Below are 100,987 nucleotides of genomic sequence, written 5' to 3' on the forward strand. Positions count from 1 at the left end.
CCATAAGCAAAGATGTCTGCAGACATCCAGGCCAAATCTAGGGAAGTCTGGAGGCTGTGTTAGTAGTGGACACAGGCTGTGTCGTCCCTTACTTTGCCCTCTCTGGCACCCTCACCAGGACCCATGGGTGGTGACATAGGAAACCGTGGAGTATTCTTCATCTCCTCCATCTTCTCTCAGCAATTCCTTCCCCGGACTCCTTTCTTCCAGGTTTCTCTTCAAGTAATAGAGAAGTCACGAGTCCTGAGTCCTGATGGTGGTCTTGCAAAGCTAAAAATTTAATTCTGATTTTGTAGGGGACTTTTTAGTTTACAAAGTGCTTTCAACTGCAGGATGTACTTCAATGAGTACAACGAGGATAAGGAAAAGTGGTAAGTGCAATACATATGATGAGAGACAGAAGACAAGCATGGGAAGTCCCCCCAGAAACTGATGCTCCCCCCTAACTGGGGGTGATAAGTGAAGGAGGAAGATGTGTTGGTGGGCAGGCTCCCGAGGGCAGTGCAGCCTGGGCAGAGGCAAGACAGCACGTGACCAACAGAGTTGTTGACTCAAGGGTCTGGTTCCCGAGGCCCCTGCCCACCTCGGACCCCACTGACACAGAGCCGGGACCTGGAGCTCCTCTGAGACAAACGGACAGAAGCTCCTCTTCTGCAAACGGACGGAAGCCTCCCTCTGGGGGCCTTCTGTGGCCAGGAGTGGGGGACCACTTTGTGCTGCAAGAATCTGTAGGGAATTGGAAGCCTGTCCCCCTGGGGATTCATCTTCAGCGACCCCACTTAAAACCTGTGCTTTGCAAAAGATAAGAGTTGCGAAACCGCCAGGGCCTGGGCTTTGCGTCTCTCTGGCCTGACCTTTGATGAATCTGATCCATGTTCCATTGCCACCTTCGGATAAGCTGTTCCTGCTTGCCGGGGAGGGGATGCCAGTGAGCGAGCTGCCCTGGATCGCACCGCAGTCTCACCGGCCCTCCCGGCCATTCGGTGAAGAAAAATGAGAACGGGAAGATTCTCCAGCAGCGCCATGGGAAGATTATTTTGAGCGAGGACTTTCTGGGGTCTTTACAGACACCAAGCATGAGGCTGCTGAGCCCAGTCACGTCTGGCCAAGCACGTCCTTACCGTTTCAAGGATAGAGCTCGGGAAGGGCGGCGGTGGCCCCCGGGCAGCTCTCCGGCCCAGCACCGCGGCTGGCTTCCAGGAGGAGGGGTCGGGACTGAAGGGACAGGTGGGGTGGGTGGGTGAGAACGTGGGTGTAGGGCATAGCACCCTGACGCCCTAAGTCTGGAGGACAGCTGGTGATCTTGGGGGGTGGGGGGACACAGCACCCAGCACGGCTGCTGCCGGGCAGCGCGTGAATCCAGCAGTGGGACAGAAGGGCCCCACCCTTTGGTCAGGACCCAGGCCAGTAGCCTCCTGCCTGCACTTCCCGGGGCCAGACCTTCTCCTGTTGAGGTTGAGGCCTCCCATGGTATTACGGGGTGACCTGGGTTGGTGTTGGGGGCGAGTAGGGGTGAGGACCGGACAGGTGGGAGAGTTCTCCCGAGTTAAGCTCTGGCTGTACCTCTGTCAGGTCTTGTGGCCTTGGAAACTCCTTCCGTTCTCCGGTGAAATGAAGAGTTTCAAGGTCATCTCCAGTTGTGTACACTGTGGTTTCAGGAAGAGTTCTTCTTTTTTTATTTTTTTTAAAGATTTTATTTTTTTATTTATGAGAGACAGAGAGAGAAGCAGAGACAGGTAGAGGGAGAAGCAGGCTCCCCGAGGGGAGCCTGATGTGGGACTTGATCCCAGGACCCCAGGATCATGACCTGAGCCAAAGACAGACGCTCAACCACTGAGCCACCCAGGTGCCCCTCGGGGAGGGTTCTTAATCCGAGTTTAAGAACAGGCTTCAGGGGATCTGTGAAGTCCTCGTATGGACATTCATACATGCATTTCTTTCTGAATAGAGGCCATAACTTCCTTAAATCCACAAAGGGCACAGTGACAATAACATGAACCCCAGTTCTCATGGCCAGGGAGGGACTGAGGGGACTCGAACCCTTCTTCTGACTTCTCTGGGCTTCCTCCCACTTCTATGTTTCTTGCAGTGGGAGGCCCAGTCCTGGGCATTACAGAGCCTGCAGTTCATGCCGTGCACTGTTCCACTCCTGACTCCGAATGCCGAGTCCAGTTTCTCATCTTACACAGGCCATACGCCTGACTCTGCATTAGTGAGCTCACAAATTTTATTCATGGCCTTTGACTCTTAAAGACTGATTTTTCTGTGCAGTGAAGATAAAGGTAGGCCAGGTGATTTACCAAAGAACCACTGCAATGCCAGGTACGTTCGTTCCACCTGTTTCTTCTTCTTGTGCATGTCCTGCCAGGCAGAGTCTTTTTTTATTGTCCCTTTGCAGGTGAAAGCAGCAGCACAGGCAGGACGCTGAGCCGTTCAGTTCAGAAGCAGGGACAGAATGGAGTCCCCTGAGGCCAGGCTTCGCCCTCGTTTGCAGAGAGTGGACTTCCTGACTCCTCACTTTATGCCTGGTCTGGGCCTCTCCTGGGCCAGCTGGACTTGGTGGATGCTCAGTCATTGCTGTATCGTAATGACAGCAGAGATGTAATGTGGTGACTCCGTGTGTGACCTTAGGCCACCTGCCTCCCTGCTTCAGCTTGCCCGGGGCTCCGGTGGGGTCAGCAGCTCTAACACTGTTTTATTGTGTAGCTGAATAAACAGCTGGAAGGCTGATTGAAGAAATAAAGATCTGTGAACACAGAATCTTTAAATATAGCAATGTAAGGCAGGACTCATTCATTTAACCTTTTTAAAAAATTTTTATTTATTTATGTATTTGAGAGAGAGAGCACAGCAGGGGGAGGAGCAGAGGGAGAGGGAGCAGCAGACTCCACATTGAGCAGGGAGCCCGATGTGGGGCTCTATCCGAGGCCCCTGAGATCATGACCTGAGCAGAAGGCTTAACTGAGTCACCCAGGTGCCCCCACTTACTCTTTTTTTTTTTTTAAGATTTTTATTTATTTATTCATAGAGACACAGAGAGAGAATGAGAGGCAGAGACACAGGCAGAGGTAGAAGCAGGCTCCATGCAGAGAGCCCGACGTGGGACTCGATCCAGGGGCCTGACGTGGGACTCGATCCAGGGTCTCCAGGATCACGCCCTGGGCTGCAGGCGGCAGTAAACCGCTGCGCCACCGGGGCTGCCCCCCACTTACTCTTTTAACAGAAATTTGCCAACCCCTACGAGGTGCTAGGCATATTTCCGGACACAGCACACAAGATACAGGACCTCAGCCCTCATGAAAAGCTGAAGTCCCAGTGGAGGGACACAAACAACCTCAGAGTGTGATGATTTCCTGCAGTTGACCCACTAGGACAAAGGCAAGACCCTGGGATGGAAAATGTCTCAGACGAGTGACCTTAGTGCAGTCAGGGGTCTCTGAGAAGAAAACATCTCAGTGGGGCCCCAAATGGTGAGGAGGGTCCTCCCAAGGGGACCTCCACACGCATCCAAGTGGGCAGCTCACAGCCAGGGTGCCAAGTTCAGGGGAGGAAAGGCCTGGAGTCAGGGAGCACACTCCCAGACAGCCGGCTGCTCCCTCTGCCTCCAGCTGCATGGAGAGGACACTCCTTGTCCCTGGGGCCAGCCTGGTTGACAGGAGCTGGGAGTCCGGCCGGTGTCCACCCCCTACCTGGGGGCAGGGCAGGGAAACAAACCCCCCTTCCTGCTGTGGCTGCTGGCTTGAGCCAGGTTCAAAAGTGATTCTTTGGCAAGAGCAAGAAAAAGCGAAATATCCCTGAAATAGGGAAATCATTTATTGGCTTTTAGTCCAAATATCTGTCAAGTGGGCGTCCTGGGTCAGACTGGCCATCTCCGGCCACACCAGATGTCCTGTGGTGGAGCTGAAGGGCGCTGGGCACTGGATGAGCTGCCAAGAGGGGTTGAACTCAGATCACTCAACGCTACTGCTTTGTGTCCACCTCTGATATGTTTTGCCAAAACAACTGCAAAAGAATGAATGAATGAGTGGGACGCCTGGGTGGCTCAGTGGTTGAATGTCTGCCTTTGGCTCAGGGCATGACCCTGGGGTCCAGGGATCTAGTCCCCCGTCGGGCTTCCTTGGAGGAGCCTGCTTCTCCCTCTGCCTATGTCTCTGCCTCTCTCATGAATAAAGAAATAAAATCTTTAAAAAAAAGAAGAAGAAAGAATGAATGAATGAATGAATGGATAAATGAATAAATAAATAAGTAAAGGGAAGGGAAAAAAAGGAGAAAATAGACTCTCTTAATAATCCAATTATTATGAGAACCTAATCTGCCTCTTTTCCGAACCATTGCTTTAGAACCAGGGCACGAAGTCTATGCTGCCCTGTGATTTGGCCAGTGGTGTTCAACGCAGGCACGGCAGTGGCAAGGCAGCTGAAAGTGGCTGGAAGGGGCGCCTGGGAAGAGGCTGGGGATTACTGGGAAGCTCAGTGGTTGGACCTTCCCCCCCACCTCCTTTCAAAGCACCACTTCCATCCCCGCCAGTGCCCTCATTCTGCCTTCGAGCAACAAGCACAGGCCCTTTAAGCTGCTTGCTAGCACAGGGTGGGGCGGAGATTTGCTTTTAGATGTCCGAGTCCAAACCCACTGTGCTGGGAAAAAGACCAACATTTGGGCGGGCCAGCTCTTGGCAGCCCGAGAAGGTGTGTCTGCGGTTCCCTGCTCTCCTCCATCTCTTTAAAAACCCTTCTTTCTTTCCACTTCTTTTCCCAGAAGAGGCCGGACCCCAGAAGGATGGGTGTCTCCCTGTGCGACAGGGCAAGGGCTCACTTGCTTGCTTTCCTCCAGGTCCAAAGGGGAAACGAGCCCTTCGGTAAAAATTGCCCGAGATGCTACATGATCTCCGGGGCCTGAATGAATGAGTGTGTGTGTGTGTGTGCGCGCGCGCGTGTGTGTGTGTGCATGTGTAATATATATTGATCTATTTATGGCCATTTCTAAGTGGGTGGTTAGGACCACTAGTGAGATCACCCACCCCAGTGACTAGCAGAAACCAGGGGAAGAGCCACATCCATTTCAAAGGGCATCAATCAGCTCTGCCCACCGGGCAGTTTCAATGAAGGAGGCTGGGGACTGGGAAAGAGGCCAGGGGCGGGAGGAGGGTCACATGGGTCCAATCTGCCCGCTAGGTGTGGCTGCTGGTTCTGCAGACTGCGGGCACCAGGCAGCTGTAGCTTCCTCCTAAGAAGCCACATAATCCACAGCTGAATTCACAACTGCCTCCTAAGAGCTGCTCCGAATGACCTGGGCCCAGAAAACGATGGGCTTCCACGTGTTTCCCAGGCTGGAGGGAAAGACAGGGACCAGGCAGGAAAGTATGGGAGGAGGGCACGTCACCAGTGGCTTCCTATTTGGGGCTTTTGGGGGCTCGTGGAATTGCAAAGCTATTGGTCACCATTCCCCTTTGTGGACTCCCCTCCTCCTTCCCTTGCCCAGAGAGGGAGATGTCTTGGACTTGGGGTGATAGAAGCCCTTGGGGAGGCCGGGCCTGGGCAGACTCAGTTGGCTCCCAGTCTGAGGCTGGGTGGTGTTTGCTGTCAGCAACTGTGAGAGGGGAGAGAAGGGAAGGGTCTCAGGCAGACGACCTTATTGAGGCCATCTTGTGTCCTATGGGGCTCTCGACATTTCTAACTGATGTGTTGGACAACTTGTGGTCCCTAGGACCCCCTTTGGAGGGGGAAACACCTTCTATCCGGCGTCTTGCTTTTTAACAATACCAAAGGAGATGTGGGGTTTCTTTTCATAGCATCGGTTTTGTTTTGCTGAGCTAGTCTGGTAAATCCAGAAAGTCAGTTTGACTTTTTTTTTGAAGATAAAACCCTATGAAAATGATTGTCAGATTTTCTGATTGACATTGATTCCATGCTGATTTATCTAGTCTATAGTCCTTGTCTTTCTTTCCCTTTCTCTCTTTCTCTCTTTCTTTCTTTCTTTCTTTCTTTCTTTCTTTCTTTCTTTCTTTCTTTCTTTCTTTCTTTCTTTCTTTCTTTCTTTCTTTCTTTCTTCTTTCTTTCTTTCTTTTTCTTTCTTTCTTTTTTTTCTTCTTTCTTCTTTCTATGCCAGGGTGGTTCAGTGATTGAGCATCTGCCTTTGGCTCAGGGTGTGATCCTGGGGTCCTGGAATTGCGTCCCTCATTGGGCTCCCCACAGGAAATCTGCTTCTTCCTTTGTCTATTTTCTCTGTCTCTTTCCCTGTGTCTCTCATGAATAAATAAATAAAATCTTAAAAAAAAAAAAAAAAAATCTTGGGCAGTCCAGGTGGCTCAGCGGTTTAGCGCCACCTTCAGCCCAGGGTGTGATACTGGAGTCCCGGGATTGAGTCCCTCATCTGGCTCCCTGCATGGAGCCTGCTTCTCTCCCTCTGCCTGTGTCCCTGCTTCTCTCTCTGTGTCTCTCATGAATAAATAAATAAAATCTTTTAAAAAAATTAAAAAATCTTTCTTTCTTTCTTTCTTTCTTTCTTTCTTTCTTTCTTTCTTTCTTTCTTTCTTTCTTCTTTCTTCCTTTCTCTTTCCAATTAAATAAGAAACCCGAATGATTTGGGATTAGATAATTTCTCACTTTCAATTGCTTGTCTTGGTCTCCTCTATGGAGGGCTCCCTGTATGGAGTGGGGGATAATCTGTGCAGAGAATTTACATCATACACTCAGCTTGAGAAATGACGAGTCACTTAGAAGTGCTATATCACTTAAGAGAAGAAGAATGTGAGATCCCTCTTCTGCTCTCATTTCTCCATTTTTTTTTCAGACAAGGGTTGACCTAGCAGACAAAGCTGACCAACTCTACAAAGAAGCTCAGAGACTCCTGGAGGAGACCAGAACTAGAAGCAGCACCAGGCCATGCTGAGGACGCCGTTGGCCAAATGGTGTTCTGCCTTGTTTTTCATTTCTGTTATTTTCTCTCCAAGATGGGATGTAGGAGATGGTCTCAAAAAGTGCTAATTGTCTTATAAAGGGTAGCTGTTAACGAGAAAGGAAAAAATAAGGAAGGGCTCCCTGCTTGCCTTCCTCGTCTTCCTCTTCTCTCCCTCCTTCTCTTCAGTCATTTCCTTCCTCCTCGCACAGCTCTGTGGAGCAGTTCTAGGCCCCCAGTGGTTGGCACGCTGAGTGCTGAGGATGCTCTTGGACCAGTGCAGGGGATAGACATGAAAACCAATCAGCCTGACGGAGTGTTATGAAATCTCTGAGAGCCCTGTTGGGGCAGGGCTTCAGCTCATGGCCTACTCTGTCCTGTGGGGCTGGGGGTGGGGGTGGGAAAGACAGAGGAATTGGGAGGGGGTGGAGGAGCCCCAGATCATTTTTCTCTTCCCCGATGCAAAATGCCTGAATGATACAGGGCCAACCGGTCTGCCAGGGTGTGTGTGTGGGGGTGTTACATTTTGAAAGTTCATGACCACTTCTTAAGACCTATCAAAATCTATGCCAGCTTTTTTCTTTTTTTTAGATTTTTATTTATTTATTTAAGAGAGAGAACACAAGCTGGGGGTAGAGGCAGAGGGAGAAACAGGCTCCTCGCTGAGCAGGGAGCCCTGTGATGGAGAGCTCAATGCTTATCTGACTGAGCCCCCCAGGCGCCTCTATGCCAACGTTTAGAATGTGGAATATGTCCTTGCTGTGCTCCTTGACCGGCCCATGAGCTTGTCAGTCCCGAGGTGATCAGTGGGGTCCAGGATGCTTTCCTATTGTGTATCATGGGCTGCCTCTACTGATTAAATCAAGGTTCAAATCAGTTTCCTCCTGACTTCTCTGTTATGCTGGTGCCCTCCTGGAAGCTTCCTCTACCTTTCAGCCTTCTCAGAGGTTGTTCCTTTTTCCTCCACCTGGTCCTTGGATGCTCATCAAGGCTGCCTAGGCTGTTTCTTTAGCAGAGAGCTTGTGTGCCTCCCCTTGTCATTAAGCTACTCTGCCCGGCCTTGGCTCTAGTGCTCCCTCCCCAGGGCCTTTCCTTTCTCTCCAACAGGAGAGAAACAATAATAAACAGGGCTAGTCTTCTTTCATGCCTTAAAAAAATATTTTTTAAAAAGATTTATTTTAGAGAGAGAGTGGGGAGGAGGGGCAGAGGGAGGTGAGAGAAACTCAGATTCCACATGGTGAGGCTCCACCTCATGACCCTGAGATCACTATTTGAACTAAAACCAGGAGTCTGACGCTTAACGCCACCCAGGTGCCTCCCCCCTCCACCTTTTTAGATCAAAGGAATACATGTCTTGTTTATAAAATTGGTACAGCTGAATACTCCTCCAATTGTGGTACAGACAACATAGGGCCAAATGATTTTGTTAGTTTTAGAAATTTTTTCAAGTGACGCTTTAAAAAAAAATAGCTCCAAGACCACACAGTGAGGTGCCCTGCACTGGTGTTCCTCCTGCCTAAAGGCACCTGGAGAGCCCCTGCTGGCCTGGAGTAGCTGTGTTCCTGCTGCCCCTTTCACAGCCCAGTGAGGGACGAGGACTGGCACCCTCGCTGTGGGTGTACTCAGGATGGGAGGTCTGCTTGCAGGAAACACGTGGGGGTCAGAGTTTCTGAATTCCTCCTCTTTTTTTTTTTCTTGTTTTGTTTTTGGTTGTTTTAGGACAAGGACTGGCACCCTCACTGTGGGCGCACTGGTGGGGATGCGAAAGGGTGAGGCCCCTATGAAAAACAGGATGGTGGTTCTTCACAAAATGCAAGTGTAGAATTGCCATATGATACAGCAATTCCACCTGTGAGTGGATACACAAAGGAACTGAAAGCAGGGACTTGAACAGATTACCTATACGCCAATGTTCACAGCACATTATTCACAATCGCTAAAATGGGGGAAACAACCCAAATGTCTGTCAATGGTTGGACGGGTAACACACGTACATACATACCATGGAATATGGTTCCACCTTAAAATGGAATGAAGTTCTGACACATGCCCCAGCATAGATGAACCTGGGAGACATTGTGCCAAGCAAAATATGCCAGTCACAAAAGGCTATATACTGTATAGGTCCAGTTACAGAAGGTCTCTGGAATTGTCAAATTCACTGACACAAAAAATAGATTTAACACCCAGGGGTGGGGGATGGGGAGTTACTCTTTATTTTATTTTTTATTTTTTTATTTGTTTTATTTTGTATTTAAAAAATATTTTATTTATTTATTCATGAGAGACACACACACACACAGAGGCAGAGACACAGGCAGAGGGAGAAGCAGGCTCTATGCAGGGAGCCTGATGTGGGACTCGATCCTGGGTCTTCAGGATCATACCCTGGGCCAAAGGCGGCACTAAACCGCTGAGCCACCCTGGGCTGCCTTATTTTATTTTTTAAAGATTTTATTTGTTTGACATAGAGAGAGAATAAGCAGGGGTATAGAGGGAGAGGGAGAAACAGGCTCCCCGTTGAACAGGGAGTCCAATGCAGGACTCAATCTCAGGACCCTGAGATCATGACCAGAGCCAAAGGCAGATACTTAACTGAGCCATGCAGGTGCCCCAGGGAGTTAACTTTAATGAGTAAACTTTCAATTGGGAAGATGAAAAAGTTCTGGAAGATGGATGGTGGGGATGGTTGCCCAGCAATGTGGACGTACTGAATGCCATGCTATGGAACTTTGTAGTTAAAAATGGTCGAAATGCTAACTTTTATATTATGTGTATTTTACCACAATAAAAAAATGAGTTGATATAAAAAAATTAAGTATAGCTGATGTGACCCGAATCGAGGTGGCATTGGAATGCCCAAGTTTGGAAAACACTGTCCCAGCCTCACCTACAGTGTGGTTACAGGTTATTTGCATGCAAATGAGATGTCTTTTTCAATATTCTGAAGTGTTGTTTTTTTTTTTTTAATTTTCATTTCTGGGCAAATAACACTGGTTAAAAAGCAAGTAGAAAGAGAAGAATTGTGACATTTGTTGAGAATTTTTGTACCACTGCTCTATTTTAGTTTATGTAGTTCTAAAACACTGGTGTAGGAAACTAACTCCGGTTCCAGTTCAGACTGAGAAACGGGGGCTCCCCTGCCCCACAAGTAAGTGGCTAGACCTGCCTTCCACACCAGGCAGTCCACCCCCATGCCCTGAGCTCTTTGAGGTGCACCTACATCCTGCTGATCTCATTTTACCTTCCAGCCACTGGATAGTGCAGAAAACTTCCACTCCTTTGGAATTTCGCATCTGTAGGGCACTAATTTGGAGAAACAAGAATTGGGGACCATGTAGTACCTAAATAATGGAAACAAATGTTGTGCTTGACAGCAGAGAACAGACACCAAAGCCAGAAACAACACTGGGTCTGAGGTCTCGGCTCTCTCAGTTATTTCAGATTCTAGCCTCAGGTAGTCATGGCATCCCAGACCCCCTCCCTGTGGAAAACACAGAAGTACAGAGGGGAAAAAAACCTACCGCCACAAAGCACTTGTCACAGCACAGCCCAGAAATAACCACAGGTCACATTTCAGTCAATATATTCCCCATTTTTACTGGGCATACTCACATACACAAAGTAGTTTTAAAGTGGGTTTTACAATATATAGTTTTATCACCTGGTTTACAAGTAAATCTATTGTGAACGTTTTCTCTTTTGCAACAGTCAATATACTTGTAAGGTATGGAGAAAACATAACCTATTAAGCTCTCTTGTTGGGGAAATTTAGAGAGATTTTTTTTTTTTCCCAAGGAAAACTTTGTTCTCTCTACAATGCATTGAGAAAAAAGGAGTGTCCTTGTCTTCTACAGCTTTCTATGAACGATAGGAACTTGCCTTTCAACTTAGCTTTTTAACTTGCTTCTTGGGCTCATCTAATCATCAACCAAGTGGTTCATTTTATTTTTTCCAATCTCTCTCCCATTTGCTTCCTCTTTTCTACCCTGTCTCCCTGGTATACACCTGCACTTCTAATACTTCAACATCTGCTTCCTGCCTTCTTGCCTGCTCTCTTTACAGAGGCTTCCTTTCTTTTTCTATTAAAGATAAGGTCTTAATTGATTTTGATCAACTCTACTCAAAACTTTAAACTCAGGTCCATGTTAGGAGTAACCTTTAATAATTTGAAGATAGAATTCAACTGTTTAAGGAAAATAGTAAGAAACGCGTGGTAGAGATACATGTATTAAGAAACAGATCTTGGTCATAGTGTAGATATGGCTGACTTTTTTAAAAATAGATTTTATTTATTTATTTGAGAGAGAGAGTTGGAGGAGAGGAGATACCCCACTGAGCAGGGAGCCTAATGTGGGTCTCAATCCCAGGACCCTGAGATCATGACCCAGGCCAAAGGTAGACGCTTAACCGACTGAGCCACCCAGCTGCCCCTATGGCTGACGTTTTTTGGAGGGCAGGGCAGAAGAAAGTAGTTGGTACCTTAAGGTAACATTAGGGACCATGATGAAAATCTATTCACTATTTCAAGGCAATGACCAAATGATCATCTCTAGTTAAGACACTGGAGTGACAGCCTTTACAGGTTATGAAATTTGCATAACAAATATTGCATATGCAAGTGTCCACTAACAGTAACTTTGTAGAGCAAGGCAGATGCCAGCTAGCAAAAAAGTGGTGCCCGAAGACAGTGTTAATTCTGGAGTCCTGGAAACCAGGAAGTGCTCATCCATCACGTGGCCATCTGAAAGGTAGGGACACTGGGTCATTAAAGGACATCCCTCCAGCAGTTTATCCTGCCCATGTGGCATATCTATACCAGCCAAAAAATCAGTTGGGACTCAACATTTGATGAGTACAGTATGCTTATGGGGCCAAGTATATGGATTATATGGACTTCAGACTCCCCTGGAGAAAAGCTTTTTCAGCCAAAGTTGCTGTGGACCTACTGTTAACTTGGATTTTCCCTGGACACGTGCTCTCACACCTGGAAATTCACCCCAGCCGGCAACACCTTTGATGGCAGGGGTGCAGCAGGACTTGGTTAGGTATCGATTAGGAGACAGCCCACTTGGGGTCCCAAGATCCAGGAGGAAAATATGGTCTCTGCCCATGCAGTCTTCCCATTCACACTTAACCAAACACCTATCCTGGACCTGGCATCCAGGAGGCGAGTGGAAAAGCCACCATCCCTGTCCAGGTCAGGGCTCCCCTCTTGTACTCAAGTGAAGCATTTGCTTTCACTTATTTCTGCCCTAACCATGTGCAATTTCTAACATCCACAGGGTGAGAACTCTGAGAGGCCTCTGAACCTGGGTGGGCCCAGAAATCTGGTTCAGGGTTGAGGCAGGGCAAGAACCCTCTCCTCTGGGTCCCTGTTCTTCTTGTTACTGTTTTCCTCAAATCAATAAAAATTCACAAGGTGACAAGGTTGAGACCATTCACAGAGGGGTCCACGCCGGCCTCCTTGAGGATCCATGATGAGGTTCCTGAGGAGTGAGGGAGGTGGGTGGAGCCTCTGGTGGAATTTAAGGGCCCAGAGTTGGGGGTGGTCATTCTGGAGCTGGTCTGGGTCTCCCTGCCCAAAGAAAAGGAAAGCCCAACAGCACCCTCTTGGTGTTTATGAGGCCAAGCTTTGTCTTGTTTCTTTCCCTTAGTAGAAGCTCACACACTATAAAATGTCAGATGGACCTGACATAACTCCACCTGGAAGGTGACATTTCTGAGGCAGTTAATCTGAGGGACGCCAATGTGACCACCCCATCTGAAGCCCTCAATGCTTTTATAAGCAGCACTTGGGCTGCCAGGACCCAGCAAGCCATGACTCAGAGGAGAGACTTCCCTTTGCCAAGTGGCCACAGGCAACTAACTATAACTTGAAAGGACAGAAGATGGGACTGTCTACTTACCACACCCTGGTAGAAATGTCTGCCGAAAGCAGTGCAGCCGGCCGCGCCAGCATTTACACATGGAACATCTCTTAGGCAGCCAGGTGTCATGGGGCACAGACTCACAGTTCCTGGAAAGAACGGATAAAGTGATGCATATGGTTTTTAACTCCTGCCCCTATTTCTCTCTGCCCACCCCCTTTGATGGCTTACTCTTTTCGAGAATCGTGCTCACAGTTGCGACCATAGAAGGAGGGGGGGCAGGCACAGAAGGATCCCAGCATGCAGGTTCCCCCATTCAGACAGCAAGTTTTGTTTAACTCCTTACCTGGAATATAAGTTAAGAAGAGGTGGCTGAGGGAGGGCAGGGTGCGGGTGGGTACTGAAAAGCTAAACCCTGGAAGTGAAGGTTAATACAGTGCTAAGGGCTTGGGCTCCCCAGTGCTTAGAGATGTTTAAATCTTGCTTTTTTTTTTTTTTTTTTTTTTTAAGATTTATTTATTCATGAGAGGGACACAGAAAGAGGCAGAGACATAGGCAGAGGGAGAAACAGGCTCTCTGCGGGGAGCCTGATATGGGACTCGATCCCGGGATCCCAGGATCACAACCTGGTCCGAAGGCAGATGCTCAACTGCAGAGCCACCCAGGTGCCTACACTCTTGCTTTTTAGAGTGGCTTTGCTACCTGAGCCTCTGAGCAGAGAAAGCTTTTTATTTGTTTGTTTGTTTATTTGAAAGAGAGGATGAGCAGAGTGTGGGGAAAGGGAGAAGCAGGCTCACCACCAAGTGGGGGGCCCAATTCGGGCCTTGATGCCAGGACCCTGAGATCCTGACCTGAGCTGAAGGCAGACGCTTAACCGTCTGAGCCACCCAGGTGCCCTCAGAAAGCTTTCTCATGCTCAGGCCAGGGGTTCCCAGAGCCCCCAAGTGCAGTGGAATCAGTAGAAAAACTGCGTGCATCCCAGGGAGGTGAAGTACACGCTGCCGATCTGGCCTCCAGAGCCAAGACCAGTCCAACCATCCACCCAGCTCCAGAATCAGGTTGCCACTTGGGGAAAAGAGCGTCAGAAAGATAGGAAACACAAAGGACCAGGACGGTGATAGCATGCTGTGGACCTAAGGCAGGTGGTCTTACTGTCCTGGATCCCTATGGAGGGCACAAAGTGGGAAGCCCGGTGATGAAAAGCAGGCTCCTCCCGGGACCAGACACTGCCATCTCTTAAGGGCGGCTCTCTCCTCGAAAGTTCACGGTGGCCCAACCCTTAATGACAAAAATCAACCAGTGGGTTTTAGGATTTCAGGCCCTGTGAAAATTGCTGCTGATTGAAATAACAAAAGGTCTCTCACCAGCAACTAATTCCAGTTCAAACGCTTTGGAAATGGTCATAATCAAAATCACCCTGGGAAGATGAAATCAGACATCCATTAGCAAAACAAGGCAAATAAAACCTTTTGAGTTAACAGTTAACGCCTAGGTCTTCCCATCTCAAGGACAAGACCACAGATCACTAGGGAGAAATTATATAGTCCCACCAGGCTCTTTCCTTCCTTTTCCATGGCTAGTTCATGTAGCAACATCAAGAAAAATGATGAGAATAAACAACACCTAAAAGCCAGTTCTTTTCTATATGTATCAAGACTTCTGAGGCTCTGTCCTCCTCGACACATAATCTTAAGTCGGCATACATCTTTTAGTTTGGATTTCACAGAACAGGTATTCTTCTGTACTTAGTTCTTCATAGGAGAATGTTAAAATGATTGCATGACAAAAAAATAAAATAAATAAAATGACTGCATGACATCCTGTGTATATCAATGAATCACATTTTATAAACTATTTCATTTAAACCAGTCCTTGAAGAGATTTTTGGGATAAAACAAATCACCCCCTATTATTCCTCATGGTTTGGCAAATACTGAATCTATGCCTTTAAACTTCTCAGCAGCAGATTTTTATTTTCATTTATTTATTTATTAGCAGCAGATTTTTAAATTTGATTGTTAATATTGATCTTTTCTTACCCAAGAGAGGAAAATGCTAGTCATCTCCCAGGCTGCGCCATCAACCCGACCGTAAATGTTAAAAGCCAATGGCAAAGCTGGATGGAACCACAAGCATGAAGTTCCAGGTCTTTCGGGAGAAACAGCATTGCTGTCGGCAGCCCTTTAAGGTTTGTGCCAAACGACAGGGAGTAGAACACGATTTCCGAAGCTGGCAGGCTCTGGTAATCAGAAGCTCATAGTCAAGGTGGGTTCATACCTGCAAGAGAAGCGCTCCATCTTTCTGAGGTCCAGAGGTTCTAACGAGTCAGGGGGAAAGAATGTCAGCATGGCTTGCATTCATGGTCGTTGCTAAAATACCCAAAGGAAAACATGAATTTCATGAAATGAAAAATGGGGATTTGGCAAGAAGAGTATCTCAGAGAAGGATGCTTTCCCCAGAAGGTCTTAGGAGGAGCAGGAGCAGGGTGTCCCGAGAGACGGGGGGCTCATAACCGAGCTGGGTCCTAAGGAATGCTTTGACCTCAGCCGGGGAGCCAGCCCAGCCAGCGGCCTCTCCTTCCTCAGCAACCACGAGGGAGGCAGGGAGGGCCGGCAGGTGGGCGCGGAGGCGGAGACCCACGCCCATCACCAGGCACGGCCTCTCCAGGGCAGAGGTGAGGGGCGGCCAGGCCCTGGGACAAAGTGAGATGGAAAAGGCGTGGTCTTGTTAAACTGATTAACTGGCCTTAACGTCTCTATCATTAGTTGCTGCTTAAAAAAAAAAAAAAAAAAAAAAAAAATCAGATTTATTCTTAAAAAAAAAAAAAGGCAACTCAATTGTTCTGTCCAATTGGTGATTCCAGATTGGAGGAGTGGGAGAAAGCAATTGCTTTCACCCAGAAGTCCTCAACACCATGGTCAAGGAGTTTGGTATTTTATGGCTAAGTTCTACTTGAAATTTGCTTTCATCATTGTTTTTTTTTCCCCCAAAATAGGCGTGTAGAGCCCGGTGCTTGGCTGGCCCTGGGTGTCTGTCCTCAGGTGACCGAGTAGAGTGTGTCTTCCTTGGTGGGAGGAACAAGACTAGGGAGCCCTGGGGATGGAGGGAAGTTCAGGGTTGCCGGGGGCCCTGGGGGATCCTGACCCCCCACTCCCACCCCCCTGAATGAGTGTAAGTAAATTCCAAGAGGCCCAAATTGCATGTGGAGTCTCCCCCTGGCTCCCCATGACACCGGAATTAACCCCCGATTCTGGGTTCTGTGTTACCCCTACATGTGGTTATTTGGTGGTTCCTGGGAGCCCTGGAGGCTGCGGCTGGAGAGGTGTGATCCTGAGCCAGAGTCCACCCTCCTCCCTAACGTCTGTGTGCTCCAGATGATGTAATTCGTGCCAAGTCATGAGTAGTAAGAAATAACATTTAATTGTAATTTCTCTTTTCTTTTTGAAGATTTTATTTATTTATTCATGAGAGACAGGGAGGGAAAGAGGCAGACACATAGGCAGAGGGAGAAGCAGACTCCCCATGGGGAGCCTGATGCGGGGCTCGATCCCAGCACCCCGGGATCATGATCTGAGCCAAAGGGAGACACTCAACCACTGAGCCACCCGGGTGTCCCTTAATTCTAATTTCTAAAGGAAAAGCCTGGTGTTTACCGAATGTTACCGGGCACCCCGGTATGAGGCTTTTCTGGGCTATTTTCTAATTTTTTTTTTTTAAATTTACTTATGATAGTCACAGAGAGAGAGAGAGAGAGGCAGAGACATAGGCAGAGGGAGAAGCAGGCTCCATGCACCGGGAGCCCGACGTGGGATTCGATCCCGGGTCTCCAGGATCGCGCCCTGGGCCAAAGGCAGGCGCTAAACCGCTGCGCCACCCAGGGATCCCAGGGCTATTTTCACCCATCTCTCTCTCTGTCCATCAAGTTCACGCCATGGCAGAAGGAATGGGCAGCGTCCGTGTCCCTTGCGTGTGCACCACCGGCCACAGGTGCTGGGAGGAAGCCCTTATTTGCTTCCACGCCTGCATCTTGGAGGGGAATTAGATTTAAAATAATTTTTACTGGGGAGTAGGGCCTATCAGAGCAATGGTGGGGTGCAGCCCAGGTACTTTAGCAGCAGCCAGCCTTCTGAGCTCCAGCTCCTTGTGTGGCCTTTTGACTTGCTAAATGCTTCAAATGACATGCTGAGTTTCGTCGAGACTGGGGAGCTTAGCTAGAAGCTTTGGAAGCTGGATGTGGGGGAGGGAGATGTATAGGAGAAGGCTAACCACCCAACCCCAGGAACTGCAAAGAAGCAGAGTGTAAAGGAAGCACAGTACAGGCATGCCTCCTGTTATGGTGCTTTTGCTTTTTTCCCCTTGTGCTCCGCAGACACTGCCCTTTTTTTTTTTTTTAAGTACAAATTGAAGGTTTGTGGCAATCCCACGTTGGCCAGTGGTTCCCCTGTCTTTTCCCTCTCCTCTGGCCCCCCTGTTCCCGAGAGACAATGATATTGAAATTAGGCCAATTAATAACCCTAGGGCGGCCTCTAAGTGTTCAAGAGTCCCATGAAAAGCTGGAAATGATGAAGTTGAGGAGAGCGTGCCCAAAGCTGAGACAGGCTGGAGCGGAAGCCTACCGTGCCACACAGTTAGCCAAGTGGTGAGTGCAAAGACAAAGCTCTTGAGGGAAATGGCAAGTGGGACTCCAGGGGGCACAAAATGATAAGAAAGCCAAACAGCCTTATTGCTGAGCGGGAGAAAGCTTTTCCAGCAAATTCCTAGCACTGGAATTGTGTGGTTGAAGGATGGACACTCCCAAACCATTTTCTCTTTTCTTTTCTTTTCTTTTCTTTTCTTTTCTTTCTTTTCTTTTCTTTTCTTTTCTTTTCTTTTCTTTTTTCTTTTCTCTTTTCTTTTCTTTTTCTTTTCTTTTCTTTTCTTTTTTTCTCTTCTTTTCTTTTTTTCTTTCTTTTCTTCTTTCTTTTAGTGGAGTTCAATTTGCCAACATATAGCATAATACCCAATGCTCATCCTACCAAGTGCCCCCCTCAATGCCTGTCACCCAGTCACCCTCACCCCCCACCCACCTCCCTTTCCACCACCCCTTGTTCGTTTCCCAGAGTTAGGTGTCTCTCATGTTCTGTCTCCCTCTCTGATATTTCCCACTCATTTTCTCTTCTTTCCCCTTTATTCCCTTTCACTATTTTTTATATTCCCCAAATGAATGAGACCATATAATGTTTGTCCTTCTCCGATGACTTATTTCACTCAGCATAATACCCTCCAGTTCCATCCACGTCAAAGCAAATGGTGGGTATTCCTCGTTTCTAATGGCTGAGTGATATTCCATTGTATCCAGATCATTTTCCAAGAAGGCTGCACCAGTCTCTAAGCTCCCCCCTACTTTGGTTCCCTCCACCACCACATCCCTTTCCTAACAAGCTGGCTGCAAAAAGCATCATATATATATATATTTTTTTTAACTAATTCTGTATATGAGGATAGTATCTCATTATTTGGATTTACATTGTTTTCCTGGCTGTTTTGGATGTGAGCTGGCAGGTAGTTCTTTGAGGGAACTTGAACTGGCTTCTCGGCCATCTGCTCTGGGAAGCCTTCCGGCCACTTCCCCGGCTTCTGGTTAGCCCAGAGCCCCGTCCCGCACCCGCTCCAGGAGTTCACCTTATCTTATCAACACTGTATTGTAAACTGCTTGTTTTCCTGTCTTTCACCGACCCTTCCCCCTGCGCCTTCTCCCCCAGACTAGGAGGTCTACAAACCTGGTCTACCAGAATTCCAGCTTCCCCAGCCTCCTGGGCAGTGTCTGTCTGTGCTAATCTTATTCCACCTGCCCCATCCCTGGCTGACGGAAATGTTGTCTTAGCTTCTCTTTCTTAAATGGGGGGTGGGAGGAGAGGTGGGGAGAGGGCAAGGTCTTTGAGAGGCACCACAGGAAACCAGCCTGCTTTCCAGAGCTGAGAAATAGAACAAAGAATGCCCCTTCCCCCCCAACAACCAAGGAAAGAAGAAATCCCAAGTGCTCCAGACCTCACTGATGCTGGGCAACTTATTCTGGAGAGTTCGCCGTATAGAAGAGAAGATAATCTTGAAGCACTCACTGGAAAAGTCTGATTGATTGAGACTTTTGGACATGGTTATGGGTTAGAATTCTTTCCCCCCCAAAACTGTTCTTCTAATCGAAGTCAACAAATATTTACTGACTGGCTACTCTGTGCTGAACACAGTGGGGGAGACAGAGATCTCCAAGATTGGGCTCCTGCTCCCTAACCACCCTCCACCCCCTGCCCCCTGCCGTGAGACAAGCCCAGAAATGTATGCCAGGTGCCATTTTACTTTATCAAAAAACTGCTGATGGGATGGGAGCAGTCGCTTCCTGAGGCCCCACTGACCACGTCATGGCTCCAGCAGAGAGCTGGTTTCACAAGACCTGGAGAATCTCATTTAAAAGTCCTTCTTAAGTGGATTTTGTACGTGATTGCATCCGGGCATTCTTCACAGCTCTTAATGGTTTTGAAATGGATTAAGCTCAACTGGGAGTCCGAGGCTGAAATGCAAATCCCAAGTAATATCAGAAATCAATTAGAGTGAGGCTTCCTGTATGCAAAGGGCCCCGGGGCACTTTGAAGTGCGCCCCACTCTGGAGACAGCCGAGCCTGGCTGCACTTCGGACCCATGGCCACTGTGATAATAGAGGATGTTGTGTTAACCCAGTGAGTGAATGCAAACACTTTTGAACTATTTTTTGAAGTATATCATACACTTATAAAAATGTACAAATAACAAGGGTTGTAGGTTAATAAATTATTCCAAAGTCCCACGTCACCACTATCCAGGTCAAGAATAAGAATATTACTAGAGCCCCCGAAGTCCACCTCCACTCCTCCAAAGCTAACTGCTTTTCTCATTTCTAATCCCGAAGATTGGTTTCTCCATGGTTTGGAACTTTAAATAATGCTAAGTGTGTGTGTATGTCTGCTTCTTTCTGTTCAACGTTATGCTGGTGAGAGCCATCCATGTTGTTTGTAGAAGTTTGCTTTTTATTCATTGCTATGTGCTGTCCCTTGCATTGAATCTACACAAAGACTCAACACCACCTTATTGAAAAGATCATTCTTACATTACTGCTCTACAACGCCATTTCATCAGGAATCATTTGCTCATGTGTTGTGAGGGGTTTTGTTTTTGTTTTTAATGTCTCATGCTGTTGCCCTCATTGTGTATGGGCTAGCCTCTGGTCCTTCTTGTAGGACACACACACACACACAAACTTATTATTATTTTTATTTTTAAAGATTTTATTTAATTACTCATGAGAGACACAGAGAGAGAAAGAGGCAGAGACAGAGGGAGAAGTAGGCTCCATGCAGGGAGCCCGACGTGGGATTCTATCCTGGGTCTCCAGGATCACGCCCTGGGCTGAAGACAGCGCTAAACCGCTGAGCCCCCCGGGTGGCCCCACAAATACATTATTTACCTAATAGCGTTATTCTACACGTTAGACGATCCAAAAGACTCTAGAGATAAACTCTGGGACTTGAGAGGGGTTCTGAGCTTAATTGGGTTGTCCCAAAATTTATGTGTTGAAGTCCTAACCCCTAGAGCCTCAGAAATGACTGTTGGAGATAAGGCCTTTGATGAGGTAGTTAATGAGCTCATGTGGATGGGCCCTAATTGAAGATAATGGATGTCCTTAAAAGGAGAGGAGATTAGGACAGAGATGTGTGCATGCTACCCAGGGAAGACTGTGTGAGGACCCAGGGAGAAGATACCCACCTGGAAGCCAAGAAAAGAGGCCTCAGAAAATCAAACCTGCTGACCCCTTGATCTTGGATTTCAAGCCTCCAGACAGAGAGAAAAGAAACATCTATTGTTTAAGACACTAGGTCTAGGGCAGCCCGGCATGGAGCCTGCTTCTCCCTCTGCCTGTGTCTCTGCCTCTCTCTCCTTCTGTGTCTCTCATGAATAAATAAATAAAATCTTTAAAAAAATAAAAGACAGTAGGTCTGGGGTATTTGCTGTGGCAGCCCTGGCACACTTACATAAGAAGTCAGTTTCACAAGGGTATTGGATACAAGGTCAACAATGAGAAGTCTGCCACTTGGAAGAGGGCCTTCATTCAACCATGCTGGCAACTTGATCTTGGACTTGCCCTCTTCCAGAGCTGTGGGAAGTAAATTTCTGTTGTTTATAAGCCACCCCATCTACAATACTTTATTATTGCAGCCCAAATGGACGGAGACAGTACCTGAACAGACACATTGATGACAAATCTGACAGTAAAAGACCACAAGGGCAATTAATCAGAAAGACAGCACAGGACACTGAGCAGACTAGCTCATCCAGAACTGGATCCTTTGGACTAGAGCAAGCCTACAGTAAATTCAAGATTTTAATAATGGGGGAAAAATACATCTTTTTCCATCTCGATTTCTGAGTATGTATTTACCTTTCTCCTTATCTACTCATAAAAACCATCAGGTCTGAAATCCATTGTCGTATTTCATCTCCAGATAAACTACTCGGGTTTTCCGGAGTGGATTTTCTTCAGAGCTCTACACAGGCTCTGGTGTAGTTTGATCAAGATTCATCACTGACACGGATGTTGTTTATGAAGTATTATTTATGGGTGCTGTTTGTATTCATGTTCCAGGCCACACTGATGCCAACACCCAAGGACATCCTTCTTGGAGTTTCTCAACAGATATGTTGAAGGCTGGCGGAAGGGAGAAGGTGAGTACATACTCCTGGGCACATTGAACCTGCTTTAAAGGGATTACTAAGCCTCGGCCTCCTCATCCTGCATTATCCTCCTAAAATGGGAATATGAACACCTGTCCCACAGAGATGCTCTATCTACTATGGGCTTCTTATATTTTATAAGATATCTTATATCTTATCTTTATTAGATAAATACCTACTATAGTTCTGGCACATTGAAGCATTTGACAAATGTCAATGTCTTTCTATATATCTCTCTCCCTTCTGAGGCAGGTCAACCAACACTCAGACATTCATTCATTGGTTACTCCTACCATGTGCCAGGTAACAGGCTAGGTGGATTGGTTTAAGAAGACATTAGGGCTCGAAGCCAACAGCCAAGAAGGAATTATTGAGATGTCTTTGGTGCAAAAGGTGGTTTTATTAAATCCCAGGGACAGGACCTGTGGGCAGAAAGAGCTGCACTGGGGTCATGAGAAGTGGCCCATTATATACTTTCAAGTTGGGAGGCGGGTAGGGATGGTGTAAGTCTCGAAGGAATTTTGGAAGTAAAGTTCCCAGGACTTTGAGGGGGCTAGCTGTTGTTGGGAAAAGGTAACTTATTACCATCTAATAACACCCTAGTCATGAGACTCTTCAGATGTATGTATATTGGTGAGCCATATGCTTGGGGGATGATTGCCAACACGTATCTTGGGGTGGGGGGGGGGTTAGAGATAAATGAAATTTCTAAAAAAAATTTTTAAAGGACTTTATTTTTTTAAATTATTTATTTATTTATTTATGATAGTCACACACACACACACAGAGAGAGAGAGAGGCAGAGACACAGGCAGAGGGAGAAGCAGGCTCCATGCACTGGGAGTCCAACGTGGGATTCGATCCCGGGTCTCCAGGATCGTGCCCTGGGCCAAAGGCAGGCACCAAACCGCTGCGCCACCCAGGGATCCCAAGGACTTTATTTATTAATGACACACACACACACACAGAGAGAGAGAGAGAGAGAGAGAGAGAGAGAGAGAGGCAGAGACTCAGGCAGAGGGAGAAGCAGGCTCCATGCAGGGAGCCCGATGTAGGACTCGATCCCAGGTCTCCAGGATCATGCCCTGAGCCGAAGGCAGACTCTTAACCGCTGAGCCACTCAGGCATCCGATCTAAAGGAATTTTTTTAAAGATTTTATTTATTTATTCATGAGAGACACAGAGAAAGACAGAGAGGCAGAGGCACAGGCAGAGGGAGAAGCAGGCTCCATGCCGGGAGCCTGATGTGGGACTTGATCCTGGGATTCCAGGATCACACCCTGGGCTAAAGGTGGCGCTAAACCGCTGAGCCACCTAGGCTGCCCTAAAGGAATTTTTATATATTAAAGTAGACATACAGGATCCTGGGGATTGGGTTAAGATTACGGTTTACCCTCAGTAAGGTATCAATATCGAGGTAGTTGAGTCCCTAGACGAAATTTACTCTGCCTGTTTCAAGGACTTGTCAATGGGTTGTAGGTAGTAAGGAAATTTAATAATGTTTCTTCTGCCTTTGTTTTCCTACATCAGGATGACTGCCAAGATTTAAAGGAACAGTCAAGGGTCAGTCCCCGTGGCGCAGTGGTTTAGCACCACCTGCAGCCTGGGGTGTGATCCTGGAGACCCGGGATCGGGATCGAGTCCCACATCAGGCTCCCTGCATGGAGCCTGCTTCTCCCTCTGCCTCTCTCTCTCTGTGTCTATGAATAAATAAATAAAATCTTAAAAAAAATAAATAAAGGAACAGTCAAGAGGAAATAAACATGTAATTAAATGCATTTCATCAGTGTTAGCAGGTCTGTGCTGCTGATGCCGCGGTGACAAAAGGAGTAAGGGGTCACTTTTTCAGAGACGGAGGAGTCAGAGACAGGGACAGGTACTTGCAGAGTTAAGGCACAAAAGGATGGCTGGGTCCAGCTGAAGGAGGGAACAGGGTGGGGTGTGGTTGAGCTGGAGAGGTGTGATGGGGGAGGCAGTGGTGATGCCAGTGGCCGGTGAGACCTACAGGCCGGCAGGGGGGCAGGTCCTAGAGAAGCACTGTTAAGAATCCAGCAGGAGAATGCCTTGAGCAGGTCTGAGGGTTTGGGCAGACCTCTGGCATCAGAGCGACATAATGCTGGCACAGAAGCTGGGAGCGACTGTTGCCATAGAGCAGCCAGGAAACGCGCAGTCCTCGAGTGATGTTCAGCCGTGGGGCTGGAGAAGTGGGTGGCGATGCGGCGGAGGGTGGGCCGGGGGGACCTGCAGGCCCTAAGGGGGGCAGAGGGTGCAGGAGCGAGTAGTGACCCGCTTTGAGCACACTATGCAGTTTCTAGTTTCCTAAGGGCTTAGAAAAAAAGAGATCCATGTATAAAGTAAGCATAGCCAGGCTTCTGGAGCCAGCACCGTATCTCAGAAGGTCAAGGGTGAGAACAGAGAATCCTTGGACCTCATAGCCTTGTCAGTGAAACGCATGGAGTAATGCGTCTCTGTTGGTGTTGTGGCCAGCGTGAGATGAGATAACAGAAAATGACGAGTGTCGTTTCTGCTAGTTAAGGACAGTGGTACATTTTATCTCCTGTTTTGTTTCTGGGATTTTCCAAGGTTAGATATGTCATAAATCACCTAGCGCTGTGCCTGGCTTATTGTATGGCCCCCAAAAGTGTGAGCAATGATTCGTGGTGTGTGTATGTGTGTGTGTGTTGGTTTTTTGCTTTGTTTTGTTGTGCTTTGACTTTGTGTGTGTTTCATTTTAATCTTAAGGATAGTACTGAAATTAAAAAAAAAAAAAAGAAAGAAAGAAAAGGGCAGCCCTGAAGGCTCCCCGGTTTAGCACCGCCTTCAGTCCAGGGCGTGATCCTGGAGACCTGGGATCGAGTCCCATGTCGGGCTCCCAGCATGGAGCCTGCTTCTCCCTCTGCCTGTGTCTCTGCCTCTCTCTCTCTCTCTCTCTGTGTGTCTGTCATAAATAAATAAATAAAATCTTTAAAAAAATTAAAGAAAAATAGCCCCATCTCCAATTGTACCAGCACATACGAAGAGCTGCAAATGGGAATTTTAAGATTGGTATTCTTGATAATTACAGTTTGGCTGAGTGGGAATGACCAAAGCATCCCTGGCTTTCCTAATAGAGCCGAGTCATCCACAAAGTTGTCCTCCAGGGGGCGCTGGCCAGCATCCTGTCCGCACTGCCACAGGGGACCACAGGGATGTGTTGTCCGCCTCCAGGGTACAGATGACTCTGCTCACAGTGGCAGACCTGGCACAGATCTGCGTTCTGGCCTCTTTCAGTTGAATGACTATATTTGGGAAGAGGTTTGGCCTCCCCCCAGAGAAAAACTAACTACATGAAAGTCTTTGAGAAGGTGCCACGTTCTGATCCAGGGGTCTTAGCCCTCTCTGTGGGCATCCTGGTGGTAAGGGGAGCAGCCCTCAGGATTGTCCACTGGGGTCACCCCAGTCTAGGCTTCGTTCCTCGGGGAGCACAGCCCAATGGAAAAGCCATGCCAGTCTCATGTGTGAGTTTCAATTTTCTGGCTAGCGGCATTAGCAAGGTACAGAGAATTGGGTAAAATTAACTGTCATAATATATTTTAATTTAACCCAATGTATTCCAAACAGTATCATTTGATCATGTAGTTAGTGTAAGTTACTGCAATACGGAGGCGGAGCAGCCCTCCTCAGCCCAGGCTGTGCTGGGGCCTTTTAGTGACACCCATGAAGTGGTAAGGCAGGGGCCTTCACCACATACTCAGTTTTCAGTGGGAGGCATTTGGTCACGGTCACTGCAGTAGGATGAATCGGTTTATAACATTTTGGGTTTTTCACTCTTCTATCATTATGTCACGAAATGGGGACAACGGGCGTGTGACACCAGGGATTTACTTGGAAGAAGGCTTTGCAGTGCATGTGACTCAGTGTTCCCACAGGCATCCTAGGCTCAGAATGGCTGTGAGGAGAGCACTTGGTCTCCCTGTGGACGGCTGCACATGCTTGTGTGGGGGACCCCCCCTTGGATAATGAGGCAGACATGTGGGCCTCCCCGTGGAGACACTGAAGCTGCGGTCTACAATTGGTGAGAGGCTCTAAGGTCATTGGAAGCTAAAGTGCATAAAAAAGCGTCCAGCTTTGGGCAAGCAGCTGGGGTCGGTAATATATATATATATATTTTTAAAGATTTTACTTATTTGAAAGATAGAACACGAGTAGGAGGGAGGGGCAGAAGGAGAGGGAGAAACAGGCTCCCCCCTGAGCAGGAAGGTCCACCCTGGGCTTGATGTGGGGCTCAATCCCAGGACCCCAGGATCAAGACCTAAGCCCACAACAGGTGCTTAATGGACTGACCCACCCAGGCGCCCCATGGGGTTGGTGATATTAAGACTTTGTAAGGGTTGAGACTTTAAGGGGGCCCTGGATGGTGAGGTGAAGACCACAGGGCACAGTCCTACCTGCTGCCCCTTGGGCGCTCGGACACTAAGTTCTTTATTTCCTTCTTTCTTCTTAAGATTTTATTTTTAAGTAATCTCTACACCCAAGGTAGGGCTCAAACTTACAACCGGGAAATCAAGAGTCACACGTTGTACTGACCCAGCCAGCCTGCCAGACGCCCCTGGAATTTCTTCCCTGATACAGCCAAGAGATGGAGCATCTGCACACAGTGAGTTTAACACAATAAAAACAGTTCCTTGTATTAATAAAAGTACATTATGTATTTTAAAGTACTTCCTGATTCATTTCCCTGCCTGTGAATCAGAAGCGACTGTACTGAACATGCCGAATTATGGATCACTGGACCTCACCGCAGACTTGAGTCAGGACCTCCTGGGGGGGAGGGGTCCACGCAGGCCACGCCCCCACACAGGCCACGCCCCCACACAAACAGGCCACGCCCACACAGACGCAGGCCTCTCCCACAAGGGGCCAGTCCTGGGTACCCCTTCCTCCAGACTGTGCTAATTCCAGGGCCTCAGGGCTCCTTGTGCTCTGGCGCCCCCCGGACCAGCAGCTTCCCTGTCACCTAGAGCTTATTAGGGAGACCGACTATGGGTCCCTCTGTGGCCTCCTGCGTCAGACTTTGCAGTTTCGTAAGATCCTAGGTGGTTACGGTGGAGGGTTGCCAGATAAAATACAGGACACCCAGGAATATTTAAACTTCAGATAAACCACAAATAATTTTTAAGTATGACTCATGCAATATTGGAAACATACTTTTATTAAAAATTACTTGTGGTTTATCTGAAATTCAAATGTAACTGAAAGAATTTTTATTTGCTAAATTTCTCAGTCCTGTTTGGGTGCACATTGTAGGCTCAGGAGCCTGGGCTGAACAATGGCCTGCTTCTCTAACCCTGGCATCGTAAAGGAAGCCCATGGTATTTGAATGTATTTGTGGGGGAAAATATTTTTCAACTTTAATACGATTGAGCTTTTGAATAGCTAGCCCTCTTATAAATTGAAAAAGTATTTAAGCAGCATTTGACCTGAAACTACCTTTTCAATTTATATTCTTTGGTTCAGAACACCATAAACAAAACAAAACAAAAACCAAATGCGACAATTACTGACTAGGAAACTTACATTATTTATCAAAAGAGAAAAATACTATTCAAATTCTAAGTAATAAAAAGCACATCTAACACTTTAAAGGTCTGATTTAATATTGTTCCAGAGATTTATTTTAGTTCCATCAATCTGGTATGTAATTTAAAATGATAATTTATTGTGGCGCCTGAGTGGCTCAGTCCATTAAGCGTCTGCCTTCAGCTCAGGTCATGATCCCGGGGTCCTTGATGGAGCCCCGCATGGAGCCCGACATCTGCCCCCTGCTCTGTGAGGGGCCTACTTCTCCCTCTCCATCTGCCTGCCACTCTCCTTGCTTGTGCTCTCTCTCTGTCATATAAATAAATAAACCTTTTTAAAAAAGTAAAACAGTAATTAAAATTTTTTTTACCTATTAAAATAAACAACTTTATTAACAAAATTTTAACTCTAATATAGGTAACATGCGATGTTATATTAGTTTCAGGTGTACGATACAGTGATTCAGCACTTCTGCACATTACCTGGTGCTCATCCCGGGCAAGTGTGCTCCTTAATCCCCATCAATTATTTCACCCCTTCCCCATTTTCCCTTGATAACCAGTAGTTTATTCTCTGTAGCTAAGAGTCTTGGTTTGTCTCTCTCTTTTTTCCTTTGCTTGTTTGTCTTATTTCTTAAATTCCACATATGAGTGAAATCATATAGTATTTGGCTGACTTATTTTACTTAGCTCCAACCATGTCATTGCAAATGACAAGATTTCACCCTTTTTTTATGGCTGGATAAAATGGACCCTTGGCCCGCTTCCACATCTTGGCTATTGTAAATAATGCTGCTATGAACGTAGGGATGCACATTACCCTTCAAATTGGTGGTTTTGTCTTTTTTGGTAAATACCCAGTAGTGTGATTACTGGACTGTAGGGTAGTCCTATTTTTAACTTTCTGAGGAAACTCCATACTGTTTTCCAGAGTGGCTGCACCATTTTGCACTCCCACCAACAGTGCACAAGGGTTCCTTTTTCTTCTCATTCCCGCCAATGCTTGTTATTTCTTTGTGTTTTTGATTTTAGCCATTCTTTTTTTTAAAAAGATTTTATTTATTTATTCATGAGAGACAGAGAGAGAGAGAGAGAGAGAGAGAGGCAGAGGGAGAAGCAGACTCCAAGCAGGGAGCTTGACGTGGGACTCGATCCAGGGTCTCCAGGATCACGCCCTGGGCCGAAGGCAGGCGCTAAATCCCCGTGCCACCCAGGGATCCCGATTTTAACCATTCTGACAGGTGTGAGGTGATGTCTAATTGTACTTTGATTTACATTTTCCCGATGATAAGTGGCGTTAGGCATCTTTTCATATGTCTGTTGGCCAATCTGGATGTCTTCTTTGGAAAAATGTCTGTTCATATCTTCTGCCTGTTTTTAATTGGGTTGTTTTTTGGATGTTAAATTGTGTCAGTTCTTTATATATCTTGGATACTAACCCTTTATCAGATATGTCATTTGTAAATATCTTCTCCAATTCTATGGGTTGCCTTTTAGTCTTTTGATCATTTCCTTCACTGTGTAGAAGCTTTTTATTTTGATGTGACCTCAGTAGTTTGTTTTTGCTTTTGTTTCCCTTGCCTCAGGAGACATCTAGAAAAACATTGCTATGGCTGATGCCAGAGATATTACTGCCTGTGTTCTCTTCTGGGATCTTTATGGTTTCAGGTCTCACATTTAGGTCTTTAATCCATTTTGAGTTTATTTTTGTGTATGGTGTGAGAAAGCGGTCCAGTTTCATTCTTTTGCATGTAGCTGTCCAGTTTTCCCAACACCATTTGTTGAAGAGACTGTCTTTTTTCCATTGCATATTCTTTCCTGCTTTGTTGAAGGTTTACTATACAATTATGGGTTTATTTCTGGGTTCTCTATTCTGTTCTATTGATCTATGTGCCTGGTTTTGTGCCAGTGCCATAATATTTTGATGATTACAGTTTTTTTTTTTTTGATTACAGTTTTGTAATGCAGCTTGAAGTCTGGAATTATGATACCTCCAACTTTGTTTTTCTTTTTCAAAATTGTTTTGGCCGTTTGTGGTCTTTTGGTTCCCTGTAAATTTTAGGATTGTTTGTTCTAGCTGTGTGAAAAATGCTGTTGGTATTTTAACAGGGATTGCATTAATAAAATGATAACTTAATTATAAATGTCAACAAATAGAAAATAGTCCCTTCAAAATCCAACTATTTTGTAATTAGAGTTATTATGCCTATAGTAGACAAAGGGGGTCTTCTGTTTAGGATGAAGGGGTATGAGGAGTCTGTTGCCCAGAAGTGGGGGTGGTTGTAAGGACCTCTTGGAACAGGCAGGGGTGAGGGAAGTGGGGCTGGGAGATGCAGTGAGGTAGGAGCCATTCCTGATTAATTATCAAATTGTCACAGTGTTGGATTTCAACAAAGCATCTTTGCCCAATTAATAAAATCATTAAAGAGAACCTAAATTCATATGTTTTAGGAAATTTAAAGAAAAACAAGGTGAAACCCAGACCTGTGATAAGCATTGCTTTGAACACTGAAAACACTTTTACATTCACTGGGTCGTATGGCCTTCTGATCCTGCTTTTTGTTTGGTTCTTAGCTCACAGTGCGAAGAGCACAAGCCCTTTCCCCTTTCTGGCCTGTTTCACTCAACACACTTCAGGATGGCCCGTGGAAAAAGGCTGTGCCATCTGTAATCCCGGGTTATAGGGCTCACATTGGCCAGCCTGTCATTTGCCCTGTGCCAAGCCCTCCCCTTTGAAATGCGTTTTGTCTCATGCCGGGCTGAGTCACATTGAATAGATAGACCGTTTATCAGCACATGTCCTACAGATCATATTATCCACTGACAAATATAGCCCGTTAGTGCACAGGCCAGGAGGCTCCAGTGTGTGGCGGCTGCGGCGTCAACAGGCTCTGCAGCCCGGATTCCACTAGGCAGGCAGCAGGCAGGGGCTGGGGCGGCAGCTCGGTCACGCAGTCACGGGTAGGTGGCCGTCGTGGGGGTGGGGACGCGGCAGGAGCAAGTGAGCACCTGCTCTGGAGACCGGGGGGATTGTGAAAGGAATGGGAGCAAGGGGGCTTGTGGCACCTGCTGGGGAGGGTGAGGGGGGCAGTACCTCCTTGTTTACATCTGTCCCACCGTGCCTGGCAGGACAGGGGTAAACATTCCCAGTGGAACACAGAATATGCATTTATCTACATTTTAGGGCAAGAACTGGAATTGAGTCGAGAAGGAGAAAATGTGGCAGGGGCAGGTGGTTCCCCGAGAGGCTGCTGCTGTGGCAGGGGGTGTCCAAGGTTCCTGCTCCTGCTTAGTGGATTTTTCCCAGTAAACTGCCCTGGTGCCCAAGGCTGAGCTCAGAGCTTTCTGGTCCAAAGTGTTGTCTAGGGGAGATAAATCAACTTTGTTTGTGTCTTGGGTGCCCTGAAAGGGATGATTGATATCTGGGGTGGCGGGGGGGGAGTCTTTCCTCCTGAGACTGTCTTATCCCCTTGGGGAGAGGGTGAGGGTGGGAAACTGATCGGAAACCCAGGGGAGAATCATCTGGATTTGTAAGTAGCTTAGCTGTGCTGGTGACTCTACCAAATTCTCTCCAGTAACTCAGGGACTGGGGCGATCTCGCAGAGAACTTCTCCTAACCATTCCAGGGGCAGAAGAATCCTCGGGTGTTCATGAACCTCTTGTTCTTATCTTGCATTTCATTGGTGACCATATCTGTCTTCATTTCTTTTCTTCTTTCTTTTTAATAACTGACATTTTTGGAGTTTTACCAGGTGCCAGGTACTGTCTTAAGCACTTGACACAAATGATCACACCTGATCCTGTCCCCAGTCTTATGAGCAGGGTACTGCTGTCACACCCGTGTTCAGATAAGTACACTGGGGTGCAGAGAGGTTAGGTGACCATCTCAGGGACGTGCAGCTTTAAGTGGAGGAGGCAGGACTCTAGCCTCCAGCAGGTTGGTTCTGACAGGGTCCTTCCTTTTAATCCTGTCCAGAGACTCCGCCTCCCTGCCTGGATTTTCTGGTTTAACAAATTTACTGTAAAAATAATGGATATTCCCAGGGAAACTCTGACCTTGTGACAGAAAATGTAATTTAATTCAGAATTGAGCTGAAATATCGTGACTCTACTGACCTCCCTTCAGAATTTAGCCTTCAGCAACCCTGCTGTTTCTATCAGAACACTCACTCTGGGTTCCAACTCTGGGGTCCAAGCAGTGGCCTTATGTGAGGATTGAATGGGATTTGTGTGTCACAAAAGCCCCTTGTTGGCTATGGTCTTGTCCTCTCTGTGCATTGGTGTCCCCAGGAATCCCTATAGTCATAGTCACCCCCTTAGTTCCACAAGGCTGACAATAGATGTCTTATTCATGTGGCGGATACGTGGGGAAGAATGCTGTGGAGGTTCTGGAGCTGGTCTGCCCAGAGGAAAGAGTGGCCCTGGGGGCTCTGAAGAGCTGTTGGGGGCAACAGGCCTAGGCCTCTCTCCCCATGGATGTTCAGGTGACCCCCCACCCCCGACCTCAGCTCTGTCCCTCACGCTGTGCATACACTGTGTCCCCTGCCTAGACACAGCTCCCGCCTTGCCTCTGTCCCTCTGCCACCCTGGCGGAGGGAGTGCCCAGAATGGCTGGGCACCTGTATTGTGGGCTTTGTTGGGTCTCCTCCCTCAGATCCTCTGTACCTTAGACTTTCAGAGATGTGAGGCCTGTTCCCAACCTCTCGACCTCTCTTTGCCCAGTCTGCTGTTTGACCAGAAGGGAGAGGACTAGGTGAGTAGAATGTCCCCCTCCCTCTTGGAACCCTGGCATAGGTCTTCTGAGTGGGAACGAGTGTTCTGGTGCCAGGGGACATGTTTTTCCAGTCATGCCCTCTGGCTCAGACAGTGGATGGCTCTGTAAAGTGATTCTAATGTACCTGGGTTGTGGAGGGCGGGTGAACAATTATTCAAGCAAATCTGCACCGAGACTCCCTCTCCCCTTCCTCAGGATCCCTGTGGGTTGGCCCCGAGTCCCACCCCCCACACATACTTGAGGGAGTTCCTCTTCTCACACTACAATGTTTGTTCAGCCCCCATTATCAAATCTGCACGCAGCACTGAAATATATCTCTGTGAGCTTCTGTTCTCCTCTCCAGATGGAGAGCTCAGGGGCAGGGACATTCATCCTTCTACATTTGACGAGTGTCCATAATGTCAGTTATTTGGGGTTCCCAGGAATCAAAGAACAGAGATACACACCACATAAACTGGCTCAATATGCAGGGTTTCTGTGTTGAGGTCCAGAAGCAGGAGCCTGGCCCCACATCCCCTCCAGGGCTATCGTCTGTCACCGTCTGTCACCTGGTGACTGCTCAGGGTCAGTGGCTGACTCTGAGCCCACGTCTGGGGCTTCTCGGGTGGCTGCTTCTGTCGATAAACCATGGCCCTTCTCAGTGCAACCCACTGTCAAAGTATAATTAAACCAAGGAGCAAATAGTTCAACTTGTATTGTGTGCTGTAAAGCGAACGAGCAACAGTTTGAGAGAGAAAATAACCGGAGGATCTACCCTGGATAAAGAGGCCATGAAGGCCATGCTGAAGAGAGAACACTGAAGCTGAGTTCAGGGGGCATGGGGATGTGAGGAAGCCAGGCAGATGGGGGAAGAGGGTCTAGGCAGATGGCGCAGTGTGTTCAGGACCTGAAGTAGGAAGAAATGTGGGATGAGTGACACACTGAGGAGGAAAGGGTTTGAAGGTGGATCATGCCAAAATCTCACTGGGCCCTGTGAGAAGCTGGAATCTTCCCCTCATCCCAAAGGGAAGTCTCTGGAGCACTTCAGCCAGGCAGCAGCATGATCTCATTCTTGTCGGGAAATGATGCTCACTGTTGTGTAATAAATGGATTGGATGCGGGCGAGTGGGAAGTTGGGACATCAGCTGTGAGGCTTCTGCATGACGAGGCCAGCTGTGACACTAACTGGTAGTGAGAAATGCATGCCTTCTAAGACCTGGGTGATACACTGGATGTGTGAATGAATGTGTGTGCTCGTGTACGTGTTTGTGACCATATGGCGGGTAGGGCCGAGGAAGCAGAAGGCATAAAAGAGTGACCTCCAGGTAATGATGGAGTCAAGATGAGGAATTAAGGCAGCCAGGAATGGTTAGATTTTAAGTGAGGGACTTTGGAAGGAATTGTGTTTCTTTGAGCTATGCATGGGACATCCAAGTGGATATATCAAGGAGGCAGCAGGATATAGATACCAGATTTCTCTATAAATTGAGACTGATTCTTTTAAGTGGCTCTTATTTTACTGTCCACTGTATTAATGATTTATTGTCGCATAACAAACCACTCCAACACTTACTTACAGCTTAACACAACAAACATATTATGTCCGAGGTTTGAGAATGCCTTAGCTGAGTGGTCCAGGCTCAGGGCCTGTTGTGAAGTTGCATCTGAGATGTCTTCTGGGGCTGCTACCATCTGAAGGCTCAACTGGGGCTGGAGGATTTGCCTTTAGACAGCTTCCACTTACATGGCTACTGACAGGAGACCTCTGTTCCTCTCCATATGAAGCTTCTCTATAGGGCCACTTCAGCATCCTCATGACACAGTGGCTGACTTCCCCTGGAGTGCATGACCCAAGAAATAGATAGAGGAGTGCCTGGTGGGACTTCGTCTCAGAAGTTGCACGCCATCACTCTTACCACATTTTATTCATTAGAAGTGAGTCACTGAATCCAATCCATGCTCAAGGGGGGAGGAATTAAGCTCTACCCTTTTACAGGAGAGAATGTCAAGGAATTTGTGGGTACAAGTTAAAGCCATCATATCCACAAAACAAAATCTATTTTATTGTTCACTGAAGCTGAGATGCACAAACAAGACTGGCACATGTTTTTGTATGGCACATGGGCACCACTGGAGGGGGCTTGCACTCTGAGCCATGGAGCCCAAGCTGGAGTACCCCCTCTCCCTTTATTCCCTCCAAGTGCCTATCTACTTGACCAGCTGTATCTTGCTGCTGCCCAAGGCCCATGCTAGTTGCTCTCTACATGTTGGAGACTCTGCTGTTGACAATGCCCAGGCACCAAGCAGTGGAATCTCTGCTCAGGAGTTGGTGATTTAGCAAGTCCACATAGCCACTAGCCAGCTACCCACCTTGAGCTGACAGGAGGACAGAAGGAACCACCAGCATCTGGGTGTTACTGGGATAGAGAGTGAAACTGACTACAGCAGGTCCCCATTCCCAGTCCCTCTGTGTGCTGGCCTGCCAGGCCTTTCCCTCTTGAGCCAGTCGCTCTTGTCCTGAGAATGTCTCTAGCAAGTGGCAACTGAGCACGAAGCATGGGAGCATGCTCATGGCTCTGGCAGGCCCAGGGCAAGTCAGCAGGGAGGAGCAGGCCAAGAGCTTTCTCTTTTGTTATGTAAGTACCTACGTAATATCTTCCATTTTGTCAGTTGGCCTGTGAAGCCTACAATATTTACTATCTTGCTCTTTTACTGAAAATGTTTGCTGACCCCTGCAGTAAAGCAGAAGGTTTTTCCGGGAGAAATTTTCCTTTCCACTATGAATCCAACTTTTGAGAGTCTCTGATTGTGATGCGTTCACTCAGGACCCAGAACACCAAGCGCTGGAGAAAAATGAGCCAATGGCACTCTGCCCCAGTGTCCTCTCTATCGCCATAAGTGATGTCATTGTCATCCTGTCCTCTCCTCTAGTCCCTTGTGTCTTCTTCTCTGGAAGATGCTCTGTGGCTGAGACCATGCAGCCCAAATGTAGGGATCTGTGTTCTTGTGATTCTGCTGTAACCATAAAGCCAGATCTCCAGCAGGCAATTGGAATCTGATGTCCCCTTGGATCCATGAACCTTTGCTGTAAAATCCATTGAGGGCTCAGGCTGACGCTCTGCATTTTTTATGGTGCCTCAGGAGAGTGTACTTGTATACTTGGATGTTGTGTTTTCTCTTGGAGGTTATTGCTTCATTTGAATTGATGTTCTCTCACACTGCATCCTGTAGAGGTGATTTTTTTTTCTCTTTACTGCTTTGGTATAGTATATCATGGTGCTATTTCTATAGTTCTGGAGAAACCTAATGCTTAGGAAATTACATTTTACGTATTTGCCTGAAAGGTTGTGTTGGCTGGAGCTCATGCTACAAAGAAGAGATTAGCTTTGTAAATTTGTCAGGGGACCATCTCTCTTTCCCCAACCTGCTGAGTGACTGGCACTTGCATGTGTCCCTGACATTTCCTTTCTCCTTGCTTCCCTCCTCTCTGCATCCCAGACGTCTCCCTCCTCTCTGCTTCTGGATGGAGAGTCTCCTGCTGTTCTAGAATGACTCATTGGCTCCTATTATAAAACCACTTCTGTGATCTGACACCCACCCATAGAGCTACTGTCTCCAGGGTTGATCCTGAACCTGCCCAGTTGTCTCGGGAGGCCTAGATTCAGCACTGTCCTGTACAGGACACCAGGGGCTGAGCTGGCCCTGGCATTCACGGACTGGTTATTTATTTATTTATTTATTTATTTATTTATTTATTTATTATTTTTTAAAAAAGGATTTTATTTATTTATTCATGATGGGGGAGAGAGAGAGAGAGAGAGAGAGGCAGAGACACAGGCAGAGGGAGAAGCAGGTTCATGCAGGGAGCCTGATGTGGGACTCGATCCCCGGTCTTCAGGATCACACCCTGGGCCAAAGGCAGGCGCTGAACTGCTGAGCCACCCAGGGATCCCCTATTTATTTATTTTTTAAAGATTTTATTTATTTATTCATGAAAGACACACACAGAGGGAGGCAGAGACATAGGCAGAGAGAGAAGCAGGCTCCATGCAGGGAGCCTGATGTGGGACTCGATCTGGGGACTCCAGGACCATGCCCTGGGCCAAAGGCAAGCACTAAACTACTGAGCCATCCAGGGATCCCAGGATTGGTTATTTCTTAGCTTCCCAGGATTTCTGGACAGTATATGCAGATCTCTAGCAAACGTGGTCATCTCTCACTGTTCTTAAAGCCTCTAAGTTTTGTTATACACATTTGCAAACCGAACATCTCATGGGCAAGATCTTGATTTAAATTCCAGCCCATTCAAAACCCCCTCTCTCTTTTTTTTTAAACCCTTTTAATTGAAGAAAAGAACTTCCTTCTCTGCTTTGCAAGATACAGGGGAAATGGGGAACATGGTTAGATGGCAGATAGGATATGCTATTTCCCACCAAAACACTGACACTAATATTGATTTGCAGGTATTTAAAAATAAAACCCAAAGCATCCAGAAGACACCATTCCTCTAAGATGCAAAATTGAATTACATTTCCAAATGAATGCATAGAAACTAATGAGCAATGGTCTGTGTGTGTTTGTGTGTGTGTGTTTGTTTAATGCACAGACAGTTAATGGACAGATCTGGCTACTCCACAAGAATTTGTTGCTCTAAGAAAATGACAGTCACTCAACAAAGGCTGAACCATGCTGGTTGATCTAGAGCACACACACCCTGAACATAGAGCAATCCTTCCAGTTTTAAGTACCCTTGGCTGGCTGGGCTGTCCACGCTGCTGGGAAAGCTCACTTTACTTTGGCTTTTTGCTTTGCTTCTATGTGTAGACTTGGATTATGTGTAGAGATCGCCTCAAAGAGTTTAAGTCTGCCTGATTCTCTCTTTCTCATTTTTCTCCATTACAGGCTGGGGACTGTACTCTCTTGTTTTCAGGCTGTGCTTGGCATGCTTTGATGCAATTTTATTTTATTTTATCTTATTTAATTTAATTTTTTTTTTGTCAAAAGCCAAAACCTTAAGACCTTTGCAGCTTAGGTGCTCCTGAGCTCAAAATGACAGAGTAAGGAAAGTGGTAAAAGACAAATTAAATGCAGTGGTTTCTGGTTCTGGGTGAGACAGCGTTAGGCATCCTCCACCATGTTTCTCCTATTAAATGCAGTTCTCAAACTCAAAAGGAATACACAGAGCAGGAATATCAAGACTCTGAAAAGTAACTGGTTGCAAGAGAGGAGGGGAAAGATATCAGAATTCCGAGTACAGAGAGCCTGCGGTATGTTTCCCATTTTCCCCTCCAGTGTTATGCAGCCTGGACTCAAGGCAGCCTGGAAGTCAGAATTGGGCACAAGGGTACCTAATGTTGCTGCAGGAGTGGAAAAGGGGACCCCCCTAATGCTCAGAGAATGGATTCAAATCCTTGTTTTTCTTTTCTTCATTCTGTCATGCCTCAGCGCACAAAGGATTCTGTGATCGCAGGAAGGGGCCGGGGCGTGGGGTGAGGTTGATAGTGGAGGGCCTCAGTCCCCAATATTTTGAGAAAGAGGTCTTTCCTTTTGGATCACAGGAATTGCAGGCCCCAGAAGGTGGAGAAAACTCTCATTGCTTTTTCCCTCTCCAGGAGCACCTGCTACTTGGCGCCCCAAAGCAGGTGGACAGCAAAGCAGATGGACTGAAACCATAGGTCTCTGGCCAGAGGACTGTAAAAGGGAGCCCCAGGAATCTAGAAGAATCGAGGCAAGCAAGAAGAGGAAAGAGCTCAGAGAACAACCATAAGGTTGTTTAGAGCTCCTGGGCTCCTTCCTGAGCTGCAGCTGTGCAGCCGGCCCTAACCAGCATGCCTTCTGCTGTTAGAACTGAAGGCCAGGGTGGACCATGGCCTCCATCCAAGATGGCCACTGGGGGGGGGGGCGCACTTGGGCAGCTGAACTGCACGGAACCCTCAGAGGAGGAAGGAAATTCCAGCCCCAGAAGGTGGGAGGGAGGGAATGTGAGTCTGAACTGATCCACATTCATCACCTACTGTGTCAGTCATCAATTTATTGCCTCTCAGCTTGCTTCTGGAAGTAGACTTCGGCGTATGTACTGTGTGACACACGGCATTGTTCCTTTAAGTATTTGTCCTTTAAAGTGAACACCATGTTAGAGTTTCTCAGGGGAAGGCCCTGGAGGGATGGTGTGGTAGGAGGAGGTTTCCTGCCTTTTCCAGTGTGGGCAGGAGGGGGCCAGCTGGGGGCACATCTCCTGGAGCCTGCCGCAGCCCCAGGCCCAGAACGTGGTGCCTTGCACCCTGACTGCCCTGGCTAGCAAGAACCTTTCTGCAGTTCTCTCCATCTAGAAAGCAGACATCTTGGAGCCCCTGTGCTCTGGATCCCCTACTGCATGTCCACACCACTGGTGGCTGGTTAGGTTGTCTTCCACCCCAGCCAGACCAGCTTGCCCAAACCAGAGGACTTCCCTGCTATCTGCTGGGCAGAAGCACAACTTCTAAAACAAGGTCTGAAGTCCTTCCAAGTTTTTCCTTTCTGGGGTACTTTCCCTCTACTGTTGGGCATGAATGGAAAGATGGAAAATATCAGCAAAGAAATAGAAAGTATAAAGAACCAAATGGAAATTTTAGAAGTAAAATAGACAATTATTGAAATAAAACACTCCCTGGATAAACTCATAAACATAATAGAGTTAATATAGGGGAGAGATGGGACTTTAAAAAAAATATATTTTAAAAAATTTATTCATGAGACACACAGAGAGAGAGGCAGAGGGAGAAGTAGGTTCCCTGCAGGGAGCCCAATGCAGGACTTGATCCCAAGACCCTGGAATCATGACCTGAGCCAAAGGCAGATGCTCAACACCTGAGTCATCCAGGTGGGACATCTGAAGATGGTTTGCTGGATATTATCAATCTGAAAACAGAGAGGAAAAGAGACTTCTAAAAAAACTGGACAGCCTCAAGAATCTATGAAACGTTATTGAAAGGGCTAATATTTGTCTTGTCTGATTCCCAGAAGGAGGGGAGGAAGAGGGCAGTGCAGAAGAAATAGCTAGAGAAAGAATGGCTGAAAATTCCCAAATTTGGCAAAAGATAAAACCTTCTGACCAGAGGAGCCAGGCAAATCCCACAGAGGATAAATCCCAAGAAATCCATGCCCAGATTCATCATAATTAAACTGAGGAAAACCAAAGATGAGGAAAAAGTCTCGAAAAGTCATGAGTGAACCATGATGTGTCACCTCGACAAGACTTATGGTTGCAACAACTGCACACTTCTTATGGGAAACCATGCCGGCCAGAAGAAAACAGGCATGGTGTTGAGTGAAAAGTGCTGAGTGAAAAGAATTATCTCGGGATTCTCTATCCAGCGAAAGTACTCTTCCGGAGTGAAGGTGAAAAGAAGATATTCAGATGAAGGAGAACAGAGCATCTGGCAGTAGATGTCGTCTGTCCCAGGGGACGGTTAAGGGAAGTTGTTTAGGCAGAAGAGAGGTGCTACCAGAGGTAGCCACCAGGAATGAGGGAGGAGCCACAGATGCGGTACATATCAGGGCAGACGTGACAGGCTAGTGCCCTCCTTGTGAGTTCTTTAAAATAAATTTCATGATTGGAAGCCAAAAATAGAACAGTGACAGATTCAGTGCATGGGAGAGTACGGCAGCACCAAGATGAGAGCCCAGTGGGAGACCTCAGTGGTAGTAAGATTTCCATGCCTCTCTTCAAGTGGTAAATAGTGTCTCTGATGGACTGTGAGAAGTGAAGCTGGGAGCTTATCCTCCCTAGGGCCACCATGAAGAAGAAAAGATTACACAGAGAAACACAAAGAAATGTTCAGATAAACACAAAGGAAGGCTGGAAAGTGTAAAGAGGGGGAAAAAAAAAGGAAGGGTCAAGCAGAAAATGGATAATAAATGAATTCAGACCTAAAGGCAAAGAATCAATAATTATACAAATGTAAGTTACTCAAACACAACAATTAAAAGACACTGTTGGAATGTGGGAAATAGATAATTCAACAAGATTCTGTCTTCAGGGGGGCCTGGCTCGATCAGTCAGTGGAGCATGTGACTATTGATCTCAGGGTTGTAAGTTCAAGCCCTGTACTGGGTGTGGAGTCTACTAAAAAAAGGGGGGGGGTCTGTCTACAAAATCTCACATCAAATATAGCCATATACTTAGAATAAAGGTAAAAGGGTGAAATCGAGAAAATTTTTCAAATCCTGTATCTGATGAAAGACCTGTGTTTAGAATATATAAAGACTGTTACAAGTCAACAATAAAAAGACAAATGGCCCAGTTTAAAATTTGGCAAAGGATCTGAATAGATATTTCTACCAAGAAGGCATTAAAATGGTCAATAAGCACATAAAAATATGTTCAATCAACATCATTAGCTGTCAGGGAAATGCAAATGAAAACCACTAGAGACCACTGCTCAACTAGCCGGATGGCCACGATGGAAGAACGAGTGTGGAGAGGATGTAGACACACGGAGACCCTCATGCATGGCTGCTGGGGCAGTAAAATGATGCAGCTGCTTTGGGGGAACAGTCCAGCAGTTCCTGAAAAGGTTAGACACAGAGTTATCATAGGATCCTCCAGTGTATTTACTCTAGGGAATGGAAAACACAGTCCACAGAAAAGGTGCACCACTTGCACCTTTGTTAGAAATATCCTTTAGGTAAAAGAGTTTTAAGAGAGACAAAAGACAGTCTCACATGTCAGAAGTTAAAGGAAAGACAGAAGTAAATTGGGGCCAGCATTTTCAGCTCTTTAGATGAAAATTATGGCTCTCCAGCATTCCCCTGCACAAACATAAGCTGGCTCTTCCACTCTTCCACTCAGACTGGCAAGCCATTCATGGAGAGTGCACAGCTGAGTCAGAAGATTAAATATTTGGTTTTGTATCCCCACTGACTGCCATTTAGAAACGTCTGGAACCAGAGAAGAGAATATTCAACAACCCTACTATTTGCCAACTGACATGTTGTGTGTGTATGTGTGTGCGTGCGTGTGCACATGAATGAGGAAATGGATGGAGCCAGATTTCAATGCTGTTAAGTAGGGGAAATTTAAAATGATAACTAGGAAGTTATTTTTAGATAAGAGAGATCAGTGTAGGTTAGTGGAATGGACATTAAAATGTACTTTTAAGTCCTGATAATTTTTTTTTTTTTGCAGTGAGCAAATGAATCACTTAGAGCAAATAGTAAAAACAAAATGGGAACATAAAAACGAGAGAGAGAGAGAGAGAGCTCATTGAGCAGTCTGAGAGTGGAATAATCAGGATGCAAAACTTTTACTCAGTTTTCATATATTCTTTCCACAAATATTTATGGAGGACCCACTGTGTGCCAGGCACTGTGCTGAGTCTCACTCCCGTGAAGGGCCAAGATGTACCTGACTGTGACTTTCCTTGCACTTGGAAGTCCACATAAGCAGAGATCAGCAGCTTGTGAGGTTTCATGTTGGAGGGGAACCTCACAGGACCCATCCCCATGCTGTGTTGTATGGTCAGTCCCCAGTGGGAAATGCTCACGGCGAGGTGCAAGGATTGGTTTTGTCACGTAATGGTGGCTGGTGTGTAGCCTGAGGTCACCAGGAGAATGTGTATGTGTGTATGTGTGTGTGTGTGTGTACGTTCTGGTTGACTCACAATCTTACCCTTGAGTATGTTACAGCCTATTGGGAAGATTAGATGCCTGAGAATTCAGTAGAATGTGGAACCATGAGGCTTGGGGAGGGCCCAGAGGGCTTTGGGAACCCACAATTTGGCAGAGAGGCAGCGACACAAGTGTGACTTTCTAGAGGAGATGCCACAGGGTGGGTGTTGGACTTGACTTACCCAGAGTACTATCAGGCTTTAAGAATGTTAGCAAACTGGCATCCTGGAAGTGACAGGGTATTCTATCATTACTTAAGACAATAGGTTCATTCATGTTTTCTTTCTTTTTTTTTTAAGATTTTATTTATTTATTCATGAGAGACACAGAGTGAGGCAGAGACAGGGACAGAGGAAGAAGGAGGCTCCCTGAAGGGAGCCTGATGTGGGACTTGATCTCAGGACCCCAGGATCACAACCTGAACCCAAGGCAGATGCTCAACCACTGAGTCACCCAGGTGCCCCCATTCATGTGTCATCTTAAAGTTTATGCTAAAACCGGGGTGCCTGGGTGGCTCAGTTGATAGGATGTCTGACTCTTGCTTTTAGCTCAGGTGATGATCCCAGGTTGTGATCTCAGAGTTGTGGGATCTAGTTCCGTGTGGGGCTCCACGATCAGTGGGGAGCTTGTCCCTCTCCCTCTCCCTATGCTCTCCACCCCACCACTGCTGGCTCACTCTTCTTCTCTAAAATAAATAAATAAAACCTTAAAAATAATAAAGTTCATGCTGAAAATGATTTTCTTCTGTTTGTGTGTAAAGCTGACATATGTACGTTTCTTGAATAGGTAATTTCATGCTCCCAAAATGGGACACAAAGTGGTCGTGTTTGACATTTCTGTCGTCAGAGCCTTGTGGGAAACGCGTGTCAAGAAGCACAAAGCTTGGCAGAAGAAGGAGAAAGAAAGGCTCGAGAAAAGCGCATTGGAAAAGTATGTGTTTTCTGTACTTGCCTGTGGCTTCTTTAGCGAATCAGGACCAGGCAGGCCGCAGTCATGTTGTGAGGGGGATGCCTTTCTTCTGGGATTTCTTGGTGACACTTGCTCACTGGACTGCAGAGCCATCACACTGTTGCCCAGAGCAAATGTTTGATTCCTATAACACTAACCCCCGGGTTGTATGGGCCCACATACATTCCAGGCACGGTACTAGGCACAGGAGAGACAGCGATGGCACAGTAAACCCTACAGTACACTTTGTGGGGGACTGCTCAGCTGGCCTCCCTAGGCTGTCTGATGGTCTCCACACCTGGCAGGTCATGTGACGACTGCCCCGGGGCAGCTGAAGGCCACTTTGTGTCATGCATTTCCACTCTCACCTACTGGGCTGAATGCTGGCTAAGACTCACTGTACTGATACCATTTTGACTTGGATTGAGATGATGTATGTTGACTACTCTTGTGTAAACTCATGAAATATGTGTAAAAGAGAGCTATATGTATATGACATGAAGTTGAGTGCTTGGGAAAAACTACCTTTAGGATAACCGTGAGCCACCCAATTGACTCAGCACCGCACAAGTCCGAAAAAGTATGACAAGCTGGAGAGGTTGCGCTTTCCGGAAGCTTTGTGTGTCTGTACTTTTTATTCTCTATGAAGGAACCAAAGCTCTTGGGTGATGTGCAAAGAATGTAGTTTATAAAAGAAAGGCAGAATGGGATTATGATTGGCAGACCCATTCTTGGAGGAGGTCTATGACCCTATCCCAAGTTGGCAAATGTTGATATTTTTCTATGCTTTAAGTTAAAAACAAAATGTGTAAGGTATGAGTGTCTCTCTATTCTTGGTTCTCTATTTTAATGAACTATTTGGATCCAACCAATACCTATTCTGATCATGCTTGATAATTAGGCTGTTACTCTAAAAGCGTCACAGCTGTTCCAGGTGGTTATCATTATCCCCAAATTGAACACAAGGAAGTTGGGATCTAAGTGACTTGCCCGAGTTGACACAGCTGGTAAGTGGAGAATTTGGCCAAGCTCTTTCCCCCTGCACAATGCTGTAATCACAGATGGTTGGGACGTTCTTTTCACTTGCACTAATCTGAGGTCATCCAACATGATGTGAATCTTGAATTTAAGAATTGGAACCGGGCAGCCCTGGTGGTGCAGCGGTTTAGTGCCGCCTGCAGCCCAGGGCGTGATCCTGGAGACCCTGCATCAAGTCCCACGTCAGGCTCTCTCCATGGAGCCTGCTTCTCCCTCTGCCTGTGTCTCTGCCTCTCTGTCTCTCTGTGTTTCTATGAATAAATAAATAAAATCTTAAAAAAAAAAAGAATTGGAACCTTGGACTGGCAACATCTGCGGTGATGGGTCTGAATGATCTATGGTAGCACAAATTACACAAGGTCCCTGGGCTCTGTGAGCTCAAAGTGGCTCTCAGCTCTGCTCCAACTTTCTCCCCACTCCTAGCATCTGGGGTTACTCTAGGGTGAGACAACTTGCTGAATGGGGACCTGAGCCCTGAGGGTTTTTAGGAAAGTGTCTGTAGCTGATGTGACCCCCAGAGGGTTCCTGGAGGAGGTGGCATCTGCAGAGACCCGGAGTCCACAAACTGTTCTCTCAGCTGCTGTGGAGTGGTTTTTGTGGCTTGGGCTGTATATCTTTCATCGTGGTGCTAAATGGCTTCGTGGACAGCTTCACACGTCTCCTGTATACCGGGTCAGACCTGAATTGGGCTTCATGCCATTGGGCTTGCGCCATGTCGTATCTTGCCCTAAGACAGACAACTTCTTAGGGATTTGTTAGGCTTTTCTAGCTCAAGATAAGAAAAACAGCCATCAAATTGGCAGGGCAGGTGAGGAGAAAGTCAGGATGGTGGAGGCAAGAATGTGGGTATTCAAGGAGCAAGCTGATTAGCTTCCCAGGACCTGCAAAAAATGAATGTAGTAAATTTACCTTTTTTGCAGGTGTTTCTGAGTTTCCATACTATGATTTACCCTGTGATTACTAATACTATTTGAAGTTTAACCTTAAGTTTCTCAAGATCTGTTTCCTGTGGGGAAATTGGTATATTGAAAAACTAATGAATGCCTTATCAGAAAAAGCAATTATCTAGTTAATTCAATTTTACAAAAATAGGCAGAACCCTCTATCTTGCTCTGTGACCTCACTTCATGGTACTTCATTTTGTAAGACTGCAGTTGTTCCATGAAGCATGCATCAAAACTGAAACGTTGTAAGCAGATGGGCACGTGGGTGGCTCAGTCAGTTGAGTTAGCCTTTGGCTCAAGTCATGATCCCCGGGTCCTGGGATCCAGCCCGCATCAGAGTCCCTGCTCAGTAGGGGGAGTCTGCTTCTCCCTCTGCCTTTGCACATCCCCCCTTTGTCCTGCTCATGTTCTATCTCTGTCTCTCAAATAAATATATAAAATCTTTTTAAAAAAGTTGTAAGCAGAGATGCAATACGGAATAGCACTCTGTCTGAATGAAACTCAGTCACTGAGTGGGAGAAATAGAATGGCCGCTGTAATGCTCTGAGTGAGGAATTTCTCATCCAGTGAGGCTCTTTGCCATGCAGGCCAGGACTGTGGGTTCCTTTCTTAAGGAAAGAGTATTTTATTTGCACATTTACTGATTTAATTAGAGGAATGCTAATGGCATCGTTTTGCATGTGTGTCTTGTATTTAAAGTTCTACTAAAATTGATTCAAGGGGAAGATTATTCAGTTACATGGGTGATAAAGTATAAAGACAAAGACAGTTTATCTGACTTGATATTTTTTTCCCTTTCTTTTTTGAAGTACAGCTGACATACTATGTTATATTAGTTCCAGGTGTACAACATAGGGATTTGACAACTCTATACATTAAGCTAGACAGTTTACTTATTTTAATTACTCTCAGGACGAGAATGGAATTTAAAAAAGAGTGTATAGTCTCATCTTGGCTTTCACCAAAAAACCATTTATATTCTCATGAGGTTTTGGAGGGAATGGGACATAAAACATTTAAAAAGAAATCCAAAATCGCTTCTTGGCCTTTTGGCTAAGATCAAGTGTAAAAGAAATCCTGAAACGATTTGGTATATTATAATTTTTAATGAGATATATTTAATATCCTTTTTTTTCCTCCATTTTGTATTGGCTGTACCAAAATATCTGAGCCATTTCTATTAGCTTGTAATTTGTGATGTAGGAAGGATATATTCTGTGGGGCTTAATGAGCATCGTTTCATTACATTGGCATGATATCCCTTCAGATTTGGTCTAAGAAATGAGGGTAGCAGAGATGCTAACCTGAAAAGTAGTTGGTGAACACAAGACCTGGCAGTGACTATGCTGTTGGTTGTTGACATTTTGGGGGGAATTTCTTCTGCTCATTCAATCTGCATGTCTTATACCCAGGCTCTACCCCACATCCCTGCTATAATCAGATCTAGATCTGTAGGCAATAATGTACATTTCTATATTTATTTATTTCAAAAGATTTATTTATTTATTTATTTATTTATTTATTTATTTATTTATTTAAGAGAGCAGAGGGAGGGGCAGAGGGAGAGGAAAGAGAGGGAGATTCTTAAGCAGGTTCCACGCCAAGTGCAGAGCCCAGTGCAGGGCTTGACCTCAGGACCCTGAGATCATGACCTGAACTGAAATCAAGAGTTGGATGTTTACCTGAGCCACCCAGGTGCCCCTAATTATTTACATTTATTTTTATCACATGGTATTCAAGTATTTAAATTATACAGAAGAGCTAATAATGAAAAGTAACAATCCCAAGCCAATCCTGCCATTTTCTCCCAGTATTAAATTCATCTCTCTCCATGTGCTGGTATTTTTAAATTTCTCACTTTTATTACATTACATGTAGACTCCATATGCAGATCCGGAAGCCCTACCTACTTGCTTAGTGCTTACACCAGCTCAGCTCACTGTGAGCAGGACCTGGATAGGGTGGTAGCTGGACTAACCAGGGCCACCAGCAAAATACTTTTCTAAATGCTCCTCTTTCTCCTAGCTTAATAGCAAGCTTGAAACTCCAATGATACCCAAAGTTTTGGAAGAACAAAAAGTGTGCATACAGACCTGGGGAGCCAGCCCTGCAGAAATTCAGGAATGAATGTTCCAGGCAAGAGTAATGCAAACACTGAGGCAGGGGTTGGCCTGGGTGTTCAAGGGAGAGCAGGGAGGCCAGTCAGTGGATCAGAAAGAAGCAAGTGACAGTGCACTAGTGGATGTGGCCAGCCAGGCAGGAGAAAGCACAGACCTGTAGGGCCTTATAGCCACAGTGGGACATTGCTTTACTGTATGAAATGAGGAGCCAAGGACAGGGTGTGACTGCCATTGTGACTGGCCTACTCTAACTATTGGGTGAGTTTAGACCATCGGGAGGCAAGAGTGGCGCAAGCAGAGGATGGTGAGTTGGACAAGAATGGAAGCAGGGAAGATAATGAAGAGTGGCCGGATTCTCACAGAACTAACCATATCTCCTGATGGATTTGATATGAGATAGGAAAAAAGCTTAGAGCCAACAATGAGCCTGAGTTTTTAGCCAGAACATCTGGAAGCCTTTTACGGAGATAGGGAAGAAGCAAGTTTTGGGGTGAAGATCAGGAGTTTGGGCTGCAGTAAGTTAATTTTTTAAAAAAGATTTTATTTATTTATTCATGAGAGACACAGAGGGAGGCAGAGACATAGGCAGAGGGAGAAAAGCAGGCTCCCTGCAGGGAGCCCAATGTGGGACTCGATTCCAGGACCCTAGGATCACAACCTGAGCCAAAGGCAGACACTCAACCACTGACTGACCGAGGTGCCCTTGGAACATGTTAATTTAGGAACACCTTTTAGACATTCAGGTGGAGATAGGGGGGAGGTGAGGAAGCTGGATTCAGTGAGGCAGCCCTGGCTAGAGAACTATAATTGGGCATCACCAGCACAGAGATGTATTTAAAGCCACGGCACTGGGAGATATCAGAAGAGTGAGTGTAGATAGAGACGGGCAGAGACCCAAGGGCTGGGGGTTGGGCCCTTGGAGATTGGAGGTTGGGAAGCTGAGTGGGAGACAGCCCAGCAACTAGAGTGGTAGGAATGGAATGGGCAGAGAGAGGGAGCCAAATAGCAATCAGGCTTCACGGGGGAGGAAGGGCTTTGTCAAATGCTGCAGATGGGTCAGAGAAGGTGAGGACTGGATTTGACCACTGGATCTGGCAAAGCAGAGGTCATGATGGCCTTGAGACCAGTTTCCAAAGAAGGGGAATGCTGAGTGAAGGGGGGGGGGGTCAACAGAGAACAAGGGGGTGGGAACAGAGAATTGTAGATGTGAGCCAGCACAACTCTTTCAGGGGTTGGCTTAAAGTGAAGCAGAGAAGTGGGTTTGATGGAAGACATGAGGTTGCAGGGGGTGGGGGTGGCGTAGGAGGGGGTTGAGGTGGAGGTGGTGGGTGGGTGGCAGAGTTGCTCTTTAAGTTGGGAAAAATAATCCTGCACATGTGCTGATGGGAGCGATCCACCGGAGGACATCCTCCAGGGAGAAGGAGAGAACCGGGCAGGAAATCCTTGAGTGGGTGAGAGGCTGGGTTTAACGTTGGAGGGGGTGAGGGCTGGCCACTGGGAGGATCTGGGACAGTTCTTCCAGACCAGCCAAAGTGTAGGCAGAGTCAACAGGAACACATGTGAGCAGGTGGCGTGGATGGGGCGCTATGAGTTCCAGGGGTTCTGTTCGCTTTCATTTCTTCCCTCCGTGAGCTAGGAGCTCTGAGACGGAGGCAGATGGGGTAGCCGGTGATGGAGGTATGACTGAAAGGGAGAAAATGTGCAAGAGTCACCTAGGGCCTGGGGCAAAGGGATGAGCTTGGGAGTGTGGTAGTGCTGCTGGGCAGCAGTGAGGGGCCCCTGAGGTCAGGGGTCACCACTCAAAGCCAGGTCAGTTTGCAAGGTGGTGAGTTTTCCTCCACGCTCAGGTCCTGGGTGGGTGCAGGTGCAGCAGAGCTGGGGAGAAGTGGATGCCAGCTAAGTTGAGGTCTGTCCAGGTGCACATGAAAGAGCAAGAGAGGGGGGCCAGGGGGCTGAGAAGGAATGCAGGATGTGATTAAGATGAGGATTATGAGGGTAGCCCCAGTGGCTCAGCTGTTTGGCGCCTGCCTTTGGCCCAGGGTCTGATCCTGGAGACCCGGGATCGAGTCCTGCATCGGGCTCCCTGCATGGAGCCTGCTTCTCCCTCTGCCTGTGTCTCTGCCTCTCTCTCTCTCTCACAAAAAAATGAGGATTATGAAATGCATCTTATAAAAGCTTTACTGAGGAACGTAACTGATACCCAAGAAAATACACATATTTAAAGTATACAATTTGAAAAGTCTGATATACGTATACATCCATAAAATCATCTCCACAATCAAGATAGGATTATATTTGTCCCCTTACAAGCCTCTTCCTCACTCTTGGTGGTTCTCTTCTCTCATCTCCTGTCCCTGGTGCCCAGGCAGTCACTCCTTCCTGTCGCTGTAGATTATTTTGCTTTTATTAGAGATTTTTTAGAGTTCGTAAATCATTTTATATGAATGGAATCTTTTCTTTTTGTTATTCTGGATTCTTTCATTCAGCCTAATGGCACTGAGATCCATTCATATGTGTATCAAGAGTTCATTTCGTTGTAGTATTCCATGGTGTGGATAAGCCACAGTGTGTCCATCCATTCACATGCCAAGATGCTTTTGGGTTGTTTTCAGTTGGGGCTATAAAGCTTATATGAACATATGCCCACTTTTTGGGATATATGCTTTCCTCTCTCTTATAGAAATACCTAGGAGTAGAATGTCTGGATCATACGGTACACATGTGATCTTTCTGAAATCCATTGGGATCTAGAGGATTGGGACTGGCAGGGTCAGGCTGTGTCCCCAGCCACCCACCCCCACATTCCTGAGCAATTACTGACATTGACCACACACTAGTCCTGCCACCAAGCTTTGCTAACACTCCTAACTTTTGACTGGTGGGAAGACCGTCTATAAGCACCTACTAGAATGTTCCAACACGTGTGATTCCTTTAACAGAGTGGTCCTGTCTCTGAATCAGGGGTGTCTTGCTGATGTCAGGTCTTCTGCACACTGTCTGGGCAGCTTTGCCTTTCTGGTTTCCCTGCTTACTCATTCTTTAGGATTTGCACATCAGATTTACTGAGGAGCAGGCAATTTTGATCTTATCAAGTGGAGAACTAATGCGGAGTGCCCAGGGGTGACACGAAAACTAGGCAGGACTGGAAGCAGTTGAAGCTATATAAAGGAGAAGGTGATCACGATTCTCTGAGCCCTGATGGTCCCAATCCAACATGGGATGAGGGGAAGAGGTCTGGGCTTTATCTCCCCACCTCACTGCACCCCTGCCCGACTTCTCCCAGGGCGCCCAACTTGTGTTAAAGGTCAGCTTTCAAAAAAGGTGCAGTTATGACTCCGCTGCAGATATAAAAGAAATGTGCATTAAAAATCCCGTTTTTCTCATTATGATCAAGAGGACAAGCAGTGAGGTGTTACGGCCAAGCTCAAAGGAGAATCACAAGGACAGATACATCTGGATACCAGGAAAATTGATGAACTTGCAAACGGAACACACTGTCTTCAGAGGTGGGGGAGGGTTGTCCCTCCACTGGACAGGACAGAATTTGTGTGTCTGCGGTCAGGAATGATTTGTGTTGCTACAAGATTTCTATGAGTTCACCTTTTTTTTTTTTAAAAAAAAAGATTTTATTTATTTACTCATGACAGAGAGAGAGAGGGAGGGAGAGAGAGAGATAGAGAGAGAGAGAGAGAGAGATTGAGACAGGCAGAGGGAGAAGCAGACTCCATGCAGGGAGCCTGACGTGGGACTGGATCCCGGGGCTCCGGGATCACGCCCTGGGCTGAAGGCAGGCGCTAAATCACTGAGCCACCGGGGTGCCCCCCCCTAGGAGTTCACTCTCATCTGTGCGGAGATGTAAAGATCTGTCAGGTGTTTTATAAACTAGGGCTGCCTATATATTTCATACCAGATGCCCTTGAAGGAGTAGCATATTCCTGTGGCCCTGCATTAAAAAAACAAAACAAAACAAAACAAAACAAAACAAAACAAAACAAAACAAAAAAACAACCTGGGCTAGCAAGCACATAATATCAAAGGGAATTGTAATTAATTAAATGCATAGGTAACTCTGGTAGAAATTTTAGGCAGGGATTCCATCCCACTCACCTTCTCTACTTTTTTAGTCAACGTTGCTGATAACCCACAACTCTGAGGGTTTAAGATTCCCCCTACGTTCCCAGAGCAGAGGGGAGGGCTGAGGTTTGGGGTTGGGGGAGGGGGTGGTGCTTGAGATCAGCCACCTGGGGAAGGATCACACCTGCCTGCGCCCAGGTGGCCTGCCCAGGTGGCCTGCCGGCTTCTCTCCGCAGGTGAGGGCGGTTCCCCAGGAGAGTGACTTCGCCTCTGCTGCCCCTTTAGGATAAAGGAGGAGTGGAACTTCGTGGCCGAGTGCAGGAGGAAAGGCATCCCCCAGGCTGCCTACTGCAAGAATGGCTTCGTAGACACCAGCGTGAGGCTTCTGGAAAAGATCGAAAGGAACTCCCTCACCAGGCAGAGCTCACTTTCCAAGGAGAGAGACAAACAGAGCAGTCCGTTTGTGTTTGAACTTTCGGGGGAGCAGTGGACGGTGAGTGTGGCAAGGGGATGCCCGATGCGCGCTGCTGAGCTGAGCTCAAGGCATTGTTAGGCCTTGGCTTTGCCCCAAAGAGTGCTGCTGCCTCTAGAGAGCTTTCCCTTGGATGGGGAGGAGCCAATTGCCTGCTCTGAACCGGGTTCTTGTCCCCCTTGTTCCCAGCAGAGCAGGGCTGGGCTCTGTGTCCTGGGAAGGGCAGTGGGATCCCCTTGGATCCCTCCGAGGCTGGCAGGCAGGGGCTGGGGCAGCCCAGGATGGCACAGCCTTTAAAATGGGTATTTCTGCAGTCTCTCCCCCAGATGTTTAAAATCATCCTTTACCTTTTTTTTTTTTTTTTAAAGATTTTATTTATTTATTCATGAGAGACAGAGAGAGAGAGGCAGAGACACAGGCAGAGGGAGAAGCAGGCTCCATGCAGGGAGCCCGATGACGTGGGACTTGATCCTGGCTCTCCAGGATCAGGTGGCGAAGATGGCGCTAAACTGCCAGGCCACCCAGGCTGCTCCCCCCACCCTTTTTCAAATGAACCGAGCCTTTCACCTAACATCCCCAGTGGGTGGTGACAAACCCTTTAGCTACTTTTCCTCCTGAGATTCTGAGGCCAGGACAAAGATGTCCCAGTTTCTAGCCTCAGGTGTTTACAGGTGGCTCCTGCTGCCACTGCCCCTGGCCTGCTGCTTTGCTTGGAGAGGTATCTGACATTTTCTGGTGGAAGCAGCACCTGAGCATGTCAGGAGCAAGCAAATGGGGACTCTGATCCCTTTCTGGGGGACAGGGTTCTCTGCAACCTGCCCTCCATCTCTTTATCCCTTCAACTTACGGCTGAAGTGACTCTGGGCTGGGAGTCTGAATTTTTGAGGGGTGATCATGGGGCAGACCTTTATTGACCATGTGATCTGGGGGTAGTTTACTCCACTTTCATATATTTTATCTCCTCCCCAGCAAAATGGTGCTAATGCCTGCCTTGGCTCCCTCTGTGGGCTGTTGTGGGTTCTGAATGAGCCGATATTCTATGACCCTGACTTGTTAGCCACACGGCCCTCTGAAACTGGGAGAGATGATTACTGTACAACCTCTAGTCTTATTTCTCCTGCATCCCTATCATTGAGATCAGTGGGTACTCTTCTGGATTTCTAATTAAGTACCGCTGGTAAGTCATTCTCATCTGCCATCGTCAAACATGGTCCTGCTCTAAGCACTTACCCCATAGGGGTTACCCAGCCCACCTGGAGAACCTACATTGAGAAGCACTTCTCAGCACCTTTACAATTGTATCCCAGAGCTCTCGAGCTGGGAGAGGCCTTGGTTCTGCCCAGTTCCTCTGTCACTTCACAAATGAAGGTGCAGGGTGGTGATGTACCTGGAAAAAGGCAGAGCCTGGCCCAGAATTCCGGTCTCTTCGCTGTCTTTCTGGTGCTTTCATATGATTGTCTCATAAAAACATTGAGAAATTTGGCACGGCAAATATTAGATCTCTATCAAGCAGCTACCTGGGAAGGGACATGTAACACAGATTTTAAAATCTAGTGCATGGACAGATTTTGTTTTCAGAAAGTGTTAAAGTAGTGCGTTGTAAAAAAATAAAATAAAATAAAAAAATAAAGTAGTGCGTTGTAAATAATATATGTCGTGGCTGTGGGTGTGAGCCTGGTTGTCTGTGTGCACTGGGGCATTTGATCTTAATATCGTGAATTCACAGCTGTTTTGAAATTGGGCTAATCTGCCATTGTGAAATCAAGGGCAATCGCAGAATCTGAAAGTGGCTTCGTGGAGTGACTGTAGAGCTGGCTAAGGAAAGGCCTAATGCTCTTACCTGTGCCCTCTCGCCTTCTGTCTTTTATGTTAATGCCCGGTTGTACTTGGCTTTGTGCACACCGGCCACTCAGCTAGGGCTCCGACACCTTGGGGAACCAACTGTGGCTGATGTAATTCATTCTATTGTAGGAGCTCCCCGATTCCTTGAAGGAGCAGACACACCTGAAAGAATGGCACATCAGTAATACCCTGATTCAAAACATTCCTACCTATATTGAGCTGTTTCAAGCGATGAGAATTCTGGATCTGCCAAAAAACCAAATCTCCCGACTTCCAGCTGAAATTGGTATGTTCCCCGGCGGGAGCCTCCCGTGTTCTCGTCTGGCAAGCTGGCAGGTGGTGGACAGGTGGTGGCCTGGCGCTTCCTTCCCCTCCTGGCCCAGGTCGCTGCTGGGCCGGGCTGTTTCCTGTGTTCCCAGAGCTGCATCTTGCTCAGGGCGGCGATGTCACCATCCCACCTGCAGAACTCAGCACGGACATTTGCCAATGGCTCAGAAGCTAGAAGTCCCATGAGCGAGCAATGCCATGTTCCAGAACTTTTTCTTTTCTGTTTTAAAAAATTTAACTTCAATTTGCCAACATATAGTGTAACACCCAGTTCTCATTCCATCACGTGCCTTCCTTAGCGCCAGTCACCCAGTCATCCCTCCACCCACCTCCCCTTCTGCAACCCTTTGTTTGTATCCCAGAATTAGGAGTCTCTCATGATTTGTCTTCCTCTCTAATTTTTCCCCACTCAGTTTCCCCTCCCTTCCCTTACAGCCCCTTTCACTATTTCTTATATTCCTCACATGAGTGAAACCATATGATGATTGTCTTTCTCCAATTAACTTATTTCACTCAGCATAATACCCTCCAGTTCCATCCACAAATGTAAATGGTAGGTATTCACCCTTTCTGATGGCTGAGTAATATCCCATTGTATATATATGCCACACCTCCTTTATCCACTCATCTGCCGAAGGACATTGTGGCCCCTTCCACGGTTTGGCTACTGTGGACGTTGCTGCTATGAACATGGGGGTGCAGGTGTCCATCATTTCACTACCTCTGTGCCGTGGAGTAAATACCCAATAGTGCAATTGCTGGGTTGTAGGGTAGCTCTATTTTTAACTTCTTGAGAAACCTCCACACTGTTTTCCAGAGTGGCAGCACCAGCTTGCACCCATATTTTCTTTTAGTTTTAGAAAGTTAAGCATGCAATGACATGTTCACTGTTAACATAAAATACAACCACTTATTCCTGTATAAGTTTTGCCTATTATGTCCTTTTGATCAACATTTTATAATTCTCCATCATTTTTCTGTTCAGCTGCAGTACCTTAAAATGAAGACTGTAATAACCATTGCTGCTTCTCTTTCTCTTGGAGTGTTAGGGGCGAAGGTCTGGGGGTTGCCAGTAGTTCCATGAAGGATTTTGCTTACCAGAGAGTAAGCAAAAAATTCTCTGATCAAAGACTGACATGCTCAGGCTAAAAGACAAGTTGACATTTAATAAGGTGCTTAAAAAACAAATACAAAATTATGTTTCATGCCTCCCCTATCATCATTTATAAAAATGTTTTTATATCTTTGTTTCATGTTTGTTGTTAAAAGACCTTAAGGGATCTTCCCCCACGGATGTTCATTTGTTCTGATGACAGGTTGTTTGAAGAACCTGAAAGAGCTCAATGTGAGTTTCAACCATCTGAAGAGCATTCCTCCAGAACTGGGGGACTGTGAAAATCTAGAGAGATTGGACTGTTCTGGAAACCTAGAATTAACCGAGCTCCCCTTTGAAGTAAGAAAGCAATTATATTTGCACTATGATTTACTTCTATTTGGTTTATGACATGGGATGATCCATAATGCAGGGGAGATATTTTACAAGGTGAAATCCATCTTTATTATGTTATATTTTCTTGACACTTTAATCGCCCTATAACAGCAATTAGAAGATCTTTTATAATGTTCTTACACTAGGCCAGGAGCTGAGTGTAAGTTCAGTTCAGAAAAGCTATCAAAAACAAACAAAACTAGGCAAAACATCCTGTTTTCATACAAGATATTTTTATTTAATACCTATTCAGTGTATGATGCCTCTTGTCTGCAATGCAGATCCAGACTTATTTATCCATAGTGGCACAATAAATTGGAAACAATTGGAAATAAAAGGGTAAAGTTTTTTTTTTTTTTTAAAGTTGATATATTCATAAAAACTGGCAGGTAAACAAAGTAATGTTACAGATAAGGTTTTGAAAGCCCATTAATTTAAACAATATTCATTGGTGACTTTTGATCTGTATTCATTGGAGAAATGATTCAAATCACATTCTGATAAAATGGAGCAGCTGAGAGGGAAGACTGTTGGCAAATAAAACTCAACAGGCTTCTTATGCTGAAGGAAGATAGCCATCTCATAATCCTGCTGGTCACGAACAGACTGGAGACAGTATTGCTAGTGTGGTGCTGACAAGGCCCTGGCTGCTGATTATAGTCCTAGATTGGGTGTTACTCTCCTTGCCTGGAAATTCCTGGGTGGGAGGAAGTGGCTGCTTCTACTGTTGCCCCAGGAAATGCCCAACAGTGGTCCAGGTGAGGGTGTCCCCCAGGGCCGTGACTCCCTGCATGAGACTGCTCATTCTCCAGGCCTCCCCAGTTTAGAAACTGGCTCAGTCTTTTCTCGGTCATCCAGGCTGGAAGCAAGCCAAGTCATCATGACCTCTCTTGTTCCCATGCCCTGTATCCACTCTGTAAGTAAGTCCTGTTGAAAATGCCCTTGAGGATAGGTTCTGTATCTGACTACCACCCAGCATCTTGCCACTAACACCCTAGTCCAAGCCTGTGCTGTCCATCATCTGGCCTGGAACAACAGCCTCCTAGGCTTTCCTCTTTGTCCCTTCTCTCCTCCTACCTTTATTGAGATATAACTTGTATACTCCCAAATCAACCATTATAAGTGTACAATTCACCATAATTCAATTTTAGGATAATTCTATCATTTGCTCAAAATTCAGTCTTGCCTGTTTGCAGTTAGTCCACATGAGATGGCATATAAGGCAGCACGCGGCAGCCACAATTTGTTTTCTTTTTTCCTGGCAAACGGCCATGTGCTGCTGATTCACTTAACCTATATTGACATCTGTGGGAACAAGTGTACTGTGGATATAGATTTTTAGGCTCTTTGCTCTGAATGGGATTCTGTAAATGCTCTGTACTTGTTATGCTTCCCCAGTTGGCTCTGTTCTAATAGCTCACTGACTCTTTACTATCTTCACCAATTCAAGCCTGAATGGTTCTCAGTGGCCACAAATTCAGCCACCTGTGAAAATTATGGCTTATTCAAGATACATACAAACTATGTAGCTGAAGACAGGCTGCTGGGTCACGTCTCAGCCTGAAGACGGGCTTCATGGTCATGCCTCGGGCTGCATGGTCATATCTTAACCTTGTATTTATCCAAAGGAAGCACATAGCACTGCAGGTTCTGGTCTCTACAGACTCAGGAAAGCACTGTTTTCCTGGATGCCATATCCAAATGCTGGCGTTAAAAAACATTTTTAAAAAAGATTTTATTTATTTGTTTGAGAGAGAGAAAGAGACAGAACATGAGTGGTGGGGAGGAGGGAGAGGGAGAAGCAGACCTTCTGCTGAGCAAGGAGCCCGATGTGGGGCCCAATCCCAGGACCCCGAGATCATGACCTGAACCAAACCAGACACTTAACCACTGAGCCACCTGACTGAGCCAACCAGCTGCCCCTAAATTTTTTTTTTTTTATGGTTAGAAACATAATATTACATTTACCATTGTGACTATTTTTAAGTGTATGGTTCAGTAGGGTTCAATGTACCCACATCGTTGCTCCTGTCTTCATGAGGATGTTTCTCACACAAATAATTAATGCAATTCAGAAATCAAATTCAAACAGACTGCAAGTAGAATGAATGACTCATGGAGGGAACTACCAGGAATTTTGAGACAAAGGTAAAGATAAGCAAACTTCTGTGTAAATGAGGATTGTATTTACTCTGACAGAATGTCAGATTTTTATCTGGACAGCACTGGAATTTCAAGCAAATATAACTACATTTCAAAAGAGTTTATTTCATTTTGCCCTTGATGAAAGTAGCTAGTGAGGAGTGACTATATCTAGGCACTTGCTCTCCTTGCTAGTTTAATGCCACTATGATTTTCCTTATTCTAATTTTCACAAAAGTCTTAACATATTGAGGATATTTAAAGGAAAGAAGTTGGGGTGCTTGGGTGGCTCAGTCAGTTAAGAGTCTGCCTTTAGCTCAGGTCATGATCCTTGGACATGATCAAGCCCCCATGTCAGGCTCCCTGCTTTTCCCTCTGCCCGCCGCTCCCTCTGCTTGTGATCTCTTTCTCTCTCTCTCTCTCTCTCTCTCTTCCTCTAATAAATCTTTTTTAAAAAAGTAAAGAACTTTTTCTTTTACAGTCTGAAAAATGTACCTTCTACATTTATTGTAAAAAGAAGAAAGATAAGAGACACTAGGTAATTCAGTCTTGATTTTTCAGCTGATCTGAGAACCCCAGCAACACAGTCAGAGACTTTGGACTGAGTTATGGGCACCCCAAACATCTTTTTTGATGACTTATTTGCTGTCACATTACTGTCTTCACATTTATTTTTATAAATTCAAAACAAGAGTAAAATTAGAATGTGCCCATTCAAGGGGGCGAGTTTGACCCGTATGCCACTAAAGCAAATGCAGCAGTATGGAACGAGGTATTATATTAAGGTAAAAAGAGACATAAGCTTATTGCTTCTTTCTTTTCTATATTTCAGTCATTCCTTCTGTTGGTCCAACTGGCTCCATATTGCATATTACATAACAGTCTTGAAAATATATTCTGAGAGGCAGGCCAAATTCTATTTGTGGACTCTGAAAATAAGTCAGTAAAAGGTAGCTCCTTCTGTATGTCATAACCACGACCTGACTTACAAAAACAAATCCAAACATGGGACACTTTTCCTACTTTATTCAGTTGTCATAGATTTGAGCTCAAAATAAAAAAACATATATTTCCCTTCACATCCAGTTACCATGGAGACATAAAGAGTAGAGATTTCTGATTACTTGCCATGTCCTTTTATGAGTTCAAATGTGAGTCTTTTTAAGATTTGCCAGAACTCCTTGTGGCTGTCTTTAAGTCATTCTATTTTTTTAAGGCTTGTGCTTTTTTGTCTTCTGTGACTTTGCACATGCTGTTCCCCATCTGGAATTCCCTTCCCTATCTTTCTACCTGTCCAGGAACTGCAGGACCCAGTGCAAAAACCCCACTCTCTGTGAAATCTTTTCTGACCCCTGGCCCTTATCCTACCATGACATTGGCATATTAGCCCCTTAGGTCTGTGTTACCAAGCACTGCTGGTTGAAAACTTCTTCACATTAGTTCTTGCTACATAGAATTGTTGTTTATTTTCAAAAGTGTGAACTCCTGGAGGGCATCTGTTGTGTGCTGTTGACTGTAGCATCCCCAGCATGGAGCACATCGTCAGCGCTCCAAAAATACATACTCTACTGATCTGTGTTGCATATATTCTTAGAAGTGCCTCTGGGATGAAATATTCCCTGAAAATTATTAGTTGAAAATTCCCGGTCTTACAAAAGTAATTAGAATATGTTGTTATTCCTTTCTAGTTAAGTAACTTGAAGCAAGTTACGTTCGTAGATATCTCAGCAAACAAGTTTGCCAGTGTCCCAATCTGTGTCCTGAGGATGTGTAATTTGCAGTGGTTGGATATGAGCAATAATAGCCTGAATGACCTGCCCCAAGATATAGACAGGTAGCTACTCGCATCCTGAAGGTGAGGTGTATGCATCAGTTACTAACGCCTTAAACACTGTTAACATTTTTAACATGCATAACATGCGAATGGTCTTTGAAATCAATGAATTTTCCAAGAGCTTATTGTTTCTGAGAAATGTGTTTTGTTCTTTATATAATAAGATAGTTTCCAGTCTTCGTCCTACATGTTATATGTGTGTGTATGTGCGTTTGAACACATCTCCATTATCTTGGTGACTGTTAATTTACTTGAGTCCTCAACAGAATGACATCATTAACTTTCCTTTACCCCACAGAAATAACAAAGTATAGTATTATATTTGGAAGAGAAACCTACCACTCCATGTTTTTACCTATATGTTAAAGATGGAAGAGGAATGTTTTGCTCCATGTTTAGAAGATCAGTGAGAATAATTTTTATTGGTTTCATTTATTGATTTATCACACATCACCTTTCAAACAAAACTGATATGAGTAGTCAGGTTTTTCCAATTGTATCCTTGTATTTTGTGTTTAAAAAATAATTATACTGAGCCGCCTGGTTGGCTCAATTGGTAGAGCATGCAACTCCTGATCGTGGGGTAGTGAGTTGAAGCCCATGTTGAGCATAGAGCTTACTTAAAAAAAAAAAATTATACTGAATCATGTTAAGATCTATTCATTCACTCATTCATTCATTCATTCATTCATTCCACCAATGATATCAGGCTCCTGTTTTAAATTCCTGTAAGCCAGGAATTTAAAATGGTGAATGAAACAAAATATCTGGCCTCCTGGAATCTACAAACTTCTTTATAAAGATACAGCATGATAAGTAAGCTGTCGTGACACATAAGCCAAAACTGGCTTAGTTCTGCTGGTCCTTCATATGACCTTTTTCTACTCCTGGTACCTATGATGTGTGTGTTTTCCAGCTTTGTGAGACTAAGTGGGAATTGTTTTAGTTTGAAACACAAGGGGGACTTTGTGAAATATTTGTGGGATCGGTCAAGATTTTGCAAATGAATGCAAGAAAAAACTAGGGGAGGCTCATCGAGTTAGAATAAAATGGAAAATAAATAAAACATATCTGGAGCTCATTTTGCTCATTTCCTTTTCATTCTGCAGGTTTCTTTCCATTTTAAAGTTAGAATATCAGACGGGAGAAGAATACTGTGCTTTCAAGATATACACCAGGAAATCTGTTGCTCAAATCTGTTCATTCTAGGCCCAACTCCAGTAGAGTTCCCTTCCCATGCTCTGCTGCTCCCCAAGGAATGTGACAGATGCTTGGAGAGGTGTACTGGTTGTCCGGCCGCTCCCAGACTAGTGTCTCTTGTGCAATCTGCTTATCCTGCTGCTGTATTTGTCCTCCATTGGTGATTAAGTCCATGAAAACTTAAAAAAACCCAAATCAGGTCACCTGGCATGGTTTTATTTAAACTTTAAAGTCAGTTTATTCTCATAAGGGTCGCATATATAAACTATGTAGGGATTTCATACCTGAATTTATTTGCCATTCACTTTTTAATGAAGTTAATCCTTATGGTCTGATCCCTTTGACTTCTTTTTAGGCTAGAAGAACTGCAGACCTTTCTCTTGTATAAGAACAAACTGACCTATCTTCCTTACGCCTTGCTTAACTTAAAGAAGCTCACCTTATTAGTCGTCAGTGGGGACCATTTAGTGGAGCTCCCAACGGCGCTGTGTGACTCTTCCACACCTTTAAAGTGAGTAGATCCCAGTAGAGACATTCAGACGCAAGGTAAAGAGCACCTGCAGCCTGGGCACCTGCCGTCTCAGGAACTGGATTATGTAGTTTTGGTACTTGGAGGATCTGATCCCTGTTCATGGAAGTTCTGATGCCTTCTTACAGGATATTGAAATTTTTGACATGGGGAGGTAGCACTTGAAGAGTTTCTGGACAAATGCTACTGCTATTTGAAGTGCAACAAAATGCATGCCCATGTCTCCCTCGTTGTCTTATCCTTCTTTGGTTTCCATTAAGGAACCTGTAAAACACCCCAAACTAGAAAAACCATCCATGCAAATACAATACAGATTCTTTTCTTTTTAAAAAGATTTTATTTATTTATTCATGGGAGACACAGAGAGAGGCAGAGGCATAGGCAGAGGGAGAAGCAGGCTCCTTGAACGGAGCCTGATGCGGGACTCGATCCCAGGACTCTGGGATCATGACCTGAGCCAAAGGCAGATGCTCAACTGCTGAGCCACCCAGGTGCCCCTGTGATACAGGTTCTAATCTGGCATGAGACATCCAACAGTCTTTCTTATCTTGGAAGTGGACTTGAAAAGCCCCAGCTTCACACTCCCCTGAAGCTGACTCTAGGGCATGTCCCCTTGGCTCCCTCCTAGCATGTCCTGCCAGAATTTGAGGCTTTGGGATCCTCCCATTACCTCTACCCTGAGACCACTTTGACCCACAGCCAGCAGCATGAAGCCTCCCCAGAAACCCTTACACGAAGCTGTTCTAGTGAGAGCCACTTCATCCCTGTGTCCAGAGACCCATCTACCTTGAATACCGGGTGTTTGCTAAAACCACCACCCAAGGGGTGATTTCCTTGGGATATCCAGTTCTTTCAGTGGTAAATGCTCACTATTGACATACATCTTCCTTGTCTTCTGTTCCTGGCAATAAGATGTATAGCAGACAGATATAGAGAAGATAACTATTACAAAAGGAGAGATTAAATTCATTCCTGTGTAAGCACAAGATGAGCAGGGATATGACATCTTCTTCCCACTAACCCACCATACTCCTTCCATTGGAATGGGTTTTCCCCCTATGGCTGTCTCAGGAATGTCTTACAGATAAGAAAAGGCCCCCTCGTGGGAGGGATAGCAGGATACCGCCCCCCAACCCCTTCCACATTCAGCAGCAAGAGTGGCAGGTTCACAACCAAGGACAGGAAGGGAACTTCTGGTTAGGGGAGAACTGACCTGTGCACAGGTAACTAGTCATCTCAAATGATACAACTGTAGGACTTGCAAATCTAAAAGAATCAGATGGAAGCTCCTTCAATTAATAAAAGTTTAATGAAAACACTAGATATACATTTACGCTAAGATCTCTATGTCTTAACAGTTTCTTTGAAATAATCTATAGAAGAATAATGGAAGGAATAATGCCAGTAATTGTATTAACCAAAAATATAAAAACCTAAAAAAGAAATCTAGAAAAATGCTACTAAAATACCTCTCTTATGTGAAGATAATGAAAACGTGTTCCCAAAGGCTATCAAAGAGGTCTTGAATATTAAGAAAGATGTATTGTAAATTTCCTTGCATTTAGACATTAATTAAAACTACAAAGAAAATGAACTGGGAAACATATGTACTAAAATAAGACAGGTAGGCTTTATCTTCCTTGTGTCTAGAGAGCTTCCACAAACCAATGAGATACCACTCAAGCCAGCAGGACCCACACTTGCAGCCAGAGATTCAAGGGATTTCCAATTTTGAACTGAAATAATTACACTGCCTTTCCTGTCAACATGTCTTTCAAAACTGTGAAACTGCCCGCTGTCCTCCATCTATGGCTAAGAAGCTCTCATTCCCTCAGCAGGGCAGTGAGCAGGACTGATGCCATAAGCCTCTTGGATTATTCCACAGGGCAGTTCTGCTCATGTTAGTAATGTTATGTGGTCTGCTGTGACCTGCAAGGAAAAGTAAGAACTTGGGATTCAGTACCATGGAGGTTGACTTCTTATGAGAGGAATTCTGTGGTTAAAAATACACAGGCGAAAATGTGATATTGTTTGTATTTTCTTGAATAGATTCGTAAGCCTCATGGACAATCCTCTTGATAACACCCAGTGTCAAGATGATGTCGAAGTGATGGAAAGCGAAAGAGATCGTCAATGCTTTGATAAAGAAGTTTTGAAAGCCTATCTTGAAGATCTTAAAGAAAGAGGTACGTTAATCATATTTAAAGTTATTTTGGGGGTGCCTGGGTGGCTCAGTTGGTTACCGTCCAACTCTTGATTTTGGCTCAGGTCATGATCTCAGGGTCCAAAATTAAGCCCTGTGTTTGGGCTCTGTGCTCAGCACAGGGTCTGCTTATCCCTCTCTGCTTGTCCCTCTTCCTGTTCTCTCTTTCTCTCAAATAAATAAATTTTAAAAATCTTTTAAAAAAAATTAAAAAAAATTCTTTTAAATAGATATAAGGAATTCCATGTACTCATGCAACACTTTTATTGACATAAGTCACAATGACAAAAGGTTAATTGGTTATTTTTCCATGTACCATATATATATAGTTAATATAGTTTCTTTAAAATATCAAATTATATATGTATACATATATATGTATATCTATATATACACACACACATATATAGTTTCTTTAAAATATCCAACTTTTCTAGTGTACTTGAATCTTGATACATTATCAACTATTTGACAGAGAGACCAGGAAACACACTTAAGACGTTGCCTTACTAATTGTACGTGAATTTTTAACAAAATGACCTTGACAAGAGTATCCCAGTTAATGGGAAAATAAAATTCCATTTCAAAATCCGTTTAAGGCATCCCTGAGTGGCTCAGTGGTTTAGCGCCTGCCTTTGGCCCAGGGCGTGATCCTGGAGTCCCGGAATCAGGTTCCGCATTGGGCTCCCTGCATGGAGCCTGCTTCCCCCTCTGCCTGTGTCTCTGCCTCTCTCTTTCTGTGTGTCTCTCTCTGAATAAATAAATAAAATCTTAAAAAAAAACAAAAACAAAATCCATTTAAATCCAACTTTAGAAAAATTTGTTTCTTACATAAATCAAGGGCCACTTATATAAAAGCCACAAAAGGGAAAACACTAGGTGGCAGTCTAGTACCTAGATCCCTTTAGCTTTGGTTTCCCACAGGGTAGTGATAATTCAGAGGAACGCGGAGAGGTCACAGGATCCTGGAAAGGGTGGGAAGCAATTTCCCCAGGGGCTCTTTCCAAAGTGTTCCAGAAGATTAGTAGCCCTTCCTTCTGCTACAAGCACACAAACACTGGAGGAAGGCCTAAGTCACCTTTTGTTCTAATTACCACCTCCTTCCTGGGTATGGATGCCTGAGAGTTTTTTCTTCCCCAGTTCTTTTGTTTGTTTGTTTCTTTCTTTTTCTTTTTGTTTTTGTAAGTGAGGTATGGACCTGTAGAAAGATGTCATGCAGGAAGATTTAGGGAAGAGGTAGCCCTGGCCCCCAGGACTTTGCAAATGAGTACCTCAGTCACCCTCAGAAAATATGCATGTAAGGTTGATCCTTCCCCACTCACAGACTAAGAATGATTGGTCACATTCAGATATTTGGGGATTTCATGACATGAATGAAAAATACTATTTATTGGGCAAATTAAAACATTTTTTTTCAATTAAGTTAAGCAAATCTTTATACAGTTACCCCCAATCCATTCGGCCATCCCCAATCTTGAATGCTGAAATAGTATGAAATAAATGAGAAATTTATGTGAAACATGAAACGATTGGCAGAACTGTTTATTTTGTCAAAATTTATCTTTGGGTTTTATAGTTTTCCTCTTGTGAAACCTTTATTGTTGTATTTTATAGATTTGCTCATAATTACAAGTTTAGAGCTATTGTTTAAAAATGCAAGAAATAATTAGAGAAAATAGATATTTAGCTTTGGATCTGTTGGTCAGTGATAGAATAATTTGCTTTGTAAGGTTAACTTTAGTGATGATAGCTTTTGAATTCGTTCACTTATTTCTAAATAATTATAATAATTCTATCCTTCATATATTTGTATTGTTCATATGATATCGCCAATATTCAGCTGGTTTTGACCAAAGTCCATAGCTGTAGGAAAAAAAAAGTAGCGTTAGTGAGTCATGTGGACTTCCAGCCTCATGTGATTCAAGAACAAAGAGCAAATGAAACCCTTTGCTGGTCCTCAAGTGTTAGTGACCTTGAGAATTATCTGCAGGCCCTGCCCTCAGAGATTTTGCCTCACCAGCTCTGGGGTAGGGCCTAGAATGTGCAGTTCTAACAAGTTCCCAGGTGCCTCACCTTGAGAAAGAGTCATTAGTATAGAGACCATCCTTTGACAAAATTTGTCTGTGAAGGGAGAATGGGCAGTAAGTAACCAGTGGGAAGAGAAAGACTGAGTAAAGGGGTACTTCCTAAGATCATGCTGGGTTTAAGAATAGTCCAAACTTTGCTTATAAACCATCTTCCCTTCTTGGTATCTGACCTGGTGTCTCAGGTCTTTGGCCATCTATTTCTGTTTTGTCCATTTTTTTTTAATTTTAGGATCATACTGTTTCCCAGATTCTGATGTACCCATGTCAGTTAGAAAGAGTGCAAAAGAATGACAGTTAATAATTCTACCTTAGATCTAAATATTTCTATAGCATGACTAAACATTTGTGAAAGCTGACTTAATGGGGATAGGTAAATCCATTTATTTCCATACTTAACATAGGAAGTGGTAGTAATTTGTGTGTTAACGTGAACCATGACATGTAGCTACACTTTGCAATAAAATGGGGAATGGTTGAGTATATTTGTTTCTTTTGTTACAGAATCTGTTCCCAGTTATACCACCAAAGTATCTTTTAGCCTTCAGCTTTGATACCATCCACCAGAAGACTACATAATCTCCCTGTGCTGTGGAGCTGTAAATCTTGGTATTGTGAAATAATGGTTTGTGCTTAAGGACAAAGTCTAGAAACCACAGTCATAGTTAGGAAAAATGACTTTCAAATTTCACATTTGTGAATTCTTCCCTCTGTTGACTGGAGAATTGATAAGCTAGTTTATATATAAAGGCTCATTTGCAAATACTTGTATCTAAATAATGCACATTTAATATTTTAGAAAATGTGTTTTTCTAAAAAAATTATGACTCAAAGACCAAAATCTGAAGCTGATTGCACTGTTTTTAGGAATCCAGGGATAAAGGGGTTATAAAAAGAGCATTTATATTGGACTAGTCAAATGATACTTTATTTTGAAAGAGTTTTAATGAGGTTATTTCTTTTACTGAGAAAAGCTGTCCTTGGGTTAATTCAAACTGCTATTTTCATATGTTTTAATTATATTTTGTAAGTGTAGGGTCTTGGGAGAGACTTCAGGTATAATTTGGGTATTGAAGGTAGAAAGAAATGCTGATTGTCTGCCCATGCATTGGGCACAGGACACGCAGATGGTGCACTGGTAGCCCTTGCAGAGGTAGCATGGGCCTGACTGGTTCTGGGAAGCCTTATGTGGCCTGCATGGGTGGTCCTCCTGTCCTGAGTGGGCATCTTGGGGGTCCTGGGACCCACCTTAGAGTAGGGAGCAGAGGCAGTACCCTCAGGGACTCCTCCTCCAAGGTGGCCATACAGGGTAGCAGGGATGACTAGTCTATACTAATGAGGAACCCCTAGCAAAGCTTCCTGGCAGGTACCACAGAACTCTGCCAATGGCCATAATGCTATGGTCCACAAAGAACTCATGAGACTGTTTTATACTGGCAAAAGTTGGGATTCATGATAGGGCTTTTAACTCTTACACTACATCATATGATTTGGGGAAATTGTACAAATATCTATTTTTATACCACTATTTTGGGCTAAAAAAAAACCAGGATTGTGAGTTGAAGATAAGCTTTAACAAGTAGCTTTTGTGACTAAGAAGGAAAAAGTGCATATATTCACAAATATTCATATATGCATTGGCTCCTACATGGTCTAGTTCAGTACCCTCCGATAGAATTTTCTGTAGTGATGGAAATTTTCTGTATCTGTGCCGTTCAAATGTAGTGACCACCAGACACATGTGCTTTTTGACTACTGAACAATGGTGTTACTGAAGAACTTTTAATTAATTAAGGATTTTTAATTAAATTTAAATTTAGTGGGGATCCCTGGGTGGCTCAGCAGTTTAGCGTCTGCCTTCAGCCCAGGGCGTGGTCCTGGAGTCCCAGGATTGAGTCCCACATCGGGGTCCCTGCATGGAGCCTGCTTCTCCCTCTGCCTGTGTCTCTGCCTCTCTCTCTCTCCCTTTGTGTCTCTCATGAATAAATAAATAAAATCTTAAAAAAAATAAATTTAGATTGCCACAGGTGGCTGCCATATTGGACACACAATTCTAGCCAGTTGGGTTTTTGGAAAGAAATGAAGGGTGATTTTTATCTTATCTGAGGAATAGTCTGTCCCCAGAACTGCCACTATTGACACCCTCTATATTTTGTCTTGATAGATTTAATCATAATTTCAAGTGTTTTATCCTCAACAGATGCAAAACAGGCAGAGCATTCTAAAACCATATGGTAATACTTCAGCGGAGGATTGCCTCAAGTTAAAAACAAACTGAGAAGTAGGTTAAGAGATGAAAAGAGTAGGAAAACGAGAAATCACTTCATTAGAACCTCAAACAATTGTATTCTTCTTTTTAACTCTTCAAAAATAGAACTGAAATTTATTGGTTGTACTACTTGAATGATTTTGACATTTTATTTCATGCTAGGTCTACATTATATACAGCCAAATTGGAAATAAATCTTAAAAGGGGGCAAGTAGGGGCTTTCACACAAATTGTCCATAACTTATGTAAAACTTGTTTCAATAAAACCAGTCTTTTATGCAAAAACCTTGTGTTGGTGTTACATATAAACAAAGGAAAAGTATTGCACCATAATTATCTCATGTTACATAATAGTCCGTACCAATTATAGTGTTTGAATGTGATGTTTGTAGAGATACTATTTAGTTCATTCAAATAAATGTAAAAATGGAGCAAGATTATAATGTAGAATGTGCATCTGAGTGGAAATATGGAGATTTGAAAATTTTATGTGCTGCATATGAACTGATTCATAATTTGGAAAAGGAATTTTCATAATGAGATATATGTTTGGTTATATGGTCTCATTCATTTGGGGAATATAAAAAATAGTGAAAGGTAAAGGAGAAAGTAGTGAATATAAAAAATAGTGAAGGGGAAAGTGAAAGGGAAAGGAGAGAAAATGAATGAAAATATCACTGAGGGTGACAAAACATGAGAGACACCTAACTCTGGGAAATGAACAAGGGGTAGTGGAAGGGGAGGTGGGCGGGGGGTTGGGGTGACTGGGTGATAGGCACTGAGGGGGGCACTTGGAGGATGAGCACTGGGTGTTATGCTATATGTTGGCAAATTGAACTCCAATAAATTTTTTTTAAAAGATATATGATTGGGCATTAAAGCAATATGAATAAAAGAATAAAATTAATTCCTAGAATAAAAATGTTCTGGTTCCAAAAACTTATTATTATACCCATTTTTCAGACGTTGGACATTAAGGGGCAAAGACACTTAGGTAAAATCATCGAGTAGTGCATTTTAATTACCACCAAGGACCACACACATTTCTTGACTCAAGTTTTCTAGAATGACCATTAGGCATGCTTGCCAAATACCAGGTTAGGGTCACTTAACGATGATAGTAAACGATAAACTCCAGAAATAATTACTGTCTTTCCTTCTCTGTGTCCCTTTCTTCCCTCCTCAACATGTCTCTTGAATCTCTCACTACTCCTGAGTGGGAAAGAAGTGTACTTTGAGGTGTTGTGTTGTGGTGGGTGTAAGTTCATGTAATTCTCATTTCCTTTGTCCTAGAGCTGGTCTGTTCCTGATTCATAGCGACAACACTTTGCCTAGCTTCTCCCATCCTACTTGTCTGTAGCAGTATGTGCTATCAGAGAAACTTTAATCATGTAATAACATTTCTTGGCATCTTAAAGGACTTTCCAATTCTTTCTTGAAATTAAATTTCTTGGGCAGCCCGGGTGGCTCAGCGGTTTAGCACCGCCTTTGGCCCAGGGTGTGATCCTGGAGACCTGGGATCGAGTCCCACATCGGGCTCCCTGCATGGAGCCTGCTTCTCCCTCTGCCTGTGTCTCTGTCTTCTCCCTCTGCCTGTGTCTCTGTCTCTCTCTCTCATGAATAAATAAATATATTAAAAAAATTAATTTTTTAAATGTATTTATTCATGAGAGACTCAGAGAGAGAGAGGCAGAGACATAGGTAGAGGGAGAAGTAGGCACCCTGTGGAGAGCCCGGTGCAGGACTGGATCCCAGGACTCAGGGATCACGACCTGAGCTGAAGGCATATGCTCAACCACTGAGCTACCCAGGCTCCTGAAATTAATGTTCTTGAGGCTAGTCTTCAGTGAGCTCACAAATCATTCAACTTTCACTTGCCTTAATGTCCCAATGATCTAAATTCCATTTTCTAGTTTTTCTTATTGACATACACCAAATCATTCCACCCATCCCTGCCTCTCTTTGAATACCGTAGAGTCTGTCTGGAGATAACGGCAAATGTTTCACATCTCCCCGTAATCTGTCTTTATTGTGGAAAAGTGCACACATGCACATACGCACGTAAACACATTCCCATCTCTTCTGGAAGCTGATCAGCCCTGGGACTCAGGGATCCAGGATTGCAAGGCTAGCTCTTTAACTAACATACTGCATAATTTTGGGAAAATCATTTCAGCTTTTACCCACCTATAAAAAATAGTTGGAGAAGATGATTTCTTTTTTTTTTTTTTTTTTTTTTGAGAAGATGATTTCTAAGGTTGATTCCATCTTTAACATTATATGACTTGCCTTCCACTAAGAACCCCTTTTTAGGGGCAGCCTGGGTGGCTCAGTGGTTTAGCGCCACCTTCAGCCTGAGGTGTGATCCTGGAGACCCGGATCGAGTCCCGCGTCGAGCTCCCTGCATGGAGCCTGTTTCTCCCTCTGCCTGTGTCTCTCTGCCTCTCTCTCTCTCTCTCTGTGAGTGTGTGTGTCTCCCATGAATAAATAAATAGAATCTTAAAAAAAAGATCCCCCTTTTTTTAAGCATGTCCTCCCTACTTCACTGGTCACTCAGCTTCCAGCTACGTCGAGGCTGCTGGGCACACTTGTTTCTCTTACATGCTTTTTCCTTAGGCATGTATTTGTAACTATCTTGTTCACTATTACATTTGAAGTTTCTGGCATTTGCCGAATAGATACGCAGACTATGCCCAAATATTTGAAAACAAATAGCAAGTCTGTGAAGAATTTACCCATTCATTTCTGTTGTGTTCCCAATACTTCTATCTGTGCTGAGATCTACAAATACTATTTCTGCTATTGCCTTAAAAGAGTAAACATACATCATAAGAATTGCATTTTCTAGAAATCCAAATCAAAGATGCAGTGTGATATCACCTTACACCCTTTGGCACAGCTATTATAAAAGAATTAAACAAAACAAAATCATTATTGGTGAGGAAATGGAGAAATTGGAACCCTTGTCCCTGTTGGTGGAAATGTAAGATGATGCAATTGCTATGGAAAATAGGATGGCCGATCTTCCAAAACTTAGAAGTAGAATTACTATATGATCCAGCAGTTCCACTTCTGAGTATGTTGAAAGCAGGGTCTCAAAGAGCTATTGGTATACCCATATTCCTAGCAGCACTACTCACAATAGCCAAGAGGTGGAAGCCATCCAGATGTCTGAAGATGGATAAACAAAATGTGGTATATATATATACCATGGAATGTTATTCAGCCTTAAAAAGGAAGGAAATCCAATCACATGCCACTATATGAATGAAACTTGAAGACTTTATGCTAAGTGAAATAAACTAGTGACAGGAGGACAAATACTGTATGACTCCACTTATATGAGGTCCTCAGGGTAGTCCTGAGGAATGGTGGTTAGTAGGGACAAAGGAGGGAGAAAACACAAGTCGTTGTTTAATGGGTATAGAGTTTCAGTTCTGAAAATGAAAAAGTCAGTGAAAAGTCAATGAGAAACTGAGGTGCATTCCAGAGGGGTGTATATTTCTTTAATTACGCATCGTATCACACCACCATTCTATTAGTACACTAACCTACATTATACACCATGCAGCGAGAAATAGTAAAGTACAAAGAAACATGAAATAGAATTTGAAGCTTATCTCCCCAACCTGGGCGGATGGTCCTGCCGCAGCCCTGAGCTGTGTGGACCCTGTGGTGGAGAACACTGCTTCGAGACCCAGATTTTCAGCCTAATGAAAACCACGCCAAGTGCCTCCATGGGCTGATGTCATAGAGTCTGTGCAAGCTTCTCAGGGGACAGAACATCCACAGGTCTCATGAGATTTCCAAGTGGTTCTGTGAGCATAAAGGCTTTGGTCTCAGTTCTCCAGAGAATGAGCAGAATTTCAGTGTCTTTAATTGAGGTGAAATTAACACCAACCATTAAAAAATCACACGAAACCGAACACATTAAAATGAACAATTCAATGGCGTTTACTGCATGTCCAGTGTTGTATGACCCCTCCCTCCGTCTTGTGCCAGACATCATCATCACCACCCACCCTTGGCCCCCCAAAAGGCCCGTACAGATTAATTCCCTTCGCTGAAGAAGCCCCTGGCCACCACCAAGTCTACTTCCTGTCTCTGGATGTACCTGTTCTGGATATTTCCTATCTGTGGGATCATATCGCATGACTTTGAACTTGGCATCATGTTGAGGTCCACTGAATGGTTTCTACGATAATCACCACTACAATGATCAGAAGGAGAAAACAGTAGCAAGCATTCAAATTCCTGTAACTCGGATTCTGGGGTATGTGAGAATAAAGCACCTCACTTGAGGTGCTGACCTGGGCTCTCCTCTCCATGCCATAGTGGGTGTTTGCTCTCGGGCTCCAGTGGGTGGGGAGGATCGCATTCTGTGTGGGCCCAGGACACCAGGGTCGGGGTAAAGCCTTGCTCTTGTCGGCCCCAGCGTTCCCCTTCACGGCGTCCATGGTGGTGCCACTCCTTATGGGAGAGGGCATGGGAATGTCTATCTCAAGAGCAGGTGAGCTTATGGCGGGAGGTGTCAGCGACACTGGTGACTGCATGGCCTCACGTAACCCACCCTGAGCACAATAGCCCTGCAGACACGCCTCGCAGTTGTTCTTGTCGTGTGGCCCTTCAAGAGTGATTTCCTTGATCACGGGAATCTCTTCCATTGACTTAAATGCTTCTCTGTAGCATTTCTTCAGGATTCGGAACACCAGGTTGTTCAGGATCCTTGAGATGTTCTCTTTTGTGAACTCGGGAAACTCAAATGGAGACTGATCGCAGTTCCGACATCTCTGGGCAAAGATTCTCATCTTCACTTTGCCCTCGGGCTTCCCCTCAGTCTTGTGCATGTGGAAAAGGATATGCACTTGAGCAGAGGCCCAACTTCGAGAGCACAAGGAGCATTGGAACCTGCAAGGACAAATGACAAGAACCTCAGCTTGCCCCGGAGTGGCCAGGTTGTGGGCTGGGCCACAGGGAGGAAGGGGAACCCAAGGACACAGAGATGCGACTTGACTGGGATCAAGGTTAGTTGGGGGAGAAATTAGCGAGCCCCTTTCTCCTGTCTCTACTGTGCCACCAACATGTCCTGTCACCCACAAGTGTCTGTCACAAAGATAGCGGATCATGGGGCCCTTGGGTGGCACAGTGGTTGAGCATATATGTCTCTGGCTCAGGTCATGATCCTGGGATCCTGGGATCTAGTCTCGCATTGGGGTCCCTGAGAGAAGCCTGCTTCTCCCTCCGCCTATGTCTCTGCCTCTCTCTCTGTGTCTCTCATGAATAAATAAATAAAATTTTTTGAAAAAAAAAAGATAGCAGATCACAAGCTGTTGGGGCTGGAAGAGACTTTCTAAGTCTGACACGACAGTGCTACAGATGACACACACTCTGGAGCCTATCATATGCAGAAACTCTGTGGGTGTCAGGAGTAGGACTGGAGACTTAGAGCCCGTCCGGGTGGTGCGGAGCGCTTGGTACTCGGCGGCTCGGGAGCCTGTGCGTTCTGTGAGGCTGCGGCGGAGCCTCTATACAGAAGGCGCCAGAGGTTGGCAGCTTCGATTGAAGCCCGTCGAGCGGCGACAGCATCTAGGAGTCATGAGCGACAGCGGCGAGCAGAACTACGGCAGCGGGAATCCTGCTCTGCTTCCAGAAGTGGAAGTGCTCATGGATCTGGGAAATCTGCAAGGCATACCCCTGCAAGGTCTCGCTCCAAGGAAGATTCCAGGCGTTCCAGATCAAAGTCCAGGTCCAGACCTGAATCTAGGTCTAGACCCAGAAGAAGTTCTCGAAGGCATTATACAAGATCAAGATCCCGCTCCCGCTCCCATAGACTATCCCATAGCAGGTCTTACAGTCGAGATTATGGAAGACGGCATAGCCACAGTCACTCTCCCATGTCTACTCGCAGGCGTCATGTTGGGAATCGGGCAAATCCCGACCCCAACTGCTGTTGTGGAGTATTTGGATTGAGCTTGTACACTACAGAAAGAGATCTAAGAGAAGTGTTCTCTAAATATGGCCCCATTGCTGACGTGTCTATTGTATATGACCAGCAATCTAGGCGTTCCAGAGGATTTGCCTTTGTATATTTTGAAAATGTAGACGATGCCAAGGAAGCAAAAGAGTGTGCCAATGGAATGGAGTTTGATGGACGTAGGATCAGAGTTGATTTCTCTATAACAAAAAGACCACATAACCCAACACCAGAAATTTACATGGGGAGACCTACCTATGGCAGCTCACACCGTCGGGATTACTGTGACAGAGGATATGATCGAGGCTATGATGATCGTGACTACTATAGCAGATCATACAGAGGAGGTGGTGGAGGAGGAAGAGGATGGAGAACTGCTCAAGATAAGGATCATATTTACAGAAAGCGGTCACCTTCTCCTTACTATAGTCGTGGAGGATACAGATCGTGTTCTAGATCTCGATCATACTCACCTCATCACTATTAAAGCATGAATATGAAGACTTTCTGAAACCTACCCTAAAGTTGGGATATTGTTTGTGGACAATATTTTTTATTGTCTCCTGTTTAAAAAGTGAACAGTGCCTAGTGGAGTTAGGTGACTTTTACACCTTTTATGATGACTACTTTTGGTGGAGTTGAAATGCTGTTTTCATTCTGCATTTGTGTAGTTCGGTGCTTTGTTCAAAGTTAAGTGTTTTCAGAAAAGTATGTTTTGCATGTATTTTTTTACAGTCTAAATTTTGACTGCTGAGAAGTTTCTATTGTACAAAACTTCATTTAAAAGATTTTTCTACTGAATCCAGGGTATTCTGAAGATCGAAGCCTGTGTGTAAAAATGTTACCAAATGGTAAAAAGCAACAATAAAGTTTGGTTTTTACTTTTCTTTTTAACCAAAAAAAAAAAAAAAGGAGTAGGACTGGATCTCCAGTGTCCTGACTCCAAACCAGGAGTTCTTCAAATGTAGACTGAAGTGGGTCAGAGGCTATAGGTGCAACAGCAGCCATTAAGTCAGCCCGAGAGCCCCGAACTGAAATCCACGATGGTACAAGGGATGTTGTGAAGGGCTACTGTCTGAATGTTTGTGTCTCCCTCAAATTCACATGTTGGAATCCTAGCCCCGAGAGGTGATGATGCTAGAAGGACATTGGGATGTGATTAGGTCATGAGGGTGGGGCCTATGTGAATGTGATTAGTGCTTTTTATCAAAGAGATCCCATAGAGCTCCTAGCTCCTTCCACCATGTGAGGATACACGAGAAGTTCACCACCCAGAAGAGGGCTCTCACCAGACCAGCTGGCACCCTAATCTTGGACTTCCAGCCTCTAGAACTGTAAGCAATACATTTCTGCTGTGTATAAGCTGCCCAGTCTGGTGTTCTTTTATTTTATTTTTAATCTTATCTTATCTCATCTTATCTTATTTTATAGTCGCCCAAAAAGACTGAGAGAGTAAGTTGTAGACCCACAGATCAGGGAGGGTCTAGTGTCCTAGAAAAATCATTGCTCTGCCTTGTTGCCCAGGGGACCCCCATCTGCCAGTATTATGGGGAGATCACAGTGCCCCGCTCTCTCTCCTTTTGCCCCTCCTCCAGCCCAATTCATATTCATATTCTGGAAAGCTTCATATTCTGTGTGTACCTGGCCTCAGGGTACAAGAGAATGACACTTCATCTCTGCAGGGAAGAGGACCGTTTTCCTGATCCCATATATTTGGACAAATACATGTCAGGATAGATGAAGAGAGGGGAAGGCAGGCAAGCATATGGTTGCACTCAGGACAGGAATTATGGGAGAGGAAGAAGCTATAGTACAGCAAGGACATTTCATGCTCATCAAATTATCCATGCACTCCCGTCTGCTTCCCAGCCCCCTCACAGTGAGGTTGGGCAATATGACTGGTTGCCCAATGGGATGTGGGCAGTGACATGTGCTATTTCCAAGTCTGACACAGAAGCTCTTGGAAAACCCTCCAGCTCCTCTTCCTCTGCTTCGGTGTTAGGTCAAATCACTGATATTCTGAGGTGTATCTGTTAGAGCAGGCAAGCCTAGCTTAAACTGGGAGGGTGAATTGGAAGGGGCTGGGAAGAATGAGCCAGTCAAGGTTTCCTTCTTGTCTCTTGATTCCGGCTACACTGGACAGGGTGAGTATGGCCATGACATGAAGGGAAGAGGCCGAGGCTGTGACCCCATAAGTGAGATGACCTTTCTGGGGTCATTCAGAGTCAGTGGTGCACAGGGGCCTGGGCTCTGCCCTCCCGGGCTGCCATCCCCAGCCTTCCCTCTGGGTCATGCTGCTCTGTTCATGTGCCATCTCAGAGTTCAAGGTTCTCTCTCTCTCTCTCTCTCTCTCTCTCTCTCTCACACACACACACACACACACACACACAAATGAGCTGAGATTTTATTTGGAAGCTCCTGGTGCCACCACAAGGAGAGGAAAACTGCTTCCTCTGCCCAAATCCTCCTCCAGAGAAGAGGGCAGTGGGCAGGCACCAAGCCCCTACCCCAGTCCCAGGAGGGTCTCAGGTCCCCACCCTCTGTGCGGGACGTGATGGGGGGGCGGCCCCACCTCTTAACCTTTGGAGCTTTGCTTTCCCACCTGGAAAAAAAGGTAAAGCTTTGGATGACTTCCAAGGGTCTTAGTTTAAAAGGGTCCATCAGCCCAGAGTGGAGGGGGCAAGATTGCTGCATGTTGCTCAACTACCCTATCCTCTGCCCTATCCTGGAGGGAACTCCTCAGCCTACAGGACCTCTCCCTCTTGAGCACCACAGTGAGCTTCAGGTCCTCTGAGGCCAGGAGCGTAGGCAGGGAACTTTGCTAACCCAGCTCTCCTGCAGCTCCTCCCCTCCCTCTTCCTCACTGCTCTCCCTCAGCCCCATGCAGCCCACACCCAGTGCCAAGTCCTGCTGTTTGGGGTTCCCTGTCATAAGGAAAAAAAAACCTTTACTGAAGCTAAAGCTTCTTGGATGATGAGCATCTCACTTCCTGTAGTCTTCAATTTGCAAAAATGGAATAGAACAAGAAAAGAAGCAGGTATACACAGTAACAAATAAACAAGAAATTTCTGGAATACATACCATCCCATTCCCCACTCACCTGGCAAAGCCCCACTGCTGGTATTGTGACCACCCCAGCTTCAGCCTGTTGGGAAGAAGGTCTTTGTCTACTCTCAGGGTCCATTTGTGCCATGGCTTCACTTCCTGAATTAATTCCTGGAATATTTGCTTCCATACCTCCATGTCCTGATCCATTGCATGCTATGTGGTGAGCTGGGTGCATCCAGATCTCTAGGACTCTGACAGGTCTGCAGCAGGAGAAGAGATTTCCCACTTTAAAGAACAAGGGCAAGGGCCTGCTCTCTGTTTATGTACCTGACCTGGGCCCGTGGACCAGGTCTTTGCCTCAAGGACAAAGGTCAGTTGAAGTTGGCTCCCAGTTCAGAGAACAGCACTAGTTTCCACAGAGAATTTTCAAAGACACAGAATGCATGGTTTCATCCAACAAAACATTCCCAAAGGAAGGCTCTGGACTCTGTATTGAGAGGAGTGGATCTCAGTTTGACTCTGCTGATTACCTGCCTTTAACCTGGAGATACATCCTTTACTTCTGAAGTCTCTGGAAATGGAGGAGAGAGGTGGCAGGTGCTCTTTCTGTTCTAACACTTGGAAGTCCTTATCCATTGGGCTGCTGGGCTTGTGACCGGGGAGGAGAGATGCAAAGAAGAAGGACATGGCCATCATGGGCTCTCCCCATTCCCTGTATCTCTGCTCTGGGCTCTCTGCTTCCTGTTTCCACTGGTCTCTGCATGACTGGATCTCACAACCCCCAAGCTGCCCAAGGAGACTCTCGAGTCTCATCTTCTACTCATCAGAAACCAAAGCTGAGGGGGAACTGGGTGGCTTAGTCAGTTGAACATCTGCCTTCAGAGCAGCTCATGATCCCAGAGTCCTGGAATTGAGCCCTGTATCAGGCTCCCTGCTTGGTGGAGAGTCTGCTTCTTCCTCTCCTTCTGCTCCTCCCCCTGCGTGTGCTCTCTCTCTCTCTTAAATAAATATGTAAAGAAATAAAATCTTAAAAAAAAAAAAAAAAAAGAGAGGGAAACCAAAGCTGATGTAGCCCGTGTGCTCAGATGAGGCTGCAAGGTCCTCACAAAGGGCCACTGGCTGCACCCGACCCCACTTCCTTGAGGAGAGGCTGATAAAAGGAGAGAGGAGTAGGGGGCAGGAAACAGCCCAGGGAGGGCTGGCTATATTCTGCGTGTCTGCATGCCACCACCCCCTCCGCAGATAGCCTAACTCTGGTCTACGTCACTGACTCCCTCCCCAGAGGAAAGCCCCACTCTCAGTGGTGGGCCTAAGTTAACACACTTAACCAGTTGGTTAAGTGACCAACTCTTGATTCTGGCTCAGGTCATGATCTCAGGCTCAAGAGATCAAGCCCCACATTGGGATCTGCCCTGGGTGTGGAGCGTGCTTAAGATTCTCTCTCTCTCTCTCTCCCTGCTCCTCCCTACCTCTAAAAATTAATTAATTTATTAACATAGGCTAAATGTCTTCCTTCTATCATGAGTAACATCATTTACCTGATCTGATCTACCAGAGAATTCCGGATTTCTCGAGTGGGGGCAGGGATGCCAACCAAGGCCTGGGGAAAAAAAAGCACACGAGCTCAATAGGGCTGAAGATAGCTGGAGATCTGTATTCCTCAGAACGACCATGAAGTTCTCATTGAATTGATCTGGGCATCAGGTCTCTAAAATTTCCTCAAGCGATTCCAAGACCTGGTTATAGTGGATACCACGCCGGGAGGCTGAGGGCAGGACAATGTGTGTAGGTTCTGGTCAGCAATCACAGACCAAGAGCCAGAGGGGCCCCTCCCCTGCAGCACTGTGGTAAAATCAGCAAGGCTTACAGATGCTGTTTTGGGGGGAAGAGGTCCTAGGGCAGCCTGGTTGCATCTGCCGGCTGGGTCAGAACCTGGTGGTCTGAGTAGTGGGCTTCCAGAAGAGGGGAGGAGGCAGATGGTGTGGGAGAGAGGAAGTGGAGGGAGGAAAAGGAAGGGTTGGGGGGGGTAGGGAGGGGTTTGCTAGAGCCTTTCTTATCAACCTCCTTCCTGGCCTTCCTGCGGTTGCAGAGAAGATTTATAAAGGGAGTGAGGGGTCAGGGTACAGAATCGAGCTGAAAGTCTGAGGGTCTTCAGTCTGGGGCTCTGATAGTTGTGTGACAAAGGACAAGTCACTTCAAGATTTTTGAGGATGAAATGCTGTGTTCAATGCAGAAGGCTACTAGGCATGCCTGGCACCAGAAGAAAGCCACTTGTCCCTGAAGCTTGAAAAAAGCAATTCCCAGGGCGTCACTTGGAACAGTGACTGTCATTGAAACCCCTCCATTCTGGAACTGGGTAGACAAACAAGCTCTCCTCACTGCCTCTTCCTGGCCAAGGTTCTGTTACTCCCTTCCTCCTGGGCAATGGCTAGGGTATGGCCCTCCTCACACCCAGCCTCTAACCCAAAGGTCATTCTCCTCGCAGCAGGATCAGACTCTTGATGTGACTCTTTCTGAACATGGGCTGGGCCCTGGCTCTGCTGCTGGGAGGGGGCCATGGCTGAAAGCTTGGGACAGGCCCAGCTGAGCTTGAGCAAGACAACACTCTGCCTTCTTGTCTCAGCTCTTGCGCTGACAACAAGTGTCCTTTTCACAGTCTATCTGTGCCACGTTAGTTAGATTGTTGTTTTTTGTTGGTGATTTCATGGTTTCAAGTGGCCTCGAAGTCTAGTGCTTGGTCTAGCACCCCCAGTGGCGAGAAGGCCTCTGGGAGATAATGTGTGCTAGATAAGCTTCATTTAGGCACCAGTTCTAGTGCTGCCGCATGCAAGCTCAATGTTAATAAATTAACAATATTTACCACATAAGGTGTCTTTAAACAGAAACAACATAAGGTTATGTATCGATCAGTTAACTGAGATGTTACTAGAGGCTGGCAGGAACTAAGTCTGTATTTCCCCAGGGAGTGATGGTTCGGTATTTGCTATTTCAGTGTTCTTGGCAACTTTATGGGAATATAACCCCCACAAATAAAGAGAAGGGGCTACGTTTACCTTTGCGTACCTAGTGGTTTGTTTTCCCTCCCATCCTTCCATGGGGAGAACTGGCTTGGTGAAATTAAGTCACTTCTGAGCCTGGCCCTCATCCATTACCCAGTTTTTGTCCAGAAAGTTGCTAATGACTAGTGCAGTTAGCTCTACTATTAGACCCCGCCAGATCTCCAGGCCCTCTGACATCCCCAGCCTTGTCTGCAGCCCAGAGATCCAGGTATCACTCTTTTCCCAGTGAGGCTTCTGAACTGGTGGCTAGCTGAAAGTGCACCCCTCACTTTGGCTATAACTGATCGAACGCACCAGGAACTGTAAATCTGACCATTTCAGACAGCAGTTGCTTTTTACTGCAATGTACCAAATTGCCTGGAACCTGGGGAGTGGTGTATATATTCCAGGAAAGCAAGTCCACTCCATCCTCAGCTCAGTGCTTTTCAAGTCCTGTGCCAAAGACAGTCTGGCCACTTCTGGGAGTCTCTTACCATCGCTTTCCCCTGAGGTACTCCTGGGTCTTTCCCCAAACAGCAGAGCATCTGCAGCCTCTGTGTCAATCCCGTAGGAAATCATCTGTGTGACACCACAACGTGCCGACAGGCACCAATGGGAGCCTCAATCATTCATTCACTAGGTGGTTGGTGAAAGGACACCAGCAGACATCATTAGGATGTTCCTCCATTTATTCAAAAATATTAGAGTCAGTTTCTGTGTTCTAGATGCCAGGGATACAGTGGCAAATAAAGCAAAGACTGCTCTCACAGAGCTTATGTTTTACTCAGATGGGGAGATAGACAATGACCCAATAAACAAGCATATATGCCATGTCATATCGGGCAGCCACGAGTGCTATGGAGGAAAACAGCAGGGCAAGGGGCTGGAGAGAGAAACAGCGTGGGTGGGGCGACGGTAAGGACAGCTGCTCTAAGTGGGAGGTTATAGAGGGCTGCCGCTTGAGATGACATTTGAACTATGATCTGTCTGAAGTGAAGGAATGGGCCAAGTATGTATGTCAGGGAGGCACATCCAGATCAGAGGGGACAGCCTTGAGATAGAAGTGGGCCTGGTACGTCTGTGGAGGAGGAGGGAAACCAGGGTGGCCAGAACCAAGTGAGTAGAAAAGGAATACATGAGGTTGGAGATGCAGCTGAGGGCTACAGGGCCTTGTAGGATTTTATGCCTAGAAGAGTGATAAGGTCTGATTTTACATGGTGATCTCTATTGTCTGACCTGTCCACTCAGGCTCTCTGCTGTCTCTGCATTGAGCTAAAGGTGCAATGGGTTTGCCTAGTAGGTCAAAGACAAAGCAGACACACCCATCAAGAGGCTGCTGCAGGAGGTCAGGTGAACTATTGCAGAGGTGTAGGCCAGAGAGGTCATGGAGAAGATGACCAGAAGTTGTGTTTTCTGGATGTAATACCTATAGGAATGCTGATGATTTGGTTTGGGCATGTAAGAGAATGATGAGTCTAGAATGACTTTAAGATTTTTGGATTGAAAAAAAAAAAGATTTTTGGCTTGAGCCAGAACTTCAAAATTAAGTGGAAATATCATTTGTTGAGAGGTAGACATTGAAGGATTGGAACACATGGACGGGGGAAATCAGATGTTTGGTTTGGTGCATGCTAAGCTTGGGGTTCATATTAAAACACCCAGGTGGCAATATCAAGCCAGAGGTTGGATATATGAATCCCAATATGGGAAGACTGAAGACACAAATGTGGGAGTCACTGGGGGTATAGATAATCTTCAAGCCATGGGAGTGGATGAGGTTATCTCTGCAGTGAGTACTGATACAGAGAATGAAGAGGCCCCAGGGCTCAGTCCTGTGATGCTCTATTGTGTAGAGATTAGGAAAGGGAGGACGATCCAAGAAATGAGATGTCAAGTTTCTCAAGGAGGGTATAGCGGGTTGATTTGTGGACCCCCAAAAGATGTTCACCTATGAATATGACTGTATTTGGAAAAAGGGTCTTTGCAGCTATAATTATCTTGAGATGAGATCTGTTTTATAAGATTTAAAGGGTGTTTTAAAGTACAGTGGCACAACACAATGACCCTTAGATAGATGAAAGGCAGAATTTTTTGTTATTTATGGTTCAGAATGAGAGAGGCCTGTGGGAAGGTTGCATCTCAGGACAAGGTAACAGTCAGTTAGAGCTATAAGGGGAAGTTTGTATATGGCAAGCAGGGTAGGGTTAGCTAGGTTTCATGGGCTCCCTGTGGATTGGCTAACTTGAATAAATTTCTAAGTTCCTAGACATACAGCCTATCCCTGGTTATCTAGTATCTGGCACCTGGGCTGGTTACGGTAGGTGCAAAATGATTTCAAGGGTGAGAGCCTTCTTTCAGAGTCCTAGTTTTGTTTTTGTTTGTTTTAGTTTTTTTTATTTATTTAAGAGAGAGTGCAAAAGTGGGGGGGAGGGGCAGAGGGAGAAGCAGACTCCCCATTGAGCAGGGAGCCCCATACAGAGCTCAGTCCCAGGACCCCAAGATCATGACCTGAGCTGAAGTCAGATGCTTAACCTACTGAGCCACCCAGGCACCCATAGAGTCCTAGCTTTGAGAGCATTTAGGTCAAGGCAAGCCTCTTTTCCTTCAAATTTGACCATACACCAGGCTCTGAGATCTTATTCCCCAAAGAAATTGCTAAGTCAAGTTTAATCAAAATGACTTCCACTATTTTTCTTTGATTTTGCACTGTCCCTGTGCTGGCTGCAAGAGCAAAAATCAAACCAAACCCAAATAAAACTTTATAAACCAATTCAGTTCCTCCAGAGACTGATAAAACCCTCATCAGTCTCCTCATCACCAATTCCTAAGAACACAATATGCCACCCCTGGGACTTGTGCAAGTTCCATTTGAACCACAGGGTTTATTATTCAACAGAGAAATCTTTAGTTCAGCCCAACAGATGACTCGTCCTCTATATGATAAAAGTTTCCATCTGTCCACTGATGGAACATCACCATCCTGGAGTTCAGGTTCACAGCCTGGGCCAGGGCTCATGTAATGAACAGTCCAGAACCAGCCTGAGACCATGTGACTTCAGAAGTCTGGGCCGGGCCACAGGAATCTCTCCCTTGGTGCAGCAGGTGGGGCAGCTTGGGCAGAGGCCCCTGGAACCACAGGTGTACAGGCCAGTGCGGTACCCAGAGATGCTTGAGCCATGAGGCCCCTGACCTGCCCTGGCCACAAGGATGGAGACCCCCAGGGTGGGCAGTGACTCTTTTGCTGCAGAGACTCTGTCCTCTCGTGCAAGTTTTTATTTTTAAAATGAAAAACAAATTTCTGTTGCTAATGGTAAACAAAGTCACTTGGATCTGAACTTCCATTAAATTCCAATTTCATTAACAATGAATAATATTCTTAGCCAATTTTACACTATAATTAGTATCATTTTAAAAAAAATTATTTTATTTATTCATAAGAGACACAGAGAGGGAGGCAGAGACCCAGGCAGAGGAGGGAGCAGGCTCCATGCAGGGAGCCCATTTCCGGGGCTCCATCCCAGGACCCTGGGACCATGACCTGAGCTACCCAGGTGCCCCTACAATTAAGATCTTATACTAAGAGTTGATTCCTGCTCATCTGGAATTCGAATTTAAATCGAGGGTCCTGGTGCTGGCCTTGGGCTGCTAAAGGTGACTGCTCTCAGTGGGCTGCTTCGCGCCCTTCAAGGTCACTCCAGGAGAGACCCCCCGCCCGCGACCTGGATGCTACAGATGCCGCGGAGAACTCCAGCCTGCTGGGGGTGGGGAACGGCGGCCAGAAGTGTTCTGGGGGCGGGGTAAGGCAAGGCGGGGCAAGGGGAGGCAAGGCGGGGGCTCGGTGGCTGCTCGAGCTGCTGATGCAGTTAGAATCCAGAAGCTACGTAAAGGAACAAACTCCCTTACACGTAGTATTTCAAATTATTCAAGTTTTAGGGTTTGTGTCCTCTCACCCCATAAAACACACTGACTCCAAGCCTCACGGTGAAGGGGAAAAGAGAAGGCAGCGAGGAGGGGCCCTGCCGTGGAGGGGGTCCTGGGCCCCTGCAGTCCCACTGGGTCCCCCAGGTTACACGCTGAATTGACAGATGCCCAGGATCGAAATGCCTCCTTGATACTCATCCCACCCTCGCCCCAACCGGAGCATCTCCAGCCCCAGGAAGTCGTCTTGAAGTAGAACCAAGGTTCAGAAGAGATGAGTGAGTATTGCACAAAGTAACAAGTTTTTCACAATGTTTTCCATGAAAATGAGAACGATTAGGGTTAAATAAAGGGGACTTAACCACGTTCTTGACTGCTTGGGGAAAGAATAAAAAACACTGCAGAGGGGCACGTGGGTGGCTCAGTGGTTGAGCATCTGCCTTTGGCTCAGGTCGTGATTCTGGGTTCCCAGGATGGAGTCCCACATCAGGATCCTCTTGGGGAGCTTGCTTCTCCTTCTGCCTATGTCTCTGCCTCTATCTCTCATGAATAAATAAATAAAATCTTAAAACACACACACACACACACACCTAGTAAGTCAAAGCAATGTGTACAAATTACCTAATTAAACAGATTAACAGTCCAGAAGTGGCCCCACCCACACCTGGAGATATGATATAGGAGAGAGACAGCCCTGAAGATTATTAGGGAAAGGTGGAGCCAACAGTCCATTTTTTCAGGACAATGTGCTATCCAATAAATTCAATTAGATCCCTACCTTAATCTCCTGTAGATTAAGAACCTAAATATGAAAAGCAAAATTTCAAAAGTTTTTCAAGGGCATATTTAAATAAGACACACAAAAAAAGAGCTATACATTTAACAAAACTTTTTTCCTCAGAAAGACACTCTTAAAAATGGGAAAAAGGCACAAAGTGAGAGAAGGCATTTTCAACACATTTGAACAAAAAAGGAGTTAATTGATACATGAAGAACTTTCACAAATCAATGAGAAAAATTTAAACAACTCAATAGAAAAATGGGCAAAAGGTATGAACAGGCAATTTACAGAAGAGAAAGTATGAAAGGTCAGTGAACATTTGAAAAAATATTCAACCTCAACCTCACCTGTAATCCAGAAATGAAAATTAAAGTCAAAACATCACACACCATTCAGATTTGCAAAACCTGAAACAATGATATACCAAGTGTTATAAGTATGTGGCCCATCATATACACACTAACGATCTCTGTAGAAATTAGTACACCCATCTTGGAAAGTAGTTCAGTATTAAAGATCCACATGCCGTATTCAACTATTGGCAATTCTGCTTCTATATATACTACCCAGAAAAACACTTATACATGTAGTGCACATATATGAACTATTTTTTAAAAATATTTTATTTATTTATTTATGAGAGAGAGAGAGAGAGGCAGAGACACAGGTAGGGGGAGAAGCAGGCTCCATGCAGGGAGCCCAACATGGGACTCGAACCCGGGACCCCAGGATCACACCCTGGGCTGCAGACGGCACTAAACCACTGGGCCACCAGGGCTGCCCAAACTATTATTTTAATATCAAAACAACTGGAACTCCTCCATCCCCTGTGAATAAATAAATGAAATTTTTAGAGTCATTCAATGGAATTTTATGTATTTATTTTAAAAAAAGATTTTATTTATCTATTTGAGAGAGAAAGAAAGAGAGTGAGAGCGTGATGCAGGGCAGAGGGAGAGGGAGAAGCAGACTTCTAGCTGAGCAGGTGGGCCTGACTCAACTGGACTCTGGCTCTGGCTCTATCCAAGGACTCTGACCTGAGCCGAAGGCAGACACTTAACCGACTGAGCCACTCACACACCCCTATCCAATAGAATTTTATGCAGCAGAACAAACAAATGAACCAGAGTAGGGGTAGGCAAACTATCACCAAATCTGGCCCATCACCTGTTTTTGTACAATTGGACAACCAAGAATGGTTTATAAAGATGAACAATTGCAAGAGATAGGGAATCTTAACTTTGATGTTAACCAAAAAGAATTTTGAGGATCCCTGAGTGGCTCAGTGGTTTAGCACCTGCCTTCAGCCCAGGGCATGATCCTGGAGTCCTGGGATCAAGTCCCACATTGGGCTCCCTCATGGAGCCTGTTTCTGTCTCTGCCTCTCTCTCTCTCTCTGTCCATGAATAAATAAATAAAATCTTTAAAAAAATTTTTGGTCTTCTTGCTATTAGACCTATATTACAATTTTTATTCAATCATTATTATATTTTCAATTTCATCAATAAAAGTTTAGTGGAAATTTGACTTCCTTCTTGTTCTAGAAATACATAATACCCTCAATTTTGCCTCTTGCTTCATAAAGCCTGAATTCATATTATCTGGCTCTTTCCAGGAAGAGGCTTACTGACCTTTGAACTAGAGCTACCTATATCAACATGGACGTATCGCCCAATCACAGTGTTGGGCAAAGAATTCAAGTTGCTGAAGAATATATACAGTATGATACCACTCATGAAGGACAGAACCATAGCAAGGTGCTTTATGTCACGTAGGAAATCACTCACTTGCACTAGGACATAAGGAAATTCATAAACATAAGGGAGAGTTGGTGCAATCAAGGAGGGGGCATGTGGGGCAGCCCTGGTGGTGCAGCAGTTTAGCCCTGCCTGCAGCCCGGGGTGTGATCCTGGGGACCCAGGATTGAGTCCCACATCGGGTTCCCTGCATGGGGCCTGCTTCTCCCTCTGCCTGTGTCTCTGCCTCTCTCTCTCTCTCTCTCTGTCTCTATGAATAAATAAATAAAATCTTTAAAAAAAAAAAGGAGGGGGCATGTGGGGGCATTGTCTCTGTTGATGATATTCCATTTCCTAAGCTGCAAGTAGCCTGATTGTTCAATCTTACAATCTGATTGTTCAATTAATTCATATATGCTTAAAGTATTTTATAATAGATTAAAAGCACAAAGACATCAGATGAGGGAAGGAGTACAGAGTCTCTTTAAGGACTCCAAACTGTGCTTTTTTGGCAGGTCCCTGGTCCCTGTGCCCTGACTCAGGTCTTTTTTGGGGGGTCTTAGGTGAGCCCATGGCTGTGTGTGGGGTCATGAGTTTCCCCTACTAGGCCCTAGACAGTGTTTCCATCTCAGGCTTTGGAGGGAGCATGCTACCTCCCCTTTTAAATGCTGCAAGAACTGTGGTCCAGAGAACACACTGGACTCAAATAAGAGAAAGCTTATTTGTGACCCTGGGTTTTCTCTGAGCCTGGTTTCCTTTTAGGTCCCACCTCCTTATGGTGGAGGCTGTACTTAGTCTGGCCCTGGGACCAGCCTGCCACAGAGAGAAGCTCACCTGGTCCAGAAACATCAGACACACTCTCACTGGCACACATAAAGCCAGGGAGAGGCACCAGGAGGGATCCTGGTCAATGCCCCCACGGCTGAGCTCCAAGTGAACGCTTAAGGCTGGGGTTTGGGAATGGGAGGCCAACCAGCCCTGCTGCTCTTGCCTCCAGACTCGGGGCACAGACCACCAGCCTGAGTCTGTATTTCTCATCCCACTGGCTTTGGTCCCAAGGTGCCATCATTTGGCTGCTTTATTAAATTAGAACGCATTCCTTTGAGTCTGAAGCCAACTAATCTCTCCCAGCAGGAGTGTTCTTGGGGTAGCAGGGAAGCTGATACAGAAATATAAACTACACTACAAGACTAGAGGTGTAAGGTCACTCTATATAGTACTGCAGAGCCAAAGGAGAGTTGAAGGAAGTATACGGTGTGGTGAGCCCAGCATCTGCTGGGCACCAGCAGGGAGAGGAGGCCTTCTGAGTGCCTGGGCCACCTGGAGGCTCGCACAGGAGCTGCAGATGAGCGCATGATCCTTGGGGCCACAGGCCACTTTGTGCTGCCACAGAGCCTCGGAGAGGGAGCACGGGGCTCCAGGCTGTGTCAGAGGGCTGCTGAAAGGATGATCATCAGACCCAGGCTGTCAGTTTGCAGCCCGGTTGCCCGTCCTCACAGACACCCTGCTCTTCCCCAGCCGGACACTGCAAACCACAGGAGGACGGCTTCCTCCTGCCATGTCCCTCCAGCGCCCTCTACCGAGAAAGCTTCCCCTAAAGTAGTCTTGTTCATTCTAAAGGATGCTGGAGGATACACCCAGAGACGGGAGGCTCTACCTTACGATTGACACAGAACTGTACAAATGCGTGACATAACCACACCAAAGCGGCTGGGGACAAGGCGCCCATCCAACTAGCTTTGGAAAACAATGTTTGGCCTGGACACAGTTGGGCTGAAGATGCAAGGATCTGCAAGTATCATACCCGAATTGGTGAACTCATTTCCCAGAGGGGGGCTGTTCTGACATTACTTCATGGGCGTGTCGGGGTTGAACAAATAAGTTCGTTACCCATACACACATCCACCCAGACTCGTCTGCTGAGAGGTGCCCGTAGCAACAAGCACACCCAGTGCTCACAACTTGGTTTCTACATATCATTCTCTGGTAAAGGAGGGAAGGCGCCTTGGTGATATGGCAGGAAGAGATACAAGATGAGCCTTTCTGTAGTGCCAGAAAAGTAAGGAAGTGCTCAAAAATCAGAAAGATGGGGGCACGTCAAAGGGACTCCGGGACCAAGGTGACCGAGCTCCCGATGGCCAAAGCTGGAGCAGATCTGAGCCACAAAGTAACATAGTATTGGATTAAAACCCAAAGTGTAACATAAACATAAATGAATTCATATTGATAGAAATAAATGAGCAAATTTAAAGTAAGACAGAAAGACAAATCTTCTTTATAGAAGAATTCCAAGTAGCCTATGTAGAGACTGCCCCTTCCAGGAGGGACTTGGTTTGGTTGCACCACCCTTCTTCTCCTGGGTAGGCTAGATTTACTCCCAGGGAACAGAGCCTTAGCCCTTCTGGTGGCAGAGCATAACGTTGTGAGTGAGGAGACCGGGGTTCCACCCTGCTGTCACCCTGCCTGCTGTGAGCCCCAGGATCCATCGCACCCCTTGGGGTGGAAGGAGATGAGCATGCTGGGACCCACTGTGGGGACCCTGGTGGCGGCGTGGTTAGAAACAAGGCGGCTGCTAGTCTCAGGTGGCCCCAAGGTAAGCATCCAAAACCTAAGCCTGTAAATGTCTCAAGGTTTCAAAATCCAAATGATAAGGACCACCCATCACAGTGAACGGGCCTTTAAACTACAGGCACTCAATAATTTCCTGTCCTGGCTTCCTGTCCCTGTCGCCGAGCACTCCTGAGCACTTCTGGCTTGGCGCTGCCCGATTCCTGTGGATTTGTGCTCAGATAAAACTCTAAATAATTTTTAGATGTCTTGAGTTTATTTCTTAAGAGTTCCAGTCATGTTTCTGCCCTGGGAAGTTAATGTTATCTGGCTCTCCCCACCTCGTTGTCCCCACAGTGTCAGTAGGAAGAAAGGGACTTTGGTTGTGTTCACTGGTATGTCGCCGGCCCAGCCCAGTGCTCCAGAAATGCCTCTTGAGTGAATGGATGGCAGGAGTCCCTCGGCCGCATCTGAGCCCCAGGGAAGAACGGGTGGCCAGTTGCCACGCTCCTCCTCTCTACCTTCAGGGAACTAGTTGAGCCGGAGAGGCCTTTCAGATTTTTAGTTTTGGGAGTTAAAAGCCTTCCTGAACTCTGGCTGCCCCAGTCTCCAACCCTTCTAGGGGTTGGGACAGGAGCCCCGCTTGTCCTTCTAGAGACAAGTTGTAGCTGCCCTCCCAGGGGGAGCGTGGCTTCCAGGGCCTGCAGCTCTCTGCTCTTTTGGAAAGGGTGTCTGAGCTATTTGGGAGAGAGTGGGGGGAGGAGGGAGAGGAGGAGGTGAAGGAAGAGTGGGAGAGAGAGAGAAAGAGACACGGCACGCAGTTACAGAACACTTCTACAAAGCAGCCCACACCCCTCCTGGACCTCGTCACACAGCTCTCGTCCCGAGGTCATGACAGAGGGGAAGCATGCATCCCTGCAGGCTTCGAGAACTTTGAGGCTCACGGATGATGCAGCCTGGTTCTCACTGGGAACCTCCTCCACCCTCTGGAAAGTTCAGCAAAAGTTTTCAGGCCTTTGAAAGGCCCTCAGGGTGCAGTGGTGTGGAGGGAAGGTCTGGGTATGGAAGAGCCTGGCCTTGGAGTCCTGGCTCAGCCTAGAGCCTCCTAGGGAGGCTCTGAGGAATTTGGGAGTAGAATCTGTATTGGTTGGCCTTCCTACTATCTACTCTCTCCCCTTCCCTTCCTGCCTCCCTCCCTGTCTCCTTTCTCTCATTCGTTCGTTCGTTCATTCATTCATTCATTCATTCATTCATTCACATATACAGTTTGTAACACACCAGCAGTGCCTAGCTTTGGTAGATGGCCAACAGGACAGGAAGACTGGAACCAATGTTTCCTTACTAGGCCAGACACCATGTTAAGCTTCTTAAAATAGAAATGATCGAATCCCCATTACAACCCTGGAGATTATTGTTCCCATTTTACAGATGAGAATACTGAGGCTCAAATTGGTGAATTGGAAATGCCACTCATAGCCCTGGCACACCGTTGGAAGCTGAACATGGCCATTCATCTCTTGGCTGGTATGTGTCACTCTCAAGCTCTGGGTGACTGTCCTGTCTGAGGTCATCCCTGCGCACACTTGGCATCATTTCTCCCTTGGGCCTTCCTCCCACTCAGGCCACCAGGGCACAGTTGTGGGTCAGGAGGCCAACAACCCCAGAGCTTCCTTGTTCTTGTTCCTGCCTGGGGGTGGGATCTGCAGTGTGGCCTGCAGGAGAGTGGGGATTCTGGGCACAGACCCACTCTTGCCCCTTTCACAGTGCCCACATGCCTGTGCTCTCTCCTGTCACTTCAGGAGGACAGGCCACTGCCCTCTCCCCCCGTCCCCATCCTCCTGTCCTTCCTCTCTCAGGGCTGCATCAGCCCTCCAAGTTTCTGAGAATAGTTCTTTTTTTTTTTTTAATATTTTATCTATTTATTCATGACAGACAGAAAGAGAGGCAGAGACACAGGCAGAGGGAGGATCAGGCTTCCTGCTGATCAGGGAGCCCCATGTGGGACTCGATCCCAGGACCCCAGAATCAGGGACTGAGCCGAAGGCAGATGCTTAACTGACTGAGCCACCCAGGTGTCCCTGAGGACAGTGCTCCAGGATACCTTGTCTCCTGAGCACCTTCCTCAGCCTTTGCAGACATGGTCCTGGTGTGCTCCATACCCAAGGCCTCCCAGCTTCTATTCGGCCCATTGTCTCAGCTCCTTCCTCTGAGAAGTGAGCCCGCAGTGTAGACCTGAGCCCACCTCACATGTATTCACAAGGGGAAGAGCCTCACCCAGTGGCCACAGCACACACTGTGACCCTGCCACAGCACACACTGTGACCCTGGCACCAGCAAGGGTGTGGACAGCTGACCTGACTGGGCCTTTGTTTCTACTCCCAGCCAATAGTAGCCACAATGAATGTGCCACAAATTACTAGCATTACTACAATGAACCCTGACCTTTTGAGGAGGAAGATGTATGAATAACCACTTTGCTGGTGTGACTGCCAACACCTGCGGGGAGCAAGGGAGCTAGCCAGCATGAGTGGGTTCTGTAGAATCAGAGGGAGGGGCTAGGCACAGGGTGGCCAGAGGGCCATCTAGGTGGTGGGCACCCCTCTGACCTCTTTTCCCTGAGAAGGCTCCATAACTCTGGGAGCTGTACTGAGTTCTGGGAACCCCCCACCCCCACCAGCCTCATCTGTGACTTCAGCATCTCTGTGACTGATGCTAAGCAAGCAACGGTCCTCTGTGGCCACCAGAAGGTCCACGGGAACAATGGGTGGACATCCTGCATTGCTGAACTCTCTCTTTCCCACCAGGCCTCCTTTTTTGCCCCAGAATTCCTGCTCCCCAGCAAGGAGCTCACCCAGAACCTGGAAAAACAAAGCCTGTAGCTCAGCCAGCAGAACCTGTTACCAACTTCTGGGCCACTTGCCTCTGGCTCAACCAGCCTATGCCCTTGAGCTTTCTGCTACTACCATCTTCCCTGCTCCCTGAAACTCCAGCTGGGTCCTGGATTGAGGTCAGACTGGACTCAGAATTGAATCAACAGAGAGTGGAAGAAAGTATGCTCCTCCTGGCCCTGGCAGGGCTTGGAAGAGCAGAAGGCTGGCCAGGGAGGAGGGACCAGGCCCATAGGTCATGGTGACTCTTTCCAGACTGGAGCCCACTTAGCAGCCCCCAAGTGTGTGGAAGACTTGTCTTCTGTGCCCCAAGGCACGGGCTCTTGCTCTGCCCCACAGGTGGGCTGGGGTGAGGGTGTGAGATGAGACTACACCTTCAGTTATCAGTCCTGGCTGGGAACAGGTGTCAACACCAAATGGGAACACTGGACTCGATTTTTCACTTGTTTCCTTATTCCTCCTGTGGGCCCCTTTGAAGTCCCCGATCCGTCAACCATAGTTAATCTAATTAGTAACAATATGTCAGGGGCCCCAGATCATAAAGGCTCAGTGCCAGCGTGGGAGGAGGGTGGACATTGGCAGAACATCCTGGAGCAGAACATTTCGAGCCCTTCTTGGCACTGTCTTCCCAGTAGGGACATGCAGTTTTCTAGGGGAGTAGAAGTAGAGTATGGGGCCTGCAGTTGCCTGGAGGGCATTTTGACTTCACCTCACCCCTGAGCCTCAAACTCCTCATCTGTGAGATGGGCAGAATGATGACAGGATCTACCGCACAGGGGTGGCCAAGGACCCACTGAGTAGTGCACACACGGCGTCTAGAACAGTGCCCGGCGTTGCTCAGGAGCTCGCCAGGGTCTGCCAAACACTTTGTTCCTTCTCTCTCTCCTTCCCTCCCTTCCTCCTTCCCTCCCTCCCTCCCTTTTCCAGAGCCCATGCCCCAGTTCAAACACCTATCCCACCGTGTTGTGGGTAACCATAACTTTTGTCCATTTGCCAATATATCCCCACCCTCTCCCACCCCTCCTTTTCATCTTCAATCAACAAGGGTTGACATTTGAAGGAGAGGATCATTTTTCAGGAAAAGCTTTGCTCTACAGTTTCCAGAGGGTCCCTGGGGGAGAGTATTTCTGACATATCCCAAGCAAAGGCAGCACCTCTGGGGAATGCCAAGGAGGCCACTCCCAGGGCCACAGCCATTCATAGGCCTTTAAAAGCCCGCTGGTGGCTTTTAAAAATAAGCTTTTTATGCACATAAAACAAATATCTAGAAAAGCGCATCGTTAATATTTGTACAGCTAGGGTCGTGATCCCGGGGTCCTAGGATCGAGCCCCGCATAGGGCTCCCTGCTCAACAGGGAGTCCTCTCCCTCTCCTTGTTCATGCTCTCTCTCATTCTTTTTCTCTCTCTCTCTCAAATAAATAAATAAAATTAATAATTCTTAAAAAATATTTGTACAGCTAGACGAGTTATCACAAAATGCACCCCTTCATGGGGTCACCACAAGTAGCCCACATTATCAGCACTCCAAAGCCCCATTCCTGTCCTCCTACTCCCTAAAGTCACCACTCTTCTTCCTATCTTGTGACATCAGAGGCTAATCTGCTCTGTTCTTGAGCTTTCTATACATGCAGTAAGGCAGCAGTGCTCCTCTGTGTCTCCCCTCTTTTGCTCAGCTTTAAGTAAGTTTGTGAGAGTCAGCTGTGCCGATAGCGGGTCACAGCAACAGGCTCATTCTTCTGGCTTTGTTTATGGTGTTATTACTTATTGTGTTTATTTCTTTACCATTTATTCATTTATCATTTGTGTCTTGTTAGTCTACCACTCAGACGGTTTGGGAGGCTTAGGGGAACCCCCTTTAAGAACATCCCTGTTTATGTTTTTGGTGCACTCATGTGCCCATTTCTGTTTGGTATAGTTCTGGGAGCAGAACGCCTGGTCGTAGGCAGTGCTGTGTTGGAGCAGGCCCCTCCTGGCTCATGAGAGTTGGCTGTTAGATTGTCAAGAAATGCAAAATTTTGCCCCACTCTGACCTTCTTTCCCAGGGCCCCTGAGATTGTTTATGCCTATTGTATCTGCGTGGTGGGAATACCATATGACATGATGTTGCTTATCTCTTTCCAGCTCCCAATTCAGTGATAGCCATCCATGGTGGTAGCATGAAATCAGCCACGGGTCAGTCTTTACACCATGAAAATTGGCAAATGTTACAGATCAAGGCTTAATAGAGCTACTGTTTGGTTGATGGTTCAGTGTTAGACTGAAGGAAGGGATGGAGAAAATGTTGGTAATGCAGGATGGGCTCAGAAGGGTGCCACCCCTGCAGCTGTGGTGTTGTAAATAGCGCAGAGAAACTTAGGATATGTTTCTCCACTTTCAGAAAACTATGAACCGATTCAGGAAAGAGGTCAGTCGCTCCCATCACTGGCGAAAGAGTGACGTTCAGCGTTGTTTCTCTTCCATGCTACTTTTTAACGTAAACAAAAGTATTGGGGAGGAGGGCGGGGTGGTGGTGGTGAATGGGTGATGGGCACTGGGGGGGGCACTTGACGGGATGAGCACTGGGTGTTATTCTGTATGTTGGTAAATTGAACACCCATAAAAATAAATGTATTAAAAAAAAACAAAAAACAAACAAACAAAAAAATGAAAGTATTAACCAAAAATTATTTTTATTGGATCTGCACTGCCCGAGCCAGTTATGAAGCACTGTTCAGCCAGGCACTGGCAGAGGGTGTATTCTGGTTTGGCCCCGCCAAACCAGTCTCCAAAGGGGTTATGCCAATTTTTATGTCTGCTGGTAGGTGTTTAAGCAGAATTCAGTTGTTCTGTGTACTGCTTTCCCAGGACCAGCAATCTCCTAGAAACTAAGGTTATGGCTGAGCAAACAAGCTGACGTAGGCTTGTTGATAATTATCAGCAAAAGATTTCATGATCAAATACTACTTCCTTAGGGCCTCTGTCTGAAGTGTGAGCCTGGCGGGGCAGTGAGATGCAGGTGCAGCTACTTGGCTTTCTGGTGGGGACTGTACTCTGATGGTCTGATGAGTTCGAGCTCACGTGGGCAGGAGAGGCACCAGGCACTGGGCAGGGGCAGCCTGTGAGTGCTAAGGAGTAAGGCGTAAGGCTGGGGCATACTCGCAGAAGCAGTGGCCGGGAGCAGCGAGCCAGGGATACTTCCACTGGCAGGTGTGTCCCTACTGTGTGGGTTTGCTGTCCTCCATGTGCCAGCACCACTGCCTGGAAGGGAGCCTGAGCCAGGCTGTCCCTGGGGAAGAAGACTTGCTCGAGGAAGCTCTGCTCCCCTCTCAAGGGAACCCTTCTCTTGAGGGTTCAGTTCTCATGTCTTCTATGTCACTGCTCAAATCCAATCTCAGTAAATTCTTTTGTGCACTGACACCTGTGGGCAACACCGAGTGGCCCATAAAATAATGAATAAACATTGTCCAAAAATGCACATAAGCCCTTCTGAGGCTTGTGAATGGGCTGGTTGTTCTTGTGGTTGGGGTAGACATTTCCTGCTCTTTCTCTCACGCAGAGGCCATGATGTGGTCAACAATCAATCACAAATGACTTTTATTTTATTTTATTTTTTTTGCACAAATGACTTTTAGCTGTGAAACTCAAAGTGACAGGTTTTGCATTCAATGTGGACTGTAGAAAGAAAAGCTTCAGCCTCCTGAGTTCACGTGCAGAGAAAGAACCAGTGTCCATGAAACAGCAAGATGGGCCAAAGACTTAAATGGGAGATTGTTGGCACTCTACTGCCACAAATCAGGTGGGGCAGGAGTCACAAAGGTCGGGGTGGGGCTTGAGGGAGAGGTTAGGAAAGCTGTGGAGTCCCAGACTCCCAGCATGTGAGAATGACACGCGGACATGATAGAGAGTATTTCATGAGTCCCTGGCGTTGGGCGCAGTCTTTTGCCTAACTAGGCTTCGGCATTATCCTGGAGAGAACATGGACCCATGGTCCAAAATAAATTTTAAATAAAGTGGCAGTCTGCTACCTTTGACTCCTAGTACCAATGCCACACTGGGTGACAGCAAATCAGAGAACTGCCTCCATCATCATCCACATGCAGAATGGAACTTCTGGTCTACCCCTCCTGGTTGGCTTCATCCAGTCTTCTGCATCTCAGCAATGCAAATCCCTTCTTCTAGCTTCTCGGGCCAAGCACCGTAGTGGCACCACTTTCTCCTGATGCTCACACCTCACATTCCCAGGTGATGTAAGCAAACTTTATGGTGTCCACCTCTAAAACACACCTAGAGTCCAACCCACATTGCCGCTTCCCGGCTACTAGACCCCAGACCAAGCTGTCATATCTCTCTCACAGATTATTGCTGAGCCCTCACAATTGTCTGTCTGCTCCCCTCCTGCCCCTCCCTCTTAGTCTATTCTTAGGCCCCTCCAAAGGCTCTTCCCTCCCCCAGAATGAAAGCAAAGGTCCTTCCAGTTCTATGCCAGGCCCCACGATTCTTGGTCCCTATAACCTCTCCCTCAGTCACTTGGTTCTATCCAGGCCCACCTTGTAGAGGTTGCTGGAAGATGCCAGGGCTTTCCCAACCTCTTCCAGAGCTGTCCCAGGCATTGACCCCTCATCCATTTACAGGGCACTGGGCACAGGCATGGCCTTTTGAGCCTTTTCCCTTACATTCTCATCTTCCTTGTGGTAGTAACTGCTTGCTTTCTTATTTCCTGTCTTTGGGGGCAGGGACCAAGACTCATGCATGTTGGTGACCCACAGCATTTGACAAGGGCCAGCCCCAGAGCAAATGCTCTGTGAGATGTCTTCAACTGAAGGGAACCCTGCCTCCCCATATGCTAGCCCTTCCACCTAGTGCAAGTCAGGAAGCCAGAGTCCACCTAGCCCTACTGGGGCAGGTCTGGACAGGCCACATGCCCACTCTATGCTTAGAGACCCTACTTTTAAAATGGTGTCCAGGGAAACATTTAGCTCTCAAAGTGTCTGATTTTTTTACTAGCTTATTTCATGGGGGCAATCTCAAAGCAAAACATTTCCAAATATCCTGGAGATTGCTCATTTCCCTGATTCTTTCCTCCATTTCCAAATGGCCATCAGGTTCTGCTTCATCTACCAGGTCCCCACCACTTCCTCATTCTATAAGCCATCTTCTGTCTTTGTGTCCTGGCAGTGGACCTTTGGTATTTGTGTTGCCTCCTGTGGTCACTTCCTCATCGAAGTGCAACTTCCTTGGTGACCAGAGAGTAGTGGGATTGGTGGTTAAGAAGTGAGCTAGGCCTGGACTCACCTGGACTCACCTGGACTCAGTCCCTGGAGCTCTCCATGGCCCCTGCCGTTGCCTACTGATGGGCAAAGCATATCACCTGTCCTTAGTCACCAACATCGTGACCTTCAGCTCCTGAGGAAGAGACCAAGTAGCCACATGGGTTATAGGCTTCTCCTATAGCCCAGGGAAGCTTGGAAGTGAGAAAGAGAAGATATTATAGAGCGGACATTTCCTCTTTTTGTTATTGAATTTTAGTTTGATTAAATTTTGATCAGAGAATACATTTTGTGTGATTTCAATTTCTTTGTTGAAATTTGTTTTATGTTCTAGGACATGGTCAGTCATAGTAAATGTCCTGTGGGAACTGGAGAAGAATTATATTCTGCTATTGTTGGGCAGAATGCTCCATAAATGTTGCTTATGTCTTGCTGGTTGCTGTTGTTGGGTTCTTCTGAACCCTCGCTGACTTGCTGTCTCCTTGTTCTCTCAGTTGTTGAGAGAGGGGTTTGACCTCTCCAATTGTAATTGTGGATTTGTCTATTTCTTCTTTCAATTCTATCAGGTTTTTAAAAAGATTTTATTTATTTATTTGAGAGAGAGAAAGAGAGAGAGCATGAGCTGGGTGGAGGAGCAGAGGGAGAGGGAGAAGTAGGGTCCCCACCAAGCAGGGAGCCCGATGTGGGGGCTAGATCCCAGGGCCCTAAGATCATGACCTGAGCTGAAGGCAGATGCTTAATCAACTGAGCCACCCAGTGCCCCTGGGTTATGTTTTCTTTAAAACTTTGCCAATACCAGTCTTGTAATTGGAGTATTCTGTATCTGATATAATTATTGATATACTAGGGTTACGTCTGACATTTAAAAATTTTTTCCTTTGTTTTTGCATTTTTCAGCATTTTCTTTTTCTGACTGTTCTGTGGGCTACTGAAACATATTTCTACAATTCTATTTTGATTTATCTATAGTATTTTTGAGTGTATACAGTTTACTTAGTGGTTACTCCAGCGGCCACTTCACATACATGATTCATCACAATCTACTGCCCTGTTAGGCTGAGTAATGGACCCCAAAGATGTTCACATCTTAATTCCTGGAACCTGTAAATATGTTGTCTTATGTGGCAAAAGGGACTTTGCAGATATGATTAAATTAAAGATCTTGTAATGGGGAGAGTATCCTGGATTATCCAAGTGGGCCCAATGTAATCATAAGGGTTTTTATAAGAAGGAGGTAGGGGAGTCAGAGTGAGAGACAGAGGTGTGAAAGTGGAAACAGAAGTGGGAGTGATGTGGGGCCAAAACCCAAGGAACTCAGCTTCTAGAAGCTGGAAAAGGCACGGAAGTGGAGTCCCCCAAGAGTCTCCAGAAGGAACGCAGCTATATGTTCTTTAGCTGAGTTGATCATCCACTGAGATGATCTGAACCTTGACATTTAGAACTTTAGGATGATAAATCTGTGGTGTTTTAAGCCAGGATAGCTATCATCCCCAGAGTTTTAAACTGTACGTGGGAGGAATAGGGAGGGATGTGTCTGCTCCATCTTGATCCAGAACTGGAAGTCAGACATGCGGTTGTTGAGGTGCTGTTGGGACTTCAGGTTGAGCCAGACAGCTAATGGTTGAGTACACCTCCATCAGACTAGACATGATATGTGGGTAGCCAATATAGTTCCAGGAGTTTTCAGCACAGAGGATGATTTAATCTAGAGGAGGAAGGAGGATAAAATTCTTCAGGGACTGAGTATAGGGAGAAGAGAGGAGGGGCAAGGAAAGAAGCTGTGGAACTGCTGTCGACTCTGTGGTTTTGAGAGTCCCTTGGGGATGGACTGCAGTGGGGCAGTGAGAGGTAGGAGGGTGGTGCAGAGTTGAGACAGGAGCTCAGGACCATCTCATGATCACAGAATGGGAAGGGACACATGGGCACGAGAGACAGGATGAAGGAAGGTTGAGTGCATTTGGGCACCAGATGGCACTGAGGGAGTGAAGGAGAAGAGTGCATCTGAAAACACATGCAAGTATCGACCTAGAGAGCCTGGGAGCTGAGCCCAGCCCTGTCAGACTGGAATGAAGAGAAAACCATTAGGGGGCTCAAGTTCTAGAGAGGAAGGAAGGCATGAAGAAGAAGGAGGAAGGATGAGCAGAGAGAAGCTCTTTGATTGCTGAGCTTCCTTTGCAAATGGGGCAACATTGGGCAACAACACTATTGGCCAGAGCCTTGCTCTTCTGTATCCCTGGCCCCCACCCCAAGCTTCCCTCAATCCTTCCCCATTCCATCCCACCACACACACACCAGGGAGTTCTTATCTCATTTCAAGAGGGCCAGGCAGGTGACTGAACTTTAATCTTTTCTCAAATGGATTTCTCTTGAAGTTAATACTCTCTGGAGGAAGATTTTGCTCAGGGTCAAGACCTACTCAGTGGATCAAGAAAAGGGGGCATCTTGGGGTGCCTGGGTGGCTCAGTAGATTAAGTGTCCTACTCTTGGTTCTGGCTCAGGTCATGATGTCAGGCTCATGAGATGGAGCCCTGCATCGGGCGCCATACTCCATGTGGAGTCTGCTTGAGATTCTCTCTCTCTTTCTGCTCCTCCCCACCCTCTTAAAAAAATAAAATGTCAAATTCTACTTGTTTAAAAAAATAAATTAAGAAAAAAGAAAAGAAAAGGGGGTATTTTGCTCCTCCTCTCACTCCATGAGCACACAGGAAGTTAACGATGAGCAGATAGAGTGCCCAGGAGAGAACCCCAGGCTAATGCTCTCTGTAGCTTCGGGAGAGCACACGTTCAGTGCTAATATACACCTGTGGAGTTAGTTAAAGGCCACGGCTCACATGCAAGCACCTTCCACAGGGACTTGGCTTTGTGCTAGCTTTACCTCTGGTTTCAACTGAATAAGAGTTGGGGGAGGGGAGAGGAAGGCTGAATCTAGAGCTGGGAGGGAGAGGGAAGGAGGGGGGATGGGAAGGGTGGGTTACTCTGGAGAAGACAGCACCTAGGAGGAACTAGAGAGAGAGGTCTCAGGCTGCCAAGGCCCCTTTGGACATTCCAGTAAGCCTTTGGCTGGAAACCAATTTACTAAGATGACAGCATCTCTGGCCTGGAAGGGGGCATGCATTAGGGTTTGGGGTGCTCTGGCCCCCTGCCTCCACAGTCCTTCCTGGTCATCACTTATATTTCCCTGCTGCTCTCCTGGTGTCTCCTCTCCTTGTCTTTGGAAGCTGATGTGGGCTATAGGGAAGGGAAGAGGCCTTTCATAGAAGGGGGTCCTAGCTTCCCTGTAGAGGAGTGCTGGGTGCTGAGGGTGATGGAGGAATCTCTTCTCCAGCCTTTCTCATCAACCCCCTAGCTGCTGTCCTCATATGGATGCTCCTCAGGACGCCAGGCCAGTAGATGCTGCACAGGGCAGGACAGGGGCAGGATGGGAATGTCCCACCTGCTGGGAGGTCTCTGCAGGGCACAGATGGCAAGGGAGAGGAAAGATGGAGCAAGTGCTACCCCCCACCCACCCCACTGCATTGGAGCTCAGTGCTGGGTCACTCTCATGGGCCAGCTACCTCTCACCTCCACTAGGGTGAGAAGGGTGCCAATTAGACTTACAACCAAAGGATTTGGGGGGGTGGATTTCGACCTCTCTACCTGCCTCTCTTCACACTCACCCAGTGAAAAATCCCTCAGTGAGTCTCTCTCCTAGGCCAGGCCATGAGCTGAACTTGAGGATCCAGGGATGGGTCAGAGGCAGCCCCTTCCTCCCAGATCTCAGTGTCAGGGGAGGAGTGTGGGGAGATGGGTCAGTCTTACAGTCACTGTGATGCAAGGATGCTCAGCCAGGGTCAGCAGGCTTCCAGTGGAGGGGCACCCCAAAATAAATGTGGATGTGTGAGTTTAGGAGGGAGGAGGGAGATAGGGCTAGAGCTGGAGATGGAGAAGGGAGCCAAGGAGGGAGAGGCCAAATGAGAGGCTGTTTACTCCTCAGGGCTGTTCCCCTTCCTGCCAGAGCTCCCAGCAGTGCCTGTCATGGACCTGCATTTGGGATGGAGACTCTCAGCACTCACAGTGCCTCCTGATGGACCAGGCACCCCCAGAAGCAGCTGCCTGCTCCCCTGTACCCCTGTGCCCAGCTGAGGCCCACACAGCAGGGGCTCATGAGTGTCTGCAGATATGACCAATAGCTCACCTGTACTGAGCACTGTGTGAGCATCTCAAACATCAGGTTTTAACTCTCCTCACTTCATGAGATGGGTATTATTTGTATCCCTTTTTTACACAGGGGGAAACTGAGGCTTACATCGGTTAAGAGACTTGCCCAGGGCAAGGTGGCTATTTAGAGTGGAGCAGGTTCCAGTGCAGATATCCAACCAAATCTCCTATGCTTCTAATAATACCTCCCCTGTGTGCTCCAGTCCACCAGGCTGTCCAGTGCAAAGGTGAATGAGGGATGTGGAAGAGAGGTCCACCTGGAGCAGGTCAGAGGGCTGGCCACTCCTGGCCTGGGGGAGCTGGGGAGGAGCAGCTCTGGCCTCGCCCAGGGGGGATGGAGGGAAACAGCAGCTCCTTGCTCCTCTGGGTGCCCACTCAAACTCCTGAGAGATGGCCCACCATCTGTCCCCCATACGCATGCAGGCAGCAGACATGGAGGCCGCCAACTGGCTGAGCTGCCAGGATGCAGCCCCATGGGAGGGGCAGCAGCAGGTGTCCCCCTGCTCCCAGCCTCAGCTCAGGTGCTTCCTGCCTGGAGGTTTCTCTGGCAGGGACCTCATTCCTTCTGGGAAGAAATTTGCATGGCTGGCCCTGGGCCAGCAATTGCCACCCTTCAGGTTGCCCTTGGCTGGCACC

General features: G+C 46.2%; 4 protein-coding genes across 7 annotated transcripts; 2 read left to right on the forward strand and 2 right to left on the reverse strand.

Annotated features, from left to right (window-relative positions):
• Window positions 1-11,522: 11,522 nt before the first annotated feature.
• Window positions 11,523-14,174, reverse strand: TDGF1 (teratocarcinoma-derived growth factor 1). The gene is made up of 5 exons (XM_038565359.1): window positions 14,129-14,174; window positions 13,917-14,042; window positions 12,996-13,110; window positions 12,804-12,913; window positions 11,523-11,638 (listed from the first exon to the last, which is right to left on the reverse strand). Exons 1-5 carry the CDS (start codon window positions 14,166-14,168, stop codon window positions 11,523-11,525), a joined length of 507 nt encoding a protein of 168 aa, XP_038421287.1. The 5' UTR covers window positions 14,169-14,174.
• A 15,692-nt stretch (window positions 14,175-29,866) lies between these two features.
• LRRC2 (leucine rich repeat containing 2) lies at window positions 29,867-67,417 on the forward strand. Of its 4 annotated transcripts, none has more exons than XM_038566662.1 (10): window positions 29,873-30,022; window positions 37,427-37,582; window positions 42,249-42,392; window positions 50,872-51,079; window positions 53,030-53,186; window positions 54,544-54,680; window positions 58,547-58,692; window positions 60,248-60,403; window positions 62,471-62,607; window positions 65,213-65,421. In XM_038566662.1, the coding sequence occupies exons 3-10, from the start codon at window positions 42,268-42,270 to the stop codon at window positions 65,260-65,262; spliced, it is 1,116 nt and encodes a 371-aa protein (XP_038422590.1). In that variant the 5' UTR covers window positions 29,873-30,022; window positions 37,427-37,582; window positions 42,249-42,267; the 3' UTR covers window positions 65,263-65,421. The 4 variants fall into 4 exon arrangements, with proteins under 4 accessions (XP_038422586.1, XP_038422590.1, XP_038422588.1 ...); XM_038566659.1 differs by lacking the exons at window positions 29,873-30,022; window positions 37,427-37,582 and adding exons at window positions 31,491-31,545; window positions 31,732-31,814; XM_038566658.1 differs by lacking the exon at window positions 37,427-37,582 and having other exon boundaries at window positions 29,867-30,022; window positions 65,213-67,417.
• Window positions 67,418-70,461: 3,044 nt separating this feature from the next.
• On the reverse strand, window positions 70,462-76,325 carry RTP3 (receptor transporter protein 3). The gene is made up of 2 exons (XM_038566663.1): window positions 76,052-76,325; window positions 70,462-71,885 (listed from the first exon to the last, which is right to left on the reverse strand). Exons 1-2 carry the CDS (start codon window positions 76,204-76,206, stop codon window positions 71,147-71,149), a joined length of 894 nt encoding a protein of 297 aa, XP_038422591.1. The 5' UTR covers window positions 76,207-76,325; the 3' UTR covers window positions 70,462-71,146.
• LOC100687756 (transformer-2 protein homolog beta-like) lies at window positions 72,448-73,837 on the forward strand. The gene has a single exon (XM_038566664.1). The coding sequence runs from the start codon at window positions 72,872-72,874 to the stop codon at window positions 73,436-73,438; it is 567 nt and encodes a 188-aa protein (XP_038422592.1). The 5' UTR covers window positions 72,448-72,871; the 3' UTR covers window positions 73,439-73,837.
• Window positions 76,326-100,987: the final 24,662 nt, after the last annotated feature.

The sequence above is a fragment of the Canis lupus genome, chromosome 20 (assembly GCF_011100685.1).
Source record: "Canis lupus familiaris isolate Mischka breed German Shepherd chromosome 20, alternate assembly UU_Cfam_GSD_1.0, whole genome shotgun sequence".
Lineage (NCBI taxonomy): Eukaryota > Metazoa > Chordata > Mammalia > Carnivora > Canidae > Canis > Canis lupus.

Coding starts and splice junctions, on each gene's coding strand:
- TDGF1 (XM_038565359.1), bottom strand. CDS start 14,168: ATGACCATTTCCAAAGCGTTTGAACTGGAATTAGTTGCTG. Junction 14,043..14,128: donor TGAACTGGAATTAGTTGCTG/GTGAGAGACCTT, acceptor TTTGTCATTAAG/GGTTGGGCCACCGTGAACTT. Junction 11,639..12,803: donor GACATTTCTACCAGGGTGTG/GTAAGTAGACAG, acceptor CCTACCTTTCAG/ATGGCCACGTGATGGATGAG.
- LRRC2 (XM_038566658.1), top strand. CDS start 42,268: ATGGGACACAAAGTGGTCGTGTTTGACATTTCTGTCGTCAGAGCCTTG. Junction 53,187..54,543: donor CCGACTTCCAGCTGAAATTG/GTATGTTCCCCG, acceptor TTCTGATGACAG/GTTGTTTGAAGAACCTGAAA. Junction 58,693..60,247: donor CTGCCCCAAGATATAGACAG/GTAGCTACTCGC, acceptor ACTTCTTTTTAG/GCTAGAAGAACTGCAGACCT.
- RTP3 (XM_038566663.1), bottom strand. CDS start 76,206: ATGGATCAGGACATGGAGGTATGGAAGCAAATATTCCAGGAATTAATT. Junction 71,886..76,051: donor CAGCAGTGGGGCTTTGCCAG/GTGAGTGGGGAA, acceptor TTGTCCTTGCAG/GTTCCAATGCTCCTTGTGCT.
- LOC100687756 (XM_038566664.1), top strand. CDS start 72,872: ATGTCTACTCGCAGGCGTCATGTTGGGAATCGGGCAAATCCCGACCCC.